General features: G+C 39.0%; 5 protein-coding genes across 15 annotated transcripts in view; 2 read left to right on the top strand and 3 right to left on the bottom strand.

The window, feature by feature from the left end:
* The window catches only part of LOC120531486 (lissencephaly-1 homolog), a 134,359-nt gene extending 124,322 nt beyond the window's left edge, over positions 1 to 10,037 (top strand). For both annotated transcript variants that reach the window (XM_039756938.1, XM_039756937.1), the window contains exons 7-11: positions 3,813 to 3,915; positions 4,788 to 5,016; positions 6,774 to 6,875; positions 7,025 to 7,181; positions 9,525 to 10,037. In XM_039756938.1, the coding sequence (XP_039612872.1) occupies positions 3,813 to 3,915; positions 4,788 to 5,016; positions 6,774 to 6,875; positions 7,025 to 7,181; positions 9,525 to 9,598 (665 nt within the window). In that variant the 3' untranslated portion in view covers positions 9,599 to 10,037. The remainder of the gene's footprint in view (positions 1 to 3,812; positions 3,916 to 4,787; positions 5,017 to 6,773; positions 6,876 to 7,024; positions 7,182 to 9,524) is intronic.
* A 3,952-nt stretch (positions 10,038 to 13,989) lies between these two features.
* On the bottom strand, positions 13,990 to 53,442 carry cluha (clustered mitochondria (cluA/CLU1) homolog a). Of its 8 annotated transcripts, none has more exons than XM_039756924.1 (26): positions 53,231 to 53,442; positions 46,676 to 46,866; positions 42,830 to 43,001; positions 42,416 to 42,559; positions 41,819 to 41,946; positions 41,378 to 41,532; positions 41,081 to 41,206; positions 40,838 to 40,985; positions 39,743 to 39,835; positions 37,963 to 38,657; positions 36,583 to 36,878; positions 32,275 to 32,379; positions 31,912 to 32,012; positions 31,678 to 31,830; positions 31,383 to 31,445; positions 30,901 to 31,151; positions 30,682 to 30,766; positions 28,229 to 28,382; positions 27,903 to 28,042; positions 27,643 to 27,723; positions 27,437 to 27,562; positions 21,768 to 21,889; positions 21,535 to 21,628; positions 21,155 to 21,289; positions 15,781 to 15,854; positions 13,990 to 14,476 (listed from the first exon to the last, which is right to left on the bottom strand). In XM_039756924.1, exons 1-26 carry the CDS (start codon positions 53,328 to 53,330, stop codon positions 14,329 to 14,331), a joined length of 4,080 nt encoding a protein of 1,359 aa, XP_039612858.1. In that variant the 5' UTR covers positions 53,331 to 53,442; the 3' UTR covers positions 13,990 to 14,328. The 8 variants fall into 8 exon arrangements, with proteins under 8 accessions (XP_039612858.1, XP_039612859.1, XP_039612861.1 ...); XM_039756925.1 differs by having other exon boundaries at positions 32,275 to 32,376; XM_039756927.1 differs by having other exon boundaries at positions 36,664 to 36,878; positions 53,231 to 53,441.
* Positions 53,443 to 54,141: 699 nt separating this feature from the next.
* Positions 54,142 to 69,236, bottom strand: si:dkey-54n8.4 (coiled-coil domain-containing protein 92). Of its 2 annotated transcripts, XM_039756940.1 has the most exons (4): positions 69,026 to 69,236; positions 67,292 to 67,440; positions 65,422 to 65,469; positions 54,142 to 57,473 (listed from the first exon to the last, which is right to left on the bottom strand). In XM_039756940.1, exons 2-4 carry the CDS (start codon positions 67,419 to 67,421, stop codon positions 56,749 to 56,751), a joined length of 903 nt encoding a protein of 300 aa, XP_039612874.1. In that variant the 5' UTR covers positions 67,422 to 67,440; positions 69,026 to 69,236; the 3' UTR covers positions 54,142 to 56,748. The 2 variants fall into 2 exon arrangements, with proteins under 2 accessions (XP_039612874.1, XP_039612875.1); XM_039756941.1 differs by lacking the exon at positions 65,422 to 65,469.
* A 4,143-nt stretch (positions 69,237 to 73,379) lies between these two features.
* Positions 73,380 to 98,275, bottom strand: tlcd2 (TLC domain containing 2). The gene is made up of 4 exons (XM_039756923.1): positions 97,745 to 98,275; positions 96,112 to 96,194; positions 88,737 to 88,819; positions 73,380 to 74,636 (listed from the first exon to the last, which is right to left on the bottom strand). Exons 1-4 carry the CDS (start codon positions 97,921 to 97,923, stop codon positions 74,259 to 74,261), a joined length of 723 nt encoding a protein of 240 aa, XP_039612857.1. The 5' UTR covers positions 97,924 to 98,275; the 3' UTR covers positions 73,380 to 74,258.
* A 68-nt stretch (positions 98,276 to 98,343) lies between these two features.
* aifm4 (apoptosis inducing factor mitochondria associated 4) lies at positions 98,344 to 137,417 on the top strand. Of its 2 annotated transcripts, none has more exons than XM_039756922.1 (19): positions 98,344 to 98,768; positions 104,762 to 104,881; positions 105,054 to 105,163; positions 113,219 to 113,328; positions 116,973 to 117,017; positions 117,106 to 117,187; positions 119,023 to 119,135; positions 119,299 to 119,385; positions 119,499 to 119,590; positions 122,186 to 122,316; positions 124,015 to 124,130; positions 125,108 to 125,179; positions 125,263 to 125,326; positions 125,474 to 125,550; positions 126,043 to 126,160; positions 129,362 to 129,460; positions 132,011 to 132,086; positions 134,459 to 134,563; positions 136,409 to 137,417. In XM_039756922.1, exons 2-19 carry the CDS (start codon positions 104,820 to 104,822, stop codon positions 136,440 to 136,442), a joined length of 1,593 nt encoding a protein of 530 aa, XP_039612856.1. In that variant the 5' UTR covers positions 98,344 to 98,768; positions 104,762 to 104,819; the 3' UTR covers positions 136,443 to 137,417. The 2 variants fall into 2 exon arrangements, with proteins under 2 accessions (XP_039612856.1, XP_039612855.1); XM_039756921.1 differs by lacking the exon at positions 98,344 to 98,768 and adding an exon at positions 101,715 to 101,818.
* Positions 137,418 to 144,179: the final 6,762 nt, after the last annotated feature.

The raw sequence follows: 144,179 nt of genomic DNA, 5'->3' as shown, positions 1-144,179 counted from the left end.
AATATTTCTGAGCTAACTCCCATCGGGTCTCTATACCCCTTTTAATCTTTATTAATTTTTAAATATAAGCGTGACATTATTATTTCCAGGCATAATTTCTGTTTTGTTTTTAAGATGTTACTGTAGTGCTTGTACCACATCCAGTACCCACATTGTGCCAACAGCATGTACTGTACTGTTGACTTATTATGGTGGCAACTGTACCACATTCAGTGGAAGGGTTCCAACAAATATTGGGCAAAATTATGTGTTGGGAGTATTTCACCAAAAAAATTGTATATTGTTTAAAAAAAGTGGTATTCCACATCAGCATTGGCTCAATGAATGCACCTAAAGAGGAAGCACACTAAAGTATAGCAGTGGGCCAAACCATAAGTAACCCCCTCACACTTACAGCTGTTCAACAGTACTTCTTGTTGTGAAGCTGGTTCATGCTTATGACTAGCTTTGGGATGAAAATTCAGACAGCACAGATAAATGTCTGCAAAGGGCATTTGTCATTTATCATCCTTTATTATTTGCGAGTGCACTGAACTAAAATAATGTTTAGGTACTAATCCTAGCTAAATATTTCTACTCTACTAGTCTGCTAAATGCATTTATTACTAGTTTTATTTCAGACACAGTCACATTTTCACTCTTTGCCAGATATTTATGCCAGGGCTGACAACTTGTAATTCTTTAACTATTACGCTGTGGATCTGAATTGAAGTGGTCAAAATTGAGCAGTTATACCATCCTTTATAAATATACCTCAGCTTTAATAAGTGATTTGGGTATTTTCTACAATCATTAAACTATAAATAAATCACATTCAATAAGTGATCAGGCTGACTCGGTAAGACTTGTTTGGTTTTTTTTTTAAATCCAGTGCAGACAGAGTTTGCAGCATAGCAATACTCAGTTAGCTGTCTGTCCAAAGCGGCGCTGCTGCTGGGAGATTGGCTTTTTTGAAAAGAGACACAATTTCTACTGCAGTTTAAATTGTCATGTGTAGATGGTACAGATCAGAAAAATCCAAGTTTTAATGTTAAAAAGGTTGTGCATGTCTTAAGAAGTATATGGTTCTGGGCTGTTACCATGATCTCTAAATTTGATGCAGACTATCTCACTGCCCTACTCTTGCCAGAAATAAGCGCCCTAGGAGAGTTATACTGAATTCTGCCTGTTAAGTGCTCTTTAGTGTAAAGATTTTCTCCAACTTTATTTTATTATTTTTTAGCAGAAAAAAACGCTCTGAGTGAATTCATTTATATGTTACACAGAAGATTTATCACAGGATTTTAATGCACACTTACTGCATGGGGTAATATACTGATTAAGATATCTAGTAGGTTGCTTTTGAAAAAGTGAAAAATTGTTTAAAAGTGATGATGGCAATAACAAGCAACAGGAATTTGAAAAATGCTTGCTGTGCGGGTATTGCACCCTTCAGAACAAAACAAAGTTGTACTAAGTGCAGAAACTGTTACTGAAAAGTTTAATATATACTGTTTATCATTTAATGTTTGAAGCTACATAATATTGATCTTAACTCAGTCTTCTCTTCAAGAGACATAACTCGCCCCTCTCCTGCAATAATACTTCAGTTTGTATGATTTATACTTTATAAACATTATCAACTTGCTTTAAGCAAAATTTGCCAATCGGCTATTATTCCTGATGTCTATTAATAGCATCTATCCCACAAGAGGGAACTTGTTACTCCTTTCATGGCCTTCCTTCATTGGCCACCTGTGAAGCTCAGGAATAATGAGGACACTCACATCATCTTCCCAAATACTTCTTATCAATGCAACGCTCTCGCCTCATAAAGAAAACTTCAAGCTTTTTTAGTGGCTGCTCCAAAACACTGGAAGGAGGTAACTTTAATTTGTCAGAACTGCTTGATGGTCCTGATATTTAAATCCAATTTAAAGACTCTTCTTTTTTTCAGGCTTTTGAAGACACTGAGTAATGTATTTGCTTTGCTATGGCTTGAAAGTCCTTGTGTTCTTTTAACATTAGAATCTCTGAAGCCCACAAAAATATTCGTATTGCCAGGTCGCCTTAAATTATCTTGCACCTCCTCCTCATTGTTTTTGCCTTGCAAATGTGTCAGTCAGCACTGGCAGCAGGCAGCCTGCTCATTCATCCCCCACTGAGGCAGCTGAAGTCAGACACAAAATTCTCATAGCTAAAGTCTTTTTATCTGCGAGTTGCATGTCTGGAATTGTATAGGTTAAATAATATATCATTATTTGGAATACAGTAATCCTTCCTCGATCGCAGGGGTTGCGTTCCAGCCCCTAGCGCGATAGGTGAAAATCCGCGAAGTGGAAACCATGTTTGTCTGGTTATTTTTATATATTTTAAGCCCTTATAAACTCTCCCACACTGTTTATAAATATTCCCAGCACAGTTATACAGCATAATCCCTTTGTATTCTCTTAGATATTAGGTAAGATTCATTGAAATTAAGTATGTAAACACACTGTTTATATACAGTAAAACCTAAATATTATTTTAAAGATATCGAGCGTCTCCGATATCACATATGTTACAGCCATTATGATAGACAGGCCACCAGCAATAAATACGTACAATGCAAGAAAAATTGTATACAGTTAATGTGTGTACAGTGACACTAAACGTACGTACATGTACTAAGTACTGTAAGTAGAAAATTAACTATGGTTACTCACCAACAATGACACGACTTGTCCGATAACGATGAGTTTAATTTTACTGCACAACAAAGGAGAGCGTTACAGCCCTTAAAGGAGCCACTTCAGGCAACTGTGTAGCACCGCCGTTTATTCTTCTTCAATCCAAATCCCTAAAGCAGATTCCATCCAGATTACTGCCTTATTACATCCACTTACAACTCGTTTTGCACCCTGGTTAAAAGGACACTGCGGCCGTAGATCTTATATTTCTTTCTTACTTTTTAAATAAAAAGAATCGTAGCCTCATTGATGCCGTAATGGCATCCTACAGCGGTGTAGCTTTTCCCTTTCTTCAACAAATCCAAAACGTTTACCTTTTCGGCAATCGAGACTTTCTGGTTAACGGCGCGGAATCAAATTCGTCGCTCCGTCGCTGAGCCATTCAGCTCACAGGAACTTAACTGCGTGCTCTGATTGCTTAGCTTCTCAGCTATCCGCCAATAGCGTCCCTTGTATGAAATCAACTGGGCAAACCAACTGAGGAAGCATGTACAGGAAGTAAAAAGACCCATTGCCCGCAGAAGTAGCGAAAAATCCGCGTTACATATTTAGATATGCTTACATATAAAATCCGCGATACAGTGACGCCGTGAAAGTCCGAAGCGCGATATAGTGAGGGATTACTGTACTGTCATTTTCACCATTTTGATATCGGCTTGGTACTGGAAAATTGATTCTTGTGACATCCTTAGGCCTGTTTTTTTTTTGTTTTTTTTTTGTTGTTGATGTTGTTGTAAAAGGTGCCAGTGGATATGAGAAACATTGTTAATCCTTTGCTTGGAATTTGTGTTGATTAATTGAACAGTAAATTGTTCCAGTGCTGTGTTTTGTCCCCTTTATGCAGCTGCTGGAGTAATTCTTAAGAATGAGACCATTTGTGCAACAGTTTTAATGTTGGCCCCTTTCAGTTTTAATTAAACTCTGCTGACTCTTCACTACTTTATTGTCTTGATCATTCTGCATACTTTCTGAAGAGAAACTTTTGACTTTTTACAGCAATTTGTTAATGCCCTCCTTTCTGTTGCATTTCGTAGTAAATTAATTGTAGTTTGTTATGCAAAACTGTAATTTTTTGTCACTAACTCTCTCTCTCTCTCTCTCTAGGTCATGACCACAATGTTTCATCTGTAGCAATTATGCCCAATGGAGATCATATAGTGTCTGCATCCAGGGATAAAACTATTAAAATGTGGGAGGTTGCTACTGGGTATGTGCATTTATTATCAGTGTGTTCCTGTACTTCAAATCTGACTCTTTGTACATCTTAGTTTACAGTAAAATAATTCCTTTCCTGAAAATCTGATTGAGAGCAGCCGAGTTTGCCAAGTACACTTAAGTTTTGGAACCTGAGGGGTGACTCTCAAACATTCTGTGTTTCTTTTGATATCGGCAGATTTGTCAGATGTCATTAAGGCAACAAAAAGAGCCTTGTTTTCCACTTTTATTACATTCTGGAAGTTGACTTGGTAGAGAAGAGCTGTAGGCACCGTTGTTCCTTTTGTTTTTTATTGTCGTCTCTTAAGTTACTCAGTTCACAGTGCTTCATGTGATATCCATAGAGAAATGTACGACCTTTGAGGTTATGAATAAATATAAAGGGAAGCAAATTTGTCATATTCTGAAAAAGTTACTGTTGGTATATTCTTATTTTAATGTAGAAGAAATATTTTTACTTTTTTGTCACAGCTGCATGTGTAGGCCCTTCCATTTTAGTCAGATCACTCCTTTGTGTAAGTTTCATATAAAACAGAATTTCTAATATTCACAAACACAGAGTACAAAAGTTAAGGTATTCATAAGGCCTGTCTTATAAGAAATAAGTGTTCTGACCAAAATGGAGTGGAATGAATAAAGCCCATTGATATACCCCAGTGCAGAACTACAGTAATATTTTAGATAAAGCCAAAGTTCAAACTGTAGGGGTGAGTGTGTAAGCTAGACATTTTATTGCAGGCTTTCCAATACAGCGCCAAGATTGCCCCTCTGTTGTTAAGACATTTCATTAATATTCTAGAAAGCAATCTTTTTTTTCCCTTAATATTCTCCAGTATTGTTAGTGTTGCCACATTTTTGTTTTAGGTACTGTGTGAAGACCTTCACTGGCCACAGAGAATGGGTCCGTATGGTGCGACCCAACCAGGATGGCACACTGATAGCCAGCAGCTCTAATGATCAGACGGTTAGAGTGTGGGTAGTTGCAACAAAAGAGTGTAAAGCAGAGCTTCGAGAACATGAGCATGTTGTTGAGTGCATTTCTTGGGCCCCTGAGAATTCCTACTCCAATATACTTGACGCTACAGGTTCAGAGGTGAGTTTGTCTGTTTATGCCAGCTCAGTTTTTTCACTGCACTCCTACTGGTGGAAGAATCCTCTTCTGCTCACTCCACAACTTGTGCGAATGAAAATATGGCTAGTTGCTTGTGCTTTCTTTCAGGGATTTGCATTATCAAGGCAGGTTGCTTTAACCTTTTGAGGTTACTTTGTGGACTTGACATCACCGGGGTTCATCAAAATGAAAATATAATATTTGAATGAGGATTATGGGTGAATTTTAAAGTGTATTTGAAGTATAGCCAAACTTTCCATACCGGCCATCAAGGACAATGTCCACTGGCACATAATGATATTGAATGTGAAACATTTTTACCAAAAACTTTATCTATCATTAATAAGATACTTTACCTCAGAAATGATGCTTCTTGAATGTTAATATATGAATGCCTAGATGAGTGATGCTACCCAAGCTTTGGTCATTCATGTTCCATGAATACCTGGCTGTACATGCCAAACCACCCCCCTAACCCCAGCATTATAGCATTCTTACTGATCTGGAACCATTTAACAAAACTAGCCCCATAATTAATTATATTTTATAATTAGTTACTTCCCAGTGGACATCGTGGTGATGGCAAGAAAAACATTTAATTTCATGTTTTTGTGGAGAATGTAAGTAACGTTTCTGATAAAACTGGAGCTTATGGTGACCAAGGCAAGACAACAGCAAGCAATATCAAAATTCTCCATTAAAAGAATCCCCCCCATTACTCGTGTTGCATAATCTACATGTCCACAAATCTAACTGTATGCATCATGTATTTTTTTTTTTTTGCTAAAATAAACAAATACCTGTGGAAAATGAAAGTAGTCTACAAACAGGATGTTTCTTCACACACAGTTCTGCTTTTGAGGTGAATACAGGACTCTTGACCAATGAATCAGGGAAGGTAGTAGGGCAGGTAAAGTGTGCCTTCAATTTAAATGTAGGTCCCTGTGTAAAGTGACTTCCTGTTTATGGACTGCTTTCATTTTCAGAAGGTTTCTTGCTGATGTTTCAGCAATAAATGCATGATGGGATGACTTGACATGTAAATAATGGATAATGCAATGTGTGGATGATTTTGATATTGTTTTCTGCTGTTTAGCACTGGTCACTATAGGTTCTAATTCTATTAAACGTGATACCCAGTCTTGATCTTTTTTTTTTTTCTTTTCCTGCCTATCACTATAAGCTACAGTGGGATAAGTAACGTAGGAAAAAAAAATCACTTAAGTGCTTTAAGTGTGTCTAGTGCTGATGGTTCATTTGGAGTCATAACCATTTAACATGTCATTTTCAGTCTGTGAAGGCAAGATGAGAAGAGCAAGGAGCCCAATGTTTGATAGTAATTAGAAGTAGCCAACCTCAACATCACTGCAACCAACCAGACACATTATTGGTGTTATAAATGACGAGTATTTTATTTGTCAAATTGCTGGTGGTGCATGTGTCAGTATTATTAATGCTCCTAGTCATGGTTTTCTCAGTGCTGCTCAAAATTCAGTGTGACTTTAATTGATTTGACAACCCTTGGCACATACTGTACAGGTTTAAATAGACTAGTACAGCTATGAAGCTTTAATTGCCAGATTGGTGTTTGCACCTAACATAAGAAAGCAAAAGTAAAATAACTGAGGTATACATTCATGCAAAGACCACAAATGTAATGTCATATTTTACTTGGATAACTGTATGTAAGTTTATTTCAGACTAAAGTTAACACCCCACCAATATTTCTAACTCTGCAGAGCAAGAAGAGTGGCAAGCCTGGCCCTTTCCTCCTGTCAGGTTCCAGAGATAAGACCATCAAGATGTGGGATGTTAGCATCGGCGTGTGCCTTATGACACTGGTGAGCAGTCGGCTTGGACTTTATCCCAAATATTGGCTTTTTTTTTGTGTGGTTTTGCTCATTGAGGAGCTTGAACCATTTGAATTTGCTGATCTGCGGCCAGCCTTGGTTTGTTTCCCAGCAATAAGAATGTGCCTCTTTCTCTTCAGGTGGGTCATGATAACTGGGTGCGAGGAGTAATGGTGCATCCTGGAGGCAAGTTTATTGTGAGCTGTGCAGATGACAAGACTTTGCGGATCTGGGATTACAAGAACAAGCGGTGCATGAAGACTCTTAGTGCCCATGAACATTTTGTAACCTCTCTTGGTATGGAATTATTTGTCATTTAATAATGAGAAGATAATTGCAAATTTTGCCTGAAAAAATGTGTGTGTGTGTGTGTATATATATATATATATATATATATATATATATATATATATATAGATAGATAGATAGATAGATAGATAGATACTCTGTGTGTATGTGTGTGTATATTGATATGGATATGTGTGTGTGTGTGTATATACAGTGCATCCGGAAAGTATTCACAGCGCATCACTTTTTCCACATTTTGTTATGTTACAGCCTTATTCCAAAATGGATTAAATTCATTTTTTTTCCTCAGAATTCTGCACACAACACCCCATAATGACAACGTGAAAAAAGTTTACTTGAGGTTTTTGCAAATTTATTAAACATTAAACAAAAATTGAGAAAGCACATGTACATAAGTATTCACAGCCTTTGCCATGAAGCTCAAAATTGAGCTTAGGTGCATCCTGTTTCCCCTGATCATCCTTGAGATGTTTCTGCAGCTCAATTGGAGTCCACCTGTGGTAAACTCAGTTGATTGGACATGATTTGGAAAGGCACACATCTGTCTATATAAGGTCCCACAGTTGACAGTTCTTGTCAGAGCACAAACCAAGCATGAAGTCAAAGGAATTGTCTGTAGACCTCCGAGACAGGATTATCTCGAGGCACAAATCAGTGGAAGGTTACATATAAATTTCTGCTGCTTTGAAGGTCCCAATGAGCACAGCGGCCTCCATCATCCGTAAGTGGAAGAAGTTCGAAACCCCCAGGACTCTTCCTAGTGCTGGCCGGCCATCTAAACTGAGTGATCGGGGGAGAAGGGCCTTAGTCAGGGAGGTGACCAAGAACCCGATGGTCACTCTGTCAGAGCTCCAGAGGTCCTCTGTGGAAAGAGGAGAACCTTCCAGAAGGACAACCATCTCTGCAGCAATCCACCAATCAGGCCTGTATGGTACAGTGATCAGACGGAAGCCACTCCTTAGTAAAAGGCACATGGCAGCCCGCCTGGAGTTTGCCAAAAGCCACCAGAAGGACTCTCAGACCATGAGAAACAAAATTCTCTGGTCTAATGAGACAAACATTGAACTCTTTGGTGTGAATGCCAGGCGTCACGTTTGGAGGAAACCAGGCACCGCTCATCACCAGGCCAATACAATCCCTTGGTGGTGGCAGCATCATGCTGTGGGGATGGTTTTCAGTGGCAGGAACTGGGAGACTAGTCAGGATAAAGGGAAAGATGACTGCAGCAATGTACAGAGACCTCCTGGATGAAAACCTGCTCCAGAGCGCTCTTGACCTCAGACAGGGGCGACGGTTCATCTTTCAGCAGGACAACGACCCTAAGCACACAGCCAAGATATCAAAGGAGTGGCTTCAGGACAACTCTGTGAATGTCCTTGAGTGGCCCAGACTTGAATCCGATTGAACATCTCTGGAGAGATCTTAAAATGGCTGTAAACTTTTTTCATGTTGTCATTATGGGGTGTTGTGTGTAGAATTCTGAGGAAAAAAATTAATTTAATCCATTTTGGAATAAGGCTGTAACATAACAAAATGTGGAAAAAGTGATTACTCGGATTACTTGGTCACTGACCTGGGGCCACGACCCTGCCTGAGTGCTGTGTCTGTGTATAGCAGAGTGGCAGATCACGCTACAATAAATAACTGCCATTCCTGTTTCAAGCTGAATAAAGCTGGTTTTGCTAAAGTGCCGAGACTAAGCCTTGTGTTTTGGGGTGAGAGACAACGACTTATAGCGCAACCCCGATCTTTTAGGATTCGCTTCACTGCACCTCTGTGAGCCTGCTGTTGTCCTGCCCCAGCAACGGACAAACAATCTTCCATAGACGCTGCAATCGTGTGTATGTATATATATATATATATATATATATATATATATATATATATATATATATACATATACACACACACACACACATATGTGTGTGTATAGGGAGAGAGAGATCTACGTAAGTAAATACTGCCAGGTTTACCACTATGCAGGATTATTTAGGCAGATTCCACATTCTTTCTTGAGTGAAGCTGATAACTGTGGTGATTATTTGTTTGGTGGCACATGTTCATATGCTCTCTTAGAAATGTGTCTCTAATCTGATTTTAGCTTTCTATTCTTGTTTGCAATAAGCAGACTTCTCTAATACAGCTTGTTGTGTCTCACAGCAGAGACTGCACAGGGTGCTATTGGGTTGTCCTCCAAGGATCAGCATGTGGACAGGTTTAGTGTGCCACACGTTGGGGGTTCAGAGATGTTCTCTGTAGTGGTATGAATGTGCAAGCACCTTTAAGTGTTTGTAGCAAACTAATTTTGCCTTTTTTTGTATTTTCCTGCAGATTTCCATAAGACAGCTCCTTATGTTGTAACTGGAAGCGTAGATCAAACAGTAAAAGTGTGGGAGTGTCGCTGATGAGAGCAACAGGCCTTGTTCCCTACACCCCTCCCTGCCACACCCCATCCCACCATCCTGCTCCTCTGGATGCACTCAGATACCATCAAGCTCTGTTTAAATAACTATTGTCCTTTTATGTAAATTATTCTGGATGTAGATTGAGCTATTAAATGTTACACAAAAAGTATTCTTGCATGGTGAATCCAAAATTGTATACTGTAAATTTACATAACGTTGTCTAGAAGTACCATAGTTTTAAGAACTTGGGCTGGCGTCACATCAGCCCTAAAGGAGGCAGAAGTTGGGTAACTTAAGACAGAAACCTGTAGGGCGCTAAACTGATAATTTAATGACAGTGTCGTTCTTACGTGTCAGATTACTCTGTCTTTCTTTTAATTTTTTCCACTGTCGTAGTCTGCTGGTGCCTAGATCGGTGACCTCGTTGAGAAAAAAAAAACCTATAATCCCGCCGTGGAACTTTGATTGTCTGTTGGGCTCGTTTTTTGGAATAATGTGTAGCTCTGTAACATCACTTCTGAAGTGTGCTTACCATTCTCTTCTTGTGAAACTAGATAATATATTAATGACTGCATCTAAGAATGTGTTGCAAACTGTTCTGTTCTAAACCTGCGGGGTGAACCTTTGAACTCTTGTCATGTTGCATGGATGCTGTGGTGAGGGGCTGGGGATGGCAGCAAGCGAGAATTCGACTTCTCTTATCTGGCCAAAAGTAAACCTACAGCCAAATCAGAGCTGTCAGATTGGGCTATGAAAGTGAATGGCTTGTTTATGTCAGTGTGTTGCACTCATTTGGTAGTTTGTATCCAGCCAGCTTACGGTGGGAGGGGATATATGTGTGTGTATGTGTATATGTGTGTGTGTATGTCTGTGTGTGTGTGTGTATCCGGAGTATAGGCTGGCTTGCTGCCTGACAAGGGTTCCAAGTGCCCCTTTAACAGCTATTTGTCAGGGGATGTGCAACATTCTCCCCATGGAGAATCGAGATTTATCTGCATTAAAGTGCACTTGTTCCTGCAGTTAATGCTTATGGATATGTGGAAGTATGTCATGTTGGTGGAGAGCAGCTCTGTAGTTGTGAGCATGCGATCTGCGTCTTTCAGGGGCCCACTCAGACTCGGTTTAATAACTATCTGTAACGACTGGCACTTTTTTTCCTTTTAATTTTTTTTCCCTTTTTCATTCATTGGTCGTTTTCCAAGGGAAAAAAAATGGCAGAAATAAGCCTCAGAGAGCCACTGGGGCAATAGTTGAATCCAAGCTTCATTCCCCCTCAGACATGCACAAGCTGTCAAGTAGGCAGCGCTGGTAAATTACATCCCAAAAAACTTGCACACCCCTGTCCTTTGATCTCTGGTCTTATCTGACTGAAGATTTAAATGAAAAATGCATACGCAGATTATCATTTTAATTAGCCTTTTCATGAAATGCAATTATATAATAAAGAATTCCACTGCTTAACCAATCCAATACTCTGCTTCTTGTTTTGTTTAAGTTCCTAAAACAAGGAAACTGCTGAGAGGGTCTTCACTTTCAGGACTTGGAATCTGTTGGTTGGCAATGGCGCAGACGTGTAAGGGGGCATTCCGTTGGCGAGCGTTCGTCATTTTAGACTGTTTCCACCAGTAAGGCCACACCATTCCTGTGTAGTGGGAGTTAATGCAGGTAGACTTGGTCACTTTTAAAAAGATTTGTTAATACGGAGCGGGTGCGGAATGTACTCCAGTTAGCGAGGCGCTTCTCATTTCGTGTTTGACCCTCACTACTTCTAGCTGTCTAGACTCTGGGATTTGACACACACTGACATTTTATATTGTAACTAAGTCGTAGTCCATTCCATCCCATTCAATTCCTCACCCCCTTACATAGGAATGACGAAGTCTTAAGGCTAAATGTTCAGTTGTTTGCAGAATTTTGAGAGCATGTGCGCCCCCTGCTGGCCTTGAAGTGTTCAGGCTGCACTGCTGACATGTTTACCATTTATTTGTCGGTATAAAAGTCCCTTTGATCCAGTGAAGTCTCCATTGTTTAAGGATGGGGAATATGTGTGCAAAGCTTGTGGCCACGTCACTGATGCATTGCCTTTTATCAACATGTCTGAAAATGGCAGAGCAGCCCAAGTAGAAATCTTTAAAGGTTTGTTAAATGTCATTTTTAAAAATACATGTTCAATACGAGAGAGTGCCCAGTGTTTTCAGTCCCACATGTACACTGGATAGTGGCAGTTGACAGTGACTGGTGGTCCGTGTGCTCACCAAGGGGGTACAAACCACATCCTTTAATGTGGATGACTTGTAGGTGACTGACAAGACCACAACTTTCCTCTTTAATATTCTTCACATGCCGTATGAACTGTTCACACTTGGGATGTCTTAAGAGGCTGAATTTACACATGATGGCGGCAGCGTGGTGTGCTGGGTAAGGCTTCGGCCTTTGAGCCCTGAGGTTGTGCTGCTGCCACTGTAGCCATGAGCAAGTCACCTCACCTGCCTTAAAGAAAGATGTCCACCAAAGAATAATCCATGCTGAAGAGTTTCTGTTTCTAGAAAGTGAATTCGCAAACACAAAGCGAACATATTGGAAGGTGTGGTGACATTTTTCACGTGTTAAATGACAATGCATACAAATTCTGAACATTCAATTTTATTTTGCATATTGTAAAGACAGTTTTCCCAGTTCTTCAAGCAATGTGTTCAATACTATTATTTGGGAGACAGCAGAACGACACCGTCTGCTACTGGCAAGGGCCTGCTGCATGACTAGGGGGCTTGGGGGCATCTAGGACCTTTCTCGCATACTGCAAGGAAATGAAGCCTACAGCATTTGAGACGACCTCCACACTTCATGGTGAAATCAGCTGCTCTGGCCCCTTTCACACATACACCCCACGGGGGGCTGGGGATTTGTTTACACACAGTGGGACCCCCAAGAACGTGTGATGTGGAGGGGAGAGGGTGCTGAAATTTCAACAACACTGCCGTCCATCACCCCTGCTTGTCAAGAGAACACACGAGTGACGAGGCTCAGAGGAACACATTTACTGTTCTACACAGCTGGACGGAGCTGACTGCATGTGGCAGTGTGGCATGTGCAAATGTCCTGCCATGTTCCTAATGGTTTAGATCAAAAGCAAACCACTACACCCATCAGCTCTTCTTTTGTTGACTCCTGAGCCTCCTGGTGAGTTAGCATCAGTGTGCAGGGGAACACCATGAGCTGCTGTGTGCCATCTTGTCCATCCCTTTGTGAGGAAACCTGTATGTGTGAAAGGGGGTCGTGTAATCGTAGACATTAGTGACTTGTAAAGGCTTCTGGTATTCATCATTAAGAAAAACGACTAGCGGCACAGCAGATCAGCCTGCACTGGTTACATTCACGAGAGCCGAGACTGTAAACATCAAGTGCTTCCTGTCCACCAGCGCCAGACAGACGGCAGGATGCAGACCACTGAACATGAGGGCATTAGGGCCACAGGCAGAGACTGAAGTGAGACTTGTAATGACCTACTTATAAAATGACACGTGCAAAGACCACTCCACGTGGCCCCCCGCTTGATTAAAAACGCCAGGTCCTTCGCCAACTGGAGAGATGGCATTTCAGGTGTTCATTTGTTAAACAGAAAAGTCAACAAATTTGTATTTACAGGCCTCACACAAATGAAACTTTTTTGGTAACAAGAATCTACACTCCAGTTATTGCCCATTGAGCCAAAACGAGCACAGAGGTGGGCACTTGACCAGGGGGTTGTGGACTTGTCACATGGTCTCCCTTCCCAACAGAATTCCTCAAACACAAAACACCAAGAACTGGTGAGGCAAGAATCGTAACATTGCAATGGCCAGCTACGATTTTACAGACCAGGGGGAACAGAAGAGAGAAGATGGCAGGCAAACATCCCCCTGGTAGAAAAAAGGCAGCCCCTCAGCTCGTGTAATTTCTGCACATGTTCAGACAAAAGCAACAAATCCCACAACTTTGAACTTTTGTTATTAGCAGTCAAATTTACTGAACACAACTGGAACGACACCAAGCTCTACATTTTGGACCAACTTTTGTGTAATTCAAGGGCCACAGCAAGACTCGGGGAGCAAATGTTAGTCAAGAAACGAATCATCTTGAGAAGACGCCAGAAAGGGCAGACCAGCCAGGGGCACAAGAAAACTTAGCGATGTGGAAAAACCAAATGCACAGATGATCAAGGCAGATGTCTTGTAAACTAAGCTGAACCTTCACCATGACCCAGAGACCACCAAACCTTCTTTTCAGTATGGCTTAAATAAAAAGAGGACGGTTTTAATGCATAGTTTAGACTGACAAACACTCAAAAACACAGCTCAAAAGAAAAGATGGCCCTTTACCACCAATAGAAGAGGGTGCACGGATGGTTTAAAAAAGCGCACCACTATTCTCCTGGCAGGACCACCTTCAAGAGGACTGAAGATATGGCAGCCAGTTTCATGGAAAGGTGTGTGGCTGAAGGAGGGGATTGTGATGGGCAGCTCCAAAGCACTGGTCACGCTACGAGTGGACTCGGCCTCTCACCTCCACTCCTCAAGGACCAGTATGAGCAGGAAAGGTGGCAGTGCAGCTGGCACAGCAGTTCAGATTCAAGGGGTCCAGCGCAGGCCCAGCTGGCTGGCACAGGCAAGGTTATTTTTCAAGTCACCCTATTAATCTGTTACACATAGAAATTTGACATTCTGTGTCCCTTAGGTTTACGCTAACACATTCTAATCCAGCTGCAGTCCTTGACTAGGGTCCTCCTGTTCCTTTTCTGTGACGGACTGGCATTCGTCCTCCTGGTCACCACTGTGTGCCACTTCTTGGAGCTGCTGACGTCGCTGCACTTCAGCCTTCAGATTTTCTAGGTCTTTCTGGCTGGAAGGGGACAAAGAAAATATCTGCTCTTTATCAAGAATCATTAAAGACAGCCTTGGCGCTTGATCTACATGGCACCACTGATCGCTGTAGATGAGAGTTATGTGCTGCTAGAATGAATGGGCCCATCGCCTTGGCCACATACAATTCTGAAGCGACAAAAAAAAGAATTATTCACATAGGAGACCACCTGCATGGCAGTATTCCGGCGCTCAGGTGGTGAAACAAAAAAAGACTTTTTGAGAAAAGAAAAGAAAAAGATATCAATACAATGGGTACAAAAATAATGCAAGCTTGTAAAGATCCCACCACAGTCTACAATAAAGTGGCCATTGCTCTTTTTGTTAGGCTTTAGTGGCACACAAGGCTGGGTAAGCCATTTGCACCCAAACACCTGCACTCCTGAATGAATGGCTGTCGGCCCTGAAGAAGTTCACCAGATAACAAGCTGGCATCTCCACACAGGCTCCGGCAGACAAAAAGATGTCCAAACGGTCATTCATTTTAGGCTTATGACCGCAGGCTGAACCTGGAAGGGACTTCAATCCAATCGGCGGCGGTCGGGCCTTCTTTCAAAACTAGCTGACAATCCCATCACTTTGAGGACCTGAAGACTCGATCTCTTTGTGGGAGCCGAGCGCTGATCTATGCACGTGAGCAGAAAGCTCCTTGGGGCGAGAAGCCAACCACGCACTCTCTGTGGAGTGAAGAGCGGGCACTTTGTTTGGCATGGAAGCTACTTCTTCAGACAGCCTTGGAGCTGGATGCCCAAGTTAGGTCAAAGATCCCCTCTGCCAAGCAGAGAGCTCTGTGCCAGCAACTGTGCCCAGTCTGAAAAGCAGCCACCTTCACTCTTACACTGCACGTGGTGTGTGTGCTTGTAGGAGCTTAAAGCACACTGAAAAGAAAGACGTCCCTCCCTCCCTCAATCCATTTGTCTCATAAAAAGAAAAATGTTAACATGAGGGAGCACAGGGACTGTGGGCCAAGATTCTGCACGAATGCCCACTAGAAAAGTAACGCTAAGTCAAATGTATAAAGGGCTGGACAAATAATCAGCAACAATCACATATTTTATATTTGTTCATGTTATGGGGATTTATTTTTTATTTTTTAATGCCTAGAGATACTTAACCTGTGTTTTGTCAAGCTGGAATTTTGACTTTACATAAAATCCAACCTGCCCCAAACGCACCAGGGGAAACAACCCTAAAAATGCTAAATTGGGCAAACAATGCACCCCTGAAGTCAATCTGAATCAAATACTACACTCCAATAGAAAAGGAGCCCTGCTATGTTCATACCTGAGGGGGATGAAGATGATGCCATTGATTACATTGAGCTGCTCCAGGACACTTGCCATACTGGGGGCTGTAAACTGCAGAAAGACAAAAAGAACATTGAAACCAAAACTATGAACTACAAAAGGGTCCATTTTGTCTGCAATTTTCCTCCAAAAGCAACATGAAAGTTGGCTCGAGTTTCAAACTGACACTTTCACTCATCACAGCCGAGAGCGCAGGCTCAAGCAGGTACTGTTTTTTGGGTGGGGAGTCGCCCACAGAGTGGACATTATGTGCTGCCGATGTCCAAAGCTGGGACTGTGCACGTCGGCAAAGAGTGCAAGAATTCCTTTGCAAAGCGTCTACTTGAATTCTATTAGCTCTGAACTCATCCTTGGGAGTCTGTTGTAAATGTGGCACTGCATGGCTGAAGGTTCAAGTCCGGCGTACTGCCGATTCACCAATGAAAATGCAGCACTCGCTAGAGCCCGCCCACTCAGCCTTGATGAGTTACAAAGTGACAGTTTGAAATTGAAGGTGGAGGAATAGCACAGACAAAATGAAATAAATAAGCAACAAAATATATATTCCCTTGACACATTTACACTTTTTTCTTTATTTGTTGTCACATTTCATACTTTTATTTGAGACATCATAATACAGTAGAGTCTCGCTTAACCAACATTCCGTATTATCCGACGTCCCACCGGAAAAAAAAAACAAAAAAACGCATCAATCAGCAACAAGAACTGCAAGTTGTGAGCGTAGTTTATTTTTTGTTGCTTCCGACTCTACCGCAGCTAATTACAGTGGAACCTCGGTTTGCAAGCGTAATTCGTTCTGCAAATGTGCACGCAGTCCAAAGCACTCGTGCTGTAGTAAACAGTATACACTCGTACAGATGTTGACTATATGAGTGACGGAGTTAAGGCTCTAGAAACTGCAATTAATTACATTGAGCAACAAGAAGCAGCTACAGGAATCGACATAATGATGCTACAAAGATGGCGAGACTTGACAGCGAAGAAACAGCACTCGTCAGGAAAGCAGACTACGATCAAAAATGTCTTTAAATCATCACAGGACTGAACTTTTTAAGTACAGTACATACAGTATTTAACTTCAGACAATTCTGTAACTGTAAGTTAATTTTTTACAGTTAATTTATTCTGTTTAGTTGTAAAACATGATTATTAGGTTCATAATGTGTAAAATTATAACAGTTTGACGTTAAATAGGCTTTTTCTTAACACCTGCCATTATCCAACATTTTCGCTTATCCCACGTTCTGCCGGCCCGTTTATGTCGGATAAGCGAGACTCTACTGTAATTTAATTTTGCCCCATACTTAAGTAGCTTACAGCACATTCACCAGTAGTCTGGTGTTTGTAGCACCTGAAATGTTTAAGTAAAGTTTAAACAAGCAAGCAAAAAAATAATATATGTATAAAAAATACTTTTTAAAAACCACACTTAAGTTTAAAAAAAAAATAAAAAAATGTACTGAAAAGTAAAAAATAAGTCATAACTCTTACTTCACTCGTAAAATAAAAGCATGGGCGCTTTTCATCAATCAATAAAAACTTAGCAATTTCAATTTTTACAAATGAAGTATGAGAGACTTATTTTTTACCTTTTAGTACACTTTTTCCCCCCAAGCCCAGATAAATGGGGAGGATTACATCAGGAAGGGCATCCGGTGTAAAATTTTGCCAAATCAACATGCGGACAATACAAATTTCCATACCGGATCAGTCGAGCCCCAGTACTGTTAGCTAACAGGGTGCTAGCGGAAATTGGGCTACTGTTGGCCGAAGAAGAAGAAGAGGGGTTAGGGGCGAGACGTGTCTGGAGGCAGGAAGAAAGTAAAGAGAGTGAAACTGAGGGTAGGAACTTTGAATGTTGGCACTATGACTGGTAAGGGGAGAGAGTTAGCAGATGTGATGAAAAGAAGGAAGGTTCATATATTGTTCATGCAAGAGAATAAATGGAAGGGGAGTAAAGCCAGGTGGATTGGAGGTGGATTCAAATTGTTCTATCATGGTATGGATGGGAGGAGAAATGGGATAGGGGTTATTCTGAAGGAACAGTATGTCAAGAGTGTTTAGGAGGTGAAAAGAGTGTCAGACAGAGTGATGATTATGAAGCTGGAAATTGGAGGTGTGATGATGAATGTTTTTAGTGCATACGCACCACAAGCTGGGTGTGCAGTGGGTGAGAAAGAAGATTTTTGGAGTGAGTTGGATGAAGTGATGAACAGTGTACCCAAGGAACAGAAAGTGGTGACTGGAGCGGATTTCAATGGGCATGCTAGTGAAGGGAACAGTGGAGACGAGGAGGTGTTGGGTAGGTATGGTGTCAATGAGAGGAATGAAGAAGGTCAGAGGATAGTGGATTTTGCCATCTTATTTTAAGAGGGAGGAACATAGGGTTACGTACAAGAGTGGGGTAAGATGCACACAGGTAGATTACATCCTATGCAGAAGAGCTGATCTGAAGGAGACTGAAGACTACAAAATAGTGGCAGGGGAAAGTGTAGTTAGGCAGCATAGGATGGTGGTTGTAGGACGACGTTGGAGAAGAAGAAGAAGAAGAAGAAGAGAGTGAGGGCAGAGCCAAGGATCAAATGGTGGAAGTTGAAAAAGGAAGACTGCAAGGTTCAGTTTAGGGAGGAGGTGAGACAGGCACTGGGTGGCAGTGAAGAGTTACCAGACAGTTGAGAAACTACAGCAGATGTAATAAGGGTGACAGCAAGAAGGGTGCTTGGCGTGACATCTGGAAAGAGGAAAAGGAAACCTGGGGGTGGAATGAAGAACTACAGGAGAGTATACAAAGAAAGAGGATTACAAAGAAGAAGTGGGATAATCAGAGAGATGCAGAAAGTAGACAAGATTACAAGGAGATAAGGCACAAGGTGAAGAGAGAGGTGGCAAAGGCTAAAGAAAAGTCGTATGAGGATTTGTATGAGAGGTTGGACACTAAGGAGGGAAAAAAGGACCTGTACCGATTGGCTTGACAGAGGGACAGAGCAGAGAAAGATGTGCAGCAGGCTAGGGTGATAAAGATGGAAACGTACTCACAAGTGAGGAGAGTGTGTTGAGCAGACGGAAAGAGTACTTTGAGAGGCTGATGAATGAAGAGAACGAGAGAGAGAGAAGGTTAGATGATGTGGAGATAGTGAATCAGGAAGTGCAAAGGATTAGCAAGGAGGAAGTAAGGACAGGTATGAAGAGGATGAAAAATGGAAAGGCCCTTGGTCCAGATGACATACCTATGGAAGTATGGGGGTGCCTAGAAGAGATGGCAGTGGAGTTTTTAACCCGATTGTTTAATGGAATCTTGGAAAGTGAGAGGATGCCTGAGGAGTGGAGAAGAAGTGTACTGGTGCCGATATTTAAGAATAAGGGGGATGTGCAGGACTGCAGTAATTACAGGGGAATAAAATTGATGAGCCACAGCATGAAGTTATGGGAAAGAGTAGTGGAAGCTCGGTTAAGAAGTGAGGGGATGATTAGTGAGCAGCAGTATGGTTTCATGCCAAGAAAGAGCACCACAGATGCAACGTTTTCTCTGAAGATGTTGATGGAGAAGTTTAGAGAGGGCGAGAAGGAGTTGCATTGCGTCTTTGTGGACCTGGAGAAAGCATATGACAGGTTGCCTCAAGAGGAGCTGTGGTATTGTATGAGGAAGTCGGGTGTGGCAGAGAAGTACATAAGAGTTGTACGGATGCATTCAACGTGGAGGTGGGATTAAATCAGGGATCGGATCTGAGCCCTTTCTTATTTGCAATGGTGATGGACAGGTTGACAGACGAGATTAAACAGGAGTCCCCGTGGACTATGATGTTTGCTGATGACATTGTGATCTGTAGTGATAGTAGGGAGCAGGTTGAGGAGACCCTGAAGAGGTGCTCTAGAGAGGAGAGGAATGAAGGTCAGTAGGAACAAGACAGAATACATGTGTGTAAATGAGAGGGAGGTCAGTGGAATGGTGAGGATGCAGGGAGTAGAGTTGGCAAAGGTGGATGAGTTTAAATACTTGGGATCAACAGTACAAAGTAATGGGGATTGTGGAAGGGAGGTGAAGAAGAGTGTCAGGAGTAATTTGTGACAGACGGGTATTCAGCAAGAGTGAAAGGGAAGGTCTACAGGATGGTAGCGAGACCAGCTATGTTATGTGGGTTTGAGACGGTGGCACTGACCAGAAAGCAGGAGGCAGAGTGCTGGAGGTGGCAGAGTTAAAGATGCTAAGATTTGCACTGAGTGCGACGAGGATGGATAAGATTAGAAATAAGTACATTAGAGGGTCAGCTGAAGTTGGACGGTTGGGAGGCAAAGTCAGGGAGGCGAGATTGCGTTGGTTTGGATATGTGCAGAGGAGAGATGCGGAGTATATTGGGAAAAGGATGTTAAAGATAGAGCTGCCAGGGAAGAGGAAAAGAGGAAGGCCTAATAGAAGGTTTACAGGTGAGGTGAGAGAGGACAAGCAGGTGATGGTGTAACAGAACAAGATGCAGAGGACAGAAAGATATAGAAGATGATCCGCTATGGCAACCCCTAACGGGATCAGCCGAAAGAAGAAGAAGAGGACTACACTTTTTTTTTTAAACTTAATATAAGCAAGGTTTTTAAAAAGTATATATATATATATATATATATATATATATATATATATATATATATATATATATATATATATATATATATATAAATATAAAATTTTCAACATTTTAGTCTTGGGTTTGTTTTAGTACAATTTTGTAATCAATATTTTAACACTTCCTTTAATATTTCTATCTGTTACTAGCACCATCTATTGTTATATCTTTGTATGAAAATTTCATTTCTTAATTAACATGGATTAATTCATTAATTAGTTAAACTGATTATTGATTCATGTATTGTCATCGGAAGTGAGTAAGTAAGCAAAATTTCAAGTCGGTTGGACAATAGGAAGTGGGTTAAATATCGATTACAAGCTTTGTACCAGTCAACAAACAGGTGAAGTTAAAAGAAGGGTGGTAAAAATTGCACATTTCAGTTCAGTGTGATTAAAATTAAATCTGGACATGTCCTCTTAATTATCAATTATCTCTTTCTGAATATGAAGAAGTGAGAATGGCTTATATTTTGTCAATTACAAATGCTGCAGCCAGACTCTTTTGAATGTTAAGTTCGGTATAAATATCATTTTTGTTAATGTTACAGACAACATGATGTATATTCAATAAAATCAACATGACTTCAAAAGACAGCTCAAGACCGCTCCAAGCATCCCACCCAAATACCTCCACTTTTGACACTAGGATAACCAATTTCTTGAAAATCTCAACACTAGACAAAAAAAATAAGAGCGTCTCATTGGACTTGCAACTTTTTATTTATATACAACTCACTTTGAGAGGCACAATGTTCGCACTGGAGCCATTTTTGTAGATTTCATTCATAGTCCGCTGCAGTGCCACAGCTTGCTGGGTCAGGTACTTCAGATACTCGGAGCTCTCCCGGGTCTTTTCATGGCTCTCACCCACCTGCCAGCCGACATAAAACAGTTAAACCGGGCTCACCTTCAAGAGGTCTCCGTTTGTGTCAAGTTACAGGAGCTTAAAGCAACCCCAACACAAGAGGCTGCTTTAGGAGCTGCCACATCTGACAGAAAAATGAACCAGTGGATGCTAAAACAAGAGGAGACCATTCATTATGCACCCAGTAAGGCCTTCCCACCCACTGAGCTCAGTCCAAGTCTAAACCCTCCATGTGCTCTCTTTTCCCTTACCTGGTTTTTATAGATGGTGTAGCCTTCTTTCTCATGCTGTAAGGCAGACCGGAACTCTGCTTTGCTTTCATAGACTCGAGCGACGAGATGGTGACTGCCAGAGACAAGGGGGGAGCAGGAAAGTTAGATGTTCCCCTTAACAGCCAGACTACATTCAAAACTTGGTTGTGCGTTAACTCTTGTCCTTCAAACCCCAATTAAATGGACTCTCCACATCATAAACTAGGACTTACCTGAGTGCAACCTTAAGGGAGCGAGCTCCATGATACTTTGAATTTATGGCTAGAGCACTTTCTAGGAAGCGTAGTGCCAGATCATATTCCATGACACCATGAAGGACGAGACCAATGTTGCTCTGCAAAAACAAAACAAAACTGTGGTGATTTTTGATGATAGCTTTGTGGGGAACATTTAAGAGACTGCAGTCACTGTAAAAGCCATGTACCTCTAAAGTTGGGCTGGACAAACCTGACTGCAAAAGGCCATAATGGCTGCAGATTTCCTTGGCAGGTCATCAGATGCTATGATCTACTAATATCATGAACTAAAACCAGCCTCAATATAGGAGTCTTTCACAGCAACCAAAGACACAAATAAAGAACCTAGACTTGGATATTGAAGACATGGAGGACACGGTTCTCTTAAAAAGATCAGCAACTTTGGGGATTGTGGACCTGCTTGAACAGTCACTCCCATTATAATCCCAATTTTTTTTATTTTTTAAATATTTCCTTCTCATGGCACTCTTTTGCACTACACATGTCCATTTCTTTGTGGTTACTCACATGAGTTTACATTTTCTTTCCAAGTTACACTTAACACTGGCCTTACCCTGCTTTTTTCTACTGTCCACTTTATTTGACTTCATTTTACACAAAAGACACCAAATCACTGAACCGACCAAATCCGAGCCAGCAAGGAGTTAAAAACTGAGCAGGTGAGAAAGAGAGACGCATTGCCTGTCTGATGACACAAGCGACAACCAACCAGTGAATATCTCATCAGTATGGTCTCACTCAAGCAAGTCAGACAGAGAAGGAGCCAATGGAAAACTTTAAAAATGTTTGGCAAAAATTGTGAAGGTCCAAAGGGAATAAAGCCTTGCTCTAAGCTACAAACCAGATTCCAAAAAAGTTGGGACACTATACAAATCGTGAATAAAAATTGAATGCAATGATGTGGAGGTGCCAACTTCTAATATTTTATTCAGAATAGAACATAAATCACGGAACAAAAGTTTAAACTGAGAAAATGTATCATTTTAAGGGAAAAATATGTTGATTCAGAATTTCATGGTGTCAACAAATCCCAAAAAAGTTGGGACAAGGCCATTTTCACCACTGTGTGGCATCTCCCCTTCTTCTTACAACACTCAACAGACGTCTGGGGACCGAGGAGACCAGTTTCTCAAGTTTAGAAATAGGAATGCTCTCCCATTCTTGTCTAATACAGGCCTCGAACTGTTCAATCGTCTTGGGCCTTCTTTGTCGCACCTTCCTCTTTATGATCGCCAAATGCCAAATGTTCTCTATAGGTGAAAGATCTGGACTGCAGACTGGCCATTTCAGTACCCGGATCCTTCTCCTACGCAGCCATGATGTTGTGATTGATGCAGAATGTGGTCTGGCATTATCTTGTTGAAAAATGCAGGGTCTTCCCTGAAAGAGATGACGTCTGGATGGGAGCATATGTTGTTCTAGAACCTGAATATATTTTTCTGCATTGATGGTGCCTTTCCAGACATGCAAGCTGCCCATGCCACACGCACTCATGCAACCCCATACCATCAGAGATGCAGGCTTCTGAACTGAGCGCTGATAACAACTTGGGTTGTCCTTGTCCTCTTTGGTCCGGATGACATGGCGTCCCAGATTTCCAAAAAGAACTTGAATCGTGACTCGCCTGACCACAGAACAGTCTTCCATTTTGCCACACTCCATTTTAAATGATCCCTGGCCCAGTGACAATGCCTGAGCTTGTGGATCTTGCTTAGAAATGGCTTCTTCTTTGCACTGTAGAGTTTCAGCTGGCAACGGCGGATGGCAGGTGGATTGTGTTCACTGACAATGGTTTCTGGAAGTATTCCTGAGCCCATTCTGTGATTTCCTTTACAGTAGCATTCCTGTTTGTGGTGCAGTGTCGTTTAAGGGCCGGAGATCACGGGCATCCAGTATGGTTTTACGGCCTTGACCCTTACGCACAGAGATTGTTCCAGATTCTCTGAATCTTCGGATGATGTTATGCACAGTTGATGATGATAGATGCAAAGTCTTTGCAATTTTTCGCTGGGTAACACCTTTCTGATATTGCTCCACTATCTTTCTGCGCAACATTGTGGGAATTGGTGATCCTCTACCCATCTTGGCTTCTGAGAGACACTGCCACTCTGAGAAGCTCTTTTTATACCCAATCATGTTGCCAATTGACCTAATTAGTGTTTATTGGTCTTCCAGCTCTTCGTTATGCTCAAATGTACTTTTTCCAGCCTCTTATTACTACTTGTCCCAACTTTTTTGGGATTTGTTGACACCGTGAAATTTTGAATCAACATATTTTTCCTTTAAAATGATACATTTACTCGGATTAAACGTTTGATCTGTCATCTACGTTCTATTACAAATAAAATATTGACATTTGCCATCTCCACATCATTGCATTTAGTTTTTATTCACAATTTGTTTAGTGTCCCAACTTTTTTGGAATCCGGTTTGTATAAGAAACAAGAAGCTGTACTTATTAACCACCAGCACGCTTTGAGCTGCAATTCTATGCTGTTACAGTCAAGCCCAAGACAGACTCCAGGTGAGTGTCATGATCCACTTTAGGTTATGCTGTCATCTAGTGGATACAATCAGGAATATTTATATTCATTCTGCCACTTTATGGTAACTAATCAATATTCATGAGAGCGATGGAGAATGCAGCCAAAAACAACAATGTTAAAGAAAAAGCCATAAAGCCAGTTTTAGAACCGACTGAAACTGAACCACTGCCAGAATTTATCACTAATGATGACGATTGTCACAAACAGTTTAACTGATGGGTATGGCACTGTACAACTGAACCGTTGTGATATGCTCGGTGCCTTTGGTCACCTGAAGATTCACCATGGTGTGACAGTAGCTGTGTGGCAAAAAGGCAAAATGTCTGCAATCAAGTACAAGGACCAAACAGACATTGGCCCCCTAAGCACTGTTCATAATGCAGCAACGTCAATGTTCAAACCAGGAGAAATGTGGAAGTCACTAAGCCTTATGCAGTGGTAGCCTATAAAAAGGCAGTATGTGTGTAAATCATGCAGATAGGGCACCGACATTCTACCATTTCACGTGTAAGCAACAGTAAAAAAAAAAATATTATAGGAAAAGTGAGCAAAGAACCCCACTTCTATTGCCCCAACTGCAACATCAGGCTGTGTGTGTTGGTGACTGTGCAAAAACGTATCAAAGGAGACGTACGAATGCTGCATTCCATTTCAACTAGGAAGTTGGAGTTTCCAGGTCCCAAGTAAGACGTTTTAACTGGAATGCCACTACAAGTCAAATTTTCAACTTGGACAGTTGGGAGAGCCTCGTCAACCAAAATCCAAGATGCTTTCAGCTCTCCTCAACAGTTTGTGAAAGCTGTACTATTCTGCTGCTCATTAGTACTTCTTTCTATTTTTGTCCCATTAGATTAGTTGTATACATAGTACTGCCCACCTTCTATATACGTGGACACGTTGCTGCAATGTTTGGATGTGCAAAATACATACAATTTATGTGATGTTATGAACTTGTTCAGTAGTTATCTGTGTTCCAAAGGAGCAAGCACAACAAAGGCTCTCCTGGAAGTGTCCATGTTGGGTTTCCAAGCGTTTTACTGGAACACGGTCAACTCAGGCGTGAAGTAAAATCTCAATCGGTACAGCAGACTACCCCAGACATACCTTTCCTAATGTATTTATGTTGATATTTTGGTATTTACTTATTTCTTGTTGAAAAAAAAGGTAACATTTTTCGGCTCATTTTTTCCTGGGATAAACTTAGGCTAACAATCCGAATGCTAAAAAAGATTTTGTTTTGTATGATTTTTGTTAACAAATATTAACAAATTTATCTGGTTGACTTCACTGGTGCCATTTTATTACCCCCAGTCTGAATTGTTTTCATGAAGTTGTGACTTTCAGATGAGCAGACACCTATATAAATAAACGCATTTGTGCCATTTATTCATGCAGATGTGAGGACTGCTGCATAAACTGTCAGACACAACATTAAAAACTAAAAGCCCAATCATTCTACTTGTATAAATTTGTGACCTCAACTTACGTAAACTATACTGACAAGATAAGGAAACAACACAAGCATGTCCAGATCTCAATGCACAGAAGCTCTGCTATATGCAAGCAGCAAGTCATAATTATAATTACAGAACCCTGCTCCATAGTATAAGAAAGGTATCAGCTCTGTAAAAAACGTCTGGAATTTGTTTTTATAAAGATGCTCATCAGGGCTTGGAGTCAAGTGATCTCTCAACCAGGTCCAAACCAGTAAGGCGATGAGACATTTCAGGGTCTCCTGAAGTCCTAGGCAAACAGGTCTCTTCAGTTTTTTATTTACTTGGTAACTGGTCCTTGAACTGCAGTACCGTACTTCAACTATGGAAACAGCCAGTCATTAACCCGAGGTTTCCAAGTCCCTAGTATTGCTGCCAACAGAAGCGCATATCCCTTCCCAAATTAATGCTTTGAACATTTGGTGAGCTGCACCTTAATGACACAAACTAAGCTTTCCACAGTTATCAGCCATTTATTGTACAAACATACGTGAAGACGACAAACTTTCTGTTGATTTTAAATAATTTCTTTTCTTGCAAAGCCTGGTCCTTATGTCAAGAGTGCTAGTTTGAAATTTTCCTCAGCTTTTAATATTGTCTCACACTGGATAATATAAATATGAATTAATGCATCAAAGCACAGAACTAGAGTATACACATGACATAATTACAAAGGCATTTTTTTTATTAAGCCAGTAGACTGCAGTATGTAATGACACATGATTTATATCTTTCTTTAAAGAAACTGTATGGTCACTTCTCATGGTTCTGGAAGAGGAGCTGGGAATAGTGCCTGAACAGAATATCCGAGTATCTACACTAGTAAGAATCTAAGTAGGTACTTTATTGCCATATGATTGAGTCAACAGGTAAGGACAAAGTATCCTGACAAATCTAAATTTAATAAAGTCCACCAGGCAGGCAGGCAGACAGGCTGTTAAACTACTATAAACGATGCAGAATGTACCAGAAGGTGATATAAAGGGAGCTCACATGATGCTAGCTATCCATTACATGTAATACGGAGCTCACAGACAGGAAATCATAGACAAAGATCTACACGGATCACTATTTTAACAAAATAATTGCCATTAAAGTTTTTTTAGTAGCATAAAAAAATTATTATTGATTATTACATCTTGCCTGAAGAAGGGGCCTGAGTTGCCTCGAAAGCTTGCATATTGTAATCTTTTTAGTTGGCCAATAAAAGGTGTCATTTTGCTTGGCTTTTCTCTAGTAGCATAAAGAAAGATCCATAAGTTGAACTTGCAAATTAACCTTAAATGCTATTTTTAAAGTTTGAGTTGTTCCTGAAATGTTTAGTTTTTAGCCTGCCATTTTTTTTATTTTGTTCTTCTCTTTGTGTCTGCAGCCTAGAACAAAAAAATTGACAAAGGCAAAGTAGCTGCCATTTGTCAGCCTGCCATCAACTAAAACCTACGGGCACCATAGACCTACAGCACAACACAGTTTGCTCTCCACTGCTTTATGAATTCACACTTAACACCCACAAAAGGAGAATTTTTAAATGATCCTCATGTGTCCCAAAAGACAATTCAGATAGCAATTAACTAAAGATACGTACATCTAATAGGGCCATCTCTGGGTGGTCTTCACCAAATACCAAAAGCATGAGATAGCGAGCACGATACAGCAATCTGAGGGCAGTTGAAAGCTGGCCGTTGGCAAAGCAGTACAGAGCCAAATGCATCTGGAAAAGAAAGACGACTTGTATAAGTCTGACTATGTCACGTGCCAATGCACTTTAAAAACAATAGCAACAGCACTTACATATTCCTGTATGGTGTTCGGGTGTTCGATGCCAAGCACTCTTTCACTCATCAGCACAGCCTTCTGTTGATTACTAAGAGCCTAAAGATGGAGAAGAGAAATAGTTAAAGGGCTCCAACATTAAATAGTTACCCAACTTTGACTGCTTTCAAATCCCTAAGAAATAGTAACTTGGACAGAGAGTCAAATATGATAGCGTTCACTTATTTGCATTGGGTTCGCAGTGTCTGACATTACAACTTCCATGTATATGCTTGTACCTCAGGGTATTCTCCCATGATGTAATTGAGACGAGCCAGTAGTCGCAAACAAGCACATATCTCCACATGCATGGCTCCATAAACATTGTTAAAAAGGTTTAGAGCCTCATTGATTAGTTCACAACCCTCTTTCAGGAAACCTAGCAAATATAAAAACAGAGCTGGTCAAAGAGGCAGAATAACTTTGCAAAAAAAAAAACAAAAACCAACACAAACTCAAAGAAAATTAAAAACAACATACCAAATAAGACATCATCAAGAAAGTCTTATGAATATTTACACAAACAAGTTTATCATTAGAACTGTTCTTTACGGAAATACTATACCTTGCTGGACTTTGGCTTGACCACTTTGAAAGAAGTGAAATGCATCCGAAGCCTTGGGGTTTACATGCTTCACTATAGGAAAGATATTCAATATATCTTCTTCGACAAATGTGGGCTTGTGACGGCCGTCAAAATTGAACTCCTTAATCAGAATCTGCAAAACACAAAGATTGATGAAGGGCAAAATGTGGCCCCTGTAACCAAAACCTAACAACATCAAGTGATGGGCATAATCTGCTTAAATCTAGACAAACAAAAGCAATAATCAAAATCATCCATAATTCGCATGTATATATTTAACATGAATGAGATGCCACTGCGTTTGTTGTCGAGACATTTAGATATTTATCATATAAATATATTGTTCATGCAACTTGTAACCTCGAATGGAAAAAAGTTATTTTTCTAATATGAGCCGTATCAGATACTATTTTACAACCCTGGTATCTTTCTCTGTAAAGTATACAGAACCAGTGTAAATACTTTATCCATATGGAAAGTAAAGCATACAGCAGTTTGTGAGAAGGGTTTTATCTTTCCATGACTTTTTCTCTTAACGAAACTAAAAGGCTCCCACACGCCCAACCCCAAACACTTCTAACCTACACAGCATATCTTGCTAGAAAAAGCAAAACATTGCTATGCTGGGCAAAAGTTTCCATGCTTTCCTGAAGTCAGATGATGCACCAAATATAAAATGTAATCTTTATATTAATGTGATGCACAGATTTCAACCAAAGCCAAAACTAAAACACCCAGCATAAACAGTGTCTCTTAATTAAAATGGGATTGTCAATATGAGCAAGAACACAAAAGATTTACTGATGGATACAACTATAAAATGCTTTGTTTGCCATTCTGTAAAGGTGGCATCTTAAAAATGAATGCCATTCATATCTCTGCACATCCACTTTTCCCTAATGCTGCCTTTATATTGGCTTGAAGGCCAGGTTTATACTTCACGCGACGCATGCTGCAGCGGACGCTCCTGCTACGCAAGCGCTGTACTGTTTATACTTGCGCACGTACTTTACGTAAACTTGGAGGAATCCAACAGGTGGCAGTGCGAGATATTATCGCGGTGAGAACAGGTTCGGCTTCGCTGTGATGTGAATTGCCTGGAACACCCATTAAATTCCGATGACACCTTACAGCAATTTCTCTGAAAATTATGTTTAATGATTAAATCCATCAACCAAGGGATGTGTCCATTCCAGCTAGCATTGGGCACAAGGCAGAGACAATCCCTGGACGAGGCATCAGCTCATCGCAAGGTGAATACAAGCACTCACATACACTAGCGTCATTTTACAGTCACCAAATCTGCATATCTTTGGAAGGAAACCGGAGCACAATATGGAAACCCAGCAGGAAAACATGTCAACTCCAGGCAGGGAATATCAGCGACGTGACTCCCTGCGTGACAGCAGCGCTACTGCTCTGCCACCGTGTCACCCCCATGTGTGGAATTATTAATAGTGTTCTTTAAATGAAATTACCGATTTATCTGTAAAATGTAACATACATACTTTAATACATTTCATCATGAAAGTGATATCAAGTATAAATTTTAGGATTCTAAAATGTGCAGAGAGTTGGAATATCATACATTTAATGTGCTCGGTGTGGCGATCTATTGCTGTTTGCCGCTGCTGTCAGGTCCGGAGGAAGCCACAGAAAAAAAGACAGCACAGAAGATGGTATGTGAGACTTTTAAAAAGTATTGTGTCGTTACGATTGGGAATATGCGATACTTGAATATAAAAGCACCACGAATGCATCTGCGTGTCGGCATTTTGCTTCACCTCATCAATCAAAGCGCGCACATCAATCCCAGGGGATCCACAAAGCGGCTTTCTGTCACATGTAGATCGTATACAGAGACTGACGTCACATTCAGCTTTTAGAACACTACGCCCCCCCGACTTTTTGCTGGTACTGCAACTCGCGCACGCGTCATGTTAATTTGAGGACCTGCTCAGAGGACGCATGAAATGAACGCTGGGAACACGTGGCAGCCATGATGCGTGCGCGTTCTGAGCGTGAAGTATAAATGAGCCCCAATGACCGAATTGTCTGTTGATGGAAAAAAAAAGTGACTTTGGCAGCTTACTGAGAGGTAAATGTTAAATTGAAAATAAATTTGCATTCATTCTAAATGCAATTGCAATGGCCCAATTGTATTTTTATGGAAAACAGACAGGTTAAAGGGCAACTTTCAGAAAATGTATATAAAACAAATTTTCTAATACTGAATATTTCATACGCAAGAACCTGATTAAAAGATTTGCCCAATTTTCCACAAATAAAGGAATGCTTTGCAAAGATCACTAATTTCTAATTTATTTGATACTGAACGAAGGAGAGATTCTTGAGCTAGGAGGCATCTCTAGCCCACTGCTATTCATTCTTACCAAGAGCAGAAGGAAAACCAAAATTTTAAAGCTACTAACCTGAATACCAGTCTTCAGTGAAATCTCTCTGAGAAGGCTGATTTTTTGTAGCCCATATTTCTCCACAGCTTGATCCACAGTCTCACTGTGAGAAAGTGAAGATTTAAGTGAGAAGCAGGCCTTGCACACTGAACAAGAGAAGGCCTCCATGCCCTCTATTGGATATGCCCTATAAACTACACGACACAGCTACTCCCAAAGACAGAGTGGCAAGATTACCTGTGTAGAGTAAAGTGAAAATAGCTCTGCGCCTCTGAGCTGATGTTCCTCCAGAGGTCAGAGGGTGACAGACTGGTCCAAGCGGTGTTATCAGCCCCACCACTCCCAGGAGCTCTGTTTCGCCGTCGCCGATTCTTTCTCTTAGATACTAGCTCATCTGTTGGAAGGTGACCAACTGTGTCAGGGAATGAGCTCAAAAAGCAGTTCAGAAAGTGGCTTATGGCAGCTGATAATGCAGACAGTTCAACACCCTGCCAAAAAAAAAACAAAAAAACAAAAAACAAAAAACACACACACCGCAATAATGGACCACTTGAACAGGAGTGCCAGAACAATGCAAATCAGTCTATGATTCATTTGATGCACTGTATAAAGATTCATAAAAGCATGCAACAGAGGCATAGGCAGACAACATGTACACAGAAAGAGAGCATATCAAGCCCAGCATTCACACTTTCAAAAGAGAAGGCAAGCAGTCTAACCTGGAGATATGTCTTAAACACGTGTTTTGCAGAACGAGTGATCACTTCGCTGACTCCTATTTTCTGCAGGAGGAAAAAAAAAAAAAAGAAGCAGCAGCTTAAATATTTTAAGGACAACAAGTGGTCTTCCAAGTCGAATGAATTTATTTAAAACTACATTTTTAAGTAGGCATCAGCTCACAACTTGTCAGGTCTAACCTGAAGAACCACATTTTTCACAAAAAATGTAAACAAGTATTTTGTCAGTGCAACTGGACACCATTTTTAAGGAAGAAAGAACAAGGAGATGACTCACATAAACATGATCAAGCTGCCCCCTGGACGGTGTTTTAGTAATGAAGTCCAGCACTGTACCCAGATAGCGCATATTTATCCCACGCTGGTGCAAAGCTTCAGTCAGAGTTGCTCCATCCATTGGCAGGGCATTGTGGTCAAGACAGTCTTTGATCTACAAATATGAGATTGGCATTAAAAATAAGAACGGGATATTACACTTTTATTCAACTGGTAACTCCAAATTTATACGCACTAGAGCAGGAATCTGACACGACACCAGGAAAGCAGCGGCATCCTTCAGCAGCTGCTTCTGCTTGTTAATCTCTTCTGAACTACTTTCTGGAAAACGTACTCCTGTAAAGAAAAGACAGTGTATTACACAGACCAGAAAACAGCAATAAGAGATCTAGCTGGCCGCTAAAGTTTCAGTCTTAACTCAGTCCATAATGGGTGAAAAGACTACCTCTTACAAGTTAAAGAATACATTTTTAAAGAGGTTATCTTTCTCATCTGCAATAAATGAAGTCTCTTCATTATGAAACTGTGAATCATTTACACCACAAAGTTTACAGTGCTTGCCTTTATATAGATGGGGAAAAAAAAAAAAGTAACACACCTGGAGAAAAGATATCTGGATTAAAGCGGATATCAAAGGAAGTGCTGCTGATGGAGCCAACTGCTTTACATGCATTCTGGACAACTTCATAACCTTTGGGGTCTGCTGGGGAGGAGCACAGACAAGTCAGAGTGATCCAGAAACACACAGTTTCACACTTAAATGGAAATTACAAACCCAACTCCATATCAATACACAATATCATTGAGAACAAAAATTGCTAAAAATGATTTTGTAAAGTTGCAAAAATCAAATCATAAGCCACCACCAACACCCAATCAGCTTTAATTCATGCCTTTTTTCTATTCATACTCAACCAATTAACACAAGCCAGAAATAAAGGGTAAATTGGGGTGCATCAGCAGATGAAATTAATCCACGCCAATTAAGAGACACGCAACATTCAAGGGTAGAAGGGACTAGGGTCTCTGAGAGATCAAGAAGGATTTAAAATATATATATATATATATATATAGAAAATTTAATGAAACACAAAAAAAAAAAAAATTTTTAAAACTACAAATAGTGCTGGGCAGTATACCAGTTCATACCGAAAACATTTTATTTTTGTTATGATATGGATTTTTCTTATACCGCAACACTGGTTTAAATTGCCTAAACGACGTTCAGAATGTGGCGCAGTGGGAAACTGTTCAAGGTGGGACCTTTTTCACTGCTACACCACTAATTACATACAACAGAGTATATGTGTTAGTGGGGGTGTTGTGCGGGGGCTCTTTTTCACTGCTACACCACTAAATAGGCATGCAATGGAGTACATGCGGTAGTGTAGGTATTGCGCGGTGAAAATGGACAGATGATGATAAAGTTGAACATGATGACACAGAAGAACTTTTGCTGGGAAAAAAAAAAAAAAAAGGAGTCATGGCCGTTGCCTGGAGATACTTTGGTTTTAAAAGGTCGGCTGTGGACCATTATGTTCAAATGTGTGAATACTGTTTCTATACTATGGGATAGTACTTCAAGCCAAGTTGTACTTGTTTTATTTTTTTACAATACTGTGTAATGTGCCTGGATACTGTGTAATAGTGTGACGACACGTTGACTTTAATCTCGACGCTTATGACGAGATTAAAGTCGACATGTTGACGTCATTCTTGACATTTCTACTTTATTCTCACCGTTTATGTCAAGATTAAAGTCGACATGTTTACGTCATTCTTGTAATTTGCCATTAAAGTAGAACATCGTAAACTAAACTTCTTTGTAAAATGAATATCTACTAGACTTTCTCAAACCCCGTCATAAGTTATATAGCACATTAAATGCTTTGTGTTAAGTGATCCCAGAGGCATGTTAAATCGGTACGTGCTTCTTAAACTGATTTCCTCTGTATCAAGTATATATTTTAGCATTCTAATTTTTAGAGAGCAGGAATATGATGAAGTGAATGGATTCTGTGCGGCGATCGCTGCCGGAGCCTCCTCTTAGGGCAGAGGAAGTCAGTTTAAGAAGTGTAATGATTAACAACTGGGTCGGGGAACACAACACAAGCATTTAATGTGCTACATTAACTTATGATGGGGTTTGAGAAAATCTAGTAAAGATTGATTTTAGGATGAAGTTTAGTTTACGACATTCTACTTTAACTATAAAATAGACTGAGAATAAGGTGGAAATGTCGAGTTTAATCTCAACATAAGCGTCAAAATTAAAGCGGAAATGTCGAGAACAAAGTCAACATGTCGACTTTATTCTTGACATATAGTTTGTTTTTTTTCTTCCCTGTGTCCGTATTTTTTTTTTTTCTTTTCACTGTGGCCCTAATACGATTCTGTAGGGCTATACCACAAATAACATTATAAATGCAAGTTGCAGTTTTATTATTTATGTATATAGCTTAGCTTGAAGCAAGGTCCATATTAATGCAATATGCCTAAATGATGGTTCAGTTGGTAAAGATGTCATCACCAAGTTGCACTTGTTTTATTTTTATTTGGTGAATACTGTGTAATGCACCTGGGCTTGAAGTCTTGAAGTAATAGTATTATTACTGGAAGCTGCACTATTATTTATTTTATTGTTAATATTTTTTAGTTTAAATATTAGGCAGTTTAAATGATGGCAAAGTTGTTTAAAAAGTCACCTTAACGTTTCAGTGGACAGAGATTGTTAACATTAACAGAAAGTGTAGATGGTTTACAAAAAATATTCACTATTTATTCCTTTTCTAAGACATGTTTAGTGCAATACAACTTTTGACAAGCACCTCTGGATATTTTACTAAGTCTAAATGCCTCTTTGGATGGTTAAAAATATGTTGTCAAAATTATAGTTTAAGTTGTTTGCAAAATTTGTTCAATAAAAAGGTTCTATATTTTGACTGCAACTGTCATGCAATGTGATTCGTTCTCTTCATTAGTGCCACCCCCTTGAAAACTATCACTTTATGGGGCCATGCAAACCTGCATTAATACTTGTGTGCACATTAAAATGTTTTTTTGTACAATTCTCATGACAGTGGAATAGGTTATTCTTCGCCAGTCGACTGCAGTAATTGCAGTGGAAAATGTGGTTAACATCCACTCATGCATGGGAAAAAAAATACTGTCAAATACCGTGAAACCGGGATAATTTAGAAAAATACCGTGATATAGAATTTTGGTCATACCGCCCAGCACTAACTGCAATACAAAATATGTAAGAACATCTGGATGACCAGAAACACACTTTGTCCAGAAGGAAACTTGAATTGCGATAGTATTGATGATTCTGTAACCGGCTTACCTGAGCTTCCAATATAGTCAGCATAAAATACAGGGTGAGGCAGAAAGGACAGATGTCGTCTTTGAAACGGCTAGAACTCACCACTAGGTGGAGTGACAGATGTTCGGTAGGTGGCTTAGGTTCGAAGTCTTAGAATTTTTTTAATTTCTTTTTAGTTGAAGTCATGGACAATAGAACACCGCGTTTTTGCGTACGACTGTTTTGTCAATAACAACCAATCTATTACCGCAGTTCAGCGTGAGTTTCGTTGCCATTTCAATATCCACAGAAATAACGCTGTTCCCGCTCGTAACACTATCCTACATTGGGTTAAAGCACTTCGTACACGAGGTACACTACTGAACAAAAGACCGTCGGGGGGCTACACGAACGGCACGTACCCCTGAAAATGTGGAAAGCGTATGACTAGTCCTGCTGCGCAGTCCAAGTCGATCTGCTCGGAAGCATTCTTCTGAACTTGACCTCAGTAATTGTTCGGTAAGGCGTATTTTGCATTTAGACCTGCATTTCCATCCCTAAAAATTGGCCATTGTGCAACCGTTGAAGGTCGGGGATTACGCACATCGACTGAACTTAGCACATGAAATGGAAACAATTTTTGAGCACAATGACCAACCTCATTTTGTTCATGAGTGATGAAGCTCATTTTCATCTCAATGGCTTGGTGAATCAACAGAATTGCCGTTATTGGGCTTCTGAAAATCCGAAAAAAAAAAAAAAAAAAAATCACACGAAAAGACCACTGCACAGCCCAAAAGTGACAGTTTGGTGCGCTATGGACCTTACTTTTACTTTTTCGAAGACGATAATGGGAATGCTGTTACCGTGAACTGGGAGCGCTATATCGAGATGATAAACAACTTCTTTTTACCTGAATTATAACGAAAACGTATTCTCATCCGGCATGTGTGGTTTCAACAGGATGGGGCGACAGCCCACACAGCTAGAGCATCAATGGATGTTCTTCCCTGGTCACCTCATTTCCAGGTTTGGTGAAATTCATTGGCCTCCTCGTCCCCTGACTTCTCCATGTGCAATTATTTCTTGTGGGGTCACCTCAAGGCACATGTATACAAGCATAAGCCCCGTACATTGGAGGAACTGAAGGAAGCCTTTTGTGTGGAAGTCGCCCAAATTGACAGAGCGATGTTGAAAAGAGTGGAGGCCAGCTTCCATGAACGTCTTCAAAAATGCATCAGTGATAACGGACGCCACATGGGAGATGTTTTCCACACTTAAAATTGTCAAATGCTATTTCAGTATTAACTCAAATCTTTCAATAAGTTTCTAAGAAAAAATTAACAATTTTGTGATTTTGTAAAAACGTCCGTCTGTTCTGCCTCACCCTGTAAAAATCAGCATGCTGACACAAGCAGGTCTCGATCTGAAGTGAGTCAATGCAGCTGATTAGCTCTTGTAGCCAGGTAAGTTTTCCATGGACTGCTAAACTGGTTTTCCAGACCATTTTGAATAAAGTACAATTTTAGACCCTTAACAAACCTCTTTCTCTCAAGATCCTACTCCCCATTCTCTCTGCTACTGCCTACGAGTCACATATACCTGTTCCATCCTGTGCCGCTACAGCTGTGGCCAGTTCTTTAACCTCAGCCAAACCTGGGATATTCTCGTCTCCATCCTTACCCTCTGAGGATTCCAGACTCTTGCAGTCCCCATTGTCTGTGACAGAGATAGATGACGCAGCAGAAATAGTGTGTAACATTGATGGATCTTGATCCTCTTCTTTATTTGCCGATTGAGTTATGGAAACAGATGTACCATTTTCAAGTTTCTTGGTTTCCTGATTAGCTTTCTGTTTCATCAGTTGCAAAGCAGCCATCTTCATGAAGAGAAGGTACCTTAATGAGGAAAACAAACTAGATCTACATGGAAGCTCATATAAAATGTAGTCATTTGCAAGTTTCTGCATTACAAAAAGTACATCTTTCCATTACTAGCATAAAAATGTACGCAGACAACCAAGTCTCTTTGAATGATATAGCACCAAATCTAAACTGAAATTGGTTTAGCAAAGCCAGTTACTTACGTTTATAGCACATTATTTGCAAACACAAAAACTAGTGCTTTGCCCTTTGCTTGAATGGGCACATTTATCACATTTTTTTTCCTTTTCATGGTGTTAATACAAATTGTGTGTATGTGTGAAGAGACCATCAGTGTGTTGTCTTCCAAATCAAGTTATTTACAGTATTAAACTTTCATATTTTTAGTTTGTTCTACACTTCTTAAACATTTGGAACAGATCTGGGATCTCAGTACCAAGGAAGGCCAAGTTATTTTTTTCTTATTCTCCTGGAAACTTCACTTTCTGTTCTATTAAGTGAGAAAGAGAAAAAAAACAGAAAAAAAGGAAAAAAGAGACAAACTCTCTCACTGAAGGTTGCTGTAGCTTAAGAGGAAGCTTACAAAACCATGTGTCCCATTGTGCCAACTGGCTCCTTCAAGTGACAAGGCAAGAGGTACCTGACCTCAACCAACTAGCTCTCTCTCGCTTGACAAGTCTTTACATTTCACAAGGAATAATAAAAGCTACCCAACCAAAGATACAAATAAGCTATTCATGAAAGAGATATACAAATATGTCCATATCAGACGGCAAGTTATTTAAATTAAAACGTATAAGTAGGTCTCTTTGTCTAAGGCAAATGTTATAGAATGACCAACGTTGGGTTCTAAACCAACAATGATCCACTGCAAAAACTAACAAATACTTGGAAAACCTGTAGTATAAAGGGAAAAGATGCAAAATGCATATATACATACTAGCATATCTACTATTTTATGACATCTTGTACATATGTGTGCAAGTGAATTTTCAACGTTTTAAACAGCTTCTCTAGACCACAACTTAAGAGGTTTCAACATAATTGTTTCAAAAGAGAGAACATCACAACTGTCAAACAATAGCACTGTGAACCCTACCTGTGTTCCACAAAAGCTTCTATCAGCTCCTGGCGCAGACATGCCAGCCTGTGGCGGTGCATACGTGGAAATCCTAATGCAGTGCATTCTTCCAGAAGCTCTTCCCCTTCCACTGGCAAAAAGTTGAGGTCCGGAGGAAAGGTGCGCAGCAAATCTAGTATGTAGTGGCGTCCATCATTGCCAATAATACCCTTACACTCCACAGAGGAGCACAGTTCAACTGTCTCTCCTTTATCATTCAAAACCAAATGCTTCTGTACTTTGAGAGGCCGGCTTGTTTTTTCTAGTAGCTCTAGATATTTGGGGTGAGAGACAACGGTCTTGCCAAAGTCAATGGAGCCATAGATAACACTCTGTTCCTGTTCTCGTTCTAGTATACCAGGGATAATGGACTGAGCAGTGACACGGTATCCTCTGTAATCTACTACTACTGTACCCAGTGTATACAGCCCCTCCACATCCACTGCTCCATAAGCGCGCACCCCATTCAAGTCATTGGTAGGTGCAGTATGTGCAGCATAATCTCCACCTAGCTCTCGATAATGATCTCGCACATCAAAGCCCAGGCTGAAGAAAATGTTGTTCCAAATGAACATCTGCATTCGTGTCTCTTCCCCAGGATTAATGGCCATTACATTTCCATCAATGACTGCCATTGCTCCTCGTGTAGCTGCTGCAGCAAAATCACTATGAACCTGTAGAAGTAGAGAGAGGAGGAACAAAAAAACGGTGGTAAAACGGTGGAAATGCCCACTAGAACACAAGCAGGCACTTTTTGGAGTGGGTAAGTACAAAAATTCTACTGAATACACATTTAGCGATCTTTCGTGCTAAACTAGAAATGTGAAAACTACAAAGAAAAAACATGGGGGCTCTAACAGTCTCCCCAAAGACAAAGGCTTTAGAGGAGAGGAATGCACAATAAAAAAAATACTCTATATACTTAAAAAGGAATACTTTATACATGTCAAAAGTGTACTTGTTGCAAAAAATTGAGCTACTGTGGTTCATAAACCATTTATCATTTTCCAGTGCTCTGTTATCCTTCATTACATACTGTTTGCAAAAGCTATTTGCTAGTGTGGTTATGTTAAATTGAAAGAAGTATTTTCTTAGTTATGTTACAGTATTTGCCTATATATTAGTGCATAGTCAATGGGAAGTTCTGTTATAACCCCTACAAGCTAAATTGTGAATGGAATATTCGGATTATTTCAGCATTTTAACTACAGACAAGTTCAGTTTATGATCTGCCTTGCACTTGTTAAGGTATGGAAGGGAAACAGTTTCAAACCGTTCTGAAAGTATTGAACGTACTGATGCAGCCTACGCAAGTTCGCCATAGAAAAGTAAAAACTTGTAAGTATAGAAAGTAATTGAAGGCTGACAGGAGAAAGCAAAGATTGTAATGAAACAGAAGAAACCTTTTTCAGGTTTTATTATGCCTGTGTTATATAATTTTCTTAATTTTTGTAATTTGTTTTTTTTAATTTTCACTAAATCTTTTTAAAAACAAATTTTATTAGAGTGAGAATTTTTTTTTGTTACGAATTTGACTCCTGCTGGATCCTTACCTTACCAATTTAGTAGCCACTTGTTTTTGGGAAACCTACAAAAGACGCAGCTACACCGTTTACACTACAGAACTTTGAAAACAGTAGTACAAATAATTCCCCTGAACTACCTCCAGCAAAAACACCACTTGAAGCAAGCAGCAGGCCCTAGATGACAAATGACTTCTGTCACAGTCCTCTTTTAAGGCATATTAAAGGACTCTCACCTTGAAAACTGCCCTTTCTCTTAGCAGGCGCTCCGGCAGGTTCTTGCGTGGCAACTCTCTCGTTGTCTGCAACTCTTCATTCCAGTCTCTTGTCTGAAAGGGTTTTTATGTTACACTTAGTTTTGACACAAAACATAACAACAAAGTTGAAAAGTGAATATCAGACACTCGTAAAGAACTACAGAAAACTTTCTTGTCAATAACAGGCTGCAAGAAACTAGCTGTACAAACCAAAAGGTAGCAAAATTCTACAAATGTAAACTATAAGACTTGATATAATACAGCAAAGGCGTTCTAATTTGATTAGAAATTGTTTTTAGGAAGAGAAGTTTAATTATAGTAAAATTCTGAGTGTTACTTTTGGAGTTTGTTTCTTTGAAAGGGAAAAAGAAAGTACTGTATTATGTATATACAACACTACAACAGGACAAAAGAAGCAATTATGCAAATGGCCCAAACAAAGAGGTTCTGCTAACTAAAAATTGGGTTCATCGATAAGGGCTCCATTATAGAACTTTTTGACAATAAGGGAAACACAATTTGACACAATTTCCCGTATTGTAAAATTGTTTTGGTGCATGCTCAGCAGTATGTTATATTAATGTATTAAGGGCTGTAAACTACAAGAGGAATACACACTAAAAATGGAGATTAAAGAAAAAGGGGGGGTGGGGTTCCTCACAGTACTTCCTGGCTAGCAAAGTCCATCTCTCCCAGCCAGTTCTGTAATTAGAGGCCAACCAATGATGGTAATCTTAAACAACTGCATTCATGGTCGTTGATTGCTTCAACCATTTTCAATCAGCTGCCAATTAATAATGGCCAGCAAATGACAACAAAACCACCAGCTAAGCAATGAACTTTATACTGTTTACACTAATGTATGTTCATCATCTGTTACAATAAAATATTCTGAAAGATATAAAACAAACAAAACAAAATAAAATCGACAGAATAAAAACCACTAATTTTCTCCAGTTCATTAAATTTTAGATGTTGATCTCAGGAAATCAAAATCTACAATGCCATAAATATCAGACATGGTAGCATGAGAGCTTCTAATAAACCCTTCACCGATAAATGAGACTTCTTCACCTGGCCTGGTATATGTTCCTCATAGCCAAGTCGGGAAGTGTAAGCATCTTCAGCACGCACACAGTCCATGGCATGATCCACCTGTGGTGCTGTCCAGCTGTATACTTGGAAGGGAGTGGCAATTCTTTCAAATGGGTGCCTCTGAACTCTAAAACAAAAGCAAACCAAAGATGAATTTTTAAATGTCATCTTTAAATTGCTTATATAAAATTTTACCAGACCTTGTATAAAAGAGAGCAAAACCTTTTCTTTTGCAAAGCAGCAAAGTGTTTCTTAAAGGCTGGGCTGATTTGGCCAAGCAGTTCTACCAAGGAGTGGCTCAAGAAACTGGGATTGGCTGGTTTTGGGTTGAATGTATAAGTAGTTGATCTGCAAAAAAGAAAAATGAAGAAATGACCAAGAATAAAAAAAAACAGTGAAAATTAACAGAATTACTCAGAAGGCACAGATTTGGATAAAGAAATGGGTTGAAAGTATTGTATTACAAACAAAGAATGTCAAGTCCTTTATGCCAACATTGTCACATAAACACACACTTACTGGTTGAGGTAGAATCCACGAGCTGAAGCTGTGATGCTCACATTTCTTTCTTCCATTGTCACTACATACAAGTACATTAAGTCTCCATGCATTTTCCGATTTCCTGGAGGTGGGTTCCAACCACTCATTGTCAGGACTCTCAGGCACTGAAGAGGCTAAAATTATGAAATGGCAAATGAATCAAGAAAATCCACCCATTTCCAATTTGGCAATAACAAGTGAAACATAAGTCAAATGGAATCAGTCTCACAAACACACACAAAGACAATTGGAGTAGCCAGTGAACTCAAATATTGTAAGAAATCTAGTTAAACATGAAGATAATAAAGATAGTGTTAGCTCCATTTATTAAAGGTATTTTTATACATAGGGCCCAAAGTCTTGTGAAAAGTAAACCCAAAGGGGAAAAAATACACACACCTAGAACTTTTTACTACTCACCTTCAAGTCCTTATTCTGTGGCTGAAGGGGAGTCAAAGGACGGTCTTTACTGCCAGGAAGAATGTGCTCAGGAGGGGTACAGTCAATCTGTTCCAATTCATTACTTTTCCTCTTACGTTTACCGCTGTCTATAACAATAAATAACTGCACTTTAATCAGCCAGATTTCTCACACACAGCTCACGAACTTTCACAAAATGACATCTTTTTACAACTAAAATTGCATCAGGCACAGACTTCACATCACTGTAAACATCTTATAAAATATACATCATCCTCTTCTTCTTTCAGCTGCTCCCATTATGGGTTGAGACAGTGGATTATCTTGTTCCATATCATCCTGTCCTCTGCATCTTGCTTTATTACACCCACCATCTGCATGTCCTCTCTCACCACATCCCTAAACCTCCTCTTAGGCCTTCCACTTTTCCTGTTACCTAGCAGCTCCATCCTTAACATTGTTTTCCCAATATACCCAGGTTCTCTCCTCAGCACATGTCTAAACCAACATGGACTTCACATCACCATAAATATCTTATAAAATATACATCATAAAGTATATAAATATTTGCTAGGGTGTTCTATCTGCCACACCTACCTCCAAGGTCTCCTTCAGTAAAAACATTCAGGAAGGACAGTGAGTTGCAGTCAACACCATTATAGGCATCCGAGGGATCAAGGCTCTTGAGCAGGTCCCGGATGTGACGCACATGGATTCGGGCTTCACGAACAGTATATGGTTCTGAAGAAATATTTTAGAATATGTATTTGAGACATATATTGGTAAACAAGACAATGACACATTTGGCAAATATCCTCTGGCTCTGTGAACACACTGTAACACGAAGGAAACAATTTTGTGGATTAACTCAGCTACACCGACAATATTATAAAACCAAGCAAAATGGACTGGGAGCTCAGTGGTCCCATTTGTAAATCAATTAAAACTTAAACTCTTCCACTTTTTGCTGGAAAAGGAAAAATTGTTAATTCAAAAAAAAGACAGACAAACCTTCAACTACTTTAAGTAAAGAGCCTTCTTGTAGCCCCTCAATTGACTTAAGCTCTGCAAAATTGTCAAGTACGTTGCCATCGAGCTGCAGGGAGAAGCAGGTCCGGTGGCATGTGTCTTCCCGGTCCATCAGTACCTGGTGGATCTCTTGGACCATCTCCTGAGGTGAAACCTGAATTCACCATACAAATGTCAAGTTTTCATACCAGTATAGTCATAAACTAGAAGCCAAAATAGCAATTAATAACAGCAGAGATAACGAGAACTGCATGACAACTTCATACAGCTCTGTCAAAAACACCAAGTACATCTCATAAAAAGAACCATAAATCTTAATATGTATGAACATAAGGTAATTTGATACTGATTTCAGCAGATTATGGCAGAGATTCCTAAGCGTTTTTGGTTTGTAACCCCATTTTGAAATCTGAGCTTTTTCATGACTCACCACCCGTTTCAAATATTGACATTCACTACCTATTCAATACATTATTTTTATTTTTTTTAATATTTTCTTGTGACCCCATTAGCATGCCAGGTGCCCGCATTTGTGGTCACAACCCCAAGGTTGGGAAATGCTGAATTATGCTGACACAATCTAAAATATAACACTAAATCTTTGCTGGTACACAGGTCTAACTTTACATTAAAGATCAAGACATTTTTCTATTCCTTCATTCATTTTCAAACTCAGTTAATCTAAACAAGGATACCGAGGCAACATCTGCTAAAATTAAGGAAAGTTGTTAAGAATCTTCCGAAATGTCATTCCTTGCAATTTCTTGTCACGTGTTTAGACATCTTTTACACAATGAATTTAGCAGCTACAGTTGTCAAGTAGAACATACATCCTGACTATAAGTTGCATAACAGGACACCTGCTTCAGTAGATCTACTAGCTTTTGGCTTCTTTAACAAACCTTTTCAAATAACATTTTACGGCAATTTTTTCCTGCCTCGCTGGTTTGCTTTTAGAGTTGTGCCAAAAACTTATTGTTAAATAATTCCACAGCACCTTAAAAGTAACATTCTCATGCTTATTATGATCCAATTCACTCCTGAAAATGAGATACCCGAGTTACTGCTCCTTTATAACACAGCTATTAAGCATCCACCTCACCAAGCAAAAAGCTGGTTTCCTTTTTCATTAATGACAGCGATATCTGCTATATTTCTCATTTTGCTTACTATAATGGCTTTAAAAATCACCATTTTAGAGATGTTTCAGTGTCAGCAATGCTCATTTCCCTACATTCATTTTTTATTTCATACATGTTTTGAGTTGGCTGCTGACTTGATGCACATTGCTTAAAATATCCATCTTCTAAGCCTGTTTATCCAGAGTAGGGTCATAAAGAAGTGGGAGCTTGTCCCAGCAAAGATCTGGCACAATTCTCAGACTTGGTTCCAGCCCACTGCAAGGAGAATACACACACGTCCCCAGGGGCCAATTTAGCATTGCCAATCCACCAAATCTGCATGTCCTTGAACTGCGGGAGGAGACCCTACATGAACAAGGGGAGAAAATGCAAACTCCATGCAGGGAGCACTGCACCACTATACTGACCACATCATTCAAACAATAAGGCATATTTTAAAAATATATACTTTGAGGTCACCAGTATTACATTTTTGCAATTGTAAAGGGGAAAATATTAAGAAATTCAGTTTAGCTTAGCCCCATAGGTTATTCTTTGACAAGCTGTTCTCACCCTGTAGCACTGAGTGGTTATCAGGCCATGTCTACCACCCAAGCTTCTGAGTGCTATGCGTGATGATTTTGCCTGTATTGTATTGTTTGTTTACAGAATGTTTCTAAGCTGCTGTGAATAAAACCATCTACTAGATAGATAGATATAGATATAGAGAGATAGAGATAGATAGATAGATAGATACTTTATTAATCAAAAGGGGAAATTCACAAATAAATAAATAATCACTGTATGAGGAAATATTTAAATACCATTATAATGCAACATTAAATACTTTAATTTGTTTCACATGTGAAACACGTAGAGCTCACAGTGCCTCAATTTAACAAAAGACAGCTGGTCAGCCACAGTTCGTCTAACCAGCTGGAGCAAAAAGAAGCACAGTTATCGAAAAATAATAAACGTGTCTGAACACTCGCAAGTGATTTTGTCTTGGTTTATTAAGTGCATTGTAAGAAGTATGAAATGTTCCCTGCTCTGCATTTCTCTCTTGTCATTTTGTGCACAATGAAAGCTGTTTTTGTAAAGGACTGTGTTTTTAAGTATCACATGTATTTGAGTCTATATGTGTCTTTTAAGCAACTGCATGATTTGTAAACTCTTAATACTGCATGAACAAGCCATAGGGGAAAAAGAAATAATAGTATAAACAGCTCTTAGAATATTAATTACAACTGTAATACATTTTTGCGGTAAGTTTAAAGGAGAAAAAAGTAAGCAGAGATGAGCTTAATCCGGTCTGTTATTCGCTGACCACCTGCTTCATTCTGCAAAAACTCAACTAGTGTTGCATGTTGAGAAGTATCACGTCAGACATGGTCCTGCACTTCTACTCTGTCTTTGTCTTTGTTTTTTTGGATTGATTTAACTTCATTGAGCAATGATGAGTGATTATCTGTATTTTTGTGTATGAATTGTACTGTATCTTTCATCACATCACTTTGTACCCAAAATCCTGTTTTAGTAAAAGGCAGTGTTTCAATATGTTGCTCTCATTTGAAGGATGTATTTTTCACTGGCCTAATTTAGGCAGCTGTGCACAAATCATAGACATGACATTCTTTGCAGGTGCACTGTAAGCAAAAAGTCAAGATATGAAGAACAAGAAATATTAAAAAAGCTAATACAATGGAAGGAAAACACAAATTCACAGATGAGGTTGTTATACTCGCTGATTACTGCACGGTTGGCTAGCACATTCATGTAAGAAACAAGTACTCTGTACATGTGGCAATACTGACCATATGAATCTATAGTTACTTTAATATGAATACTGAAATTAATTTTAGGCTTATCTGACTCCCCCAGGGTACTGAAGTGTAAAAATCACACCCACATATATAGGGCCAATTTAAAGGCATCAGTTGATCTTTGGAATGTACAAACAGACACTGACACTCAACGAAGGTAGTGTGGATAGGATTCAAATAGAGACACCTGCAGACACAAGACAGCAGCTCTAAGCACAGTGGTACTGAATTTGAGACAGGAGCTCTAAATACTTTGATACAATACTACTATGAAGAGATTGGTCTGATTTAGTCTTAACCAAGCAAGTGAGTGGAAACACATGATGCCAAGTTCAGAAGATTTTGCAAAACCCCTTAAAAGAATCTCTGATAACACTTGCGTCCCTGGGAGTGGTTGCAAAGTCACTGCAAATTAATGTAATCATTCTGGATACGCAATACTATACATTATGAACAAAAACAGAACATTTAAGATCAATAGCAACCTAACAAAGACAGGCTCTATGAAATCTCTCAAGAACCCAAAGTTAATATTGAAAAATTAAGGGCATCTCTTGCTGCAATGAAGGACAACAGGCAAGAGACAAGGGTCAGAAATAGATTACAGTGTTTTTTTCTGTTACTAAGGAATAAAATGCAAAAATCTGAGAGAATTATCAATCTGCCTTGATCTTCCAACAATTATAAAACACATTCTGACAACTGAAAAGTGTGACCTAATTTCTGACATTCTGCTAAACCTCCAATGTCTCCATGGCTGACCATGCAGATATACTCAATTTCCGTGCATACGGTGTACTGCTCACAAAAATATGGTGCTGGGTCGATCATGTTAGGTGACCAATCTGTGTGCGTTTACCTCAGAAATGTTTTGTGACTTATACCTGCAAATCAAAGGGCTCAGCTCCTGGGGCTTGAATCTTGACAGTGAAGCCAGTGTCCTGGATGACGATTACTTCCTGTTCATTCCCATCATCACCTTGCTCTGTGCCACCACCTCCATTCTCCTTATGCTCATCCCCTTCACTGTGGTGAACACTGTCTCCATTCATCACTGGCATGCCCTCGGAGTGTCCTGAAGAGAAGGGAGGATAAAGTGTAAAAACTTGCACTGACAAGTTGTATACACTATTTCAACTTCATAAATTAAAAAAAGAACCAGAGGGACTGTACCATACCAAAAAGAATACACACACAGTTCACCATTTACCAGTATATTATATGACCCAAAAGAATGCACCCAAACATCAGTGATATACTATCATGTGAAGCCCAGAGATGGGGCTTTCAACTACCATCAGCCATTTTCTCCACCTTGCACTTAAAAAAAACAACCTAAAATAACTAATGAACATTAAAGAAAAAATATCTTAAGAGGCAAGGCCGTTAAGACATAATCAGGGATTTTACCAAATCCTTAGATTGGATTAAGGCCATGTTTCCAATATAGGATATGTAAAGATCCAACACCCCCAAGTGTGAATACAAGAAACATTTTTTCTTCTACCATCTTTAAAGGATAAAAAGAAAATGTGTTCATTTATTTGACAATATGTAAATAAAACCATACTGCAAAGTACACAGGCAATAGACAGTCACTGATAAAAAAAAAAAAAAAGCTGGGCCAAGCTGAATGTTAACAGTTAGTCCGGATATACTAGTTGTGGTGCCACAAAACACAGAAAAGAAAAAAAAAAATCTTTCACCTGTAGGTTGGGAAATTGGGGTCTGCTTGATATGAAAAAAAATGTTCTCACTGTCTTAACAACTCAATAACCTCTGTAGACCAGCAGAACACCACAGTGAAACCACTAATTTGAACTACTAAAGTCTGTTCCATATACCTAACCTGACTACACACCAGTTTCTTCTGTAAATGAATAAATCAATGCCATAGAGATCCATTAAAGCTGGTAGCACTATTCTGGCTGCAATATTGCCCCAAAGCACGTTGATTATCTCATTTGAGAGGATTACACTGTATCAACAACAGCTCTAAACAAATATAGGCAGTTTTGTCTACTGGGAAAACTGAAATACCTAAGAGGTATGAGTATGAAAACAGAAAAATGAAATGTGGTCTTTTCACACTTCTTCCTTCCAGATACAACACAAAGTTTTTCCAGTTCCATGAATACAATGTGCTTCTGTTTATTAAGCGGGATGGGGAATGACATCAAGTGAATTAGCCACACAGACACTATCAGCATCTACCCAACTGGGCTGTTTCTTCTATTGGTGTTATCTCTGTTCAACAGAATGTGATCAGGGTTCTCAGATAGGTTGATTCTTAGGATCACACAGAGTTCAGATAGCATGCCATTGTCAACGAGCAGTTTGTAATGACAACTCATGAAGCAATAGGCAAAGCTGCTTATAAGAGTTAAACAAAGTAATCTTTTGTGATGATGAGGAACTACTTGAGGAAAAGACATCACTCTCTATGTGACAGTGCAGGAGTGAACAAACATCTAACCTGAAAGGCCAATCTGAATCCAAACTGACAGTCAGTACCAACTATCAAACTCATCAAAGAAAGCCTTGTCTGCTTATACTCCTTGTTTATTGGAGTAATTAAAAGTGAATTTAAAATGTATTTATCTTATTCAGTTTGGTCATGGTGAGAAGTCAAGCAAAATTACAGGTACTAATACCTCTCAGCAATAGCCAAGACAAATAAAGGCTAAAAAGGTGAAAATAAGAAGAAGGTTTGCTGAAAAGACTGAGTCACTTCAAGGTTATGTTGATTAATATTGACAGGGATATTTTTATTAACAGAACCAATAACAAGGCAGTTGCAATATAAGAAAACAGCAAGCACTGGGATTGGGGACGTTCAAATATCTTAAAAAGAGCTGCAAAATGCAAACAATCCTAAAATACTTGAATCCTTAATGATCACACTCATACCCTGCTTTATAAATTCAGCTTCAGCAGTTTCACAAGTATTTAATCCTGCAAAGCAAGATAAAAACAATATGATAAAGGGAATCATTTCAGGGTATCCATCTTAATAAAAGAACAGTAACTGTGCAAGTGTCTGAGTATACATCCAGGGCTAGGAAGAGGAACCAAGTCAGCGGCAAGATGTAATGTTTCCCAAAATATAACTTTTTTTTCAGAATACCAAACAATCACAATATAATCAATAGGCTAAACTGGAAAACTGCTCATCTCCTAGTGGCTCCAGTTAAAAAGGCACTATTAAAGCATACAAATAAGTGTAGCACCCCCAGAATACTTGCCTGTTGCACACAGGCTAATTTATAATAAAAGCAACTAAGAGCAGAACAGATTTGTTACTTATTGCTCCACAGATGCCAACTTTAGTTAATTTTTTATTTATAAATTGGCACTCTGTGCCAGCACTCATAATAAACTGGAAATAAATTTACAAATCTGGTACTGCAAAGGAATGCAACTTGGAAATGTATTTTATTCTTGTCAGGCATGCAATGATCTGCACACAGAACAACTCCAGTTGCAGTTTTGAACTGCAGGCCTTAAAAGGCTGGGGAAAAAAAATCACTTCCAAGGATGAAGTAAACTGCGATTTCTCAGCATGAATGTTTTGATAGTGTAAAGCTTTCATACAAGTTATCATGCTTGCATCCAATAACCGTAAGAGTCAGTGATTCAGTAACCAGTGGCTAAGAACTCAGTTTAACTGTAAAATATTCTTTGCTGGAAAGGGCTTAGCTAGTAACCCCAGTCCATCAGGATTAAATTTAGAAGAAAAGAGCACAATCATTGCATGCGACCTGTACATTAAGGCAAACAATTACTTCTATAATTTAATGATTACAACACACCATTATGCCATTAGCCTTTCATTTACAGGAGGACTAAATGATATGGTGATGGATCCTGTGCAGAGCTGCACTAGATTTGAATAGACCTACGGATATTGTAAAAACAAGATGGAGCTTGTAGTTTTCAATTGCCCAACCTGCAGCATGACTAGGCATGCAAACAAAAGAGAATGCAAGGCCGTTCCTACCGAGTGAATGACCTTTCCACAATGCCTGCAACATGCCAACCGAATACGTTTTATTGGCTAGGACTAAATCAGCAGCAGTGTGCTCTGAAATGTGTAGAAACGGATCCCCTTAGCAGGGCCTTTCATACGGAGTGGACGACTAGATCAATAGTTTGAGCTCAACTGTAAAGTCTGTATAGAAAAATCACATTTCTTTTGTAAAAGCGAAACATGCTGCGGCTTCAGCATCAGAATTAGCTAACTTTTATGTTAAGTCTGAGGAAAATGTCCTAGAATCGATACTTATTTTTAATTGCCTCTCCCACGCTGCAACATCACCACCTGCACTACACATCACAGAAACGTTAAGAAACGGAGGTAGATAAACCTGGATCGTCAGTATATACTCGGAGAGAGACGCGTTATCCAACAGAGACACCGAACCACTTTTATCAAGCTTAAATTAACTCCCATCTGAACATGATACAGTAAAATTACTCACATTTCTCCTACACGAGTGAGATCTGTGCAATACCATCAACAGATAAATGAACACAGTCACAAGGGTGAACACAACATAAATAAAATGCAGCACTGGTATCATAAAAACGGTTTCTTCCACACGTTTACCTTAAAAAGAACCAGCTTCCCCCGATTCAGAGAAGCGTCGAGGAGAACAGGAGTTGTAAAACAAGAATTTTCAGCACTCCTGCATTCAAAGATCTACATGCAAGATTCGCGAGCATGCATGTACTTTTATCCACTTCTTACATTTTCCTTTCTTCTAAAGTCTTAGATAACAAAGGCTTATCTGATCGAAGACTAGCTGATAACACCTTTCTAGAAATGAAGGAGACGAAGTTTGACAAAGCACTCGTTAAGTTTTTATCACTAGCTTAATAACAGTGCACGCACCCGCATTCAAAGGAATGAACTAGCGCACATACTCGTACAAAGCCAACATTCACGTGGTTACAGACACTTAAAATTCCCATCTAGACTCATACACTGTAGTCGACAGAGGGACACGTTACTGAATAAATGTCGGAAAATGAACTCCTTAAACTTTTGAGACTCACATTCGGTTTGTGGTGTCGTGGGATTGCTCTCCGGAGAGACCCTAGAACTTTTTGTAACCACACCCCCCTCCCCCTTTGGAGTCCTACGCGTGCGCACTTCGTCACCTTGAGACTACTTCCAGGCCGCTGAATATCTCCGGCGCAGCCAGTGAGGTGGGGGCGGACAGCGAGGAAGCGAAAGATCACAATGCCTCCACTGCCATTCGTAAGCGTACGATCTGTTTGGGTTCCTTGGCGGCGACGCTGTCAGTGAACTTTGCCCCATGCTTCTCTCTCCGCCCCCGGCCCATGAAGGTCACCTTCAGTCGGGAGACGCTTTCTCTTCCGGCAACTGTTCCGCAGCCCGGAAGCAAGACACGCGCGGCCCGTTTCCATGGTGCTGCTCTCGTGAGAATCCCGAACCGTGAGCGACCCAATCTGTCCCGCGAAATACCAGACGAAATGTTTCATGTTGTTAGGTACCGTGGCATCTTTATATGGGGACTGTTTGACAACAGCTATGGTTATTAAGGGTACACACTGTTTTAACGAAAATTCGTTTTTGATATAACTTATCAGAAGTCTTTTGATATGTCCAAGTATGTGAATGCGAACATTTAATACTGTACTATGCTACAAGAATACACGTTCATTCAGAATTCTAACATTAAATATATCCGAAACGAATTTCACTCGTCAGATTAAATAGGCCGAGAATTACTTTGTTGCTGTTAAATAGTATCACTGATCTGAAAAAACGTCGGGGCTCTGCTATTAACATTGGGTTAGCATATTAACATAGTGTTCAACTTAAAGTTCCTTTCAAATCCCTTCAAAATACCCGCTTCACCCTAATCACGGTCGTGCCCAGCAAGCATTGGGTATAATGCAGAAATAATCGCTGGACAGTGTACAAGGCCATCACAAGTTGAACACACACTGCACCCACACAATAAGGTCAATACAGTATCGCCAATGCACCTAAACGTCTCGTCTTCGCACTGTGGAAGGAAACCCACGTGAACACGGGGAGAACATGCAAACCCCACGCAAGAAGGGCATGAGAAGTTAACTCCGAATTCCTTACTGCTAGGAAGCAGTGTTACCACTGCGCGACCCCCTTCAAAATACAAGTATAACTTCCACTTTCCTATATGAAGCACTGCCACCGTGTGCTGGATGTACTTCTTAATTAATTGGAGCTAGGTGGCGAAATTGATTTTTATAACAGCTTGTAAGAAAGAAGGAAAGGTCATTTGGTTTAAATCAACCCTACATACAGGTTGTGTGGCATACTGGTTAAGGCATTGAACCTATGGCTTTTAAACCCTGAGGTTCGGAGTTTAAATCCTGCTACTGACACTGTGTGACCATGATCAAGTCACTTCATCTGCTTATGGTCCAACTGGAAAAATACAAGAAATGTAAGCTATTGTATCTCAAGTGTTGTAAATCGCCTTGGATCGACTAAGATTGAAGAAAACTGGCTTGTACAACATGGACAATTTGAAATTATCTGGGATGAAACCAACAGAACAGTGCAAGTGAAAATCCGCTTTAACATTCTGAGCCTTTTTAAACTGAATTTTTTGCACCAGTGTGATTTATTGTGCGTGACCTGCAAGCATCCGGCGTCCATTTCAGGTTTGGGTAATACTTTGGCCTCGATTATGCCAGAATGTGACACTGGCTCATAACACCCATGAAATGGACAAAGTGTTTTCGGAAAATGGGCGAATGCGTTTTTAGAAAGGCAGTGTTTTAAAACCTGACTTGAGACAAGCACAGGGAGAATGAGGCTAGTGCTGCGTGATATGACAAGCCAAAAGACGGACTGACGCATTGCACTCACCTGTTGTTTATCAGTTTCGCACAAGTTCTTCTGGGAAAGGATGTTCTTTGTACGAAAATATAAGGATTCAAAAACTTTACACTTTACTGTCTTAAAACTTTCAAAGTGTTGCTTCGTTATCTTAAAATGTGCCGAGGGCTAAGAAACGGTATATGGAGTTTGGAGCAACCTCCAAATAAATTGTCTGTTTCAGTAAATCTGGGGGCATGTTACTTCCGATACCGTGATTAGTATGCCTGTGTAATATCGAACCAAGTGTACCTCGTTGTTTCCATGCGAAAAAATGCCATAAACTCTGATCTTTGTCTTCACGTACAGGAACAGTAGCTTGGATTATCTCGAGGACACAGTGTCCCCCTCGTTTAGTCTTATCCCAGGCCTGGGTACGACTGCGCCTATTTGACAGTCGGTGCGTAGATGTGAGCCAGTGACTCTGCTGGAACATCGACCCTGATTGATTTTATTTATGCTGATAAGACGAACACTTTTTTCTTACCCGTCACATAAACGAATTAAGCTCGAACGGCCCTCACCTCTACCAGTGCCTTACCAGCGTGTGCACCGGTGTCCTTCTTCGTTGGCGCTCCAGCATTCTGCTTTCCGATGTCTAGAGGCTGTGAAGCAGCAATGTCGTCTGTCTTACTGACCATGATGCGAGACTTAAGATTGTACGCTGCTCGTCAGTATTATTGAACAGCTCCCCCAGGAAGGACAGTGCAGGACTCAGGAGCCACACGTGCTTTCTCCTCCTCCTGACCTCGAACCGATCCCTGACCCCTAAGAATCGACACTACGGATGCGTGCTGGGGACAAGCTGCACGCGCTCACTGAGTATGCGCACAAATGACATTGCAAGTAAACTAGGCAAATAAATTACCTGCCCGGAGAATACAGGCTTTACAGATTATAACGAGTTCTTCTGTATAATTTTTGCCTTAGGTGTACATTATATAACACACTAATTTCAACTATAATTAATATCTCAGTAAGACATCAATCATATGAAGAAATTGTTTATCTTGGTATTTATTTTTCTTTAAAACGTACTGGTAAGCAGCCATTTACCTCATTTGTAAGTTATCTGTGATTTTTTATGACTGGATCATGGTGTATGCAGGTTTATAATGCATTTTAAGTATCAAGCATAGATAAAAGGTTTGTGGTTACTTGGTAGTAACTACCAATGTGCACGTTCTGAGAGGTCTCTGCCTTTTGCCTCGTGCATAATCTCACTGTGTCCTTTTTATGGAACAAAAAACGAAGGAAACGAATGGGTGGTTAAAACATTTTTGCTCGTGTGCGTTTACAGTTTCATAAAATTTTAAAATGTGTGACAATAGCCACTTTGCCTTAAATGTTATATATTTTTGTGTTAAGTGTGTTGGTTTAGTCAATTTCCTTCCTTTTTAAAATATGGATTGGAGGCAATACAAAGTTGAAATGATGGAAATGTGAAGCATCTGTATTGAAATGGTGTTTATTAAGTCCACAATTACAATGAAAGCAGAAGATATGGTTCTGAGACATAAAGCAATAGCAAACTACAGTAAACGTTATAAATAAGACAATAAAATAAAAAAGTGAAACTTTTTTTAAAAAGTAACCTGAAACAAGTCTATAAATTTACATCTGCTATGGCAACTAAAGACTGTTCTCTGGCATAATAAATTCTAGTATAAACTTGAATAAAATGTTCTGGATATAGAAACTAAACTAATTGTCAGCCCATATTGTTTGACTGTTATTTTTTTTTTTTTTTTTTGTGCAGTTATGGCTGATCTCTAAAGTAAGCTCAAATGGCTTCAATAGATAGTTTAAGCCCCCCTTCCCCTACATTTTCAAAATGTGGAGATTCTTTTCTACTTTTTAAACAATCAAGAGGATTATCATTTTAAACCAATGACTGTGAATATTAATGAGCTTAATACTGAACATTATCAAGTATCTGTGTAAAGATCTCCCTTAAAAATGACAATTATATAAAAAATGCCTCTCACTCTGGCATGCAGTTGATTTGTCCTGAGCTCTGCTTGTCTCATGTTATAAAGTTTACTGTGCATTCCAGCCAGATTAGGGTAGAAGGATTATATATTTTTAAATGTTTGTTGTAGAGTCTTCTTTTGAAAAATCTAACTAAAACAAGCTTCAAGTTAGGCATGGATAAGCTACTCTTAAGTACAACCAAAGTTTATAGATTATGTGTTAAAACATTTTGCCTTAAGTGGCACACTTGTGAGCACAGTCAGAAAACAACAGTACTAGAGCATGCTTGCTGCGTTACAAAGGCGCTCTACAATGATATGCTCTATCTTTTTAGATCATACGAGTCCAGTCAATGATAACTGATCTAATGTGCTACACTTGGCTGGGAAAGCAAAGTGCAAGTTGCAAATCAATAAAGCAGACATGGCAGAATAAAAAAGTACTTACATTATAAATAGAAATTATGACAAAAACTAAACACAAAGACTTGTTTCAAAAGAAAAATAGAATTACCAGTAGATGGCATAATGAAGCCACACAAGACTGTAGAAATGTAGGAAAACAGCCACAAATTGACTCAACCGTCATATCCTGCCTGGGGAAGGAGAGGTTTGCACACCAATATTATTGCTTTAGGTTACACCAGGCCTTGAGACAAATGGATGAATAGCAAAAGTCAGGCAGTCTCATTTTTGACCCATGGAGTTTTCAATGGCTGCTGGTTTTCATTCCAATAGATTTGCTATTAATGGGCCATGTCCAGACTTTAATCGAATACCTTGTTTAATCATAACCTTATTTGCATTATTAATTCTTAAGATTTCAAAAATGCACAGAAGGGTGTATTTTACATTACTTGTCCGAGAATGTTGGAAAGCTGCTTGTCTAATTATGCTGCTTGTTAAGATGCGTAACTTAAGTGTTGCTTAAGAATAGCTAAAGATTAGCAGAACTGTGTGCAAACATAAATTATTCTCCAGCAAGGAGTAACTAATTATTGCTCAAACATTTGCATACTTGCAATGAAGTATGAAGATTATTTTATAATTGAAGCAGCAAGGTGAAAGTGAGAGTACAGTCTTAAGTCATTTAGAAGTACTATCATGCCTGTGTATAGAATATTCTGTCTTGTACTAATTTCTTTAGAAATCTAAAATGCTTACTGTTAGTTATTTTGGACTTTACCAAAAGGACAAAAGAAAGCAGACTGAATAAATAACAATATTTATTAAATTTAATTAGGAATTTGGCTGAAATGGAACCCAGCAGCCATAGTGATCCTCCATAATATAACTAGAAAGCCACAGGACTAAGGCAAGGCCTGTGTTGCCACTCACCCCTTGGCGTAAACAACACAGACCCATTTCATCTCTTCCTCCACACATGCACATACATATACACGCATTCTGTGCTCCTAGGCGATCTAGCTCTAAGACATCTTACCCCTCCCTCCCCAGTCCTTAACTGGTATTCTGCATCCAGGGAATTTTTAATGAACGCATATTCTAGAAGGCAACACAATATTTAAGCAGAAGAATTTGCCTACCCACTTCTTGCATTTGATTTAATTTTAGTTTCAATAATACTACCTGAGGGATCTAAGTATGTAAGTATAATACAAATTAAACTTATTTATAACTATGCCTATCTTGTAATTACATATTACCATCAATTAAAAATAATACTCCTCCTCCAGTATAAACAAGGTTAAGAGCACAGAGACTAGTTTACACCCACAGGCCACAATCCTGCTGGTAGCCAAAAACAAAACAAAGGTGTCGTAAGGCTGTTGTGTGCTAGCTAGAAATGCGGTCATGTCTGCTTGGCCTTTACTTAGACACCTTCAAATAAAATTTATAAAAAATACATGTATCCATGATAGCCAAGCATTCCAAAAACTCTGCCTTTTCTTTCTAAGAGATATTAAAAAGTGCAACCTTCCCAAGGTACAATGCACTCATATCCACTGGAGTTGAGCTATCTGTGGTAGTCTCTGCCCTTATAATAAAAGACTACAGTGACTACAGTGCTCTATTTAAGCTACAGCCAAGAAGGAGTGTCTCCAAAAATCCAGTACTATCTGATTTACTGTTCTCTTTCTGCAGGTGCAGCCCTTGAAGGATTCCCCTGAAAAGTCTCCTCTTCCTTAGCCCCTTGGCCATTAAAACCTGTTTCTTCCATAACCCCATTGTTCTTAATTTCTACCCTATTCATGGTGCCACCATTGGCTGTTGTGGGTTGTCTACATCTGCTATCCTCCCTCGTTAGGACGTGTGGCCTCTGCCGATCTCTGGGATGTAGGAACAGGGAAGGGTCAGGCATAGAAGCAGGTTCTTCTGGGCCCATCACTTTCTCCCTGGGGATGCAGTCTCTAATCCTCTCTGAACGGCGCTCACTTGCAGTCAGCATGCAGCTGGGAGGTTGGTAGGTTCGTTTTTTTGGCTTCAGGTTGATACTGGCTACTAGAGAGGGTCCAGGAACAAGACGCCTGTCACTAACCCGACTGGGAGGGTGCTGGTGATGCTGTTGGTGCAGTTTTTGGCGAGCGGCATGCAGCTGAAAGGAAAGGTAAGCAGCTGCTTCAGATTGCTTTTGCAGCTCAGTGTTGAGCACTGTAATCTTGTGGCTGCGTCTCTTCAGCTCTTCCAAGAAGTGACGCTCTTTGTTTTTAAGACTAGCCCGTAATGCTCCCACTAGTGCACCCTTGTGGCTAAGCTCCTTGCACAACTCTCTGTGGTAGCATTCTTGTTCCCAGAGTCTAGCCTCGATCTGCTGGCAACACCGATTCAGTTCTGTCTCTTCTGCCACCTCTGTTAAAAAAAAAATATATATATTTATATGAGAACATGTGAATTCACCCAACCTAAAAACTAAGGATCAATTACAGCATGTTTTTTTCTATCCTGCCTTTAAAAAAAAAAACAAGGAACATTAAGAATCAATACAATATAACTTAAGTTTTGTTTAGTTTGTAATTTAGTTAGTTTCTTAATAAACAAAGACATATATTTACCATTAGTTTTAAATTGTAAATATAATATAAAAAGCTGAATGTGTGTGTGTGTGTTCAGCATGCAGATCCACACTGTTGAACCTGTCTCTGCCACATTTTTCACAGATTTCCCATTTGTACAGGACAATGTTTCATTCATGTTTCATTCCAAAAATTTTCATCATGTGGAACTTTATTTAGTGAACACATTTGTACTTTATTAGGGAAGTGCCCCAGGGGCCCATTTTTGGAGCCTGGAAAAGTTGTTCCTCACTATTGGGTTTTGTCAGTTAAAGTTTTTGTTTAGGGTGGAATTTACTTCCCCTCTGAGGAGACACCGTCGGCCACCCCTGCTAGTTTTATAAAAAATTGTCTTTATTTAATTATTTATTGATTGACTGATTGCCTGACAATCTGGATAAATTTAGTACCAGAATTACATTTACTTATGCTTAACAGTATTTTAGTAAGACTTCAGTGTTTAACAGTACGCTGTAGATGTAAGTACAATCACTGTTCAGTTGTACCTCTATAACAATAAAAAAACATCCTGGGATGAGACAAGACTTTTTCAGAGAGATACTTTCACGTCCTGGGAGATGAGACTTTGTGCAGAGATTTAACCACGGCCAGGCCCAGAAATAAAAGTCAAAGAGTAGATGACAAAGTAGAATGTCGTAATGAATTCAAAAACGTTGATGCAATACACATGCAGAGCAGGTTAGAGTTAATGAAAGTACTAAAATTCGAAAGTCTCAAAAAAATTATAGTATAGATCGCATTAGCGCAAACAAATTGAAATTATTACTCTGTGAAATAACGGAACAGCGAAAAGAGATCAAATATATTGTTCAGATTTAAACTTTAAGTCGGACACTTGTAGATCATCTAATTTGTGTGGCCAATGAAGAGGCCTATCCGAGAGAATTAAAAGATTTGTTTCGTGAAAGTGAAATCCACATACACGAGCAGCAGAGATGTGAAGTGGCTGGCGCGTAGCGCAAGCCTGGGGATTCAGGGAGCAGGGGGCAAAGCCCCCTAGTTATTATTAAAGAACAAACAAAAAATGATTTAGAAGATTTCCATAGACACCTCCATAGATTTTGAAAAGACTGCTGCTTAGAGGGCCAGTAAACTTATGTTTACTTTTATTTCAGACTGCTTTTAATTTTATAAACTGTAAGTTGATACTTTATACATTTTAAAATAATCACTGGTTTCTTTAATAATTTGTGTCTGCTGTGTCATTCTTTCTGTTCTCTATGTATTTTTTTTTACATTGCTGTACTATTGGGACTAGCAACACATTTTCTACTGTACTATAAGGAATAATTAAATTAATTTAACTGAATTTTTAAAAGTTAGTGGAAGTGGACAATCTAGTGGATGTACTCATTGAGAACTGTTTGAAACCTACAATCTTATTTAGTGTTAGAGACACTGGAGTTTTTTGTCTTGGCCCGGTACTGACATTCAGACAATCTTTTCTGATTTAATTTCTTCTATTGGCTAAATTCATATCTGGGCTGTAATGCTTTTTCACACCAATCTACAAAGCATTCATTTTTGTGAATTACCAGATTGTGATTTTTTTTTTCCCCAGACAGGCTCTACCTATTGTGTAGCTGTACTTTTATAATAAAATGCTATAATCAAATTTTCAAAAACAAATGAAACTACATCATTAGTTATAAACAAGGGCATATATTTTAATTGGTTTCACACTGGGCCATAAATCACAGAAGCACCTCGTAATTTAACCTGGCCTTGATTATTATTCAATAATGCTTAATTGTTTTTGATTCTCAAACAAGTTTAGTAAAAATCAAGACAACAGAAGTATCGTACACAGTGTTTAAATAATAAGTTGATTTATTGAGGAAAAAAGTTCACCAACACCTATAATCACCCATGTAAAAAATCGAGAGTGGTCTACCCTAGACTTTCTTGTATACTCAGATATGTGGATGGATATTTGAAGAGTAAACCGCAAGACAATGATTATATTTTTATATTATGTACATAAAAACCATCAACAACAAATCTAATCAAATTAATAATATATTGAACAATTATTATAAAAGTAAAGTTGAATTGGACTCTGCAGATGCAGGAAATAGCCCAAAAGTTGACAGAAATATACGTTTTGTACCTAATACTTGTATACAAAATTTGGTTGACCTAACTGAAAGCGTACTCATGTTATCGTGTTTACATACACACACACACACACACACACACACACACACACACATAATTCCAAAAATGATATTTTCGGACTCCAGGAGGTCTAAAACATCAAGATTCATCAAAATCTCAAAATGGAATTTTTGGAGGATTCCAATACTTTCTCTATATTTTACATACTAGAAAGTCAGAGAGGTCTAAAATGTCTAGATTCATCAAAATCTCAACATCGATTCTTTGTACAATTACAATACTTTCCCTCTACTTCATATAGGAGAAAGTAAAAAGTAATTGCCCCTTTCAATCAATCAAGCAATGCACCAAATTTGAATGATAACGGCCAAAAACTCATCCAAGCTTGATTGCTGCCAGTCATATTAAATCTAAATTTCACTTAAACAGAAACTTTCCAGCTGTGTAAAGTTGGCTAATAGGTCTCAATACACACCACACCTTCAGAAAAACAAAGTTACTGAAATAGTCTTATGAGTTAGGAAAGGATTACAAAGCAACCTCTAAAACCCTGGGACTCCAGTGAACCACTGTGAGAGCCACCATCTCCAAATGATGAAAACTTAAAATAGTGGTAAATCTGTCCAGGAGCAGCTGGCCTAGCAAAGTTACTCCAAGGGCACATTGAAAACTAATCCAGGAATTCACAGAAGAATCCAGACGAACATTTAAAGAACTGCAGGCCTGTATCACCTCAGTTAATGTTAGCGCTGATGATTCCACTATTAGAAAATCACTGGGAGTAAAAGGTATACATGGGAGAGCTGCAAGGCAAAAACCTTTACTAAACAAGAGGAACATAAAGGCTCATCTAATATTTGCCAAAGCCTGATTGACCCCAAAACATCCTGTGTTCTGTGGACTGAAGAGTCAAAAGTGAAACTTTATGGAAGAAATGGATCCCATTATATCTAGCGTAAAGCTACCACAGCTTTCCACAATAAGAACATCAAGCCCTTAGTCAAACTGGTTAGTTTTTGGTGTGGAAATGCTTTATTGCTTGAGGGCCTGAGCAACTTGCCATAACTAAGGGAAGCATGAATTCAGCTATCTACCAGAAAGTACTGAAGGAGAATATCCGGACATCAGTCCCTGATCTGAAGCTCAAGCTAAGTGGGTTATGCAGCTGGACAACAATCCAGACCACAATGGAAAAGCCCACCTGTGAATGGTTGAAAAAAAAAAGATAAACAAATTAGTTTTGTAGTGGCTTAGTAAAGGTCCTGACTTAAACCCCATTAAGATGTTATGGTGGAACCTTAAATAACCAATTCATACTTGACCCTCCAATGTGGCTGAGTTAAAACTATTCTGTGAAGTGTGTGTCATAATTTCTCCACAGTGATGCCAAAGACTGATCTCCTATTATCGGGTGCATTTGACTGCAGTTGTTGCTTCTAAAGATGACACACCCAAGTATTAAGTTTAGGAGGTAATTTTTCACGTCTGGTATAGGTGTTGGGGAACTTTCTCTTTCAATAAACCAAATGATCATATAAATTACTGTGTTTTGTGTCTACTCTGAATGTCTTTTGTATTATGCTAAATTTGTTTGGAGATCAGAAACAATTAAGTGTTATGAATAGGCAAAAACAGCAGAAGAAGGGGCAAATACATTTTTACATCACTGCACATTACAGTATATTGTATTTGTTATGTTAACACAATGAGTTACTTAAAATATAGTACACTGACAGGCAAAATGTAACACAAAATAAATCACAAATCACCTACCCCATCCTTGTAGCAACATAAAGACAAATACAAGAGATCTTAAGAAGTTCTAAGTTCTTTAAATACCTAAACTAAAGTACAGTTATAAATATAAATAAACCCAAGTGGCTATCTACCTTTAATACCCTTAAAGGAACTGTATAATTTTATCAACAGCTGATTCCTCTGACTGTACACTAGCACTGTTAATATGATGCTGTTATGCAGCTGAGGTGCATATTGCATGTTATGCAGCTTTGAACTAAGATGATCATGTGTGGAGTGCTCACAGCAATTCACCCTAAGGGTTTATTTGAAGCTATTATAAACTCCCATGGGCCTGAGAGCAGATTAGCCACCTCAAATAACTGGCTTATAAAGAATATTAGCTGCTCTCTGCCCTTCCAGGATGCACAGGCGCTGGAGCTGCGACTTCAGTTTGACATGCTCTTGCTTTATCTTGCATTGAATAGCTATCATCAGAATGATCCAAACTACAGTAGATTCAATAAGAAAGCAGGCTCATTTACTGTTCAGATGTCTTGTGATAAATCAATGTTTTACACAATATGCCAAGTTAGTCACAATCTAATCAAATGGGACCATTATAAAAAACTCTTTTGTAGGTAGAAGTCACTATAAGCAGCACAAGTTTTGCTAAGTGACCCATTAACGGGAGTGGGAAGGCAGGATATTCTACCATTGAGCATACTACAGTTGAGCAAAACCCTACTAGACATATATTCCATGCAATTTTAAAACCCTTATTAAATACTTATTTCAAAAGCATTGTTAAAGTTACAATCACACTAGTCTGAATATATTAATATAGAACATCTACATATTTTAGATCCATCACTTATGAATCTTTGTTTTTACTTAACTATACACCTAATATATGAATGTGCATGTTTAGCTGCAAGACTTGCTGCTTTTTATCATTAACATCCTGCTGCCACTGCCCCTTCTTACAACGCCTACCTGTCTTTTTTCCATCCCCTCAGTGAGGTCACCATCTAAAAATAGAAAGCATTGCACAACCTGACCTTCAGCCCCCATTCTCTGCTAACACAGCACAACTCAATCTTCCCGCTGGGGCACTAAAGTGAACAAGAGAAATTTTGAGACTCGGATCAATGGTACAGGAAGGTCTGGCGCCCAGCTTCTCTTCTAAGAAGCCAGACCTGTACAGGACATCATATTAGTGGCAGCACAAATGAAACATGAAAAAAAAAACAGCATCAGGCAAAAAGGCTTATTTAATTAACTCCTTATATCCATCACTGAAAAGGAATCTGTAAGACAATGAAGTGTTACTGATAAATGGTGACACTCAAAGTCATTTCATGGTCAGCAATTCTGCATTTGGGTCAGTTCTAATTTCTGAAAGCCTTCGTCTTGCATTCACAGCACTGTTTCTTACTGACATGGTACGTTAATGGATATAATATTAATGTTATGATAATAGCACTGGCTAGGAACATGTCACTTCTCATCTGGATTATTGCAATTCCCTTTTCTTTGGTCTTTCTCACAAATCTCTTTACAAGCTTCATCTGGTCCAGAATTCAGCTGCCCGCATCATTACTAGAACCCCCTCTATTCACCATATCACTCCTGTTTTGCAGCAGCTTCATTGGGTTCCAGTTCAGTTCCGAATTTAATTCAAAATTCTCCTAACAACTTTTAAGGCTATCCACAACCTTGCCCCTCCATATCCGTCTTGACGTCCTCCATGTTGCCATTCCCTCCCGTACCCTTAGATCCTCTTCCTCCACCCACCTGACTGTCCCCTTCATCCGTCTTACCACTATGGGAAGCAGAGCATTCAGCTTTGGAACTCACTACCACCTGAGCTTAGAAATATTGAATCATTTTCACTTTTCAAATCTAAACTTAAAACACATTTGTTTAAGACTGCTTTTTCTCTTTGACTACAATTGCTCTGTCCGATTTTAACTTTTGTATTTTACTTTTGTTTATAATCTGTGTGTGGGCGGCATGGTGGCGCAGTGGTAGCGCTGCTGCCTCGCAGTTAGGAGACCCGGGTTCGCTTCCCGAGTCCTCCCTGCGTGGAGTTTGCATGTTCTCCCGTGTCTGTGTGGGTTTCCTCCGGGCGCTCCGGTTTCCTCCCACAATCCAAAGACATGCGGGTTAGGTGGATTGGCGATTCTAAATTGGCCCAAGTGTGTGCTTGGTGTGTGGGTGTATTTGTGTGTGTCCTGCGGTGGGTTGGCACCCTGCCCAGGATTGGTTCCTGCTTTGTGCCCTGTGTTGGCTGGGATTGGCTCTAGCAGACCCCCGTGACCCTGTATTCGGATTCAGCGGGTTAGAAAATGGATGGATGGATGGATTATAATCTGTGTTTTGTCTATTGTTCGATGTCCTTGAGTGTTTAGAAAGGCGCCTACAAATTAAGAAAATGTATTATTATTATGAAAATGAGAAATAGACTCAAACAAAAGCCAAAATGTGCATCTTAAATTGAAAAATACTTCAAAATACTTCAAATGGCGATATTGTAACAAAGAGGTAAAGTTTATGCTATTACATTTCAGTTAATACAAAGGACTAAAACTACATCACAGAGTAGGACTGCTCCAACAAAGACAACATAACACCCAGCCACATCTGATAATCATTGCACTCCTGCATGAGAACAACAACTTCAGTCTCTAGTTGTGATGTTACTAATTCTTTAGCAGCACAGTGGCACTAGGCCCTAAATCAGTTCCGTTAATTTCCATCTGTGTGAGGTGTACATATTTTCCCCAAAACCTGGGATAACCTGGCCTTAGGCTAGACATGGGAGCTTATGAATTGTATGGTCTCCACTTGCCTGTAGTATTTGTTATGTTCATATATTTGTGTGAGTTACTCGTTTTTTTTAAATTAGGTTAAGCAACAACACTATTCCGGCCTTCTATTTATGACTATGCCATTCAAATTAGAGCTGTTTCCTGCCTTAACTCCACTGCAGCCCAGATATGCTCCGACTCCCAAAGATGCTATAATGTATTATATTCATCTGACTGTGTGACATCAATGGAAATTAATGGGCAGATATATCCTGAGATTTTGACAGCACCTGTTTATTGAAAGTTCTTAGGTTATACTGAGTCAACTATAAAATATCACTGGTTCAGCTACTTCATTTCCATTGTCAATTCTCGTGACATTCTTCTCTGAGCAAATATAGTCAGTGCTATGGACAAATAACCACAATTTTAACTTTTTAACAAAGCACCACTCCTGGCTGTCAATTAGATAATTCAAAACATGGTTAAAGAAAAACAAAGCTGCATATGGAATCTCCCTTGAGCCCATCACTCAGTCTGGTAATGCAGATTTGAGTTCTGTTGATCTGAGTAGCAGCTGCCTCTGTGACCCTTGACCCCAAAGGGGAAAACAACAGGATCATAAGCGTTTGTACTAAGAAATTGAATGAGAGGAATTAGCAAGCAAGGTGTCCAAGGACAAAGAGCACTGCTTTAAAATGAAGCCTAGCCAATAGAGTCTATGAGTACTAGAAACAGGCATTTCCTAGGACTTCTTTCCAGCTAGTTGCATAATTTTTGTTTCAGAATTTTTAATCCTGCACTAGAAAAGAAGACTGCCTCAATAAGGTGGAGAGGTTATATTAAAAGGCATACATTTCACCAGCTAAGCTCCACAGCAAGGTCACACTTTTAAGGTTGCAATAAATGATCTAAATGCCATATATATGACTAGGTCATTGAATTTACTGTAGGCCTTGCATCCTATGTGAACATTCATTTAATAACATCAAACATAGAAAACACACTGAACAACAAGTATATAAAGGTCATTAAAAACAATTCTGCAGACTCTACCTCTTTGACTTTCCTCAGGCACTTTCATGCTGAGCTCACAGGTTAGCTCTGGAACAGAAACAGAATATTCTGATCATTTCACATAAAGTGACAGAAAAGAGCACAAGAAAAGACAGACTCTTGTCACTTGTTCCCACATGTGGATCCTTACATGTGGAAGTGCAGAGTGGAGATGAAAATGGCAAGTTATGTTTGTAATACGTTTTGGCATTATTTACTAAAAGTCATAAGATATGAGTGTTTCTATGGTTTTTTTTCTCTCTCTTTTTAATGGGCTTCAGAGAATTCAGTATTTTCTTATTTTGTGAGATGATATAGTAAATTCTGTAATGCTGTAGATTTTCCTCAGAGCCAAACTAGTAAAATCTCTTGTTCATGCCACTCTTGCACAGTCCTCCCATGACACTGGCTTCAAACGACTGTCTCCTGGATGCTTCCCTGTGGAGGTTTTATGAGCACGACCAGTAGGGAGGACACCCTAGGAAACACCCGGGTCATGTTAGGATTAAATCTCCCAAATGGCTTTGGGATCCAACATTATCAGTTGCCAAGTGTGGCTGGAGTAATAGGCGTCTGGGCCTCACTACTAAGACTGTTGCTCCCACGAATTGGTCTGAGATAGGTGGTAGAAAATACACAAATGAAGTCCACCCTTTTTGTACCTGAAATTGAAAGTTAATTATAAGAATCTGTGCATCAAGTATGCTATTACAAAAAAACTCGTCATATTTCCACTATTTGGTACATTCTGTCACTTTAGATGCAAAAGTAAATGATTCAATATTGAATATATATATATTACTACCCATTTCAAACATATTTGAAATAGAATTGTTCCCTTTGTCACTGTGAAGTTACTTTCTCTACATATACTATATTTACTTTATATATATTTGGAATATAATGTGAAGGGAACAAAAATTTCAGCTGCAGTTTTTCAACAGATTTATGTAAGGTCCACTCCAACTCCTTGGTCCATCTCATTGTGTATACAAATCTAATATTCCTACTTTCTGTGTATAATAATTTTACTTACATTAAATTTCACCCATCACAAAATTGCCCAAGTGTAATTTTGTTAATTTTTAATAAATTTGTCTGATTCTAGATTATCTGCCATTCCACCCAGTTTGTTATCATGTGTAAACTTTACCAGCTTGTTATGTATATTGTAGTCTGCCTACGATTTTTTAGTAAAGGAAGGCAGGAGGTTCAAGGCAAAGTAGTTATACTCACTAAGCAAGATGCCAGAGAGTGTGATGTGTCGAGTGTCAATTAGCACATTCTTGTAAGAATCTCCTGGTACTGTTTATGGTACACGCGACAATAATGGCCTTATAAATCTATTATTTTAGGCATCCCTGACCACTTTGAGAGTGCCATCTGTCATTGTGTGCATGTGTGCATAAATGTATCAGGATATGATTCTGCAGACATGATAACTCAAAAAAAAATGTAACTTAGCACCATTATTAGGACTAACAAATGCTAGAATTGAGAATTGAAATACACACCGACTGAATTATATATACAGGAAAGGTATTGTAATGAGGTCATAATTTCACAATTACTGTTTTATATATAGAAACTCATTTATTGAGCATGTCAGACTTTTATGTTGAGTTGTAGCCATAACAAATATTGGGCCCCCTCCTACTCCACAGTAAGCATTTTAAGTATTATTTAGGTTCTATTGCATTTCTTTGGTGGGTTTCAGCTATTCCGACAATTTGGTTTGGGCAATCCATTGACACCTGTTTATTTTAACACACCATTCTCCATTTCCATTACTTCATCAGAGTTATTTTCTTTGTATTTTTCACATTTTGTGATTGGTTTCTCCGTGTTAGTCAAGGCAACATTTACTAACCAGCACATCGCTTCTGAAGACTTAGAACTTCCAAGTGAAGGTCACGTAGGAGAGTCATCTGCTCTTTGCGTAGAAAGGCAATGCTCCTCTCCACACTTTCAACTTGTAGCTCCAGAGATATAGTCTCCATGGTGTTTAGGAATCTAGGCCTACAAACAGAAAGGATGGGAGGGTAATAACATAGAAAGGAAGTCACATATACACACCTTAAAGATAATCATGCATGGGAACATAACGCCTGCTGGAAAGTCATCTGTCTACTGCAAAATAATTTTAAAGCTTCCATAAAACAAAAAATGGAGGAAACAAAGATATACTGTATTTGCATATGCTTTTGTCTGAATCTACTTCTGACCACATATATTAAATACATTCATCCATTCACTTCCAAACTTTCCTAATCCAGTTGAGGATCAATGGCCAGAGCCTATACTAGCAACAATGTCTGCAAAGGAGGAACAAGCCATGGATGCATGGCATACTCATTCTCACACCATTGCACACTGATATTATGCCATTTGGAGTTGCCCAATAAAAACCAAAAGGTTTTGATAAAAACTAGCCTAAGCATTAGGAGTATGTGCAAAGTCCACAAAGGCATTGACTGGGCTATGCTATGATTCAAACCATACCGGTCCATATATTTTTTTTAAATGAATATATTTCAGTATACACCTTTATATATTAAATCATAAAATATTATATTGTACTCTCTTCACCATGCAGCTTTACCCAGTAGCATTCTGACATAGTATAATTGCCCTTTTGTTGGAAAGTATTGCCCTTCTAGTGCATGTAAAGAATTGACGGAGAATAATTCCTGCCACACCCAATAAAGCGTATCTGACCCAAAATTTGTGCACAAATTCAATGAGACATTTTTTTTTTAAAAAGAACAGTTCCCCAAGGGTTCATATACATTGGAGACATCCCAAACAAGCACACCCGATTGCTTGTTGACAGACTACTGTACATTGTATTGTTTGAAACGTAGTATATCTCAAAAGTCGTTATATACAAAATACTATTGAAAATAAAATTGGCAATTACGAAGAAATCTGCATTTTGAATGCAAATGAACATAATAAAAGCAAATTTGATTAAAAAGGTAATAAAATTAAATTCCTTTCTGTTCTTCTTTACAAATGTTTATTTTACGATCCGATTTTGACACAGCTCCCTGTCTTATTTTAATCGAAGGCCAACCCTCAATATGCAACCACTCCATCCTTGGTATCCCCAGCTAACCTGGACACCATAAACATTATTCAGCCCATCCACCCTCATTCCTTGTGATCCATCACTGCTAACGAAATTACTCCCCCTTACTCGTGAGAAAACATTCATTATAAAATGACGTAGTCACATTACACCCCCCCCGTTTTCCCTTCAATCACATTTCCATACGCATGCGTCAGCTGCACTGTAAGCTACTGTTTATGTCGTTTTGACCGTCTTTCTACCGAGTCGTATTACCGCATATGGCTAAACATCGGGCCTCTGACAAATAACCCACAGCATCCTCCATCGGGCAGTTTCAAGACAGGATCAGCGCAGCACAAACGTCCGCTTACATAATAGTGCCAAACTTATATCATTATGCTGCATGAAAGTCGTGGGGCGGTAACAACAAATCCCAAAAGGTTGTAAATGAAAATTAGCAACCGCAAATCTAAATGCGCACTCGCTAAAGTGGCAACTGCTCGTTATGTGACACTACGGAGGCTGGCCTACCTGGGGCGACTTTAAATTTCCACTGGCAGTGCTTCTCGGAGGCAAGAAAGAAACATCACTCCGCCGAGGTCCTACTGGACCTTCAGATTGCTGGTCCTCGAGTTTACTGCGGTCATTCGTTGTGCTCCCAGCACATCACCGGTCACCACATTGATTGTGAAAGCGATGCGAATAAAAACAAGCGACGGCGCGAGACGCAGAGGGTGGGGCCTTAATGCTAATGATGGGCGGGCGCACGAACACTGGGACACATAAAACAACGACTTTTAGCTGTGAGGAATAACCAGGGATGTGCGGATCATCTTTTTCCTTCGATTACAGCTCCACAAAGAAAAAAATTGTACTCCTATAGATACTTTATATGCGTGTGAGTTTGTATTGTTATTAATAAATGCTACATAAAACAGAATGCATTGATAATAATACACCGACATAAATGTCAAATAAATTAAGTAGAGAGACAATGTGTTATCAAATTCAAAGCTGCTCCACCATTTAAACGAAACATTCTCAACATAATGTATATGTACGCAATTGTGTCCTGCGATGATTTGGCTCCCCGTTCAGGGTTTGCTCCTGCCTTTATGGGGCCAAAATGTGAACCGGTCATCAACTGAATTAAGCGAGTTAGAAAACTGGTGCATGGATATACTTTCGGACTTTTTAGGCTTTCACTTGAACTGGTTTAGCCTCATATTGAGCCAGGGCATTATACAGTATAAATATTTTTTTTCCAAATTCCAATTTATTGTCGTGTGCACATAGTAATTATTACTTACAGTGCATCCGGAAAGTATTCACAGCGCATCACTTTTTCCACATTTCGTTATGTTACAGCCTTATTCCAAAATGGATTAAAATCATTTTTTTCCTCAGAATTCTACACACCACATCCCATAATGAAAACGTGAAAAAAGTTTACTTGAGATTTTTGGAAATTTATTAAAAATAAAAAAATTGAGAAAGCACATGTACATAAGTATTCACAGCCTTTGCCATGAAGCTCAAAATTGAGCTCAGGTGCATCCTGTTTCCCCTGATCATCCTTGAGATGTTTCTGCAGCTTGATTGGAGTCCACCTGCGGTAAACTCAGTTGACTGGACATGATTTGGAAAGGCACACACCTGTCTATATAAGGTCCCACAGTTGACAGTTCATGTCAGAGCACAAACCAAGCATGAAGTCAAAGGAATTGTCTGTAGACCTTCAAGCAGGATTGTCTTGAGGCACAAATCTGGGGAAGGTTACAGAAAAATTTCTGCTGCTTTGAAGGTCCCAATGAGCATAGTGGCCTCCATCATCTGTAAGTGGAAGAAGTTCGAAACCACCAGGACTCTTCCTAGAGGTAGCCGGCCATCTAAACTGAGCGATCGGGGGAGAAGGGCCTTAGTCAGGGAGGTGACCAAGAACCCGATGGTCACTCTGTCAGAGCTCCAGAGGTCCTCTGTGGAGAGAGGAGAACTTTCCAGAAGGACAACCATCCCTGCAGCAATCCACCAATCAGGCCTGTGTGGTAGAGTGGCCAGACGGAAGCCACTCCTTAGTAAAAGGCACATGGCAGCCCACCTGGAGTTTGCCAAAAGGCACCTGAAGGACTCTCAGACCATGAGAAACAAAACTCTCTGGTCTGATGAGACAAAGATTGAACTCTTTGGTGTGAATGCCAGGCATCACGTTTGGAGGAAACCAAGCACCGCTCATCACCAGGCCAATACCATCGTTACAGTGAAGCATGGTGGTGGCACCATCATGCTGTGGGATGTTTTTCAGCGTCAGGAACTGGGAGACTAGACAGTATAAAGGGAAAGATGACTGCAGCAATGTAGAGAGACATCCTGGATGAAAACCTGCTCCAGAGTGCTCTTGACCTCAGACTGGGGCGACGGTTCATCTTTCAGCAGGACAACGACCCTAAGCACACAGCCAAGATATCAAAGGAGTGGCTTCAAGACAACTCTGTGAATATCCTCGAGTGGCCCAGGCAGAGCCCAGACTTGAATCCGATTGAACATCTCTGGAGAGATCTTAAAATGGCTGTGCACTGACACTTCCCATCCAACCTGATGGAGCTTGAGAGGTGCTGCAAAGAAGAATGGGTGAAACTGGCCAAGGATAGGTGTGCCAAGCTTGTGGCATCATAATTCAAAAAGACTTAAATCTGTAATTGCTGCCAAAGGTGCATCGACAAAGTATTGAGCAATAATACATTTTTAATAAATTTGCAAAAACCTCAAGTAAACTCTTTTCATGTTGTCATTATGGAGTGTTGTGTGTAGAATTCTGAGGAAAAAAATGAATTTAATCCATTTTGGAATAAGGCTGTGACATAACAAAATGTGGAAAAAGTGATGCGCTGTGAATACTTTCTGGATGCACTGTATATGTCTCATTGGAGGCAGTGACTATATATATTGGATATTTTATATATACATATATTTATATATACACGCACACAAACAGTATATACACACACAATATTTTATATTTCAATTTTTTTTATGTCTGGCTAGTAAAGCGACTCTTTAGTAATACCACCTGCACTTCAGAACAGGTAATCCAGCTGAAGCTAAGCATGTTAGGGCCTGACCAGTGCTTGGATGAGAGATCATCTAAGAAAAGCTTGCATTACTGCTAGAAGAGGTGTTGAGCCATTCATGAGGCACTTACCCTGTGGTCTGGGCATTCATTATAATGCCCCCAGTGCAGTGACGGGGATGCTGTGTTATAAAAAGTGGAGATTTCCTTTGGTTTGGATGAGATGTAAAACTGAGGCCCTGACTCTCTGTGATTATAAAAGATCCCTGGGTATCTTCTATTAAAAAAAAAAAAAAAGTGTACCTCGACTTTCCTCATAAATTGCCCACCACAGCTTAGTCATTCTGGCCCATTAATCATCCCATCAATTATTGGCTAACTATCTCTGTAACTCCTTCACCAAATAATAGCTGCTGCGTGGTGAGTATACTGCCACAAGAATGGCTGCAGTTGCCTTATCCAGATGGGTCCTGCACATTGGTGGTGACTGAAGTAGTTTCTCACTAAGTGAAAAGTGCCATATACTGTAAATGTAATTTACTAATGTCATTACTATTATTATTGTTTGTCTTTGTAAGACAGCAAGTGCTGTACATGTCCTGACCAGATGGGAGCTGGATGTCACTAACATTCTATGCCATCTTCACTACCCTCTGCTGGCTTTTTTACAATTATGAGCCGAGCAGATGCTGTATCATGATGTGTTGGAGCTAGTGAGGATGGATTCTTCTGCAAACATACCACAAAAAAAAGAATAAATGTTCTGAGAGGATACCTATCTTCAGTAAGTCAAATTACTCATGAAAAGTGCAAAAAATATGCAGACTAAACACTACAGATCTGTCCTGTCAAGGCTGAAGCTAAAGCACTGCATTGTAAAACACAGATGTTACTTACATGTGTGCTAGACAGCATCTTGCCCCTGTTCCAACTGTAGCAGTATGTACTTATTTCTTCTGATATATACAGTAAATCACTTGAAATAAATGTAATGTTATAAAACCCAAGGAAATATTAATTCTAAATACATTATGAATGTTAATGAACTGCATAAAAGAGTACTCATATTTAAGGATTTAGGTTAATGCAACACTCTCATCCAGGCAATATACTGAGACATAATAAAACAGCAAATAAAACTTCAAATGAATATAATAAAAAAAATGGTATACCCAAACTCTATAATGCTCTTAAGAGCCAGCTCTTTGGGCAACTGCACACAGCTGTGGTCACCAGTGTATTACAAGACAAAAGAAACTGCAGTTCAAGCTGTAATCAAGTTCATCCCAGGGCTGAAAACTAAGTGAATCAAAAAAGGTCAACTTGAAACAGTGAAGGTCATGTTGAGATTCAGCCCAGGTCTTTAAAATACATCCAACATTTTAATAACCGTGAGCCAGATATATTCATCCATCTTAAATGCTGACATACTGGAAGACACGTGTGCAAATGCATTCACAGCAGAAACAAGCAAACACTTCTTCACGTGAAAGATCATGGTAATCAGGAAGAAACTGAGGATTTACAAAGTTGAAATGAATAACCCAATAGCTTTTAACACAAAACCTAAGATGCTGGTTATGTTCAAAGGCTTCCATGTTTGATAAGGCCATCTTGTTAGCAGCAGAAAGCCTTCTCAGACAAAATGCATAATGGTCTGATGAGCAAGAAGAATGATTCTTAAAAATGGGTTTCTTATGACTTTGTCACAGACTCCATGCAGGCCTTCATAAAAGATTTTAAAAGAAAATGAGCCACTGCATATTAAAACATGTAATTAGTATTTTTTTTTAATTTAGTAAATATGTGAGGAGCCATTTGTGTCACTTTATAGAATTTATTTTTCGGTCATACCCTTGTTGACTCCAAGAAAGATTCTCTGTCACAAATTAAATGTAAATAAGAATTATAACACAATAAAATATATTTACATATTCATAATATCAAATAATTACAAAAGGCATAGTACTGGCTTGCTTAACCAGTGCTTTTCTGTTACTAATTTATACACCAAACGTTTAATATTTAAAAGTACAAAAGTATTACTACATGTGCAGTCATAAATACTGCTACGCCTGCCATAAGTGGAATAACAGATTTAAGACAATAGCTGTGAAAACGTTCTCTTAACTTGAGCAATTATTACCTACCAATTCCTGAATTCATCTGTATAGCCTATGGGAGAAAGAGGTAAAATTTTCCATGATGGTCGGAGTGTAGTTAAAAGGAAGATGTCTCATCACAAATCAAACTGTATAAAACAAAATGCAATACAGTCATGTTTTTTATCCTTGGCTGAAGAAAAATATTCAATTTGGACAGCGAACAGTATGAATGCCAAAAGACTTTAGGACAGATAAAAGAAAATCCTGTGGCCAGACACAATAAAATGAAAGGAGTTACCATGTGGAAGCATTGAGCAAAACCAGGCCTGTGGGGCCACACGTCTTCACAGTGTTTAGGCCAGGAAGCAGACTTTTTAGTGCAGTTCACAGCGCTCCCATTATAAGTAGCACCAAAAGATGAATGCTTTGTAGGTGAGATAAGGGCCACAGTTAAACCTCATACGTAATACAAGTAGGTTATCAAACAAGCAACATTGGTGACCAGTTACAGCTCAGTGAATTAAGAATTGCATATAAAAGTGGTTTCTCTCTCTTGCCCCAGTCACAAACCCCTTTTATAGTTCTGGAAAGTCTACTTGTCTTTTTCCCTTTTCACTTCCCTGCTGGATTTGAGAAAGTCGCTGCGGAGGAGACGACCAAAAAGCACAATGTTCATGACAGTGATGATAGCCATGCCAAGGCTACCAATGGTATAGCTGAGTAGAGGCACATTGTCACGATTCAGTACAAGCCAACGGGTCATCCAGGCCAGTGTTAGAATGCGGAAGACCACATAAGTTCCAAGGTTCACCATACTGTTCAGTCTGTAGAGTGTGGTCTGGGATAAGTTGGCCAAAAGCAGAACTTGGCGAAGGTGCAAGAATATTGAGTTGATCTCTACCAGCAAAGCCACTACAGCAAAACCCACATAGCGGCCCAGAAAAACAGAAATCCCAAAGCATGTCATCACCTGAAATTATAAAAGGAAAAAGCAGAATATTTAGCGAATGTGTTGATATAGTTTAATCACACCTAATTTTGCCGGGCGGGGATACCTGAATCAGTGAATGAATCAAGGAAAAGTGGCAGACTGAGCTGGAGGAGGGAATCAAGATGCATGGGTAATAAACTCTGTTTTATACTGTATGCAGCAATATGAAAGTCTTTCTGTAAGATTTCATCTTCAAAAGTAAGCTCTCTAAACATGTCAAAAGGGCTGGAGACCAAATATCTGGCAAAGTTCATTTGCCAAAGTAAATGCAGCCCACGTTTATAAAAAGCAACATTTCAGCTCCCACAGGCTTGTACCAGTTCCTCTGTTTTAATCCTGTTCTGTTATTTACAAACGAGTAGGTGCAAGAATTTAAACTGTACTTGAAATTTTATTGTAATTTTTGGCGTGGCAAAGATTTGTCATAATATTTACAACTTCTAATATTTGCACAAAAAATAATAACATAGGCAGGCAGACTTGTACCCAGGGATTGTTTATGTAGTAACAACATAAAGATTTGACAACAGGGTATTAGTCACAGAAAACACTCTCACACACACTCATAGGTATTGAATGCCTTTGTGGCCAAGGCATTAGAACATATACCACCAGGTACCAAATGCCATACTCAAAACTGACACTGTCTTCAACCCTGAACAAGTCATTTTAACTGGCACTGCCATGGCTGCCTGAAAAACAGATCTGGATAATGATGATGACAGCAATGGCATGGATTGTTTTCAAGGAACTTAAAACAGCTGGATGCAGAATTCAGTCTGCTCCAGCAGGTAGAGCTCTTTACCAATATACTTACTCAATAGAGGTCACAGAGGGTAAGCTACCAGCTCAACCGTAACTCCCATGGAAAGTTTGATTCTTCTGTTCCATATCAAAGCCACACCATTTCCTGGTAGAAGCAGACATGTACATATATACATTCTAGAAAACTGGTAAACACTGGTCATTGTGGTTTCACATACAACATTGCTTTTTGATCATTCAGTGCCCTTGTAACAAAATATGAATCAATCTGAATAGAACTTTTAATCCAATACTCCACTAAACCAGGAATGGAAGGCAAGAAACACACTAGAGTCCATTTCTATTTTGTGTCATGAAATAATTTCAGAAATTGGTTTGGCACACACAGATGACATTTTTAACACAGATTTTCTCTGACTTGGTCTTGTTGGTCTCCATACGGCCACTGAGTGTTGTTCCTCCTAGTTGTATAATCAGATCCCAGTTCTTCTGTTTCCAGTGATCCAGATATACTGTATGTACTTTTTTAATCTTTCTGAGGCCATAGCAGATGCCGCTTATACAAACACACATACATATGCACAAGTACACAAATTCACATAGTGAAATGAGGTCAGTCTATTATTACTAATTAACCTAACTTGCAAACCTTTGGGATATGAGAAGAGAATCCTAGTACTTGCCGAAAAAACCTGCCAGACATGGGGAGAACATACAAACTTAACACACACAGTGAGTGACTGGGCAGAGAATGCAAACCCAAAATACTGGATCCATGAGGCGACAGTACTAACCACTGCTCCATCATGCCACCTTAAAATACATTTTTAAAAGTGTTAAAATATTCAGTAGTCTGTAGTAGACTGACTAAATGGAATAACTGCATGCAGGTCAATTAAATAAAATTATTGACAGAAGAAAGATATGTGCTTTACAACTGTGCTGCCCTCAAAAGTTAAAGGGGAGTTTTATGTAAAACACACAAAAAACAGGAGTATATTTGTCATATCCCAATATACAGCAAGTGTGTCAAATACAGTAAGAAAACAACTTCAAGACACATAGTAAAATGGAAAGATGCAGATGCTTTGGTCCAAATCAGCTGATCAACTCGCAATTACTTGCTGCAAGTAAGACTTGTGAGAGAATATGACTTAAATATATTCAAATAACCATGAAGGCCAAGTCCTGTTGGATGAGGACCAGATCACTGTATGTAGTAAGTGTCTATTTTTTTCTCTTTATTTGATCAGACTCCAAACATTGTCAAAGCAGATGCCAACTATGTCCACTTTAACTATTGTTTTTTTGTTATTGTTTTGCTTTGTTACCATCAGATACAGGCACTTGCTCTTGGCAACTCCAAATTGGACAAACCTGTTAGAAGGCGTATTCATTAAAATGCAAATTTGTATTTGACTGTTGGCTGCTATTTCTCTGTTGGGCTTTTCCTACTCCAGGTGACTGCCATGACATGCCCCTCCCTTTGTGGGTGGTTTACGCTATTCTGTAACAACTATCACCACCAAGAATGTAGTTTTTAGTCTTGCTCTTTCACTATTTGATCAAACCAGTTTAACATCTGTTGCAGAATTACAACACGCAACAACAAGAATGCATTTTTCTAGCCAAACCTTTCTTGAAACTGTAAAACGACTTGGATTATGTCAACAGCCTAGGCAGACTAGGATTAAATATGTATATGCACATATATTATGTATGAAAAACCTAAGAGAATTAAGAACAGTAGGTTGAAAGTATACAATGAAAGTTAAAAGATTTTAGAAGTACAAAGATGTACAAATAAAGGCAAATAGTGTAAATAAGACAGGTGGAGATATGGAGCTATAGGGAGGAAGAAGATATGAATTAGAGAAGGAGGTGAAATGAAATTGGCACTGGGACTGCTGTGAGGAAGAAAAAGTTAGGGCCATGATCGTGGGTGGTGCTGGATGCAAAGCAGAATAAACCTCGAATAGGGCACAAGTCAATAGCAGGGGAAATACACACAGACCCACCCACCAAACACACACAAGGTACAATTTAGTTTTGACAATTCACCTAACCAGCATGTCTTTGGACAGTGGGAGGAAACCGGAGCACCCAGTAGAAATCCTCGCCAACACAGGAAGCACATGCAAACGTCATGCAGAGAGGACATGAACTCCGGCCTCTTTCCTGAGAGGCAGCAATGTTAACACTGTACCACCCCAGGATTCCAGCAATCGGGGTCTGAATCCTGTGTCTGGTCATTCCATGTGAAATTTGCAAATTCTGCCTGTGTCTACAGGGTTTTATTCGGATTACCATAGGTTTTCTTCTTACGTGTCCTGACTGGCGGTTCCAGACTGCAATGGAATGGAACTCCGTCCATAGCTGTTTCATGCTTTGTGCCCAGTGCTGCCAAAATGGGCACTAGTTTCCCATGACTCCGTATTCAGTTAAGCAGGATTTTGCAAGTTATGTTGCAGTACATTAAAACCTAATCCAAACAGAAATATTTCACCTGTATTAAAGAGCTATCTTTATGCTTCAAATTACTTGGTCAGCATACTGTATATGCTCAGTTTGTGCTATATATAAATTTATATATAGATTTAGTTTACATCTGGCTTGTACTAAAAAAGTATAATATATTAATGCCACACATTACATCAGAATGACTTTATTTATTAATTTTAATGTATAACACAAGGTTGTATCAGGCATTAATATCCTTAAAATCATGACGTCAAAAAAAAACAGAAAATGCCCAAGGTGAGATGCAAGAATTCTTTTTAAGCATTATCCTCCAGGATATCCATATGATAAGCTGGACTACAAATCTGAAAACACTTCCTATGTGCATCCTTCCATACATTGCCATGCAAGTGTGGCGATTACATATAAGAAATTATGCTTCAATATTTCTAAGCAGAATTTGTTTTCTTTTTTATTATTATTTTGTCAAATTATAAGCATCTCATGCAGTTAAAATGACCCTGACAAACCCCAGAAAAAGACAAAAGGACATGCACCCTGGCCTTTACTCCCAATGTGCATCAATGAGCCTTGGGTGCCCACATCCTTGTTGCCACTTCACTGGTTGTCCTTTCTTGGACTGCTTTTGTTAGGTACTAACCACTGCATACTGGGAACACCCCACAAGACCTCCCATTTTGGAGATGCTCTGACCCAGTTGTCTAGGCATCACAACTTGGCCCTTGTCAAGGTCGCTCAGATCCTTATATCTGCCCATTTTTCCTGCTTCCAATACATCACACTCGAGAACTGACTGTTCACTTGCTCCCTAATTTATATCCTACCTCTTTACTGGTGTCACTGTAACAAAATATTCAGTGTTATTTAGGTGATTGGGAATTTTACAGCCTTTTAGAAACCTAAAAATGTTGAACATTTTCCTGTTCTCTAGGAAGCAGACTTATGTATGTATCAGAATGGCATGAAATCTGCAAAACTATTTTGTAATACAAAAATCACATGTCAAAATAATTTGTGGCTAGGTAAGGCAAAAAGCTGGACATTTTTTTTCTGGATGTAAAAGGTTAAGTCTGTTTCAAACCTTACGCAGCTCATTACCTGTTATAAAGACATACAGTAGATGCCATACCCATTGTCATTCATTACCCTAAAATGAAAACTACTCCATACCCACCACAGCAGTTAGCCTTATCCCAGATTGTTCAAAGTCACAAATGTATCTTATCCACTTGAAAGAATAATTAATTTCCAGAATGAAACAAATCGATCACATTGTTTTTTTCATATAGCCTATCACCCACTGCCTAACTCACTGGGGAGGATGACAGGGCATAAATTGTGTGCTGAACTATGTCCCTCAAAAGAATAACTGTTCTTCTGCACTAAAGTTCTTAACTTGAAAGCATGAAAGGCCCGAGGATTTTCATTTGATTTGTAGACTTACAATATGACTGACCCACCCTGAAATCAGCCTTGAACAAACTAGAACTACTACCCACCTTTGCGCCTGATGTGCAGCCATAAATTCTAGTGGATTTTTAACTTCTTCAGTACAGTGAAATTAATATAGTATACACGGTGCTAGAGACTGTATGTTTTCTGCAGCAACTGCTGTGTTCTTGAAAACCAACATACTATTTTGTCATGTTCTGATTCTTCATGTTTGATGCACTTATTGTTGTTTAGCCATGGACCAAAATACTGTTTTCAAATTTTTATAACTGCTAAAAACATTTGCACTTATTACCACTGCTGTAGCTTGTGCACCTTTTCTATTAACGAAGCAATGAAAAAATCATGTACAGCTAGGTTAAGCTTCCTTCATTTATTTAGGGTAGACCACTGCCATGTAATTGATGGAAATTACTGTTATTGATTCAGCTGGTCTGTGTAGAGTAGGAGGCATGTCTGAGGTGTGGTATGGATACTAGTTGTGTTACAAAGAGCGCAAAGTTTAATTTTCCTAGGAAACTTCTGAGAACGGTAATAAACATAATGTTGAATTCACAAGTACATACTACATTTAACAGATGAAAAGTATAAAAGTGTGCAAAGTTTGCTGGATCTCTCACACAGCATAATTAAGCAAACAGTGTGTACTTTGACAATTTGCCAGTACCCTGTCAAGGTTTGGTTCCTGTCTTTTGCCTAAAGGTGCAGAGTTTAGACTATGGCTACACCCCAAATCCATACAACTCTGATAAACCAGCCTATAAAATAAATAAACGAATGAATTAATTTCATACTAAGTAAAATATCAGAAATCCTGGTGTTATTTTGTATGCTATATTATGGTATTAAAAAGGAAAGACAACTTACACATTAATTCCAGTAAAGATAAGAAGATGGAACATAACATTTATATTTCTTTCCCACACAATCTCCTGGCAGGTCAATGCACTTTTTGTTTTGTTCTACTAACTTCTTCATTCCTTAGGAAAGGAAGCTTTTTTGCTGTTCCCAAATCCAAGTCTGCATCATTTCCTTAACCTCCTCATCATAGGTAGACCCACAACCGCATAAAGCCAAATCACAATTTCCTTGCAGAGGGCTGTCATTTAAACTTCTTTATTGGAGAAGATGGGCATTTCTATTCCATGCTTTCTGTCTCTTGCATTCTGGCTCACAGTGATGGACCCATATCTCATCATCAGTGATTATCTGCTCCAAAACACTCAGATCTTCTTAATAGCATTTCTGAAATTGGTTTGAAACCTCCACACACTGTTGCTTGTGTAGATCAGTAACCTGTTGGGGTATCCATCTTGTGTAAACTTTATGGTACCCCCAGTCATCATGCAGTATGGCATATACACATCCATAGCTTATATCCAAATGTGTTGCAACAGCAGACTGCGTAATGATCCATCGGCCTTCTACGATGAAATCATTTGCCATGTCAATGTGGGCTTGTGTGTGCAATGTTGATGATCAACCAGATCGAGCTTCGTTGATCACACTTGTTTTTCCCGCTTTAACCCTTTCTACTCATTAACAAACTATTTTTGAGTCATGCCAAACTTAAGCAATGACCGTAAACTTTAACTTTTAATATAATACTACTTGAGCAAGTACAACCTGAATTTGAATGCCTTCCTAAAAGGCAAGTTGAAAAGAAGGCAATAAGAAAACAAGGTCAATTTATTAATTATCAAGTTGGCACAGCATATGAGACACAGACATGTCAAAGTAAAAATTAAATGATTGAAATGACTGTTGACTTTGAAAGCACGGCTGAAGACTAATTTAACTGAAAGAACAGGCAACTCTTAAATGGGCAAACATTAAAACTTGTGTTAAAACTCTGTAAATACTACCCTCAATTGTTCATCACCTTCAACAACTTACTAATTATACACTACACAAGTGTTTTTCAACTGGTGCGCCACAGAAATAATGGTGTAGTGTCCCTGGATCCAGACATGAGAGAAAAATGCTCCTTAGGTGGTCAAGACCTGTCTGAGGAAGACAGGAGAACCTGGAGAAGCAGACATACAGTAAAAGCAACTCGTGAGCAGCTGGGAGATATGTTGGTGGTTCACCAGGGTGCGTGTTCGCTAGTATCTCATAGAGCCAAAGGAACAGTGGGAATACAATTTGCCTCTGACCCCGGGTCAGTGGAACGAGGCAGAGGGACAAAGCAGTTGGAAAATGAGTCCAAAGTACTCACTACTTGCTGTGTCTGTGAACAGCAATCTCCAAGCTGCTTTTTGTTTGCCGCCCCCGTTCCGCCCCTTCAGACAGTTTAGCACATGTATAGATTTAATGCTTTTGTGGTTGGTAGACTCATGGTGTGTCTTGGGATTTGTTGGGTTACAAAAAGTGTGCTAACACAGAAAAATGATTGGAAAACACTACTCTCCCTACACCTTTGCTCCTGACACCCTAAAAAAGATCTCTGTAGCTGCTGTCTCACTTAAAAACTGACATTGTGCATTACTTGGATGATTATGTTGTGTTCTTTGCATAAATTAGCGAAGATACTGCAAACATGGACCATGGGTAGGGCAGTCAGCACTGTAAGCTGGATGGCAGACCAGCGAGGTACTAGAGAGTGCCACTCAAAGATAACTTATTTAGCACAAGGACAACAAGGTCAGGGTATTGGAATGGCCATCACAAACCACTGACCTCAGTCTAATTGAAAATTTGTGGGCAGAAATGTTTGTGTGAGCAAGGAGGCTTACAAACTTGTCCCAGTTACACTGGTTCTGTCTGGAGGAATATGCCAAAATTCCAGCAACTAATTGTAAGAAGCTTGTGGAAGTCTGCCCAAAATGTTGGGCTCAAGTTAAACAATTTAAAGGCAATGATATTAAATATTAACAAAGTGTATGTAAAATTCCCACTGGAATTGTGTTAAAAAGTGAAATAATCTGTTTGTGAACATTGTTGGCAAAAATTATTTTTGCCCTACACAAAGCAGATGCCTTAAACTATATGCCATATTTATAGTTTATTAGTATAGAAGTCTGTATACAGGTTATAAACTGAGTTTTAAAGAATTCACCCTAAGTGTATGTAAACGTCTTACTTCAACTGTAAATACAACCAACCAGTACATGTACAGTAATTAATAATTCTGAAATGATCTCACAAAAAAATTAAGGCCTTTGTTTAATAAATCATTGTTTTTAGAGTCTCTATAACCTTGAAAACAAGGGAACTGTTAAATAAACTATTTATCAGTCTCAGTAGATAAATCTGAACAGACTGTCTTGCTCTTCTTAAAGAAAAGAATATGAGAAATATATACAGCAGACTTCCACTCACCCCAACAGTCTTAGCCCAGCATTAAACTTCATTTATGTGAGGTAGAATGCCCAGAGGGGACTGGGTGGTCTCATGGTCTGGAATCCCTGCAGATTTTAATTTTTTCTCCAGCCGTCTGGAGTTTTTTTTGTTTTTCTGTCCTCCCTGGCCATCGGACCTTACTCTTATTCTATGTTAATTAATGTTGACTTATTTTATTTTCTTACTGTGTCTTCTATTTTTCTATTCTTCATTATGTAAAGCACTTTGAGCTACATTTTTTGTATGAAAATGTGCTATATAAATAAATGTTGTTATTTTGCAATATGTAGCTTGACTATTCTAATATTGTAACCTATAGTAGTTTTTAAACAAACTAGTAGCAGTATCCAGCGTTGTCCATTTTAAGGCAGAACTATGATTTTGACTGTAATCTTGCACGCAAGAAAACAATCAAAAAATAACTCTCTAAAATTGTTTAACCAGGTGAACAAATGTAAAGTAGGAGGCAATGGAATGATTTTGGTAAAGTGACCTTCTGTTTCCTTAGACTGATAGACTAGTAAGGTAGGATTGTCAGAGAAGGAAAAAATCCAGGTGACTGGAAAAAGTAATGTCCATCTATCCTTACAGTGTCGTGGCAGCACCAGCAAGAATACAGCGCGAGGAAGGAACAATCCGTGAACGGAGCGCCAGCTCCTCGCTAGCGCTGTGGCACCGTGTCCTCACATGTTTAATTATTAACAATATAGAATATTTAAATGAAGTTAAAGTTTTATCTGCATAATACTAGGGGGCTTCGCTCGCCAACCCCCGTTTCTGGTTTTCCGGATACACACTTTTAAGATTTTTTTTTCTTTGAATTGTTGCTATTTCATTAGTTTCACTTTTATTTCAGAACTTCTGTAAAAACAATATTTGGAATCTTTCAAGTCCTAATATGCTGAATCTTTTTAATGAGGTCACTGAGACATGTGTTTAATGACTTTGTACCATAATTCAGGATAGGTTTTACTGTTTTGAATTTCAGCACAGACAAAACAATCTACATCATCAGTAGTTAATATATTTTTAACGAATAAATGCATGTGAGGTAAACCCCTTTTTTGAAATTCTCTGACTTAAACTTCAAAGCCTTACAATATTTACATACTTCTGACATATGACCTATGTCCATATATTCGATCTCTATTCGCCTTTTCATTATTTTTCCGATTAATAATTTCTCTTTTTTTGTGCCAATGCGATTTTTACTTTCTTTGTTTTGACACCGTCATATTTTTCTGCTTCCATATTCTGTATCTTGCGCTGCATACGATTTTTTTGAGTCTATTGAATTCCAGTTTTCATTATCTCTTACCTGCCCTGCATGTGTATAGCACCACTGTTTTTAAACATCTTTATGATGTTCTACTTTGTCTTTTGTCTTAATTTCAGTTCCACTTCTTCCGGGCTGATTACCTTATTTTCTGAATTTGCACCTAGATTATTCTTTTTTGCATTTTTTTTCTCTCCAACGCTTTTGAGTCTCTTTTCTTCACGCTGCTCTTTCTTCTTCACTTAGTCATCGACGTTTCATCTATAACGTATTGTCCCTATATACTTTATATGCACTGAGAGCCTTTGATCTGTGTGTGTACAAAGCCTTTACACGACAGAGTGTTTTGTTGCCCGTGGTCTTATTTAATATTGGTTGTAAGTAGGGCGTGTCTTGCAAGAATCTCATGTTCTACGTCCCCGTGAGACGTTCCCGGGTCAATCTCTTGGTACAAAGTCTCATGTTTAAGGTCCCCGCAAGATGCTCTGTGGCCAATCTCTTTTGTCTCGCGGGTCTTTTAAGTGTCTTCTGTGATCTTCACACGTCTCGTCTCCTTAGTGTTTCTCTCCAGGATTTTTTTTTTTATAATAGAGAGATAATAAACATATTTTGCTGCATTTCATCTTAAAAATATCGTCATCATATGTAAATACGCGCTTTAATAAAGTGGCTGTAACTGTAGTGCAAGTTTACAGTGAGGTAATTGTACTTATAAGTACAAACAGTTCTACAAGGAGCACTTGATGGACTGATTGAGTGCGCTTTTATTTCTTGGGATGAAACTGTTTCTGAACTGCGAGGTCTGTACAGGAAAGGCTTTAAAGCGTTTACCATGTGAGAGCAATTCAATAGACAGCATAGCTGAGGCAGTGTGTGCTTGATGCTGTATACCGGTAATTCTCTTTCTGATCAGCTGCCGTAGATCTGTGATTCCCCACTCAGATATAGTGATATAAATACTCTGAGTGGTAAAGTGAGAGTAATATGGAAAAAGATGATCCGCTGTGGCAATCCCTAACGGGAGCAGCTGAAAGAAGAAAAAGAAGGTACAGTGAGAGTAATAACGGTAAAGCAGCTATGGTATTTGAAATACTTTGGCTATTCCCTGGACCATTATATTGTTACAGGTTAATTACAATCAGATACCTTAAACTAATAAACAATATGCAGTTAGTTTCAGTGTATATGATAAAGCTGCGTCAGGGATGTGGATCTAAAAAAGAAAGGGTAACCACACAGGAACAGTAGCACTGCTTTGACGCTGGGTGCTGCCAGTTTGCAAAACCGAGCAGAAAACTTGCATACGCCAGGGTTGGAGGTACTGTGAAAATGTGCGTGGCTTTACACCAAGTTTAGGTTTTATACATTGTGATTTGAACATGGAAATGTTTGCAAGCAACATTTTTGTGCGTACGCATCGACACATGAGGCCCCAGAACCCCCAAATAGACTTTTCCAGGGAGGCTGAGGAGTGTGATCCCTCTGTAGTTGGAACACACCCTCCAGTCCCCGTTCTTAAAGAGGGGGACCCCCACCCTGGTCTGCCAATCCAGAGGCACTGTCCCCGATGTTCATACAACGTTGCAGAGGTGTGTCAACCAAGACAGTCCTACAACATCCGGAGCCTTGAGGAACTCCGGGTGTATCTCATCCACCCCCAGGGCTCTGCCACCAAGGAGTTTTTTGACCACCTCGGTGACCTCACTCCCAGAGATGGGAGAACCCACCTCTGAGCCTACAGGCTCTGCTTCCTCATTGGAAGGAATGTTATTGGGATAGAAGAGGTCTTCGCAGTACTCCTCCCACCAACCCACAACGTCCTGAGTCGAGGTCAGCAGCACACCATCCCCACCATACACAGTGGTAAAACTACACTGCTTCCCCCTCCTGAGACGCCGAATGGTGGACCAGAATCTCTTCAAAGTCGTTCAGAAGTCGTTCTCCATGGCCTCCCCAAACTCCTCCCACCCCCGAGTTTTTGCCTTAGTAACCATCGAAGCCACATTCCGCTTGGCCTGCAGGTACCTATTAGCTGCCTCTGGAGTCTCACAGGACAAAACGGTCCTGTAGGAATCCTTCTTCAGCTTGACGGCATCCCTCACCGCCAGTGTCCATCAATGGGTTCGGGGATTGCCGCCACGACAGGCACCGACCACCTTAAGGCCACAGCTCCAGTCAGCCACCTCAACAATAGAGACACGGAACATGGCCCATTCGGACTCAATGTCCCCCACCTCCCTCGGGACATGGTCAAAGTTCTGCTGGAGGTGGGAATTGAAACTACTTCTGACAGGGGACTTCAGACATTCCCAGCAGACCCTCACAATACGTTTGGGCCTACAAGGCCTGACCGGCATCCTCCCCCACCATCGAAGCCAACTCAGGTGGTGATCAGTCGACAGCTCCACCCCTCTCTTCACCCAAGTGTCCAAGACATGTGGCCGCAAGTCCGATGATACAACCACGAAGTCAATCATCGAACTGAAGCCTAGAGTGTCCTGGTGCCAGGTGCACATATGGACACCCCTATGCCTGAACATGGTGTTCATTATGGACATTCCGTGATGAGCACAGAAGTCCAGTAACAAAATACCATTTAGGTTCAGATCGGGGGAGCCATTCCTCCCAATCACGTCCTTACAGGTCTCACTGTCATTGCCCATGTGAGCATTGAAGTCTCCCGGCTGAACGAGGGAGTCCGCAGCAGGTGTGCCCTCTAGCACCCACTCCAAGGGTTGGTACTCCAGACTGCTGTTCAGTACATACACACAAACAACAGTTAGGACCTGTCCCCCCCCCACCCTAAGGTGGAGGGAGGCTACCATCTCGTCCACCGGGGTAAACCCCAATGAACAGGCTCCAAGTCAGGGGGCAATAAGTATGCCCACACCTGCCTCTCACCGGGGGGCAACTCCAGAGTGGTAGAGATTCCAGCCCCTCTCAAGGAGATTGGTTCCAGAGTCCATACTGTGCGTCAAGGTGAGCCTGACTATATCTAGCCGGAGCCTCTCGACCTTGCGCACTGGCTCAGGCTCCTTCACCTTCAGAGAGGTGACATTCCACGTCCAAAGAGCCAAATTTGCATACATTTCAGTCACACCATGTAGAAATTACAACATTTTTATACATGGTCCCCCCATTTCAGGGCACCATAATGTTTCAGACAATTGGTGTCACAGGTGCCATAGGATACCTCGCCTTGCTTCTACCTTCTGGAGTCTGTAGTTGCCATTGTTCAACATGAGAACAAGAACTGTGCTAATCAAACTCAAACAAGCCACTATGAAGCTGAAAAGCAAGAATTAAACTATTACAAACATTGGTAAAACCTTAGGATTGCCTAAATCAATTGGCTAGAATATCATTAAGAAGAAAGAACGTGCTGGCGAGCTCGGTAGTCACAAAGGACTGGTAGGCAAAGGAAGACATCCACTGTTGATGACAGAAGAAGCCTCACTATGGTAAAGAAAAAAAGTCCCAAACGCCCATTTGACTGATCAGAAATGGTCTTCAGGAGACAGCTTTGTACGTGTCAGGAGACTACTATCCATGGAAGACTTTGTGAATAAAAATACAGAGGTTACACTGCAAGATGTAAACCACTAGTTAGCCACAAAAACAAAATGGCCAGATTAGAGTTTGAGAAAAAGAACTTAAAAGATCCTGTAGAATTCTGCAAAAAGGTCTTGTGGGCAGACAAGACAAAGATGAACTTGCATCAGAGTGGTGACAAGAGCAAAGTATGGAGTTGAAAAGGAACTGCCCAAATCCAAAGCATATAACCTCATCTGTTAAACATGGTGGTGGGGGTGTTATGGTTTAGTTATGTATGACTGCCACAGGTACTGACACTCTTATCTTCATTGATGATGTAATTGCTGACAGCAGTTGCACAATGAATTCTGGGGTGTAAAGAAACATCTTAGGTATTCAAGTTCCAGTAAATGACTCCAAACTCCTTGGACTGCACATCATTCTACAACAGAATGATTCCAAACATACTGCTAAGGCAACACAGTTTTCAAGACTGAAAAATGGAAAAAACTATTGAATGACCAAACCAGTCACCCAATTTAAACTCCATTGAGCATGCTTTCTATATGCTGAAGAAAAACCTTATGGGGATAAGCCATGAAACATACAGGAGATTAAGATGGCTGCATTAGAGGCTTGGCAGAGCATCCCCAGAGAAGATACTCATCACCTGGTGATGTCTATGAATTGCAGACTTCAAGCAGTCATTACATGCAAGAAATATGCAACAAATTTGACTACTTTAATACCATTGCTGTGTCACAAACATTATGATGCCCTGAAATGGAGGGATTATGCAGAAAAAGTGTTGTCATTTCTATACAGTGTGACCGAAATGTAGGCAAAATACTCTTACATTAAAGTCTGCTTGTGCACTTTAATCACTTCTAAATTGTTTGATTTGTTATTTTATACTGTGGAGAAGAGCGGTAAAACTAGGAAAAATGTGTCTTTGTCCCAAACATTCTGGATAGCATATCTTGGATCACTTATATGTAAATATTAATTTCTGTTTACATATTTATATGTGTTTCTGGTTTTTGGAATGAAGTGCTTATCTTTATTCAACAAGTAAAATTTCTCTGCCTACTCAGTCTATCTCATAGATCATCTGAGCTCTGTTTAAAAATCCATTTGCAAATCTGCAAATGCAAGATTGAATGTGTTTAACATAAGAGTTTCCTGGTAGCAAACTGCAACCTTCTGTCTGTGATAATAAGAATGCTTACCACAATGTGATGGAAAAGCAGTTCCCAGGACTTTTGCAATTTCTGGTGAGTGATCATGTCCACAATGTCATGAAGGAAGTACCCTGGGGATCAGGAAAGGATGTATTAGTTCCACAATCAAACAGGGTAACAGAACAATACTCTTTGGAAGACAAGGTCTGAGTGAAGCAACAATGATATTCTTGGTTTGAAGCAATGGCAAGAATATTGTTTGTGTCACACAGCTTCAGCATGAGTCCAGAGTAGCCAAATAAATTCATGTTAACTCCACAAAATAAAAGCAAACACCCATGTCTCATTGTGCAATCTATTACATGCAAAAATAAACATAAAACTGAACTAACTATACAGGTCTGTGCCCAGTTGCAAAAAGATAAGAGCCAGTAATTTTGTGAGCTGTGTTACAGGAAGGGTCTTAGAGCATTTTGACTATACATTTGGCCCTTTGAGTGTTAGGCCAGGTTTTGGCTTTTGCAGTCGCTAATATTACAATTAAACAAAACCCAGTTCTTTTAGTTTATGGAAAACTGCATTAAAATTTGATATTCTCGTCCTGTATCTTTATTCATTCTACTATGTCTGAAACTCTTTCCAGGCCCCTTTTTTTACTTTTCCCGTTCATTTTGTAAATTATACATGTGAAGATTAGAATTCTTCAATCCTTCCTATTTAAAACAGTTATTTAATAATAAAAATACATTACAGATAAAAATCCAAACACTTGATAAGAAAGGAAATTAAAAAAAGAAGCCAAGAAAAGGCTACATTCTCAAAACCACTTCATTAAAATTCAAGGTCAAGTGTGACTGGAAGTTATTCCAACAGCACTGGCTGTAAGGAAGAAAACAGTCCTGGACTGGGCCCCAGTCAGTTTCAAGGCAGCAATAAGGACCTCTCCGAATTTCACACCAAAGTATAAGCCCCATTATTATTAATTTACGAAACAGCAGACAAAGAAATAGAATAATCTGTTGGATTAAACTAGGCGTTTGATTTCCATCAAGAATGTCTTCAAAATCCTGCAGCCACTGCTGCTCACAAAATCCTGGAATGCCACCCCACTTGAGGCACATCTTTTGTGAAGCCCCTCTATCTTATTCATTTAAAGAAATGAGCAAACTAATTTATACACATCTTAAAAGTTTTTAAACTCAGTTAATCCTTTTCCCTCTACATTACTTTGAGTAAAACCAACTGCTTGCTGTTATTTTCTCACAATAACAGAGGGTCTAAAACTCTGTACTGGGACTCCCTTTAGTAGAATTTATTTTGTTCCAAACAATGCCTACTTTTAAATCGACTCTCATCTTATTTAAATAATAAATTAGAAGAAAATGTTTACCAAATCTTGCCTGTTCACATTCTGTTCTTTGATTTCATTTGAAATATTTATGCTATCGAACCCAATGCTTTCTTTTTCAAACACACCCATGGAAGTAATGTGCCTGTTTTTTCCTCTAGGTACTATATTATTTCTCCCATATCTTAATAATATGCAAGTTAGTATAAGAGGTAACTGTCAACTCTAAACTGGCATATTGAGGGTGTGTGTTCCCTGTAATTGACTAGCATTGCTTTCAAGGAAAATTTCCATTTTTTCGAGGATGATTTCCATCATCTGCCCAGTGCTTATAGGATAGACACATACTGTATACTCAGCAAAAAAAGAAACGTCCTCTGACTTTCAGCTGTTTTTACTTTCAGTAAACTTAATGTGTAAATATTTGTATGAACACTAAAAGAGTCAACACCATAAGACATAAACTAAAAATGTTTCACAATGTGTCCCTGAATGAAGGGAGGCTCAAAATCAAAAGTACCAGTCAGTATCAGGTGTGGCCACCAGCTGCTTGAAGTACAGCAGTGCATCTCCTCCTCATGGACTGGACCAGATTTGTCAGTTCTTGCTGTGAGATGTTACCCCACTCTTCCACCAAGGCACCTGCAAGTTCCTGGACATTTCTGGGGAGAATGGCCCTAGCCCTCACCCTGCGATCCAACAGGTCCCAGACGTGCTCAATTCCTTCGACGATAAACACGAATCCGTCCATCACTCCTAGTGATACAAAACCGTGACTCATCAGTGAAGAGCACTTTTTGGCACTCCTGTCTGGTCCAGCGAAGGTGGGTTTGTGCCCATAGGCGGCATTGTTGCTGGTGATGTCTGGTAAGGACCTGCCTTACAACAGGCCTACAAGCCCTCAGTCCAGCCTCTCTCAGCCTATTGCGGACAGTCTGAGCACTGATGGAGGGATTGTGTGTTCCTGGTGTGACTCGGGCAGTTGTTGTTGTCATCCTGTACCTGTCACGCAGGTGTGATATTCGGATGTACCGATCCTGTGCAGGTGTTGTTACACGTGGTCTTCCACTGCGAGGATGATCAGCTGTCCTTCCTGTCTTCCTGTAGCGCTGTCTTAGGCGTCTCACAGTGCGGACATGGCAATTTATTGCCCTAGCCACATCAGCAGTCCTCATGCCTCCCTGCAGCATGCCTAATGCACGTTCACGCAGATGAGCAGGGACCCTGGGCATCTTTCTTTGGGTGTTTTTCACAGTCAGTAGACAAGTCTCTTTAGTGTCCTGCGTTTTTAGAACTGTGACCTTAAATGCCTACTTTCTGTAAGCTGTTAAGGTCTTAACGACCATTCCACAGGTGCATGTTAATTAATTGATTATGGTTAATTGAACATGCATGGAAAACATTGTTTAAACCCTTTACAATGAAGATCTGTAAAATTATTTGGATTTTTAAAACATTATTGTTGAAATACACAGTCCTGAAAAAGGGACGTTTCTTTTTTTGCCGAGTATATAATGTGAAGTATTTCTTTTCTGAGACAGTTGTTAAAATTTTCTTTTGGTATAGAAGCGGTACAGAAAAAAAAAATCAGACTGGGAATTCCAAGACATGAATGTATAAATGGAAATAAAGAAATATAGCAAATGTGCCTACATCTACAATATAATAATTTTCTATAAAGAATCTCTTCTCAACAGTAAAGGCATTCAGACATTTATTTTTCATATAGAGCATCGTTCTATCAAAGGGGCACACTCATATGCTTACTTGGTCAATCTGGTTTGACTCTTAAAACACCCTATGTATTCATGTTTATAGATTATTCCTTGTTTCAGTTTAGCTTTTTAGTGCAGGTGATATCAGCAATCTTCATTGAGAAAAAGAGAAAATTAGATTAGCTATTAACCTTTGATTGAATTTATTTAAAGTCTAAACTGAAACAGAGGCTCGTCCCCAGTGCAGACTATTTCCAGTGCAATCTGTATGAATGAGGTAGTTCTTAAACCACTACTTTAAATCTCATCCATATAATACACAGACTACCATTTCTGGAGACATTAATTAATAATAATTTTACACTGTATACTTTGAAGACAAAGTGAACTAATAAAATAGCAATAATTTAATAGTTATTTTAAATAATATCATGTCGTTTATAGTTTCTGCACTTGTTCAACTCCATTCAGACACTCTAGGGGACTCCAACTTCCTAGGAAAGCTATAAGCTTATCCTGAAAGCTTTACTTAAAACCAACTTGTGAATTCTAAAAAAAAACTATTTTTTATATTGTTATCCCGAGATTTTTTTCCGCATTGGGAAAAGGTTTTGTTTGATTTTATTAATGTCCAGAACAAAAATTGAAAAAGTCAGTTCTTGTATAATTAAATTCCTTGGTAAGTCAGAAAAAAGCTAAGATTTTGCAAAATACCAAGTTATACCTGCTGGCTTTTATTTTCCCTCATGCATTATACTCTTGGTAGAAGTAAAGCTGAGACTCAAAATTCTTGTTTTCTTCTTCATCCAAAAAAAAAATTGTACAACTCTGAAATACCCAAATCATAACTACATAAAATCATAATTATATAAATATGCTTAGTTACAAGCTGGTCAAAAATTATAAAACCACACTAATTTTATGCAGCTAACAGATGTAGGAAGTATTTTTTGGCTGAGTCTGAAAAAATTACTGACACAACTGTGCAGAGTGGAGGCAGAACCTCTGTGTTTTTCCCAGTTGATTCTGGGGTTCATCAGGGGTGTGTTCTTGATCCTACTCTGTTCAATGCTTGCATGGACTGGGTGTTGGGCAGGGTCATGGTGTCTAGCAGCTGTTGGGCATCTGTTGATGAAAAAAGATTCACTGATGTTGACTTTGCTGAAGATACTGTGATCTTTGCAGAGTCAATGGGGGCTCTGATCAGGGCTCTCAAGAGACTGAGAAGAATCATCTGTGTGTGTCTGGGCTTGCGAGTGTCCTGGGTAAAAACCAAGATCCAAGCCTTTAGTGACCTCTTGGGCACAGCCATTGGCAGTGTGTCTGTCTGCAGAACGAGTGTCGACCTTGTCAATAGGTTTACTTACCTCGGCAGTGACATTCATATCTCTGGTGACTCTTCCTATGAAGTCAGGGAGAGCATGGGGGTCATGAGGTCACTGGAAAGGGGTGTGTGGCACTCTCGATATCTATGCAAAAGGACTAAGGTTCAAGTTTTTAGAGTCCTGATGCTTCCTGTCTTGCTATATGTTTACTAGACATGGATGTTATCCAGTAAGCCGAGAATCTTTGGGTAATAGTGGTTTCATTTTGTGTTCAATGAGCAGCTGCTCAAGGAGTCCTGAATGAGGCACATTACATGCATTGTGAGGGAGCATCAGTTATGGCACTACGACCATGTGGAGTGATTCCCTTTTAGGGTGATCCGGCTCGTAGGATCCTCTTTGTGGAGGACCCGAACGGCTGGACCAAGCCAAGGTAACCCCCACGTAACACCTGGCTGCAGCAGATAGATGGGCATTTCCGGAGGGAGGGACTGGACCATGTTTCTACCTGGGGAGTTGCCAACCTGGATCATGAGCTGTTTCATCGTGTGGTGGGTGAGGCAACTCGCTGTACCAGTGCATGCTCCCCAACCTGACCTGACCTAACTGGCCCAATTGATATTATGCTTTATGGTAGAAGGTTACAACTACATACTAAAAACTGTTTTCTGACATCAGTATATTACTGAAAAATATGTTGCATATTATTCCTGACCTTCAATAAGCTTCTTTGATAACAGGTAAATGACTGGACGAATAGATCAGTTTTTATTAACTGATTGCCCATAAATTGACTTGGCTTTATTGCTTAAACCAACAGATTCTAACAGATAAGGCAATGTGAAGTTAAGGTCTGTTTTAAAGACTATACCCAGTGTTGCTTCTAGCATGTTGGCAGGCATTTCCTTGAAATCCATTTCTTACAATGGACCAAGCTAGACAGTGACAGAATAATAAAGTACTTTATTATTATTACTCTGTGTGTAGTGACACTACTAGTATATGAGTTTCACTTTTTGAATTGAATTACTGAAATAATTAACTTTTCAATGATATTCTAATTTATTGAGATGCACCTGTAGAACTTCAAAAATACATTAAAAATATTAGGTATTGAGAACTGTGTTAAAGGGTTAAAGCATGCATTTCTTTAGTAAATGAAGACTTAGTCCTGTAAAATAAACAGTGCGTCTTTTCCGTAACTCTTATTTTTTTTAAGTTATAGCATTTGGAAAGGATAACAAAAATGTAGTGCAAATCACTTGACACTTCCATGACAACAGTGCCTACAAAATGTTAAACCCCGATTTCTATTTATAACTGCCGCCTCCTTTGCACGTATTGCCATGGAGATAGGAATGTTTGAAGAAACATGCGCATTTCAAAATAAGGAATGATCAAATATGAAAAAGCAACAAGGACTTTATGTAAGCTTTGATGTACAAAGAAAGAAGGAAAAAAGAGGGAAGGAAAGAAAGATGATGTACAGTTTGAACTTAATACTCCTACATTGAGTATATTATATACTATACTGTATAGAGTATAAATTCATGTACTGTATGTTACAGGATGATGCTTTGTTTATGTTTCAGCATTACATTTTAGTGTTTAAGTTGCATTTCTTACTAAATAAGAATAAACTGAATCAAGTATACTCTTGTGGCTATATTATGCAACTAACAGTCAGACATAAAAATGTTTCTACTATATAACTAGGAGATATTACCAACCCCAGTTTGCAGCAACTCAGGTCAAAGGTCTGCCTAAGCACTACCTGGGAGACATCTTCTTTACAGTTAGTTTCCCTATAGATGAGCGGTCAAGTCTGTCAAAGCTGGGACAAACTTAAGTTCCTGTTCTGCACTTATATGAGCTTTCTTTATGCCTGTAGTGGAATTCTATAAATCTTCTGTTTATTCTGTTGCTCCCTATAGCTGATCTGGATGTGGTGTACAGACAATAGATTACTTTTTTGTAGTTCAGGATCAGGCAAACAATGAAACTCACACAAATACATAATGTAAATGATAAAGATTTGGCTTTGATCAGTTTCAACAAGAATATGTCCAAAATTAAGAGAAAAATAAACAGACGTACATTGGACAAACAGCACAAATCTTCCTAGTTAGTGCCAAAGAAATATTAAACACTCAGGAATAAAAATGCAAAAGAAGAACTTGACCAGCTATATTTCTGTACTGGAATGCATGCTAGTGACTACCAGCTACACAGTTTAGTACACTATCTATATGAGATAACACATACAGAAAACACTGAAATGAATAAAAGAGTACACAGCTACAGCCATAATATGAAAACAGATGTTTATATGCAGCAAGCAGATAATTTCATTCATCATTACAAAACCTGTTTCCATATTCAAGAAAGTGTTTACCTCTTGACATCGGAAAATGCTGAGAACACAAAATGGAATAAAAGAAAAACATTTACTGCTGACTGCAGAGTAAGAAAATGCTTAGATAAAGAAGGGACATTGTGTCTAGGACACAGACATACACACATACTTTTGTCCAAGTAAGCATCCCAGAGCCCATGCAGATTTTGTGCTTAGTAAATTGCAGTCAGTGTTGAAGGTGGAAACAGATCTAGGAAAAAGAGAAAGCAAAGCTTGTTGTGTGGTCATATGACATGTGGGGATGACCTTGTGCCTGGTGCAAGTCATAATGGCCCTCTTTCAACAGGCTCTGATAGGCCATGGGCCAATGTGAGGGGAAGCACTGGCAAACAGAAGAAGAATTCCTCTAATATGAACCCTGCACTGCTTGGTACCATTCCAGACACAAGAGGGCTGTCTTTTAATACAGAAAGCTCTTGTCAAAATCAGGAAAGTATACAGCATCAAAGGAGTATGTTAATGATAATTGTGAAAAAAACAATATAGGTGTGTCTAAAAGCATAGATAAAGTGTTACAGCCTGACCACACCTACAAATATGTGTGTAGGTTGATTTGTGTGGGTTGAAAAGTCAGTGAGATGTGTTACATCTATTTCACATGTACCTGCTTAACACTCACCTACAGACACAGCTACCAATGCATGGGAAAAATCCGAATGTGTTGAAATTAGGTCTTCAGCCATCTGGGGATGGAGGTAGAAACTAAGAATAAAGAGAAAAAGTGCAGAAACTAAGAATCATTTGTGATCATAAAGTAACTTGTTAAAACTATGCAGTTTAAGTGAAGCAACACCTTGTATACCGAAGACATTATTAAATACACCAAGCAGGAAAAAAGGGAAACCTCATTAAAGACAATCACTGGCATGTAATATTCTCAATTTCAATCTGATGTATGAATGAAAAGATCACAAAGGAAAGGCGCCATATTTTCTCCGATAAATACAAAATCCTTTTTGCCACTAACAGTACAGAAAATGACTGTGTAAAACACACCTAAAGTACTTGGAACAACTCATTCTTCCATTTTTAAGTATCATGATGTGCAGATTTGATCTGAATGTTGTTAAGTGAAATGCATTGATGCAGCAGCATTGAGGAAAGTCCAAATAAATACTGTACTACTAAATTAATTCAGGACTGCAGAAGATGATTAAATTAGGTTTCTGCTTAACCAAATGGATGGTTGGTTGACGGCATGCACTGATAAAGTGTGATACTGCACCAACAGAATTAGTGTTTTCAGGCTTGAAAGACACTGCTTGGAAAATCTGCAGCCTTTGGAAAAAAATGTGGATATACTTTAACTAACTTCTAATGGTAATGCAACAATTCAAATTTTCTAGCTGTAAAAATACTCATGGGACCTTACAAATTATAATGGAACTAAATAAAGATGGCAACTTTTTGTGTTATTAAGTTAAATTTAAACCTCCAGAAGACCTAGTTTGAATTGTGGCCCACTACATATGAGAAACATGCCATTTATAATGGTTGGCAACCCAAAATTGCCACTGTAGATGAGTTTGTGAATGTGCCAGAATTAGGAAAGTATACACTCCAAATCCCTGGGACATTTGGACTGGATTATGCCAGGTCTGTAACCAGATGAATAGTCAACGAAAAAAAATACAGTGACACAGATGGTTGGTTAAAGATAGAAGAGTTTAATTAGTAATGCAGCACACTGGACCTTTCAGAGGGCCAATCCTATCAGCACAATCAGCAAGGCAGGAATCGGTTTTGGGCAGGATGCAATTCTATCACATTGCATACACACTAGACCAATTTAGTCTCACCAGAAAAGTTGCATATCTGAAGAAAGAACTGCACGTGGACACTGTGAGAATGTCATAACCAAACACATACAGTGAACAGGCCATCATTAAAACACATCTGAAGTGTTAGGCTGTGGCAGTAGCAGTGACCACTGAGCCATGTACAGTACAGAGCGTAAGTGAAATATCCATTTCTGAGTTTCCTGTCACGCATACGTTGATCACCCGTACGTGAATCTCAATTAAAACATGTTATGTTTGTGCGTTAAACTATCTGCTAACTGTCTGGTTATTTCACTGGGGCGTGTAGAATGTGGAGTGACTGTGAAAATATGCGAGATTAATTACTGTGTCAACAAGTCTTTTGCGCGAGCTGCTGTGTGAGAAGCAAACGCCTTCTCACGGTTTTTTTAGCAATGGACTCACGTCAGAACCCATCAAGTGAAAAAAAATTACCGATCAATGAGTACTCACCAGGACACTGCCCAAATTGCCGTAATGCAGCTGTGTACAAAGGAAGTCGAGATGTTTTTCCATTTCCATGTGTTTCTTAGCGCGGATCCAGGGATGGGAAGTCGGTCCAGAATTCTGTTTACCAGACCGAAAAAAACGAAGGATAGCATCGTTATAATGAAGGCGAAAATGACATCCATTAGAGATGTAAGGTGTAACCCACGCGAGTCTATCGCTGGTTCTCTCGTTCTCGCTCCGTGGGTTTCTAATCCGATTTGTCTTTTGCTCCGTGGGTCTCTTCAGGATCCACCCCTTCTCCTCTCCTGTGTTTTTTTTGTGAATGAGTTTACGTTGAACTTTACCAATCACCGTTACTCTGATGTGCTCCTCCACACTCTGTTTAACACCAAGATTTAAAGACAATGACCGACTGAAGCCACTCAACACCAGCTCGGCGCGAAGAATACACTCACGCGCACCCGCTCAAACAAGCTTGTGTAACTTTATTTTTTTGCATCTCTGTACCAAACAAACGTCCCCGCCCCTTATCTGCCGTGAAAAGGACGTACTGTATCTAAAGAACTTTCTGTGGAACAGGGCGGAGGGGCGGGGTTATTCGATGGGTGTTGGGAATTGAAGTTTTTTTTCGTTTGAGTCTGTTTTTATTTGTTAGCAAAGACTTTCTTAGAATAATTTTAGCACTTTTTTATAATAACACTTGCCGATAGTTGGGTAAAATAATTTGAAATATTTTGCTCTAAATTGTATTCATCCTTTAGTTCGTTCTATACACACACTTTCACAGTAATCAGAGTCGTGATTCGTCGGTAACACAGCAGAGAAGAGTTGGAACTTAGCGCCAACAGAAAATGCAGAACTTCTCGCATTTATGGGGAAATAAGAAACAAATTCGAGACCGACATCTCCAGGATAGCAGACAAGCAGTAAGCGTCGAAGGCAACATGTACTTGTCCATATTATAAGGCTATATCGGAATCCAGTGGCCAAGACCAGACGAAGCTGTGCGCTGAAGATGTAAATCCAGGTAAACAGGAAAAGCCACATTATTGACGGATTGCAGCCGAGCAAGCATTTTTCAGTTCTGGCCAAACATTCCGAACTGTGTGTAAAATGTTAATTTCTTTAAATGAGTGATACCATGATACTGTGGTTGAACATATTTGACCACAAAACTACATATTCCAGCATATATTTCTCTTTGTTTCAATAGGTTGTGTAACGAACGCTGTTACCATAGTAACCATTTTACTCGATTGTAGACGCAAGGTGGAGAAAGCGACCCCGAACTGGAAAATATAGGTGAATGGATAGTCCGCTTGTCAACGGAGTCAGTATTGTTAAAATTAAAACTCTCAAAGCACATTGCAGAGCAGATTTTAAAATTACAAATAAATTAACGCATTCTTAATTATAAAAAGCACAGCACAACGTTATAACGCAAGGAAAAGGTTTTTGATTAGACCGGAAGTACTGCTTACAATTGACACTGCCACATTTTAAATCTGGAGAGTGAACGCACATGTTTAGTTTTGTGTTTGTTTTGTGTTAGCATTACATGTCATTTCTTTTTTTAAATTATACCTCATTTTAAACTATACCGTATTTTCAATAGTATATAGAGGGCTTGGCATGTAGGTAGAAGCGCGCTTTGTAAAAATAAAAAAAGAATTAAAATGAATATTGGCACAGGACTGTTAACACTACAACATTTAACATGTTACGAAAAATGATAAGATTACTAAATAAAAAAAACTTAATATCATATTGTTTAGAGTCCTGGAGACCTCAGCCATCAAGCTGCTTCCCCTTTTGGCCATTCCACAGCTGAGACAGCAGGCCAGCCAATCATATGAAAAGATCCCTACCCAATGATTCCTGCAATCCTCCATCATAGATGACTTTACCTTAGGCAGGCAGAACAACGTGGCAGGTGGGCAGTGGCACCAAGTTCCACATTTGAGTACCAAAAAGAGAAACAGAGTTACTAACAAATTATAACTATCATATGATTTATGTTTTAGTGCTAATGACCAAAGATGCAGTCTGTACAGTTAATCAGCAGCTCTAGTCCAGATATGCTAAACTGAAGTAGTGATTCTTCAGCTGGGATTAGAAAGCTGAGACTAAAGGGGCATCTCTTATAGTAGCAGGCAGACCATTCCACAGTTTAGGGGCCTTGTAACTAAAAGCTAGACCTCTCACTGTTATTTTATTAATCCTTGTAATCATAAGCAGACCAGCATCTTGAGATCTTAATGGTTTGTAAGTCATGGTAAGTTCAGATATAGTAAGCCATACCTTGGCCATTCAAGGCTTTATATGTTAAAAGAAGGATTTTGAAATCTACCCTAAACTTAACTGAGAGCCAGTGTCAGGATTTAAGAACTGGAGTTATGTGTTCGTATTTTGTTGTTCTTGTAATAATTCTTACAGCAGCATTGTGGATTAACTGGAAGCTGTATAAAGAACAATTTGAACAGCCAGTGAACACCGCATTGCAGTAGTCAATCCTACCAGAAATAAATACATGAACTGAAGAGAAAAACAGTATAAACTCTAACCAAATAAGTGGGGTACTTAAGGTGGATTTTTAATCTTTCTTACTGTATGTGTTTAGCTCTAAGTATTTTGCAGTTTTAGAAGTCAGTCTGTCCATGCTTCGCTAAATAGTCTCAGAAAGACCGACTGAGTAAGCTTGAACTTTGCCGTATTCATGCTGTAAATAACTGTATCGTGAAGCCAAAATCTACTAGTACAGTACTCTGATTCTCAATATTGAAGTCATTCGTGCCAGTATCGCGAAAAGATCCTCCCAAGACAAGCACAATAGAATGCGATGATGTTACAAAATAGAAGCATCCCAACCTTTAACCATGTATTTATTTTGAAGTTGTTTTTTTAAATCAGATCAGTGCTTTAAGAAAAGGAAAATGTCATTTCAGATGTAAACTACAAAAGTAAGTAAAACGCTAAAAAACGTTATTTAGAAGTATAATTTACGCATTAACCTGTAAACTGTGAGGGATTACTTCATTTAAAAAATCTTTTCATTGCAGTCATACATAACACGCCAAGACGAACACCAGTGAGGCGCGTTGTGTATGTGTCAGTGTTAAAGGACACACGCGCGCAACTCAGAACATTCATGCAGTATTTTTTATTGCATAATATCTGTACATTCCTGGTAACAAACAGGCCATTTTTATCCTATACAATATAGCGCCTTTAATTAACACGGAAAATACAAAACTATTTAGGTCACAGGAGCATTAAATTACTGAGACACTTTCACTAATTAATCATATACATGTATGTGGGAATTGGTCTGGTTAGCCCTGCTGCTTCACAGCCACTGAATCAAATGGCTTACTCTCGTGGCTTCTTCAGCGAGTGTTAGGCTTTACGTCAAATATATTATGGTAGTTGACGGCTCTGAACTAATCTCGTGCTTGGTAGTGTTCATAAATGCTTTCTGGATTAAACTGGTGCCACACCGTGTTAGATCCCGTCTTATTTCCAGTTCCGAGTCGTCTAGTTCTTCGGACAGTTGCGTAGATAAAATACCATCTAAATTGTTATTTCGATACAGTCGCAGTGACACGTTGTCAAAATGACATATAGTTCAAAATAAATTGTGTCCAGTACTTTTGTTTTGGTCTGTAATCAATGTCACACTACGCATCTCCTCACTTCTCCCTGGTTCAATAAAACGTTGTGATTACAGGCGAATTACACCCTTAGACAGTGACACGTTAATAGTTTTAGAAAAGCAGTTAACCTATTTCTGTGATTCGATTCGTTTATCCATTCCCTCTTTTGTATTAAACTATGCTACCGACTCACCGAAAATACATAAATTAACGTTATAGCACAACCGTCAGAAAACAAGATAATCAGGAGCTTATCCGAGAAAGTTTCCTGTATGAGGTGTGTCGAACTGCGTTGCCATTGGAAGCTACACTTCCTGGGCAGGGTCAGCTTTACTTGACTGACTGCCTATCTTCTGTAACTGGATGTTGTATTTTGGTTTCCTGATTGAGGTGCCGTCAAAGATTACAGATCAGCGTGCTGCTGGTGAGTATGTCGCGAACTTAGTGTAATTAAGCGGCTATCTAACTTCAGAAATAAACCGTTTCAGGGAGAAAATTAGAAATAAAGGGAAGGAGCCGCTTAAACTAGTCCGTATAGAGCTTCTAAGGCTAAACGAGTGAGAAAGCAACACAAAAGGCGCTTCCCAGTTCAATTTTTTGTTATAAATAGCGAAAACCTCTTTTTCCTTTCACTGACAGAATGCTGTCCCGTCTAAGTTGGAGGAACAGTATGCTCATTGCACAGTCCCTGAGATGCATAAATGCGCAATTTCAGTCTGTTGCATTTTGTCTTTTTCTGTTTAGTTTATTTATTTCTGTGCATCACAAGTTGCCGAGACACACAAAACACAAATTAGACTTTCTTTCATCCCGTTTACATTGGTATGTACTGTATATGTATGGATGGATCTATTGGTGTCCTTTAAGCTGGATATGTAGACTACTTTATTTGCCATTAAACGTACCGTGAAAGTGGGTCCATGGTGTGTAAAGCACACTTTTCAAATGGGATTTGAAGTTGCTTCTAAAGTCCCGAGGGAAGCAAATCAATTATTTTCCACATTCATGTTGCTAAGGTATTAGAAACCTTGTTTTCTCCCTTTAGAGAAGCAGGAAAATAAGTTTTGCTGACTCACTCCTGGAGAACAAAAGAGATCTAGTGTCAGTTTATCTGGTCTATTATAACTGGTTTAAAATAATCTTTTTTTTCACGGACACAAGCTTTCATTCCTCACCATCAAATGTGCCCATTGCCACTCCAACGTTACACATTTTCTTTGTTGCTTTGCTAAGCACCTTAAGAGCAGTTGCTTGACAGTATCCATATCTTAGGATTTTTTTTTTACTTAATTTCCTCTGTGTGTTTTATTTTAATTTTTTTATTAGATTGTCACAGTACCCTGAAGGTTTGTCATCGGTCGCAAACTGAGATTTGACCATTTAATATTAGAAACAAGTTTCTGAATAAATACATTAAATACTAATTTTTTAAATTCTGGTGACCATATTTGCATTTTTAAATACCGTGCAGTACATAATAGTAGGAAAGAGACAGTATATAATTTTCTTAAAATGTTTATTAAACTTATAATTATTTTGTATATTGTTAACACTCATTCAATGATTCAAGGATTCACATTCCTCCTCATTCTTTAAGAACTTTCTCTTTTCTATTTTTTTCATTTTGCTCAATGAACTTCTTTGAGAATTAGATGTCACTATCCCTGATAGATAAAGAAAAAGGGAATAAGACTGTACACACCAGTGATATTCAAGGAAAAATTAAAAAAAGAAAGGAGGATCTGTTCAAATTGTCATATACAGTATTATTATTATTATTATTAATATGGTAATTATTGTCACATTTACAGACTAGAATGAAATTCTTTCTTGCATGTGCTAATCAACACACAACACAGCTCCATGATTAGTCCGTACAACTATCTTATCAAAGACAAAACCTTTGTCTTCCTTACTTCAAAACTCTCAAAATATATTTACAGTTAATGTAAGTCAACACAGCATATTGAGGAGCACCAGTTTCTTAAAATTAAAAATCTGACAGATACTTAATTGTAGAAGCTTTCTTCATCCAGGCCAAATACTCGAGAGCCTGTTTGCATTAGTGATACCAGTGACACTGGGCTAAGCAAATGTACCTCAGAGCAAAATGAAACAACATTGTTTGTGCATGGTCATCAGTGAGAGGATGAACCCTCAAATAATATTTCTTCATAACTGATCAACCATGTTATGCACAGTCATTAACTCTGTGTGTTTCTAGAGGCTAGAACAAGTAGTGTCACTGACAGTCTCTCTTAAACATAAACCAGCATACTGTGAGTGCTTTGAAAATTGAAAATAATATAAATAGCTGTAGTGCAGTGATCACCTATTAATGACACAGGCATTTACAGAGTATTGCTGTATGTGATGGTTTGACACAAATCAAATGTACGTATTCATCATCCAAGTGACCGACAACATGTATGAATACTGGTGACTTGCAGACCCCAGGGTCCAGCTTCTCTTAGATGTCCCCAAGTTCATCTTCAAATGAGCTTTTAAAAATCAATATGCTTCACTGTACGAGCTGGTCCAGATTAGGTTGATCTAACAGTGAGAATAATACCAGCTCAAATGGAGATTCACAGAGTAACCTACAGTATATTCGAAAATGAGAAGTCTGTCCTTACTCAGTGGGGAGGAACTTGTCTTTGTCATCAATGGTAAGGGAAGTTATCCAATATTCATATAAAAATGGCTGTTCTTTGAAGTGATCTGTGGATGTGGCCAAGCTAGATGGCAAGGAGAATAATTCCACAATGTGCCGTGTCTGAAGAAATAAGAAGCTGAGTTTGAGATTTGAAGTTTTCTGTTAAACTAGACTGAGGACATTTTAACTCTTTGTGATGGACCGCTGCCCCATCCAAAACAGAATTTATTGAATTCTGCAACCTTGACCGTTAATGGAATTTCATGGTTTGTAACTGAATTCTGCATGTTTCTTGTTTCTGTGCTGTTTATTTGTTGATTTTATTGATTTATTTTGCCCTTTCTGTGACTTTTGAATATGGATTGTGTATTGAATTTGCCAGAATTTTGCTTGCAATGTTTGTTGTTTTGTTTGCCTGTTTTACAACCACTATTTGTTTTTAATGTAATTGACTCGCAGCATATTTCTTCAAAAAACATAAGCAGAACTGTGGGCTAAGAAAGATCATTCTATGTAGAGGATAATGCATTATGTCATTATTTACAATATAGCTAGATACATTACAGCTTACAGTGTGAGGTCTTGAATTATTCAGATCCTTATTAATAATGTGGAAAAGAGTCTTCTTTTTGCCCTAAGAAATGCCAGTGCTTCATCAGTTAATTGTTGGCCTGAGTGTTGCTGTCCTCATTTTTGCTACCTCTTTTGCAGTTATCTCACATATACTGCATCAGCCTATCCTCTGTATGCTGAAAAACTGAGCTACAGAATGGAAAATCAAGGTGTGGTCAAGCAGGAGGTGTGTTTAGAGTCTGACATTAAGGATGGAGAGTAAGTCTTTTTAAATTGTATATACCTTGTGTTTGTATGCAGTGAAGAGTCTTGTTGAATGAAAATTCTCTTTCAGTAGGTATTATTTTCATTAAATCAGTTTCAGGGATGTGGGTTTTGTATACATGTAATTTAAGAAGCAAGCAGCTGTTCAATATTTGTTTTTTGTCAGGATGCGTGAAGTAGAAGTCGGTGGCCAGAAGGTGCTTTTGCTAAAGAGTGAAGGAGAATACAGTGCAATTGGACACCTGTGCACCCATTATGGCGCACCCCTAATCAAAGGTAGTTTATTTTATTGTCTTCAACAAAAATATTTTTTTTATTGCAGAAGGCTAAAATGTCAGCAAATTGCATACCTAGTTATACACTTGTGTTGTAGCACATGTAGCTCTCGTCTAAATAGAAAGAGTGTCACTATCATATTGTACAAAATAATTTTTGTGTTCATTTACACATTTTTCACCCAGTTCACCAAATGGCCATCCATCCATCCATCCATTATCTAACCCACTGAATCCGAATACAGGGTCACGGGGGTCTGCTGGAGCCAATCCCAGCCAACAAGGCAGGAACTAATCCTGGGCAAGGTGCCAACCCACCGCAGGACACACAAACACACCCACCACACACTAGGGCCAATTTAGAATCGCCAATCCAGTTAACCTGCATGTCTTTGGATTGTGGGAGGAAACCGGAGCGCCCGGAGGAAACCCACGCAGACACGGGAGAACATGCAAACTCCACGCAGGGAGGACCCGGGAAGCGAACCCGGGTCACCTAACTGCGAGGCAGCAGCGCTACCACTGCGCCACCGTGCCGCCCTACCAAATGGCCAAGAAGAACCAATTGGTTTATATAGCTTAGGTGATATCACATATGTTTTAAGCAACTGTGATCAAAACATGGTATAATTTGTGTATTTTTAAAGATGGTCTCAAATGTATACCAAAACAAAGGCTTATAATTTGAGGAAAGAAGACTTAATGGTGATATGGAAGTATCTAGAAAATCTAGAACAAGAAATTAAAAACTATGGAACTATAAATGATCGATGATGTCATTTCAGAGACCTTCTGATCTAGGCTTATGTAAATAGTGTGTCACTTACTCACAGATTCCTCTAACAAACGCCTCCTTATCTGCCCTCGAGGCCTTGTAGCTGTTCTTCTCAGTTCCCTGTACATGGCAGAGTTGCCCTCTTCTCTGTGATATCCATGGTGTTCTGTGAAATGAAACACCTCCTACTTCCTCACACAAACTGCATGCAAACTCATTAGAAACAGCCTGATCTTGGAGTCTAGCTGGTTCCAGCCTCACTCTGCTAATTAGGAGGTAGCCTACTGCACTTATACTGGATCTTCAGAGTAGCAACAATGAGTCCATGGTCAGAATTCACAAACTGGGCACATTTGTAGATGATGTGTTTCTGTAGGAGACTCCAGCATCTGCCCACAAGGATGTGATCAATCTCCTTCACTGCACTACCATATTGGAGTACCAGGTCCAATGATGCATCTCAGGGTGCTGAAACCAGGATCCTGCCATCTGCAGATCCTGACCTTTTGCAAAGTCAAGGAACTTGGAGCCACTTTCACCATGGTCACCAGACCCACAGGGACAAACATAATCCTCATAGTCGGCTCTGTCAGTGCCAGTGGCTGCATTGAAGTCCCCCATGACAAGAGGAATGTCACATTGCTGGAACCCATCAACCACCAAGCGCAGTGGCAAATAAAATGACTCCCTCATCAGAGAAACACCACAGTCAGAGCATGCACTGAGACAGCAGACAAGATGCCCAGAGAGTGCCTTAATCTGAGTCTCATAATATGCTCATTAAAAGGAGTGACATCAGAAACCATCAGGAGGAGCTGATCCTCCAGCTACTTCCTGAGTATGACAGCCATCACAGCAGCCAGAATAATAAAAGGTGTACCCAGCTACAGAGATCTGGCCAGTCCCAGGTCTTCACATCTCAGAGAGTGCTACCACTGAAATGCAGAGTTTATGAAGCACCAGAGGAAGATGATCATCATGCCAGAGAGACAAGACATTCCATGTGCCTACATGGATGGGCTGCCTCAAATTGGGACCCAAGTGCCGCTGTGCAGCGGTGACACCACAGCAGTTTCAATCCCCAACAGGGCTGACCCCATTGGCTTTCTGGCAGTTTTGATTGTTCTGGGGATGAGGCTCCCGAGGGCTTTCCCCCATCCCCTTTCATAATGCAAGTAGCCTTCCAGTGGGCTGCTTCAGCAGAGCTACTCACACAAAGAACTGAAAGGAGTCTTGTCATTTGTTTTGGAGCTGCATTAAGTTTTTACAGTGGCTGAAGTGCTAATCCTGCCACCAACCCCCAAGGTTTCCCTTCAAGTTGGAGGACCACTTGGAGGACCAAATGCAGTATGTGAACACAGCAAAAGGTATTTATGGGTTTAAGACAACAGTAATTCAACATTCAGAAGTGCCATAGGTTTCCGATCAGAGCTCATTTAATTTTTTTAATATATTTGTTATCTTTTGCCAAGTACTATTTGGTATTTGGGTCTTTGCTTCTAAATGCATTTGTCACAGTAATGAATAGCATATCTGTTATATTTCTCCCTTTGGGAATTATTTAATTTCTACCATGTATTCCATGTATTTTGCGTCAATTATCAGTTGCTTTATGAGATCAACCAAGAAATTATGTGCATTGGCTCAAAATTAAGGGATCGTTATTCTTTACATGTGAAACAATGAAAAACAGGACTTTTGGGACATCTTTAGCAATGACGACTGATGCTGAACTATAGCTAAATGCAAAAAGTTGGTTTTTTGAAGACATTTTTTTCCTCTTGAGAACTGTCAATCATATTTAACCTTAGCCTGATTCAACAGCTGCTTGATTTACATCCACTAAGCATCCCATAATGCTTTTCTTGTAGGTCTCACAGGACCTCGCCATCTCATGCTCCAGTTGCTTAATAAGGTTGCTAAAGTGCCATAGGAATCTTCGGGAGCACACAAGCTTTGTACTTTTCAGGCAATTTGACACCTGTGAATAAATGTACTTTTAAAATATCACTCCTAACATTTTAAGTGCTGCATACTGTAGCTCTGTTGTGGTCTGCCTCTTGGATCTTATTACAGACTCCATATAAGCTTGGTTTCTGTCTATGTACTCCATTTAAATAGTTGCATTTTGAGTCTGATTTTTAATATAAATTCCTTTCATGTAGGTTTTTGGAGTGTATGCTTCATTCTTGCTTCATAACTTCTTATTAAGCTCTAAGTTTGTTTTTATGATGGAATTTTTATATATTTCTCTAAAGTACTGTGATACAGTATATCCATGCATTTACTCAATAAATTACAGGGTCCAATTCATAGATTAATGGAGCAAGAACTCATCCTGGCAACATCAGGAGCAGCACTCATAATGGGTTACCAATCAGGCTAACAAACACAACTGTGGGCTGTAGAAGGAAACCAGAATATTTGGAGAAATTAAGCATGGATATGGGAACAAAATGCAATCATCCACACAGACAACAACTAGGCTTTGGTTCATGCCTGTTTTTTTTTAGAAATGTGCTAGTCACAGTTACACTGGACTGTTAACACTGATTACACACAATATACACTAAACTTTAAGCAAGCTTACCCAGTTGAGAGATAACTGTTTACTAGGAGATATAAAAGGTCCCTACCGGAATTTCTGGTCCTGTTCAATTCTTTTACTTGTCATTTTTTCCTCTCGTTTTACTTTCTTTATTTCTTTGTTGTAACAAGGTTTACTGACATGAAATAAGGAAATACAGTTCTGCATTTATATGTATATTCCAGAGAAAAGCCAAGCAAAATGACACCTTATATTGGCTAACTAAAAAGATTACAATATGCAAGCTTTTGAGGCAACTCAGGCCCCTTCTTCAGGCAAGATGTAATACAGAAACCGAAGTTCCCTGTGTTTATATACACACACTAGGACAAGAAACAACATTGGTAAATCTTAAATGTAAAAAACTAATAGATTCATTCAGGCTAAGATTAGTTTAACAAGAGAGAGAAGAACAATGTATGGTCAAGATCTTTGGATAAGATAACTGTCCAACAAAGTCCTTTGAAGTTTGTGATGAGTTTTTCAAAACAATATGGGTCTGTAGACAGGTTATCTGTGTCAGTCTGAGAGATGCAAACAGTCCTCATACCTGGCCATAAAACTCTTGTCTCTATTCAAGCCATGTTGTAATGTATTAAATTTTAACATGAGTTTAACAACACCCTAGTACTATGTATATTCTAGTAATTCCTAAATTATACAGCACTGAATAATGAATAATTTACAGTATGTATTTAAGATTTTATCGATACTACTATAAATGTACAAAGACAGATTGCCAGTTTATCTCATGAGACAGTGTTCTCTTATCAGTTTGCTCAAAGTTACGTTTTAGTTTTACATTGGTTTTGGATTTCATACATTTGGAACTGGATGGTGAACTGTTTTGTGTTTTTTTTGGAGTCCAGTTTTATCTGTACTTCTTAATTAAGTACTGGTTCTGCATCTCCATTTGTGGTGATTTAGTTTCTGGTTATGTTATCAGAGTGAAATTTTGTCAGAGTTTCTTTGTTTGTGGATTATTACAGATCTCAAAATGTACATTTTATCACAGATTTTATTTTGCTTATCTTATGTTTATTTTTTTGGGTTTTACAGTTGGATTTTGTTTTGTTGCAATTGATTCTAGTCTTTTTTTTAGATAGTTTTGTAATAGTTAACAAAACAGTAGATACAAATTACGTGAGCAGTTGTCTCCTTCATTATATCTCATATTTTTTAATAACTGGTTGGGTCAGTGGGGACAATTATCTCCTTAAATAAGGCATAGTTTGTAATGTGGAATTTTTTTTCAGTTTACTTAAAAAGACTTGTAATATGTAACTTTTGTGTTTTTAATTTAGATAGAATTTAGCTTTTATGTGAATAAACTGTGTGACCAGGAATACAGTCCTGACAGTATATGTGCTAAATGTATCCTGATAAAGAGGTTTGTGACCAGAGATGTGCATTGGGTAAGAAAGATTTTGGGAAAGGAGCTTGAAAAGAGTGATATTGAGAAGTGGGATTTTGCGGCTGCTAAGGAGCGATGGGGAGGCTTGTGGCTATTGAGGAGTGGGGAATAAGGTTATAATGGGAACTGATTTTTAACCAAAACATATGTAAGTATTATGGATGATTGGTCCTGTGTTTTAAAGGAATAAGGGTTGCAGTTAAGAGATCGAAATGGAAAATGACTGTGTTTGTTATATGGTAAAATTATATTGTTGCAAATTGTATTTTGTAATGTGCAAATAAAAGCTTATTTTTACAAAAAAAGAAAACAATTAGCTCACAGACCATGAGGTCTAATGACATGTTGCTGTCAGGATGTGGGGGCGAAGCTGCAGAGGCTGATTTCCTACATTAGACAAGGCTCAAAAGGGTTTTGGGATAGCAAGTTTTAGAAGACATTGTGGGCTAAATCCGCAAAATTTTAACATTGGTCTAGAACAAAGCAAAAATATAAAAAAAAAAAACAGTAAATCACAAATGCACAGCAAAGAAATGCTCACCAGCTTCCAAGCATATTCGAATGAACTGCAGGAAACTGTGGGTTGACCCTGCCTTTATTGGGCTGAGGGCAGTCCCTTGCGGTGATTAGATGGAGGCCACACCTATTGGGAAACCACAGACAAAACACAAGGAATGTAACTGAGGCATAGATACACAGATACAATCAAAAACAAAGAATAATGCAAATAATGAACAAAAGTAAAACTAACATAAATTACTCAAAAATGAATACAAAAAATATAAAACAGGAATTTGAATCAGAGCCAGAGGAGGAACTCTGTTTGAGACCTTTGTAGAAAAGGGGTCCTTTAGATCTGTCCTTCTTCTGAATCATCATCTAAACAAATTGGCAGGAATGACAGATTGTACCGAAGGTTAGCTAAACTAATCAGTGTGTATATACTTGTAAGAAGATGTGAAATAAGAGTTTTCTGAACTTTATTGTTTTAATTTGTTTCTCATTATTATCTTAAAATTACATCAAACTGACAGAAAGAAAGATGAGTTGTATCACTTACTGAAAATAGCAATCAAGTCACTGTATAAAAGAAAGCACCTCCATTTGCGTAACATAGACCCTATACAGAATTTGGAGGAGTATCTCGGCTTGTAAGGTGGAGAGATGACACATAGCTTTTAATATGAGATAAGCAAAATAAGTGTTTGGTTTGATAAAGAGAGATCATAGGCAGTTCTGAAGATGCACCAAAACAACATGCTGTCAGAGGACAAATGTACAGAGCCACCTATAAAATGAAAATGTGCCACAATGAAAAGGAGGAGAAAGGCTGCAGTGTGAAAGTGCATACTTTTAAAGAATGCCTTAGTTGGTTATACTGAAGTGCAGCTTTATGGTTATATGTTTTTGTTTACCTTTGACTTCAACAGATAATACTTGGTTTCTTTACAAATAAACACAAGCAGGGCTGGCTCAAGGGTGTATGACACCCCTAAACCATATTATCTAATGGTGTCTCCTCTGAGAAATTTGACTCTCTAAAATAATTTTACAAAATATATTACAGTTGAAGAAAATCACTGGTACTCTATGTTGTCATCATCTTGTTCCTCCTTGATGGTAGAAGCATTTTGATATTAGTATTATATAGCATATAAGAACAGGTGAGTGGTTCACTCTTGGAGGTATTACCACATTAATATTAGTACTAGATGGCATCTAGGACCAGTACTGGGGGTTTTTTTGATCAAAGAGAGGGGGAGGCAGATCTTGGCTATGCCTTGGCACTCCCCAAGTAATAGTGAAGCATGGCCAGTGCCTGAACATAAGTAATAATTAAAATTAACGTTACATTTTAAATTACATTAAAATCAATTGAATATTACCACTCTGATACTTGCCTTGTTTATTGATTTCAACTGCCTCAGGAGATGAATGTAATAGCTAGAGGTGCATGTTCGAAGTGAAGGTGAAGTATCAATAATTAATACATCACTGGGGTATGTAGCCCAAACTACTTAATGAATATATTTGCTCAACTGACATTCATATACATTTTTACATATTTAGCTTTCCATATTGTCGCACGTGTCCCTGAGGATCGTCTTCCCAGCTCAGCTAAGGTAAATGATACTACACCAGGACAAGCAGGGGTGCTATTGTTAACTATCTCTTCTCTGTTACCTGTGGCTTTAAATGATGCCAAATGAGGACATCTAACCCCGTCCAGGGTGTCCAGAATAGGTCCTGCCCCGCCAAGTAAGTGCTCTATAAAAATGGACAGTCTTGGAATGTGGCACCTCATTCTTGACCAAGTTCTCAAAACAGACAGAGCTCCTATGATACTTTTGTTCTTTTATTTGGGCTGTTTTTTTGTCACATGTCTTTTACGTTTTGTCACAATGCACATTTGCATTCTTTTGTTACTCATTAAACAGGGATACCCTGTTGGTGCCACAATATACGTATTGCTGAATCTCTGTGGTATGTCCACTTAGTCACAATATTCATAAAAGCATGTATGTTAATTGAATCCAGATGTCTATGCACGATAAAGTCAGGATGAAATTACACAGACATCTTTTCTCTCTTTATTTTATTATTTCTGTCCATGCCACACAACAGAGAAATAAAAATATAATTCAAAAGAGAAATTTATTTTGGAAGTTGAGAAGTTCAGAGAAAATTGAAAACATTTGCAAGGTGAGCTAGGATGACTGTATTGCTGTGGCTAAACCTTTTCCCTGAACCCTTAGATGTATTTGGTGTGCTATTCACTCAGTTTGGCATCAAAGTCTTCATATTTTCTAATGGTTGTCCTTTTCTGTTCAAAAATCACATATTGGTTTATAAACAGTTTGTGCAAAGTATAAACTAATTAATTAGGATTTAAGACAGTGAAGTTGTGTGTTTTTTTTATTTTTATGATCTATTAAATCACATTTCATCACACTGTGTGCTATACTGTTCCAATGAATATTTCTTACACTGAAACTGAGCATCTACTCTAAGATCATTTATTCTGGCCGTAAAGTATATGTGGTGTTCTTTTAGAATGGTCCCTTTATTATAAAAAAAACAAAAACACAGGGCATTACTTGAAGGTTGCAACCTAAAAAGCTGGGTGGTATTCATGTGCAAATTACTTTCCAGGTTTTTTAAGTATAAATAATTGGTGATTGTATAATACATTTCACAAAACATCATTATTGATGTGGAAAAGCTAGTCGGACTCTCTATAAAATATATACTGTAATTTTCAATTTACCTTTCTTTTCAGGGACTTTATCAGGAAGCCGAGTGCGCTGCCCCTGGCATGGTGCCTGTTTCAATATCAAAACTGGGGACATTGAGGAATATCCAGGTCTGGACAGCTTGCCATGCTTTAAAGTAAGGAAATAAATGAGAAGGCTAAGGATGACTGTTTAAATTTACGTTGTGCTGGTCTTTGGGTTCCATAAGGTAATGAGACTTTGCTCCTGCAATAACCTGCCATGTCACACAGTTTATGCATTCTTCGTGAAGACCCATCCATCCATCATCTGCCGCTTATCCGGGGTCGGGTCGTGGGGGTAGCAGCTTAAGCAGAGAGGCCCAGACTTCCCTCTCCCCGCCCACTTCTTCCAGCTCTTCAGGGAGAATCCCAAGGCGTTCCCAGGCCAGCTGGGAGACATAGTCCCTCCAGCGTGTCCTGGGTCTTCCCCAGGGCCTCCTCCTGGTTGGAATTTGCCCGGAACACCTCACCAGGGAGGCGTCCAGGAGGCATCCTGATCAGATGCCCGAGCCACCTCATCTGACTCCCCTCGATGCGGAGGAGCAGCGGCTCTACTCTGAGCCCCTCCCGGATGACTGAGCTTCTCACCCTATCTTTAAGGGAAAGCCCAGACACCCTGCGGAGGAAACTCATTTCAGCCGCTTGTATTCGCAATCTCGTTCTTTCTGTCACTACCCATAGCTCATGACCATAGGTGAGGGTAGGAATGTAGATCGACTGGTAAATTGAGAACTTTGCCTTACGGTTCAGCTCTTTTTTCACCACGACAGACCGATGCAGATGCGGATGCCGCACCGATCCGCCTGTCAATCTCACGGTCCATTCTTCCCTCACTTGTGAACAAGACCCCGTGATACTCCTCCACTTGGGGCAGGATCTCTCCCCCAAACCTGAGAGGGCACTCCACCCTTTTCCGGCTAAGGACCATGGTCTCGGATTTGGAGGTGCTGATTCTCATCTCAGCCGCTTCACACTCAGCTGCGAACCGCTCCAGAGAGCTGAAGATCACGGCCTGATGAAGCAAACAGGACAACATCATCTGCAAAAAGCAGTGACCCAATCCTGAGTCCACCAAACCGGACCCCTTCAACACCCTGGCTGCGCCTAGAAATTCTGTCCATAAAAGTTATGAACAGAATCGTGACAAAGGGCAGCCCTGGCGGAGTCCAACTCTCACTGGAAATGGGCTCGACTTACTGCTGGCAATGCGGACCAAGCTCTGACACCGGTTGTACAGGACCGAACAGCTCTTATCAGGGGTCCGGTACCCCATACTCCCGAGCACCCCCACAGGATTCCCGAGGGACACGGTCGAACACCTTTTCCAAGTCCACAAAACACATGTAGACTGGTTGGGCAAACTCCCATGCACCCTCCAGGACTCTGCTAAGGGTGTAGAGCTGGTCCACTGTTCCACGACCAGGACGAAAACCACACTGTTCCTCCTGAATCCGAGGTTCGACTATCCGACGGACCCTCCTCTCCAGAACCCCCGAATAGACTTTTCCAGGGAGGCTGAGGAGTGTGATCCCTCTATAGTTGGAACACACCCTCCGGTCTCCCTTTTTAAAGAGGGGGACCACCACCCCGGTCTGCCAATCCAGAGGCACTGTCGGGGACCACCACCCCGGTCTGCCAATCCAGAGGCACTGTCCCCAATGTCCATGCAGTGTTGCAGAGACGTGTCAACCAAGACAGTCCTACAACATCCAGAGCCTTGAGGAACTCGGGTATCTCATCCACCCCGGGCCCTGCCACCAAGGAGTTTTTTGACCACCTCGGTGACTTCAGTCCCAGAGATGGGAGAGCCCACCTCAGAGTCCCCAGGCTCTGCTTCCTCATTGGAAGGCATGTTAGTGGGATTGAGGAGGTCTTCGAAGTACTCCTCCCACCGACCCACAGCGTCGAGTGAGGTCAGCAGCGCACCATCCCCACCATATACGGTGTTGACACTGCACTGCTTCCCCCTCCTGAGATGTCGGACGGTGGACCAGAATCTCCTCGAAGCCATCCGAAAGTCGTTCTCCATGGCCTCTCCAAACTCCTCCCATGCCCGAAGTTTTGCCTCAGCAACAACGAGCCGCATTCTGCTTGGCCTGCCGGTACCTATCAGCTGCCTCCAGAGACCCACAGGACAAAAAGGTCCTATAGGACTCCTTCTTCAGCTTGACGGCATCCCTCACCGCTGGTGTCCACCAACGGGTTCGGGGATTGCCGCCCGCGACAGGCACCGACCACCTTACGGCCACAGCTCCGGTCAGCCACCTCAACAATAGAGGCACGGAACATGGCCCATTCAGACTCAATGTCCCCACCTCCCTCGGACGTGGTGAAGTTCTGCGAGGTGGGAGTTGAAGCTACTTCTGACGGGGACTCTGCCAGCCGTTCCCAGCAGACCCTCACAACACGCTTGGGCCTACCAGGTCTGACCGGCATCTTCCCCACCATGAAGCCAACTCACCACCAGGTGGTGATCAGTTGACAGCTCCGCCCCTCTCTTCACCTGAGTGTCCAAGACATATGGCCGCAAGTCCGACGACACGACCACAAAGTCGATCATCGAACTGAGGCCTAGGGTGTCCTGGTGCCAAGTGCACATATGAACACCCTTATGCTTGAACATGGTGTTTGTTACGGACAATTCGTGAGGAGCACAGAAGTCCCATAACAAAACACCGCTCGGGTTCAGATCGGGGGGGCCATTCCTCCCAATCACGCCCTTCCAGGTCTCACTGTCATTGCCCACATGAGCATTGAAGTCTCCCAGCAGAACGAGGGAATCCCCAGAAGGTATGCCCTCTAGCACCCCCTCCAGAGACTCCAAAAAGGGTGGATACTCCAAACTGCTGTTAGGCTCCAAGTTGGGGGGCAGTAAGTATGCCCACACCTGCTCGGTGCCTCTCACCGGGGGCAACTCCAGAGTGGTACAGAGTCCAGCCCCTCTCAAGGAGATTGGTTCCAGAGTCCAAGCTGTGTGTCGAGGTGAGTCCGACTATACTGTATCTAGCCGGAACCTCTCGACCTCACGCAATAGCTCAGGCTCCTTCCCCTTCAGAGAGGTGACATTCCACGTCCCAAGAGCCAGTTTCTGTAGCCGAGGATCAGACCGCTAAGGTCTCCGCCTTCGGCCACCACCCAACTCACACTGCACCCAACCTCCTTCGCCCCTCCCATAGGTGGTGAGCCCATGGGAAGGAGGACACACGTTACCTCTTCGGGCTGTGCCCGGCCGAGCCCCATGGGTGTAGGCCCGGCCACCAGGCGCTCGCCATCGACCCCCACCTCCAGGCCTGGCTCCAGAGGGGGGCCCCGGTGACCCACGACTGGGCAAGGGAAAACATTGTCCACAGTTTTTATTCTTCATCGGAGGTTTGTTGAACCGTTCTTTGTCTCATCCCTCACCTAGGACCAGTTTGCCTTGGGTGGCCCTACCAGGGGCATAAAGCCCCGGACAACATAGCTCCCCGGATCATTGGGACATGCAAACCCCTCCACCTCGATAAGGTGACGGTTCAGGGAGGGGTCGTGAAGACCCACAAAGAGAAAAGGAAAATAAAGCTCTCCACATTATGCAACTCCCAATATCTCTTACCAGCATTTGATCCTACCAGCTTTGTTGTTTTCCAAGGATTCTACTGGATGAATCTTGAGAAAAATGCATTTAACCCAGTGGGCTCCAAAAGATAGGTACATGCTGATTATGTTATATTCTTGATCACATATTGCAGCTGGAGTCTTTTTTTTTCTCTTCATGCTTCAGGTCACAGTTGAGAATAGCAAGATTTACATCACAGCAGACAGGAAGGTAATGGTTTTTTTGTGTAAAACTCATTTCATTATGCACCAGGCTTAAGGTAAATATATATCTAAGAGGAAAGTGTTTGTCTTAACAGTTTCTGGAGTCAGGCAAGAGAGTGAAATTGATGGCACAGCGACAAGCTGAAGATCCCCACATTCTTTTGATTATTGGAGGAGGTAAGCAAAAAAAGAGGACCTGTACCGATTGGCTAGATAGGGAGACTGAGATGGGAAAGATGTGCAGCAGGTTAGGGTGGAAAAGGATAAAGATGGAAACGTACTCACAAGCGAGGAGAGTGTGTTGAGCAGATGGAAAGAGTACTTTGAGAGGCTGATGAATGAAGACAACAAGAGAGATGAGATTGGATGATGTGGAGATAGTGAATCAGGAATTGCAACGGATTAGCAAGGAGCAAGTAAGGACAGCTATGAAGAGGATGAAAAATGGAAAGGCCCTTGGTCCAGATGACATACCTATGGAATCATGGAGGTGTTTAGGAGAGATGGCAGTGGAGTTTTTAACCAGATTGTTTAATGGAATCTTGGAAAGTGAGAGGATGGCTGAGGAGTGGAGAAGATGTGTACTGGTGCTGATATTTAAGAATAAGGGGGATGTGCAGGATTGCAGCAACTACACGGGAATAAAATTAACGAGCCACAGCATGAAGTTATGGGAAAGAGTAGTGGAAACTAGGTTAAGAAGTGAGGTAATGATTAGCGAGCAGCAGTATGGTTTCATGCCAAGAAAGAGCACCACAGATGCAATGTTTTCTCTGAGGATGTTGATGGAGGAGTTTAGAAAAGGCCAGAAGGAGTTGCATTGCGTCTTTGTGGACCTGGAGAAAACATATGACAGGGTGCCTCAAGAGGAGCTGTGGTGTTGTATGAGGAAGTCAGGAGTGGCAGAGAAGCACATAATATGTAAGTTGTACAGGATATGTACGAGGGAAGTGTAACAGTGGTGAGGTCTGCGGTAGGAGTGACAGATGCATTCAAGTTGGAGGTGGGATTACATCAGGGATCAGCTCTGAGCCCTTTCTTATTTGCAATGGTGATGGACAGGTTGACAGATGAGATTAGACAGGAGTCCCCGTGGACTATGATGTTTGCTGATGACATTGTAATCTGTAGTAGGGAGCAGGTTAAGGAGACCCTGGAAAGGTGGAGATATGTTCTAGAGAGGAGAGGAATGAAGGTCAGTAGGAACAAGACAGAATACATGAGAGGGAGGTCAATGGAATTGTAAGGATGCAGGGAGTAGAGTTGGCAAAAGTGGATGAGTTTAAATACTTGGGATCAACAGTACAGAGTAATGGGGATTATGGAAGAGAGGTGAAAAAGAGAGTGCAGGCAGGGTGGAGTGGGTGGAGAAGAGTGTCAGGAGTAATTTGTGACAGACGGGTATGAGCAAGAGTGAAAGGGAAGGTCTACAGGACGGTAATGAGACCAGCTGTGTTATATGGGTTGAAAACGGTGGCGCTGACCTGAAAACAGGAGACAGAACTGGAGGTGGCAGAGTTAAAGATGCTAAGATTTGCATTGGGTGTGACAAGGATGGATAGGATTAGAAATGAGTACATTAGAGGGTCAGCTCAAGCTGGACGGTTAGGAGACAAAGCCAGAGAGGCGAGATTGCTTTGGTTTGGACATGTGCAGAGGAGAGATGCTGGGTATATTGAGAGAAGGATGCTAAGGATAAAGCTGCCAGGAAAGAGGAAAAGAGGAAGGCCTAAGCGAAGGTTTATGGATGTAGTGAGAGAGAGGACATGCAGGTGATGGGTGTAACAGAACAAGATGCAGAGGATAGAAAGATATGGAAGAAAATGATCCGCTGTGGCAACCCCTAACGGGAGCAGCTGAAAGAAGAAGAAGAAGCAAGAAGTGACTACCTAGATGTGTCCTAAATGTTCATCCCCTGAGGTCACATAATTTTCCATGAACCCTTGCTTTCAGGAAACAATCCCAGATGTTCTTTATGTATCTGAAGATTAACTGTAAATCATTGTTTACAGGTCCTGCTGCACTGGTTTGTGCAGAGACTCTTCGGCAAGAAAGCTGTAAGGGGAGAATCATCATGGCAACACAAGAGGAACTTCCACCGTATGACAGAACAAAGCTCAGCAAGGTTAGTATTAGAGTAGGTCAGGACATTAGAATTGAGGACCTTCTCATATGAGGATTATGCCCAAAATGAGAGGGTGGATGGAGACAAACTGTAAGTCCTGTGACACATGTAAATTTAATGTTTTTTTTCTTACATATAAATGTTACATCTTTTTTTTCTTCAGGCAATGGATGCAAATGCAGAGAGCCTTTTGCTAAGGCAAATGGATTTCTACCTGCAGTATGACATTGAAGTGTGGACAAACAAAAAGGTGAGATCAGCTGATCAGAACGTTATGGTTATGACACTAGTGTGAATGTTGGGTTCCACTTAAGGGGAAACAAAGATTCCTGCAGATATTTATCTTCTCTTCTCTTTTCTTAGGCTGTGTCTGTGAATATGGATGCAAAAGAGGTCACTTTTCAGGATGGGACAGTTCAGCATTATGACCAACTGCTGATTGCTACTGGCTGCAGGTCAGTATTTGCATATTTATGATTACAATTCTCTTTTTAAAACCAGGCAGAGAACATTGCTTCAATTATTCTGACATTAGTATATTATCAGCTATAACAATAATTCTAAATATTTGGGGTTAAAAGGTGGAATGGGAAATGCAATAAATTTTTCAGAGATATTGGCTTAACAGAAAACCTATGATCATCACAAAACTTTTGGGTTCCTCATTAGCACTGTTGATTGGTCCCTTGGGTCAGTGTGTTGACTAAAGTTGGGTAATTTTATGATATTTTGTTAATATCTACCATGATACTGGAAAAACTTTCTTCAGAATCTAATTAACCACAGTAGCACAGCTAATGGATATGTTATGAATAAAACAGAAGAACGCAGAAAAAGGTTTGGGGTAGCCACCCTGTGTACTTGAAGATTCTGATGAAATTAGGGCAGAAAATCCAATACAGAACTGACTTAATGGTAGAAAGATGTTTTTTTGTTAGAGGAAGTAATGTAATTGCGGCCAGAAGCAGAAGTGATTTTGACGGGCATTGGCAGGATTTCCCTTGGGTGTTCTTCAAGAGAAAGGGTTAGTGCACACTGCCATCCCTGATCTGGCATGGAATTGCCATCTTTCAAGCCCTGTAGCAGCCTCTCTTCCGCATGTATATGACAATGTATGGTAAGAATTAATGGATAAATAAGTAGAATACACAAGTTAGGCTATTCCAGGTTTCTCAGTTTCTGTCATAGTATCTTGCAAAGTTATTGCAATCTTTGAATGTTCTTTGAGATTTATACCAACATTGTTCCTAAATACAACCCGCCCCAAATGTTTGCTAACAAAACTATGCATTTGTTGTTAAAATTAAATTGCAATGGAAATATTTTGATTGCTTATGAACTTCCCTCCTTTTTGGTTTTTAACTCTGAGTTAATTTAGGTGCAAATCATCTTTATTATCTGTTGGTCTTCACGACCTTTGTGTTCTAAAAGTTAATCAGTCAGTCATTATCCAACCCACTATATCCTAACACAGGGTCACGGGGGTCTAGTGTAGCCAATCCCAGCCAACACGGTGTGCCAGACAGGAACAAATCCCAGGAAGGGCGCCAGCCCACCGCAGGGTACACACTAGGGACAATTTAGAATCGCCAATGCACCTAACCTGCATGTCTTTGGACTGTGGGAGTAAACCCATGCAAACACAGGGAGAACATGCAAACTCCACACAGGGAGGAGCGCTACCACTGCTCCACCGTGCCGCCCATGTTTTAAAAGTAAATGTTATAATTTAGGATTACAAATATGAATCGTTATGAGAGTTTTTAGTTGAGTAATATACTTTAAAGAAGGCAAAAAAGTAAATGCTTTTGCATGCAGTTAAGGAAGAAATCATCAGAAGACATAGGTTTGGATATGTCAATGAGTGTTTTTGGCTTGATCAAATGGGAGAATATAGTATACTAACCATTTATCTGAACTTAACAAATGAACAATGAGATCAATAATGGGTTTAAGAGATCCTTAGAGTGGGGTATAACTGCTCAAGTCAAGAATATGAAGGGCACTGTGTAATACTGGCTTGTATAATATGATGTCAAGAAAGAGGCTATTTCTCAGTAAAGATCACTAAGCCTGCAAGTATATGGTAAAGGGCATGTGGCTGAAGAAATTAAAGTTGTGTCAAGATCCTCTTTGTAGTAAAATGACACTAAAATAAAGGTGTTTGGGTAAAAGTGTCTATGGTCCAAATGGTACTAACATTTTACTGCCCTGCTACACATAATGAGATATTTGGGTGACAGTATCATGCAATGGTGATATTTCACGGCAGAAATGCTAAGTAACATGGATGTTAGCAAAGTACATACCAATTTAATTTAACAAACAGAGGACAATTGTCTTTTGGCAAGTGGGGTGAAAATTCATCCTTCAGCTAAATAACTGTCCAAAACACAGGGACAATAATGAATCTTTTTTTTTTCTGAGCTCTCCAAATGTATGTACTTTAGTGGCCCAAATTAATTGGTGATGTTATATCTGAAAATCCGTTGCACAAGCTGAAGTGTACTTGAACAATATTCAAGCAAACTAAGAGGAAAGAGGTAAATATGCTCAGAAGAATATGTGCAAATCACATACAATCAATGTTCCTAAATGACAGACGATAATGATCCCAAAAAGATTAAGCTCTTATTTTAGTAAATCAAATATTTGTTTAAGCAACAGATTTCTCTTTTTTCTTTATCTTTCTTTATTCTGACTCTCCACAGACAGTCTTTGAACCTAGGATTCAAGCTCTTAACTAACCACGTTCTCCCCGTGTGTGTGGCGTTTTCTTTGGTTCTTTACCAGTGCTCTAAAGACGCACATGTTAGGATTATTGGCTGGCTGTGATTAAATACCAATGTATGTGCTAGTGCCCTGTTAAGAGCTAGTTCTTGCCTTGTGCTCTGATGTCTATATTATTTTTGCCTGACACTACTAGCTTTGTGCTTGACCTTGATTCCTAGATTTGGTTAGTATCATTATATTTTCTGAGCTTACATTGTTCTGTGTTGAAATTTATTTCTCTGGATCACATCACAGTAATAAATACCATAAATTTACAGACCCAGGGAGCTGAAATGTCCTGGATCTGACCTGGGCAATGTGAGACTGCTGAGAACACCTAGTGATGCCAGTGCTATTTTCCAGGCAGCAGTGGGGAAAAATGTGGTGGTGCTGGGTACTTCCTTCATAGGTATGTTTTCCATAAAGTAAACTTTAAACTGAAAAATAAAAGTGTAAAATATGTAGCATGATGATGTAGTAGCTTGCTCAGGGCCTCAAAGCTGGGTGCAATTTGTTTGCAGCTTGCATGTTGCCCTTTTGTTTTCTTTTGGCTTTATTGCCACCCAGTTTTAGTAAATTACCTGTAAGAAACTGAGTGAATGTGTGAGTGTGACCTGTTCAAAGTTAATTCCTGCCTTGTAACCTGCAGCTGTTGTTTCATGCAACCTTCTATTAGCATAAGAAGGTTGGGAAATTGAAGAAAGTATAAAGGATCTATATAATACAAGCCATCTTAACATATTCCACCCCAATCAGGAGCAGACACAACAGTGAGAGAGAGAAGGAGTTTAAACTGTACATTACACAAATGCAACATTTGCTCTTAACCCCTAGGTTTCATATGCCAGTTAATTTGTGATCCTTTACTTAAAATGCCTTAAACCACTAAGACTTTTCACTCAGTGTTTTATGAACTGCCAAGTCTCCCAAGGCAGAAGTATTATCTCTGCACAATTCATTTGAATAAAGTATGTAGCAAGTTGGCAGCTGGAAAGTTTATGTACAACTGTTATTTTTATGTACAAAAATACTTGCACCAATTGATCCTGTGATGAGCAGATCATAATATGCATTGAAAGTTTATATAAAAACATGGCTGTAATGTATTAGGAGAGATTGAATTCTCTGATTAACTTTTGTTAATGCCGTTGTTCATGCACCATGCAGTAGTACTTTTATAGACTGAACCCTTTTCTTAAGATCAAAATATATTTCTGGCTTATGGGAACCACACATTTCTTAAAACATTAACTTTGCGCATTGTATAAAAGTAATAAAAGAGTGTTAGCTTAACGCATTCAGATTTGCTACAACGTTTGATTTGGTTAACTTCAAGAATATTGCTTGCTTAAGTGTGGTGTGTAACAGAGCTGAGAAAATGGTAGCATTCAATTTATCCTGAAAAATCCATACTGCACTGTTAGCCAGTTCCTGCACTTCAACTTGCTGCATCTCAAAGTTTTTTCGTAAAAAAAAGCATATGAAAAAAAAAGAGAACAACGTTCACCAACATGGCAAAAAGGGTGTTTCATAATTTATTTTAGAATTGTTCAAAGAGCTGTGCTACACAATCCTAACACTCCTCTGTTTCTTTTTGTAAACAAACCTCAGGGTCATAAATTCCAGCAATAGGAAATATAAGAGTCTAGTGAAGATGATCCCTGCTGTAACAATATTTAACTCAAAGTTAGATTGAGAAGTTTAGCTTTTGCAGAATGAAATGAATGTAAATTGTATTATCATTAGATATAAGCAAAATTTACCCTAACATCGTATTCCCTTTGTTAACAACATTATGTGGTTAGTGATAAGCTGTGTGCTGGCGTTTGCATAACATTTTGCCAGTATTAGATGGTAATTTAAAAGCATCAATAATGATTCATTGCTTATAGGCTACCTGTATTTTGTATTTGAAAGTAACTTCTAAACTGCACCACTTATAGAGTAACAGCTGGGCATCTGATTCAATAGGCTGAATATACCTTTTCTATTTTGGGCCTTCTCTAACTGGAAAAAGGCTTAACATTCTTAGTCCAGATGTGGTATCTTATGATGTCACTTATACATCAGTCTCTTGATCTGATAAGGTTTGTGTTTTGTTTTTCAGGAATGGAGATGGCATCATATCTGTCTGAGAAAGCCTCCAGCGTGTCTGTGGTTGGGAGCAGCAGAGCCCCCTTTCTGAATACCTTTGGCGAGGAGATTGGCCAGCTGGCCAGGAAGGTTTGCAATGGTGCTATTTGCCATAGATGTGACTAAGCACGCTGGTTTGGAAACTGCATCTATGACTCACTTGGAAGTTCAGCAACAAAAATGATATAAATAGATGGCACACATGTTGATGAAAAAGATCATACTTTGATGGCTAGTAAAAATTCCATCATGGTGCATTTCATAATTAGCATGCTGCTCTTAGAGTTATTTCTTTACTTGTTTATTTTTAACATTCATACAAGCTTACACAAATATCCTTTTTCATAGATAAAGACCAGCATTATGCACAAAGAAATTTGATTACATGCACTAAATCAGTTTCACAGCAAAGTAACTATAATCCTATGAAATATTATTGAGCATTACCTGGTGAGCACTAAAATTGAAATGAGCTGTCCGGTGAGTTAACTTTCCTGTGCAAGCAAGTCATCTTCCAAGAAATGTAATACATTTTATCCTGGGCAGATTTACTATTGCAACACTTTTGTCTCCATTTTGAATTTAGTGCAAGTTGAGCATAACTTGCATAAATCTGTTCTAGCACATCAATTAAATTAACATATTTCAAGCTCATGGGTACCCAAGCGGCCAAAGGAAAACTCATTCAAAACCTAACATTCACACTTAAGCCAGGATTTATCACCTCCAAATCCTACTTGCCATACTTTCTTTCATTAAGATGTCTCCCAGTCCAATATTCCTGGCATTTTGATTAGATTTTATAATAATCTTCCTCTATGGCATGATTTGTATTTTTGCTTCTTTTTGCAATGTAGAGAGCCTGCAATTATATGTGCGTAGAGTAGTGACTTCCTCAGAAACCCCACAAACCCACTGGATCCTTTTCTTTTTAACAAAAATAATATAGTGAGTGACAAGCAGGCTGATATGCAGGTCTGTCCAGATCAGCCTTTTTTAAAGTGTGTGCTTGTGATACTTGGTTTATAATCTTATTACCTGGTGTCTCTTTTTGCTGTGTTTCCTAGATGCTGGAAAGCAAGGGTGTGAAGTTCTGTTTGCAGGATGGTGTTAAAGAACTGAAAGGTGATAATGGCCAGGTAAAGGGGGAATACATCAACAATACTATCATGCCATAAACTTTGCAGGCGACAGTTACAAACCAGCATTTATTATCTTTCAGGTGACACATGTTGTACTGAAGAGTGGAACTGTGCTGCCAGCAGATGTGTTTGTGGCAGGAATAGGTGTGTTAAATTTCAACATGCACTTTTTTTAATACTTAAAACTGTAGTGGCCTTTGTTTTACTCTATTAGCCCCTTGTTGTTGCTGCTTTAAGAAACAAAAGGCCTCTTTTGTGGCCATAGCTAATTGTCTTTCTCATCTTTCTTAGGTGTCCTGCCAAATTCTGGCTTCCTGGAAAGTAGCTCGATAGCACTGGATTCAAACAAATTTGTCATTGTAGACAAGGTAAAATATAACAGAAATTGAGAACAAATATACAGGATTGCTGTAGAATTTTGTACTTATTCGACTATATTTTTAGTGTTCCCCATATTCTTGCCATACTGTGTTATACATACAGAATTTATTTATTTTCATCTGACAAGTCTTCTCTGTTAAACTTAAAAATGGTACTTTTTTGACTAGTTGTCTTGCAGTATAGTAAAATAAAGCCTGGGCCTGCAGCCTCAGTTTAAAAGATGATTCTTTCCATAATTTGTGAATTCTAGCTATGCTTAAAAATCTTTTCTGGCTCCACACTGGTTTTCAGAATAGGATCACCTGATAGACAATGATAAAGTGAAACGCTAGATACCAAGTTATGTAAGTAAAATTAAAGTGGCATGTGAATGGTTCATTTGAGGCCAAAGATTTTCCATGCTGAAAACGTCTTTGAAGGGTGTAGAAATAGAATGGTCATGGTTTCTCATGAATATATCTATTGTCTTTTTATTTTAGTTCATGCAGACCAATATCCCAGATGTTTTTGCTGCAGGAGATATAACTTCTTTTCCTCTGTTCCTGGCAAGAAACAAACGGGTCAGTATTGGCCACTGGCAGATTGCCCAAGCCCAAGGTAATACTTTTACTGCAATAATTTTCTGAGTGTGAACTGTCTAGTTTTCACTTTTGTTTGTATTCCAGGGTTTGTGTGTTTATTTCTAGTATATACTATATACTTTGGCTGTCCTTAAGCAAAGACTAAGCCATTTTCATTTTTAGGTGTGTTCACGTCTAATGTACAAAGCACCTACTGCGATGGCCATGTCTGTCTGTCTGCATGAAATAACTCAGGCTCCCAGTGGACCAATACTGTTGAAATGTGGCACACTTATTCTTCAAGGAAATTTGTTGAGACAGTTCAGTTTTCATTGAGATATCCTGAACACATCTCACTGCACACATTTTTATTATTTTGAATTCTCCCATTGAAAAGCATTGCCAATTTTGTGTACTTGTCTCTCTTGATACAAAGAAACATTCTGTATTACTTCAACTACGATTTAGCTTACTTATTCAAATTTACCTTGATAGCAGACAAATCAACTTATATATTTTGTACATTTCCTCTTTTTCACATCCAATAACTGCTACTGATGGCAAACTGATCCTCTGTACAAGTTAATGACACACCAGCAGACTGTGTGCACAGGATAGGAAGTTGCTGTCACTTGGTGCTTGTGTGCACACAGGACTGCAATCTTCTTATCACCAAGTCCAGCTCATCATGCACAGAAACCGTTGCCTGCATCAGCATCCTCCTGATGCTTTAATTAGTATAAGTAAGCTAAATCATCTTTCTATCCATAAAAATATAAAATACAAGCATGGAAAGCAAAGGGTTATCTTTAAGAATGAAGTACCCTGTGGTGTGAAAGCTGTTGTGCATAGACCAAACAAACATTTAGTCAGTGCTATTTACATTACACTTAACCAAGCCCACAGTTCTATTATCTGCACCTTATAATGATTTGGTATTTCACTGTCACTATAATATAGTAGAGTGGCCAGATGACAGTCTGTGCATCCTGATAAATAACTGAAGAATATCAAAATGTTTTAACAGTTTGCCCATCTAATAAAACATTGCTCTGCCAAAACAAACATCCTCACAATATATTTAGAGCAACACATAAAATACACCAAGGCTGGCCCACCCCATACCCCAGTTTAATGTAATATACATATAAAAGCATGGTCAACCCTCTGATGGGGAAAGCTTAATTAAAAATTTTTGTAAAATTTGCACAGCATTGCCAGGTTGATTAAGAAGCAGACAAAAACAGACAGTGCTTCAGTTTATTTAATCCCATTTCAAGCACTGTGTGGAATCGTATGTGTTCATTTGTGAAAGTGCTGTTTTTATTTTTGTTTATGCCCAGAACGCTTGCTGTTGATGATGAGATAAACCAGGCATTAAACAGATAAGGATAGGTTTTATCCGTTGGCATACATGCTACACTAGTGTCCCAGTTTGGGACTTGGTCACCCAATAATTTACCATCAGAGTACCACATTCATCTGATATCCAGAATGGTCAGTCAATCTTAAAAGTTTGCCTGTCTGTTTTGCTATTCCATAACATTTGTCAAAACTGAATTGCTTTGCAAGTCCCATTTCATGAAAATTACTATGGCCAGTCATGCTCAATAAAATAAGGATTCAATTATAAATATTTATATTTATTTATTCATTTTATTTAGGTTGTCTTAATTGTCAACTACAAATTGTCACTGTGTGTGAATTTGGGGCCTGCGTGTTAGTGTGAGTGGTCTTTGTTATGAATTACAGTCCTATCCAGGCCTGTTCTTACCCTTTAGCCCAATCATATTGAGACTGTCTTTGGCTCCCACAACCCTAAAATGGACTGAGAAAGTCATAGAACCTCAGTCCATTGAAGGCCATATGATGTTAAAACACCATGTATACGCGTACATTTTCTAACTTGTCTTTTTTGCAAAATTTCTGACTTTATTCTTCTTTTCACAAACTGAAATACATACACAATTGTATTTAAAATGACTAGTGTAAAATATTAGTTTTTTCTCCTATGCTTTACTCTTTTGTTGCCCAGGAAGTGTGTTTTTGAGTCACTTGCTCACTGTATGAAAAAGCCCCATGTAGTGATTCATTCTCATATAAAGGTTTTAAGCTTTGACTTATCCACATGAGGTTCCTTTCTCAATACTTTTACCTATCATTTTACCTAAACATTTCTTTGTTTCATCAATCCATGGTTTGTTCTAGTTCTCTCTAGTACTCTCATCTCTGTAGATTTCATCCCCTTGCATCTCTGAGCTGTTCATCTTTGTATTGTTCCTTCTAATTTTTGTGCTGTCGGAGGTTTCCACCATCTGATGCGAACCTTATAGCAATGCTGTTGGAGGCTTCTGTGAGCTGCAGATTGTAATAAATTTACCCTGCACTGCGAAGGTTATTCGGGAATTCAGAGACAAATTGCTCAAGACACCTGTACAGCTCTGAACATTTTTCTGTCATCTGATTATGGGTTTCTCCTCTTTTCACATAGATATTGCTATTTTGTATGCATAGCTTAAGTGTTATACTTTTTCACTGGATTCTAAATTATTGATTTGGCTCAGCCCACTTTCTGTAAACTGGTTTAAGTTTTTATTTTATTTCAGTATTTAATTGCTTACTTGTCTTTTGTGGACTGTTCTTTAATCTTCGTATTTGTTTTGAAATGTTGAGTCCAATAGCAGATACCACAGGGGAATGAAAAGGCTCAATCCAATGCTTCACATTCAGCACTCTTATATAATATGTGTACTCAATCAGAGCAGGAAATACCAGAGCAGTTAGAGATACATAGCAGCCAGTTGTCTCAGTAGTTTAAGGTGATGGGTGTATAAAAATGCTTTAATGTTTCTGATTATTACCACTTTTTCATTCCAAGAAGGCAGGAGTGACACAGTGGCACTGTGATTAGTGTTGCTGCTACCTCCTCACATATTCAGGCATTTGTGAGTCAGCAAATGGGTTTTCCCATATTACTCAACTTTTCTAGTACCTCCCAAAGATCTCTATGTTAAATTAATTTTCAACTTGGAATTGACCCAGAATAAATCTATGTGTATGTCTGTGTGTGATGCAGTAAACTGATATCTGTCCAGGACAACTTTCAACCTTATACCCCATACCACCAGAATAAGCTCCTGATAACTCTGTTGTAGAAGACGAAGGTTAAAAATGATGAATCTTTGTATACATGTGTATGTTATTTAATAATCCTCCTTTGCTTTGTTTTACTTGACAGGGAGAATTGCTGCCCTAAATATGCTGAAAAAAGCTGTGCAGATAAACTCTGTTCCCTTTTTCTGGTCAGCACTGGCAGGGAAAAGCTTTCGCTATACAGGTGAGATGAGTATGAGCTATCATACTTGGATTTTTGTACTGCTGGTGACAGAGAGGGGCATTAGTAGCAACTAATGCATTTGGAAATACTGCATGAGAAGTCGTTCCTGGCCTGGGGTTTTTATGTATGGATTTTACATGCTCTTTGTTTGCCCACACAGTAGTTCGGTTGCTATATTGCTTTTTTTCCCTACATCCCAAGGATATGCATATTAAATTTTAATTTGTGACTCTGAAGTGGCTTGTTTTGAGTACACTCGTGAAAAAGAAGGGACCACCCATTTCAGTTGCAATGTTTTACAGCATATATCAAGCCATAACGATCAATCATTTAGTTCTCACCAAGTCCTTAAATGAAATAGTGAAACCTCAGGTGACAAACAACACTAACATTATCCATGCAACAAAAAAAGCCATGGTTAATAGATTAAATTATTTGTTGTTTTTTAGTTTAGTTAGGCCCTTTGACACATTTCACAATTATAGAACACATTACTAGACCATACAAATATTATATACACATAAAGGCAGATGATATAGAAACAAGAGACTTTCTATCTGTGTGTAAGGAACTACTGAACATCCCAATTAAACATATGAAGGGCCTTAGTGCAGTGGATCGGAGCAATTACTCCAAAATGAGTTTGTCTGCAACCTAGCACAACAATAGGTCACAGATAGAAACTTGTTAAGGGTAAATTTCACACAAATGTTAGAAAGCTTTTCTTCACATCGAGAATCATAGACATATGGAATATGTAACCAACTAGTGTGGTAGTCAGAAGTACTTTGGGGACTTTCAAAACTCGACCTGATGTAATTTTTGAGAAATTTGTTAAGTAGATTTGACAAGCTTTATTGGAATGAATGGCTTGTTCTTATCATAATTGTTGTAATGTTCTGAAAAAAATCATTATACAGTATTAAAAAAAATGTGGCCAGTACAGTTCAAAATAAGCAAAATCAAAGTAATGGTAAAAATATATATTTTTTAGAGAGAGAGCATTACAATATTCACCACAGTTATTTCTTAGAATACCATCCATCCATCCATTATCCAACCCGCTATATCCTAACACAGGGTCACAGGGGTCTGCCAATCCCAGCCAACACAGGGTGCAAGGCAGGAACAAATCCCTGGGCAGGTCGCCAGCCCACCGCAGGGCACACACACACCCACACACCAAGGACAATTTAGGATCGCCAATGTACCTAACCTGCATGTCTTTGGACTGTGGGAGAAAACTGGAGCACCCGGAAGAAACCCACACAGACACAGGGAGAACATGCAAACTCCACGCAGGGAGGACCCAGGAAGTGAACCCAGGTCTCCTTACTGCGAGGCAGCAGCGCTACCACTGCGCCACCCTGGTTAGAATGTGACAAGTTTATTTGGACATTTTGTATTTCATCAAACAATAGGCATTTGTACATGAATAACAAATGTTTAGTTTTTAAATCTGTTCAGGTAATACAACTCGCATCTGTAACAAATAATAGGGGAAAAAAGGAAACCTATGAAAGTTTATGGTTTTGGTATGTTTATTTCTTGAACGAAGAATACATGAAATCAGCGGCAAACTATAAATGAGATGGGAAAAGGGATGTTGAATCAGTGCTTCTCTAATGGATAACTGAATATGTACAGGTTGCTTCAGAGTGGGAAATAAAAGTAATTTATATATTGTATGTCAGAATGGACAAGTAATATTTTAGTTTTGATAAAGCATTTTGAGGTTTTGTACTTTGATTGGATAAATGAGCAGATTCTCAAGTACCAGATTTGCTGCTTTGTTTTATTTATGTCTTTCTTAATGGCAAAAAGGAATCATAGCTTTAATAGTAGGCAGTGACGTTTATCTCTATTAGCAGATATATAAAAGCAACAAAATAGAAAGTGTGCAGTACTACAGAACACTGTAAGGAGATGAAGAATTGTTACAGCTTACAAAGTCAGGAATAGAATGCAAGAGAAACCATATGAACCTGCATTGGTATTTTTGAAGTGGAAGGATCTTCCTAAACACCCTGACAGACATTAGACAGCTGGATTAATGATTGCAAGTAGTAGTGTGGTGGACCTTTTCATATAAAATAAAATCAAAATAGTGCAATCAAATGAAAAGTTTTATGATTTAATTCTTTTGTACTATGTGGTGGCAGCTTGTTAATAGCAATTTGAACCTTTGTTCAGTATGTGACATTTTAACTGTAAGCAACATGCTGACATCATGAAACTGCTTATTTATTTATTTAAACAATCTCACTCTAGAATGGAAATTAAAATATTGTAATTGGAAAGATCCATAGTGATAATAGATAATAATTCCAACAGTTTTAAATGTTTTTGTTAAATATATATATATATATATATATATATATATATATATATATATATATATATATATATATATATATATATATATATATATATATATATATATTTCTCTGTGATTTTTATTTAAAATTTGCAAATAATCTTTACCTGTGGGTCTGTGGAGATTTCTACAGGCTTTTACATAGTTAAACTTTCTGAACTGTTTTTTTACAGGCTATGGAGAAGGCTATACTGAGGTTGTCTTCAAAGGCAATATAGAAGAAATGAAATTTCTAGCCTTTTACATCAAGTAAGTGAGGTAGTTTATTATCCATGATTTCCATGTACCAAGTCTGAGGCCTTGTACTTGACAGGGATCATATTAGAGTTGAAAATTTCTGAACAACATTTTAAAATTTTAATCGTTGGAACTTATTTACAGCTTGTGTGAAGGCTGGAAAGATTAGAAGTGGTCTTCTTTACAGCCAAATTAGAACAGAATTACAAAATGCTGTGCAAATTAAGGGATATGACTGAAAAAACAGAATATAGTTCACAATGTAATATCAGTTAAAGGGGCAACAATTTCCAATTATTTTAGCTATTTGTTTTACAGAAGATTGCACTAAATCACCTCAGTTAATAATAAGACATCACAATGGAAAGTTGTCAATTTGGTTTCACATTTTTGAGAAGCTAAAGAATGAAACCTCTTATTAGGAATATAGCTTGTAATTTGTTATTCCATATGATTTTAGTACTCTTTTTTATGGTGAAGCCACTGATCCATATGCCACCTGTTGAAATTCTTGAAGAGTTAGTCAAACCAGGCTGCTTCTAGATTTCTCAATAAATACTAAGAAATTGTTCCTCTTGATCATATCATTCCATTGATATCCATTTGCATTTCTACTCACATTCTTCTCAACATTTGTTAGATACATTTTAGAGTACATTTTCCATGTAAAGTGTTTTGATTCACCATGGGTTGAATTTTAGGTTATTTACATTGAGAGCAGACTTAGCAATTTCCTTATGTGTGGACTACTGTAATCCTGTATAACTGATCAGTAAACATTTGTCTTGGAATGTCATTATGGTCCTCTCCTTTGGCTTACATTTTGCAACTAATTGCTATGGCCGACACTGTATTTTTCATAACAGCACGAAGCAACACTAGTGTATTCATTATTGCAGCTTAAAAAAATTACAATTTCTTGAAATAAACTAATAACTAAACTTTTTCTTTATTCAAACATAATTAACGTATTCCTTTGTGCTAGGCAGTTTCGTAGCAGTATGGGTAGTGATGCTCTCTCACACTTCCACTGGTCAAGGTTCAATATTGGCATAGCTGTTGTCTGTGTGGAATCTATATGCTCACCGTGTTTCTGTGTACATTTTCCTCTGGATACTTTGGCCGACGCCTTTATCCAAAGTAACTTGCAACATTTTAGATACAATTGGTTACATTTCTTTTATTTTTCCAACTGGAGCACAGCAAAGCACTGTCATTCACAAACTCAGTGACTCATACTGAGCCAATTGCTTGATAATGTGTTAATTACTTTGTTCTATGGCATGGTCATAAAAGATGGATTCCTTATGTGGATTAGCATGTTAATGACAGTGATGTCCCTTCTTATAGTCAATGTCCTATCAAACTGTTTTGGAAGATGGAATGCTCTTCTAATCCTCCGGCCAAACGGCTTTAATTTTTGTCTTCTTTGGACAGTGTACCACTTGAGTTTTCGGCAGTGAGTTATTCTGTATTATGGAAGCAGAGGTGCAATCCATTCAGAAATGCCTTATTATAAACTTACCTGCTTCAAGCTGCCAGCTGTAAGCTTTAGATAGGTGTATGCAGGCACATAGATAATAATTTTTAATGACATGCGCTGCAAATACTGAACCACTTTTGATACTGAAGTGCTTTTCTTTTCTTTTGTGAGCCTTGCATTTTCTTAATAACTTTCAGGCCAACTGTACTCTGCCATTCAAACATAACATAACATTTATGTTACACTACGTGAAAGCTGATGTATGAAGCTCAATATTGTGACACAGCTGACAAATACATTTGTATGTGATGGTTCCTAAGATCTCTCTCTTTCCCAAACAATTAATTCTGCTCTCTTAAAAATGTTTACTGCAGTTTATCAGACAGAAAGGTGCAACTCAAGGAAAATAAAATTAAACTTTAAATTTGCTGAAGTAAAACTTCTCTTTGGATAAGTTTGCTTTTATGAAACTATATTATTGTTGTTGTCTGAAGCATGCTGTGAAAATATTTTTAAAAGATATACCCTGACCCTTATAGCTTTCATAAACAAGCAAGTCAGTCTAATGTGCTTTGCATATTGTAACTCGAGCATAAGTCCTTTGGTGGTGTTAAAGCTATTGTTGTTCAGCATTAATTAAATTTATTGTTGGAAATTTCTCCAATAAACCTTCAATAAAGAAACTACAGTGTATTCCACAGCAGGTTTTTACTTATGTAAGGTTTACCATAGGAAGCAGTCAGTTAGCCATACTACTCCCAGTCTTAGCTTTTTTAGTTTTTTTTCCAATTTCAAGGTTATATAGCTCATCCAATCATACTTCTGTTATTCTTAACTCTCAGAATTTAAGAACAATATTCTGGAAGATTATGTACTATTTCTGTGTATTAACTCCATTTAGGGAGGACGCTGTTGTTGCTGTGGCTAGCCTTAACTTTGACCCTGCTGTGTCCCGAGTGGCAGAAATCTTGTCTTCTGGTGAAACCATCTCCAAAGCAAAAGCCCTGTAAGTGTGCCATCATATATAAAAATGATAATAAACTAGGAAATGTTACAAATAACCAATGCATAATTTAAGCTAGATCCTTCTAGTAATCCTACAATAGTTGAAATGTATTTTATTAAGTGCTAACAAAAATGAGAGAACCTCATGCTTTATTGTACACAAATGTCCTTAAAATCTTAGCCATAAGTCTTCTGACCTATTTCCAACAGAAACGTTATGTTGACCATTTTGTCCTATTTCAGTCTAGACATGCTCTTACCTTATCATTCTGTATACATTTCAGGGTTCTACTGTCAATAGTATTGTGGAACTGCCATTTAAAATAGTTTTTACAAATCATTTAGTCATTTGAGTTAATATCTTTTAACAAATTCATATTCCAAATGTAGTCCGTATATCCTCATCTCCTAGGCTGAATGAGCTCAAAAACATGATTTTCCGTCCTCTGTATACCTCTAAATCTAAGGACAAGTGTGATAATCTTACCTTATTCATTTGGTGTTGCTTTAATTTTGTTAACACCCAGCACATGGGTATTGCCAAAGTCATTGGAAAAAGAGGTTGTGAACAGCACAATTATTTAGTAAATGGAATAGAAAAGGCAACGGTAGATAATTGAGCATTTCTAATTAGCCCTAATTTTATAATTAATTTGTGCCTGTTCTGAATACTGGTGGGATTATGATGATAAATTGAAGTTTTTACTTTTTTGAATGCTGGATATATGCTTGCCTATAGAGACACCTTGAGGGAAAACTGCTGTAAAGATGATCACATAGTGAAGCAATAATTCAGGGTTCAGTTGAATATTGCATATTTCTCTTTTTTTACCAAACCAACTAATTCGTGGTTGGGTGGCACCACAGCACAGTGGTTGGCACTGTTGCCTCACAGATACAGTGTTGGAGTGTTGTACTTATGGAGTTTGCACATTCTCATGTGTCTGCATGTGTTTTCCTCTGGGTATTTGAGTTTTCCACCCAAATTCCCCAAAAGTGTACAGATTAGGTTGATTGGTGATTCTAAATTGGCCCTAGTGTATTAGTGTATGTGTGTAGGTCTTATGATGAACTGATGTACTGTCCAGGGCTCTGTGCTACCAGAATAGGGACTGTCCCCACTACAGCCTTGTATTGGATTAGGTATGTTTAGGGATTATGATGATAAATTGAAGTTTTTACATTTTTGAGTGTTGGATATGTGCTGCAATTTATAGAAATGAAATTGTAGAAAAAAATTAAAAAAAAAAAACAAACTTGTCTCCTTGAGGACTAACGAAGAAGCTAATTCAGGCACATTGACAAAATGGAATTCTTGGTCTAGCAAGGTTTAGTCCTCCAGAGCCTCAGCTCAGTTGGGGTGGGAGGCACAAATATACTTGAGCCTATAACAAAATATACTTTTTCATTTTCTGCATAATTCATATGAAATCTATGGAATCTTTAGAAGGATATTAGCTGATGTATGTGAGTTAATTTTTTTGATCCCCCTCGGGCGTTTTGTTTCATACATTCAAACACACCACAGTTACTTATCATGTGGCTTCCAATATCTGAAGTCTGACATCTGTTATTATATCTGCTTAATTTGACGTCTAATTAAAACTACAAAGCACATCTCCATTGTATTTGAAATCAAAAACGTCTTTATTATGGCAATATTATTACTACAGTCATGTTTTATGTAGTGCTATATTGGTATATATATTTGCCTGTATGCATATTCATCATTCTGTATAAAGTTATTTTTATAAAGCACTTACTGGATTTTATAAGTGATAAGTGGTACTTCAAATTGAACTGTGTTCTTACAAACTCTTGCCTTTTTTTTTTACTATTTTTGAAGGTCTGAAGACTTGAGCTGGCTCAAGCTCCCTTGATGTGATGTTCAGCTATCCCCCATATCCGCAGTGAACAGCTCACATGCATCATTTGGATTGTTCACTTGTTTATCTCTGTAGTATCTGTTTTGGTAGCATTTGCTTTGTCAAGTTTACTTTTTTCAAACTACATAAACCTTTAAACAAGTCTTCCCAAAAGACAATACACTGAACAATGAATTGCTCAGTTAGGAATGAAAAGGTGCCAATGTTGTGCGCCTATGGAGACTCAAATATCTATGTCTCGTATGAAAAATTATTACAAAAATCCTACTGAACTGAGGTAATTTGCACTGGATTTCTTATTTTTAATGATCGCATACTTAGTCACCAGCATTATCAGAATGTGGTTATATACAGTTTGATAATAGTTACCTGCTGTCAGTCTACAGGTTACTGTTTTAACAATAGAATTAAAAATAAAAAAACACGTAGGCAGAAACAAAGTAGAATATAGGTTTATCAAACTAGGAGAGCAGCTAAGATCACAAGGACAGATGAAAAATTCCTGCATCTGTTAGGTTCAGAGTAGGTCCTTGTTGTCATTTTACTTAAACATTAAAAACTAAGCTAATACAAAAACTAAGAGCAGCAAAGTAAAAGCTGAATTTCAGACCTTAGTTTAGCTCTGTGTTTACAAAATGATGCCTTAAATAATTGTTTTATTCTGCAGATAGAATATACTCTTCTACAATGGGTAGAATTGTGCCCAAAAAGGTAGCATTATCACCTCACTGCATGCAAGTCCCTGGGTATGAGATTTGTAATAGAATCTAATTTCCTTACAGATTCCAATGGAAATGGGATTTAACACAACTGTTGGCAGATTTGGTTGATATTGTTTAATACATTATGTGCTTTTTTGTTTATTTATTTGTTTGTTTGTTTTTAACCACCTCATTTTGAGTAAATCATGATTGTGTATACTGAAATGGCTCAGTAAAATTTTTAAAATAAATAATTATTTGCATTGTCTCAGCCCTTGTTCCCATAGTCTTATCTTTATTACATTAAATTAAAATGTTAATGATTTATCAAAACACTATTCACTAAAGTTTTGTGAATTTTATTATATATTTAAATAAAAATGTAAAACATGCACTTAAAAATGTATACATTTGTAAAAAAAAAAAAAAGTGATGGAATCTCTTGATTTTTTTGCTAAGGTATTTAATATAGTATGTTGTGGACCACCAGGGGGCATACATCTCCCCAAACCCCGGACACAACAGACACAGACCCCAGTCCTGCCACAAGCACACCTTTATTTTAAGTGGGGAGGCACTTTTCTTTTGCTCCCCCCCAACAGCACACAGTACAAGCACCAAATAACACGCTCCTTTCTTCTTCCTTGTCTCAACTTCTTTCTCTTTCTCTGCATCCACTCCTCCTCCAGCAAGCTTTGTCCACCTCCTCCTGACTCTGGCTCCTCGACTGCAGTGAGGTGGCTCCTTTTATAACACCTGGAAGTGCTCCAGGTGCTCCTTGACCGTCTTCCGGTAGCACTTCTGGTTGTGGCGGAAACGCTGCCTCAAAGGGCTCCAACATGTCTGCAGCACCCCCTGGTGGTGCCCATGGAACCCAACAGGGCTGTGTCAATCTCAGACTCCCAGCATGCCCTGCAGGGAATCCATGGGGCTGCCCTCTAGTGTCCCGGGGAAATAATATCCCAACTGTGCTCTCTCCCTAGGTCCTTCTACCCGGCGGGCATCCCAGCCATTTAATGGTCAAGACCATCCATCACAATGTACAAACAGATGTACATAGATGTAAATGAAAATCAAAGATGATAAACATGGCATTGTGAAGCTACAGCCATGATCACTTTTCAGACATAAGACTGGGCCTAACTGTCATCATGTATAGTTTGCACAATTCTCTCATTTCTGTGTGTGTTTGGGGGATTCACCTGGGTGCTGCAGTTTTTCTTCCACATCACGGAAACTTTCAGCTGAGGCATTTGGTTAATTCTAAATAGGTATTTTATGATAGTGGGTGTGTGTGTGCATGTGCCAGCACATATACATACTGTATAAGTACACATACTGTACTCATGCACATTCTGATGCCTTTTCCAGAGCTGCTTCCTTTCTTATGTTTGAAGTTACTCTAATACAGTAGGTTCTAGCATTTTGTGACCATATGCTATAAGTGGATTCTGTATGTTAATTGCAAATAAAAAGATTTTGTACATTTTATAATATTGTTTTCCCTCCACATGCCAAAGTCCCAGCATATTAGGTCAATTGTATGTAAAGCTCTCCAAATATCCTTTGCTGCCCTGGTATTGGAATGTGTGGATTTATAAAATGAATAAATGAGCCTCTGGCGCCCTGCCCAGAGTTTCTTTCCTGCCCTGCGCCCTGTGTTGGCTGGGATTGGCTCCAGCAGACCCCCATGACCCTGTAGTTAGGATATAGCGGGTTGGATAATGGATGGATGGATGGATAAATGAGCCTTCTAATTTTGCTGAGATTACCTTTAATTTTGCTTTGAGCAAAGTTGACTTTGTTTGCAAATTATTATGAGTGCTGAAAAAACTTTATCCACCTGGTCGTTCAATATTTCTCAAAACTACAATATTTTGTAACAAGCTACAAACATACATTTCTTTTCTGAAGAAAGTGATTGCATAATATGGAAACAAATATGCCATACAACAGTTCTGTCAGTGGAATTCTACTAATAATTTGCATTATCACTTCAGATAACATTTTTACTTTAGTTAATTAAAAAACTTTTCAATGAAAAAAAATTGTTTAAGGATAAACTGGTCTTAGATTTTACACTGTAATGTGAGTCTAATTGTAAGCCATAAAGATGGAATACTCCCAGATTTTCCATTACTGGAAAAAATATTAAGCCTTGGGTAGACTATAATATGTTACCTGTGATTTGCTTTGAAAATGTCAGGAGTTATTTATGGCTTTTATATTAATTCATTTCTACTTAATCTTTGCCTCCATTCTACATTCGTTGGTCTGAATTCATTTGTGGAATGGAACTTTATTTCTGTATTTTTTCTATATAATAATGTTAGTAGATCTGGTTTGTGGCATCATAATAAATTGTTCTAAAATTAATGAATCAAAATATATATCATAAAACAGATGGGTTGTGAGGATTTTTTAACCAAGCCACATGAATCAAAACAGGGTCTTAATTATTTGCAGTAATTAAGCTTTTTGCAAAACACATCTGTATACACAGATTTTACTTTGTTTCATATCTAGACAATAAAATGTTCCCAAGGCAGACCTAATGTTGCTTTTTATTACTGTAATCAGTAATTTACCATACATGGAAAAACATTGATTAATGGAGTAGTGTGCAGATGGTTACAGGAAAAGCTTAAACACGGCAAAAATAGTTATGGTGAGATTGTCATTTTGTTTGCAAGATATTAAAGTTGGGATAAATGCTTGGACTGCTTCTCCATTTCATTCATGTAAATGATTTAGATAAATATTTCAGAGACATTAAAAATGGATGACACTAAATTAAGTGGATTAGCAGATACCCTGAAGGCAACTAAATCAAAACATTGACTTTGACATAATTAAAAATTGTTCAGAAAATGTAGTAAATTACATTTAATGTAAATAAAGTTTATTATGGAAGAAAATGTTGCAGACTTCTATAGTGTTAGAATGTACAATATTTGTAGCAGATTTAGGAGCCATAGCAGATAACACCATTGACTATGTCCAAACTACTGTATATATGAAAAGGAAAGAGAACCTGGCTTTCTTACTTTGTTTCAGTGTGTTGGGTAGCCGCCTGTAACAATTGTGCATAGGCTATTTAATGCAACTTGAGGTTGCATGCGCTGACAGCGCGTTTCCGCACCCACCACACAACAAACCACCTAGATTGGGACCGAGTGCAGTGGGTGACACCTCAGCACCATGCTGAAACAGTGTGAGGCTTTGTAATGCAATTAGTAATGAAGAAATTCACTTCCATAGTGAGAAATCATAAAACCAACATGAAACCATCACTCAAGTGAGAGACCCATAAGTATATACAATTTACCCACATTAAATTTACTATAGTGTTACTAAGAAAATATTGCTTCTGCACCAAGACTGATTATTGTAGGCAAAAAAGAGCCTCAGTAGTGTTTCTTGCCACAGCATGGTAGAATTAGCCAGTGGCTAAATGCACTGCAGAATAACATGTTATTTATGCATAGGATAGTCAGCATTAGGTAGCACTTTCCATGTTTCTATGATCCTAGTCCTGATGGCCTTTAGCTTTGTAAGTTAGTTTTTGTGTTTGTTTTTCTGTCACTGTATGCAGTGAGCCCAGTGTTACTCATTTATTAAGGGTGTGTCAAAGTGTACTGTCCATTGGGTTTCCCAGCAGTGGCGTACATCTCAGCATTTGAAATCCATATGTACTCTTGTCCAGATATTAAACTAAAGCCCTCTATGATGCAATCCACGCAATATCTTTTGTTAAATAAAAAAAGTATTTTACAATAATCACCTCTAGAGAGTGCTTGTTTCTTCTCTCTCATATTATACAGTAGTTTCCTCCTACATATGAAAACAGGAGTAAGAAGTACATCAGGTAAGAAGATTTGTGTCTCTCTATTATATAAAAAAATCCTGGGACAAGGTGAGACTTTTTAGCCTGGGACAAGACAAGACTTTTTCAGAGAGATAATTTCATGTCCTGCGAGACGAGACTTTGTGCTAAGAGATTTAACCACGTCCGGGGCTGGAAATAAAAGACAAAGAGCAGTTAACAAAGTAGAATGTCATGAAGAGGTTCAAAAATGTGCGATACACATGCAGAGCTGGTTAGAGGTTATGAAAGTAGTAAAATTCAAAAGTCTCAAAAAACTGATAGTAAAGATTGCCTTAATGCTAACATAAGGAAATTATTACTCGGTGAAATAATGTAACAGCGAAAAGAGATTGAATATATGGACATACTGTAGGTGAAATGTCAGAAGTATGTAGATATTGTTCAGATTTAAAGTTTAAGTTGAAGACTTATAGATCATACAATCGTGCTGCCGTCAGGCAAAGGGCAGTGTTTCTTCTCAATGAAGAGGCGTATCCGCAAGAATTAAAATATTTGTTGTTTGATGAAAGTGAAATCCACATACGTGAGTGGCAGAAACGCAAAGTGGCTGGCGTGTAGTGCAGGCCGGGGGTGAGTGAAGCAAGCAAGTATTCTATATGGAAAAATTATCTGTCTTAGCACTGGAGAGTGGCAACATGCTTACTGTACATTACAGTATGGCTCCTTACCCTACACATAGAGGCTATTTTGGTTGAGGATTCTTTGTTTTCCTGGCATAAAGTAATGTGTATAAATAAGACCCTCTGATGAACTAGCCACTTCTCATTAGTCAATTGGCTCTTTATGCCCAGTAGTCCATCCATCCATCCATTTTCCAACCTGTTGAATCCGAACACAGGGTCACGGGGGTCTGCTGGAGCCAATCCCAGCCAACACAGGGCGCAAGGCAGGAACCAATCCCGGGCAGGGCGCCAACCCACCGCAGATGCCCAGTAGTGCTGAACAATAATTCACACATAAACAAGCACAGTGTGCCAGGGATGGGATTTGAGCCTTCTCTTCTATTGCTATCAGACATCAGCACTAACCTCTATGTCACTGTTTTACCCAACCTTTAATTTATAGTGTTATTAATTAGCACCTACAGAATTATCTCCTGCTTTGCACAAACTCCCTGAAATATTCAAGTTTTGAAAATGAATTAAACCATTCGGAGGCTGCGGATAGAAATTTAATTAGTCATATAATTAAATGATAAAGTATGAACAACAATTAGATTATAATTAAGGAATTGAGATAAAAATCAGTGATCCCGAAAGGGAATAGAGAGTCCTAATCTGGAAATCGGCAAGTTATGGAGTATTCTTCTAAAACAGGTGGCATTAAGGTGCAATGATTAACGCAACTGTCACATATCTCTGGGACCTGGTTCTGATTACCACTCCAGTTTTTGTGTAAATTTTGTGTGTTCTTCACACTAGTTTCTTCTGTGTGCTCTTCCACATCACAAACAAGAATGCTCATATAATTAACTCCACAAATTATCCAAAAAAAGCCTTAATTGAGAATAACAATCTTCTTTGGTAGAGTACAAAAAGTTATTTTTGCAATGATTAATGGGACATCAACTAAAGAAAACCACAATAAATTAAAGTCCTGTCAGGAAATTTAAAGTATGGTCAAGTGGTGGAATAGTCCCAAGATGTTTCTTAAAATGGTGAGGTGAAATGTATCTGAAGATCAGTAAACTAGTTGTAGTTCTGGTAGGAAAGTGAAACTTAAAATACAACTTGGAAAAAAATGCTGATAATATGAGGTAATAGAGGAAACACAAAAAAAAAAACTAATCAAAGCAGTAAAAAAAGAGTACAAATGGAGTTTCGTCATAGACACAGTGAAGAAACTTGGTAAGATGTAAGAGATTTTGTTGTCATTTTTAGGGCAACTAATGGAGAAAAAAAGTAATTCCTGTAAATTAGTACCCTGAATTAGAAGCTCTGTATGAAAAGTGCAGATTTAAAGACAACTGAATGAGAAGTTAATGATTTTTATAATGAAAACTACAAAATGATAAGGCATTTTCATTTAGTGGGGCAGCAGAGTGGTACAGCTGTCTTACAGCTCGAGGAGACTGGTCTTGAACCTCATACCTGTAACTGTGTGGAATCTGCATGGTCTCTACATTTGTGTCAGTTTTTCTCTGGGTACTTCTGTTTTCTTTCTACATCTTACAAGCTGAATTATTTGGAGATTCTTAACTGGCCATTTGTGTTTGATTGTGTAAAGGAGCACATTGTGTACTATCTGCAGGCACAGTGGGGAATTGGCTTTGAAAGTTCAAAAATAAAAAAGTCACAAATTGTACCAAAATATTTTACAAAGTAGAGAGAAGCCATACAACTCTGGCATGTGAACAAAAGCAATGTTGAATTTTATTAAGGAATAACGTGTTTAACAAAAAGAGAACAAGAGTGCAGAAATGCACAAAAGAGCAAAAACGTACTTGCCTAAAACTGAATCCAAGCAACTAATTCACAATATACAAATTCCAAAGACAAATTCAATACTCAGGCAAGAAAATTCATTAATCATTAAAACAAGAAATAATAATACATGCAAAAAGGCTTCAGTACTAACTCCAAGCTCCATTGCAGAGTGTTGCTCCTGACCAAAAATATAAACCAGATAGAAGATCCAGCATCGCGCTGCACACAGAATGACAGCACATTTGAAGTTACAGTAGATCATTATGAAATTGTAAACAAAACTAACAGAAATGACATAAAAACATGAAAAGTAATAATTTAAACATAGTAAAAAGAACAACATAAAGGAAAATAAAACACAAGCTACAGAAATAAACCCTGGCTTTGACATTACATGTTTGCTCATTGTATTATGTTTATAATATAAATACACCAAATGTAAAAGATTACATAAAAATGTAATTTGTTTTTATTGGATTAAGATGATTTGATTAGAGATGGATAAATTGAATGATGGCTTTCATTTTTATTTCTTCTGTTATTCTCTCTCTCTCTATATATATATATATATATTGTGGAACCTGGCCCGGACACAGAAAGATGGACATCATTTTTAGTTTCCCAACACACGTTTATTTACACTATTTACAGTAACGAACTACACAACCCAGTGCCTCAGCACCAATCACCCCAAAGTCCAGGCCTCTTCCAAATG

This window comes from Polypterus senegalus, chromosome 6 (assembly GCF_016835505.1).
Source record: "Polypterus senegalus isolate Bchr_013 chromosome 6, ASM1683550v1, whole genome shotgun sequence".
Lineage (NCBI taxonomy): Eukaryota > Metazoa > Chordata > Cladistia > Polypteriformes > Polypteridae > Polypterus > Polypterus senegalus.
The sequence above is the reverse complement of the archived record's forward strand: the minus strand, read 5'-3'. Positions and strand labels throughout refer to the sequence as shown.

What these genes read in the sequence shown, in the direction of transcription:
- si:dkey-54n8.4 (XM_039756940.1), bottom strand. Translation starts at nt 67,421, where the DNA reads ATGGAGACTATATCTCTGGAGCTACAAGTTGAAAGTGTGGAGAGGAGC. An exon ending in TCTTCAGAAGCGATGTGCTG is followed by an intron (nt 65,470 to 67,291) that starts GTTAGTAAATGT and finishes TTTCTGTTCCAG; the next exon opens with AGCTAACCTGTGAGCTCAGC. An exon ending in GCCTGAGGAAAGTCAAAGAG is followed by an intron (nt 57,474 to 65,421) that starts GTAGAGTCTGCA and finishes TTTTTTTAACAG; the next exon opens with AGGTGGCAGAAGAGACAGAA.
- cluha (XM_039756924.1), bottom strand. Translation starts at nt 53,330, where the DNA reads ATGGTCAGTAAGACAGACGACATTGCTGCTTCACAGCCTCTAGACATC. An exon ending in GGACACCGGTGCACACGCTG is followed by an intron (nt 46,867 to 53,230) that starts GTAAGGCACTGG and finishes CCTTCTCTTCAG; the next exon opens with GACACTCCGAGGGCATGCCA. An exon ending in TACTGAAGGAGACCTTGGAG is followed by an intron (nt 41,947 to 42,415) that starts GTAGGTGTGGCA and finishes TTATTGTTATAG; the next exon opens with ACAGCGGTAAACGTAAGAGG.
- tlcd2 (XM_039756923.1), bottom strand. Translation starts at nt 97,923, where the DNA reads ATGGATGTCATTTTCGCCTTCATTATAACGATGCTATCCTTCGTTTTT. An exon ending in ATTGGTAGCTGTGTCTGTAG is followed by an intron (nt 88,820 to 96,111) that starts GTGAGTGTTAAG and finishes CCTGATCCCCAG; the next exon opens with GGTACTTCCTTCATGACATT. An exon ending in TGCTTTTCCATCACATTGTG is followed by an intron (nt 74,637 to 88,736) that starts GTAAGCATTCTT and finishes TTATAATTTCAG; the next exon opens with GTGATGACATGCTTTGGGAT.
- aifm4 (XM_039756922.1), top strand. Translation starts at nt 104,820, where the DNA reads ATGGAAAATCAAGGTGTGGTCAAGCAGGAGGTGTGTTTAGAGTCTGAC. An exon ending in TCTTTTGATTATTGGAGGAG is followed by an intron (nt 117,188 to 119,022) that starts GTAAGCAAAAAA and finishes CATTGTTTACAG; the next exon opens with GTCCTGCTGCACTGGTTTGT. An exon ending in GAAAAGCTTTCGCTATACAG is followed by an intron (nt 129,461 to 132,010) that starts GTGAGATGAGTA and finishes GTTTTTTTACAG; the next exon opens with GCTATGGAGAAGGCTATACT.